The sequence below is a fragment of the Macaca thibetana genome, chromosome 12, assembly GCF_024542745.1.
Source record: "Macaca thibetana thibetana isolate TM-01 chromosome 12, ASM2454274v1, whole genome shotgun sequence".
Lineage (NCBI taxonomy): Eukaryota > Metazoa > Chordata > Mammalia > Primates > Cercopithecidae > Macaca > Macaca thibetana.
The window spans coordinates 42,261,415-42,405,593 of NC_065589.1; the positions used below are offsets into that span (position 1 = coordinate 42,261,415).

Consider the following 144,179-nt stretch of genomic DNA (forward strand, 5'->3'; position numbering starts at 1 on the left):
CAGGGCAAAGTGGGCCCAGACATTGTTTGACCCATTCACTTAAATGATTTAAGAATCCCTGCATAAAGGGGAACATGTTAAAATGTCAATGAACTGTGAAGTTTATTCCTGGCTTTCTGGATGACTTCTCTTCCATTCTTGCTAGTCAAAAGTTTTGTAAATATTTGCAAATGATGGGAAGATCTGAGACCCTTAATTTGTGTGTGTTTGTGTGTGGAGGCAATGGTGGTGGTGGTACAAGAGTTTAAGGAGGCAGAGCTGTGGGAAGAAGTGAGGAGGAAGAGAGAGATGCAGAAGATCCTAGCAAAGAGAAGTCGGTGCCTGATGGCTTGGATGAATACAGGTGCAATTACAAAATGTGGTCTGAAGTTAGCAACACAATCAAGCGCTTTGCATCTGGTAATCCTGACACCTTTACATGCATTATAGAGATTCTCTCTGTTTCTTTCTCCATCTCTCTCTCCTTTACTCCTTTTTCCCTCCCTCCCTCCCTCCTTCTCTCCTCCCCTTCCCCTAAGAACTACAGATACAGATTGATATAGGTTTGTCACAGTCACACAGCAAATCAGCAGCTCACACACCAGGTCACCTGAACTTAGGATCTTCTTGGCAAACATTAATAAAATATTGCCTCTATCATGGTTTCTTTCTTTATATGAGTTTACTAATAATGTAGAAAACTTACTTTTCTTCCATTCACACACACACAAGCCAAGTTTATCTGACGCCTTGGAATGCGACTTTATGCCACCATCATTGGCTGAATCTTGTGAAGTTGTATCAAAAGTACCTGTTCCTGTGTCCACCTGACAGGCTTGCCATGTGCTCCCTGGAAGAGGATGAATAGTAGATGAGGCAGCTCCAGGGGCCATTTGTATCTGCTTCCTGAGTGTGTTCCTCCAATCAACTCCTGTCTGTCTATGTTCCCAACCCTCTCGTCTCCCTGCCTTGCTCTGTTACCCCCACTTTCCTCCTCCCTTAAGCCAACCTGGAACTTTAATTGCAATTCAGCCCTTACATAACGTGTATTTTTCCTTGCCATGGGGGCAACCCACTGGAATAAGCTTCCTTCTTCCTTCTTCCTCCTTCTTCCTTCTTCCTCCTTCCTCCTTTCTCCTTTCTTCCTTCTTCCTTCTTCTTCCCTCCTCCTCCCCCTCCTTCTCCTCCTCCTTCTCCTTCTTCTTTGTCTTTCTTCTTCTTCTTCTTTTTTGAGATATAGTCTCACTCTGTCACCCAGGCTGGAGTGCAATGGTGTGATCTCAGCTCACTGCAACCTCTGCTTCCGGGGTTCAAGCGATTCTCCTGCCTCAGCCTCCCGAGTAGCTGGGATTACAGGCGCATGCCACCAGGCCTGGTTAATTTTTGTATTTTTAGTAGAGACGGGGTTTCACCATGTTAGCCAGGCTGGTCTCAAACTCCTGGCCTCAAGAGATGTGCCCACCTCAGCCTTCCAAAGTGTCGGGATTACAGGTGTGAGCCACTGCACCTGGCCTTAAACTGTCTTCTTAAAGCAGCAACAAGAAGCTGCTTTAGTCAGTGACATGGAGCTAAATCGTGCTAATGAACTACATTCAGGGGAGTTTCTTGATGATAAATGTACTTTTTTTCATAATTTGTTTTTAAATTACAAATAGAAGGCTTATTTTAAAAAACATAAAAGTATGTAAAGCAAAAAGTGAAAATCTTCTATCCCAGTGTTTACTTTGCAGAGGAAACCATTATCAGATTCCTGTGCATCTGTACAGAATTTTCCCATGCACATATACATAGATATGTACATGCATACATTATTTTTAATAGTTTCTAAAAAGTGAACTCAAACTATTCATGCTATTTTAAAATTTTCTTTTGTTCAAGTTATAGGTTGGTGCAAAAGTAATTGCAGTATTTGCTATTACTTCCAATGGCAAAAACCGCAATTACTTTTCACCAACCTAATACTTAGGCTCTCTGTGCCTCAATTGCTTTCTGTGAAATAGACAAAATAATAGTATCTCCCTTGGGGTTGTTGTGAAGTAAAGTGCTTAAAACAGTGCCTGGCACATAGGAAGGTAAGCTGTCAGTAAATGTTAACTATTTGCATTATTGCCATAAATTATTAAATAGTCGTTTATTGATTTACATTACATTGTTTTTAATTTTTCACTATTACAAATAATGCTACGATGAAAATCCTTGGACTTCATCTTTGGACATTTGAGCAAGTATTTCTGTTGGACAAATTCCTAGAGTTGGAATTCCTGGGTTAAAGGCTATGCACACTGCTGAATCCAGCTAAATTACCTTCTAAAATGTGTTCCCTAATACAACAAATCATGTACACAGCCTTCTTCAGCTCTGAGCATTATCCCTACTGTCCAGTTTTCCAGTATGTGGGAGAAATGACAGTTCATAGTAGGCATTTCTCTTGTTTGGTGAGGTTATCCATCTTGCTACACATTTAGTGAGTGTTTATATTCATCCTTCTCTCCTTTGATTATTTTCTCCTAGTAGGTTTTTTATTTATCTATCTGAAGAATTTTGTTATATACAATAGGTACTAACCATCCTCTGATATAAATGCCCAACTATCCTCTACCAGTTTGAACCATCCACTGGGGACATAACATCATATAGAATGCTCATTTTCCAGCATCATATAGAATGCTCATTTTCCAGCATCCTGCATCCTAGAGGAGGGAGCCCATCCTCTAACTAGCATTCCAGCTGTGCCTGCGCGAGGTTGTTTCATTGCTCTGTCAGAAGAGCTGTTCCAAGCAGGATAGCGTCTGACATGACCAGCAGGTTCCACGGTCATGCACTCACTCCCAGGCTGCTGTAAAGCAGATCCCCTTACTTTGCTGTAAATTGGCCCGGTGTGATGTTACATGGGATCTTACGATGATTAATCTAATACTGTGTAAGCCCTTAGACAATGATGATGGCTAAGATCTTGCAGGCAGGAAAGGTAAACCTTTACCCAGAAAACGTTAAACTGAATCATTGCCCCTTCCAGAATGGAAAGGGTTTAGTGTAGTCAGTTTGCTACCAAATGGCCAGTTGGTCTCCTGGAGGGATGGTGTCAAATTGAGGACCAGCTTTGGTCTGTGTTGGGAGCAGATTGGATGTCAGGCATCAGCAGCAGCTACATGGCAAGTGGGAGCCCATGCTGTCAGGCCCGTGCACGGCCTCCGTCCCTGACACCATTGGGTCAGCACTGACTGGGGTGATGGATGACAGAGTTGGCTAATGTCACATGGCCATGTCATTTGGTCCACTTAATTGTTTAGCAACTCTTTTACAGTGGGAGCTTCCTTCTGGGTGCTAACCTGTGATACAAAAATCTTCACACATCATGCCCACTTCCATATGCCCATTCATATGCCATCTTGTCCCCTGTCTTGTAATATCACCCCCCACACCCAGGCCCTTGACCAGCTGGCCAAACCATTTGTTCCACGTATATCCTAACCTTGGGTTGGGCCACTCCTGTTTTCCACATAATGTGGATAATCGGTGTGTTCCCCAAAGCCCTGCCCATTGTGAAAATTTCCCCTTGCCACCTCTAAGAGGGGCTATACTGCCTACACTGTATATCTGGATTGTACCCAGGTATGGAGCTAACCCTCTTGTGAACCCAGCTCTATCTTTTTCCTTCTCCATCAGCTTAAGGACCCCTCCACTCTGCCTAGCAGCTCTAGGTGTGAGTGGAGGGAGAGATGCTGAAGCACGGGCATGGGTCACTGTGTCTGGGGTACCTGCTCCTGCTGCCGGCTTGTTCCTCCTGCTCCTGCTCCTGCTCCTGCTTGGTTCTGGACGTTCTGCTTCCTTCTTACTGTATAGCTTCTGCTTGCCTGATCTTATGACTTGTGTTTTCACAAGATCCTCAAGTGACTTTTGTGCCTGTAACTGCAGAGCAGTACTGGATAGTGGCAGTCAGACCCAAGGAGGTGTAAAAGTGATAGAACCCTCCAGACAGAGGACACAGGCAAAGGCTCCAGAGAGAGAGCTACAATAGGAAACCCAGACCGGAAAAGGGAAGGGATCATGAGCCAACGCTGGAGAGACAGGCTGGGGCTAGATAAGCTAGGGTGCAGGTGCCAGCTTAGGGATTTGGGACATTGTTCTGCTGAGATGAATAGGAAGCAATTGAAGGGTTTTAGGCAAGAATGTAACATAATGATTTTGTGTGTGCATGTGCATGTGTGCGTGCCCATAAAATTCATGTATATATTTGGCTTCAATGTGAGAATGGTTGGAAGGGAAGCAAAATGAATGCAGGGAAATCAGGAGGTGATTATTGCAATAGTCAGGGGAGAAATGAAGGTGGCTTGGAGTAACATAGGGGCTATAGAAATAAAGAGAGGAAGAGGCAGATTCAGGAACTGTCTTTGATGTGAGATTGACAGAATTTTGTGCCTGAATAGATGTGTGCGCAAAAAGAAGACAGCGCCTCAGATCATTTCCCCATTTCTGGCCTAGCAACCTGTGGATGGCTGTGCAGATGAGATCTGCTTGGGACACATTTGAGGACATTTTGTATAGATGGAATCATGTAATATGCAGCCTTGAAACATCCAAGTGGCAATGAAAAGCAAGAGTTGGGTTTACAGAGCCAGAGCTTAGGCAAGAGAGTTACCCCCGGCCACGGGAGTAAAGGAGGTCACCCACCAGGTAGAGAGTCTGGGAAAGATGGCCCGTGGCTCTCTCGAGAATTCCATCATTTACAGAGGTGGGTTGGAGGGGAAGGAGTTGGAGAAGGGACAGAAAGGAGGTGTCTACCCTCGACCTTTGCCCTCCCACGACCTGCGTCAGCACGGCATCCAGGGCAATCCTGTGCAACAGAAGCAAGTCCACTTCACTTTTCTGTTCTGCAGCCACTTAGATTAAAAGCTCAAGTCCTTATAACAGCCCCCAGGTTCTACATGGCTGCCCCGATCCCTGGCTCTGTGCTAGCCACATGGGCCCCACTGCTGCTCCACAAACAGGCCAGAAGCACTTGCTCGCAAGAGACTCTGCTCTAATGCCCTGTCTCCCCAGTAATGCTCTTCCTCCAGATACCTGCTTAGCTCACAGCCTCCATTCTCATTTCCTCAGGTGGGCTTTCTCTGACCTATTCTAACCACAACCTGCTACCTGCTCTATCACTCTCCACTGGCCTTAACCTGCTCCACTTCTTCTTCTTCCCTTAGCACTCAAGCATCAACCATACTCCCGTAATTTACTTGTTATTATTTTTAATTTTTTTCTGTCTGCCCTTACCAGAATAGGATCTTCCCAAGGACAGGGATCTCTGTCTATTTTGTTTGCTGATAAATCCCAAGTGCCTAGTACAGTGCCTGGCACAGAGTAAAATGCTCTATAAATACTTGTGGTATAAATGAGAAAATCTGCTCTTAAAGGGAGAGATCCACGTGACTTCTCTCTGCTGTTAATGGAAATGGAGTTTTTCCTTGACTGTGCCTTGCTATTTAGCCTCCCTTTGAGGCTTCCATGTTTTTGGAAAGCCATTGATTGGGATAGGCTTCTTGATTCTCACAACTTCTCAATCTTTCCCACATTTTCTGTTTCTCTCCACAGATACTTTTTTAAAAATTGAGGTATAATTCACATACCATAAAACTCTCACCTTTATCAAATGTACAATTCAGTGATTTTTAGTATATTCACATGTTGTAAAATTATCACCACTCATTCTAGAACATTTTTCTCACCCCAAGAAGGAACCCCATGCCCATTAGCAGTCTGTGGTCCTAGAAGCCTCTGGCGGCCATTAATCTACTTTGTGTCTTTGTGAATTTGCCTGTTCTGGACATTTTGTGTAGATGGAATCACATAATATGCGGCCTTTTGTGCCTGGCTTCTTTCATTTAGACAATGTTTTCAAAGTTTATCCATGTAGCCACATGTAATAGTGCTTTATTTCTTTATATGGCCAAATAAAACTCTCTTGTATGGATATACCACATTTTATTAGTTGATGGAAATCTGAGTTTTTTCCACTTCTGGGACACTATGAATAATGCTATGAACAGTTATGTATACATTTTTTGTGTGAATATATATTTTAAATTCTCTTGGGTATATACCTAAGATTATGGTAATTCTATGTTTAACTTCTATGTTAACTATGTTTAACTCCTTGAGGAAATGCTGAACTGTTTTCCACAGTATCTACACCATTCTACACTGCCCCCTGCAATGGGTAAGTGTTCCCATTTTTCCCTATCCTAGCCAATACTTACTGCTGTCCATCATTTTGATTACAACCATCCCAGTGCATATAAAATGGTGGCTCATTGTGGTTTTGATTTGCATTTCCTTAATGACTAATGAATTTGAGCATATTTTTATATGTTTGCTAGCCATTTATATATCTTTTTTGGAGAGATGTCTACTCAAATCCTTTGCCCATTAAAAAATTTTATTGATACATAATATTTATGCATGTGATATTTTGTTACATACATAGAATGTTAAATGATCAAGTAAGAGTAGTTAGGGTAAAAACTAAAAATAGAACTACCATACCATCCAGCAATTCTTTTGCTTATTTTTAAATTACTTGCCTTTTATTGAGTTGTAAGAGCTCTTCATATCTCTGGTTATAAGACCTTTATCAAATATATGATTCACAAATATTTTATGCTATTCTGTGGGTTTCCTTTCAATTTCTTGATAGTAACCTTTAAAGCTTTTCGGTTTTCATGAAAACTTTGGTGAAAGTTTGCTCTTTTTCCTTTGGTCCCACTTAGATACAGTGTCTATATTCATTCTGACAAGAGGAAGGTGACAGCAGAAAGGGACAAATGAAAAAATGACAACTTCACAGTTCATATTAGTAAATGAAATTATTTAGAAAATTGCCTTTCACTGTATGGTATAATTTCTGTTGGTGGATACAAGCCAAGTATGAGTCATATGCAAGTCATCGTCTATTCCATTTAGCTGGATGGATCAAAGAGACAGAGTAATGGCAAATATCACCCTAGAGGAAACCAATTTGTGTTTATAACATTGCAAATGATTTATAGATTGCTTAAGCATATCTATCAAATCTAAATGGAATACTTTAAATCAGCTCCATAGAAAAGCAACACTGTGGGATGATTTCTGAACTGTGGAAACTGTGTCTTGCGGATCTAGTGTCTTCCAGCACAGAGATAGGACAGATTGCCATCTGGGAAGAGGCACTCCATTTTCTCCAGAAGTTTGCATTTGATTCAGATGGGTACATTCCAAGGAACACAGGACCCAGGCTCATCTCTCGGAATCTAGAATAAAAACAAATTTGGATGTTCAAACCTGGGAAATGTTTCTGACTTAGGTGAAAAATAGCAGAACATAAAGTAGGTTAAACACCAGCAGAGGGCAACCAGGGCCCTGACAGGTCAGGGAACAGCAGCCTGCGAGGTGCGGAGGAAGCCAGGGGAGGACTGGGGAACTCCTGGGGTTATCATCTCACGCTTGAAGACCACCCAGTGAAAAGTGGGGTGGGTCTCTGTTTCTCCAGAGTAGAAGAAGCAACGTGTGGGGGGCTTAGGGAAAACCATGAAGGATACCACAAAGAGCCAGTGTAAGTGGAGGATGGGGGGCTTTCCCCTCAGTCTAAGTCAGGGTGGTAACTGTGAACAGCATGACTTTCTCCCACAATTAAAAACGCTGTCCCTGAAAATATCCAAGGAGGGTAGAGATGTCTGCTCGGCATGGGCGCTGTTGCCAGAGGGGAGAGGTTCCTGCTAGCATACTTTCCTGGTGCCCTTTTGGGGTTGGGGTGGAGGCAGACTGTCAGAGGGGCCTATACTCCTGGCCTGGGTGTCCTAGGTTCAGGGCACAGTTCCTGAACTTCTGTTCCTGACCAAGATGTCCTAGGAAGGGAGCAAAACAGGAGAGGAACATAAAACTAATGGGAATGAACCTTCTTTTGTCCAACAGTATAGAGTGGAGCCACGGAGGACCAGGCTGATGAAAAAATGCAACCCGAGGGGTACAAATTCAAGGACCCCTCTGCACGTCTGCTCAAATGCCCCCATGTTTCCCATCACCTTTTCTGGCAAGAAAAGCCACAGCAGTGGGTTCACAAAACCTTACCACAAGAACAGAGGCCAAAAATTCAGAATTTTATGATCACTATTTTTTTTTCTACTATGCAGAACATACCATTTTTGTGAACTTGTCTTCACAGGCCATCCTAATCTTCTCCGGGGTCAGCGGACTATTAAGGCTCAAGGGTCCGTGCAGGCCTCTCTCCCGTCGTGCTGCACTCACTGCATCATGGATAGCGAAAAACACGGAACACCCCAGGAACAACCCCGACTCTCCCAGACCCTTGAAGGGAAGCATGCCAGCTAGATTATACCTCTCTCTCACTCTGCATATATGTGCATATTTAGGCATATGTGCATATATAAAAATATTACATACTACATACGTAAATTTTTTTTTTGTTTGTTTTTTGAGACAGAGTCTGGCTCTGTTGCCCACGCATGACACTGGAGTGCAGTGACGCGATCTCGGCTCACTGCAACCTCTGCCTCCCAGGTTTGAGCCATTCTCCTTCCTCAGTCTCTGAGTAGCTGGGATTATAGACATGCACCACCACACCTGGCTATTTTTTTGTATTTTTAGCAGAGATGGGGTTTCACCAGGTTGGCCAGGCTGGTCTCGAACTCTTGAACTCGGGTGATCTGCCCGCCTTGGTCTCCCAAAGTGCTGGGATTACAGGCATGAGCCACTGCACCTGGCTTATGTAATGTTTTTGTTTCAAAAAGTAATTTAATCTTTTGATCCAGTATTCCCATTCTTAGAATTCTAGCCTAATGAAATGACTTACATACAGAAGATGATTATTAGGCATGAAGATGATTATTGCAAGGTAAAAAATTAGATAGAACCTGATGGCAATAGTTGATGTTAAGTTCTAAGATTTGGAATACTAAAAATTTTTATCATGATGTTAGATTAGAATTAAAATGTTTAATAAGAATTTTTCTTCTGCGATCCTGGTAAAAATCCCAAACAGTCAAGAGACGAATGTAGCCCTCCTGTCACCCAACAGGTATCATATAAACATGCATATTTACCCGTAAAGCGCCACTTACCTTAGACGAATAAAGAGTATTTGAGTTTTCAGAGGGAGGCAACAAAGAAATGTGAAACTCTGTGGGTGTGTCACAGATGGCAGGGATTTTATATTGGTCTGGACCACGAGTGTGCAGAACGCCCTGGGGAGAATAATTCAGTTCTTCTATTGTATAAAGTCCCATGCCTTGAATAAATGCACCTTCAATCTGAGGCAAGAACAAAAAAAGAATTTCCACATATGAGAAAACACAGTCAACAGTAAGTAGCATTTCAACTTCATGTTGTTTGTTTGAATTTTAAAATTGTAGTTTAAGAGCGTTTTCAGGGTGTCTTGGAGCATGTTGCTAAAAGTTTACCTAAAAGCCATTTTAAACATCTTGTGCAGCATTAAGTTAAAAGAAGTTCAAAGTCAGCTGGGCACGGTGGCTCACACCTGTAATCCCAGCACTTTGGGAAGCTGAGGCGGGCAGATCACCTGCGGCTGGGAGTTTGAGACCAGCCTGACTAACGCAGAGAAACCCCGTCTCTACTAAAAACACAAAACAAATTAGCTGGGTGTGGTGGTTCATGCCTATAATTCCAGCTACTTGGGAGGCTGAGGCAGGAGAATTGCTTGAACCTGGGAGGCGGAGGTTGTGGTGAGCCAAGATCACACCATTGTATTCCAGCCTGGGCAACAAAAGCAAAACTTCGTCTCAAATAATAATAATAATAAATAAAAATAATTAAAAAAAAAAGAAGTTCAAAGTCAAAGGACTTGGGTTCTGATCTTGGTTTGGCCATTGAAATGAGTGCTCGGGAAGAGTCTTCACAGAGCCTGGAGCCTAAGCACCCTCTTTTTTTTGCCCATGAGGCAGACAAACCCCCTTGACTGATGTGTCCAGAGACCCCAGAGTGCTACAGTCCCATTGTCTCATCCCACCTCCTTGCCCACAAGGTGGCTAGCCTCACATCTCTGGACTCTGATTTTAGATCAATCTTCCAAAAACTCCAGTCCATCCCCACTAAGTGAAGTCTTGTCTCTAAAAGCCCTCCACCCACCCCTGGCAGTCCCCAGCCCTCTTCTGCTCTCCAACTCCCTCCTCATGGCCCACCCTCCCACACAGGCCTTCCCCATAGTCATCCGCCCTGGCCTGATCAGCAGCCATGAACAGGCATGCTAAATTCCCTGTTTCTGTAGGGTGACTTCCTCCACTGTTCTTTCACCCCAAATGTCGTTTCTCATTCTTTCCTTGACAACTTGGTCCACACCCACTTCCTCCCTAAGCCTCCTTTGACTTCTCCACACCAGAGATTCTTCCCATTCGCCAATAACACAATGTCATGATGGTGGGGGCGGGGAGTGGAGGGGGAGGGGACACTAGATGGTGCCCTAAATCAGAGGTAATGAGCTGAATTGCCTCCAGGTTGGATATATGTAAAGCCAGTATGTGAAGATTCCAGGTGGGTCCTAGAGAGTGTGGGTCTCATTGGAGAGTGTGGGACTCTAGAGGTGCAGCCCACCGACTTTTCGCTCGTGGAAATGCAGATGCAGTGTGGGCAAATTTTCTGTTTTCAGGAGAAACTAGATGTTTATGACTTTCCAATCTTTTCAACTATTTCAAATTTAAATTTGAAAATGTCTGTGGGTAGAATCCAGCACTACAGGCTGCCTATCAATAGCTACTGCTCTAATGACTTGAGACTTGTGATTCCAGCAAACTTCAAACTCCTCGAAGCTGAAGCCCATTGTGTGGCTAAGGCTCAGCACTGGGCACTAACTCTACGTATGTCCCAGAAGTTTGGAGCTCATCGGTCACCTCTAGGCTTGGTCTTGCCTCATTCAAGCTCCCTAGTCACAGATTGTATGTTTCTTCAAAAGCTACGGAAAACACTTTATTTCCTTCCCCCTTTTAAACAGTAAGACATTTGAGCTTTGCAGCTGGTCTGAATAGAGTTGACTAAAGGGGTAGAAAAATAAGATGATGAATAAGCCTGATGGAATGCTCCCCTGCAGACCCCACTGCACTTTTGGCTTTTACAAATAGAAAGTGAGACATATCAGTTACACATACCTGGCCTATGTCAATGGCTGGATTTATACTGCAGCCAACATCCATGACAATGTCTGTTCTGATGTTCTAGTAAGAAAAAAAAAGTTAAAATGTTTATTTTAATGAGGATAACTTAGGGAGAAGAAGCTGAGGAACACTTCCTGCCAGGCTGACTTTGGTATAAAGCCTTTCTTGGAGCCATGTCATTTCAAAAGAAGTAACAAAGATTTTCTTATATGACAAAGTTTGTTCTGTAAAACTTTCAAAATTATACAAATACTCTTAGCCAGCTGAAGCACTGTCTTTTTTTCTTGGAAATAATAGGAGAAAAAAATATTTACTTGATTTTGATTCAAGCTGGATGATGCAACAGATTGAGAAATATATGACACAACAAAAGAAAACATCTATGGCCCTCACGATCCTAGTTGCAAAGCTTAATGGCTAACTTGCAACCCAACAGCCAGATACAACTGGCTGAGGAATGTTTACTGAACCACAGAGTTCAGGGTGCATCCACAAAAAAGTCTTTGAATTGTCATCTGAAAATCTCCCATTTTCATTTTTGGAGCAGAGAAGAGAATAAAGTTGACTACAACTTGCTCCTGATAACCTACAAATGAGGAGAAGCACAGCAGGCCCAGCCAGAGTGTTAGTAACACCATTGCTTTCCAGCAAGTCCATACATTTTTAAAAAAATGTGATGTAATGTTCTCTGCCATGACTAACAGATTGTACTTATAATTACTAATTGAACAAAATAAATGCAAGAGTTTCCTTATTTGATCTAGGACTTTCATCTAGCATTTGAAAACTAGATAATGATTGGAATGTTTGACAATAATAAAACTTCAGGAACTCACATCTCTTATTTAAAGACACAGTAAAATGTAAAATCCTCTTTGACATCAGTCAGCAAGACTGGTCTTTCAGGAGATAAGAGGCCTCAGCTGGAGGTGAGAGGAGGAGCTCTAAAGTCTTCAGTGTTAGTGAAGTTTCTGCTTTCAAAGCTGTGGGCTTAGGTTGGTGGGGCTGGCTCATGCCTGTAATCCCAGCACTTTGGGAGGTCAAGTGGGGGCAGATCACTTTAGGACAAGAGTTCGAGACCAGCCTGGCCAACATGGTGAAACACCATCTCTACTAAAAATACAAAAATTAGCCAGGGGTGCTGGCACATGCCTGTAGTCCCAGCTACTCAGGAGGCTGAGGCACGAGAATCACTTGAACTCAGGAGGCAGAGGCTGCAGTGAACTGAGATGGTGCCACTGCATTCCAGCCTGGGCAACAGAGCAAGACTCCACCTCAAAACAGAAAAAAACAACCCACAAAGCTGTAGGCTTAGCACTGTCAGTCGTGTCTTTTGCTAGGGCTGGAGATAGTAGATCTAGGTTGTGGTAGGCTGCCTCAAAGATGGCTCTGGATAACCCTCACCTACTGGTATTCACATCCATATGTAGTCTCCTCCTCTACTCTACCAGGCCAGCCTGTGTGACCAATAGGCTATGGCAGAGGTGACAGTAGTCACTCTGAGTTAGGTTATAAAGCTGGGCTTCTGTCTCAGGTACTCTCTCGCTTGCTCACGCTCTCTTTTTCTCTTGGGCTGGTCTCTCTGGAGGAAGCCAGTTGTCATGTCCTGAGGACACTCAGGCAGCCTACAGACAGCTGTCCACATGACAAAGAATGGAGGCATCTGGCCAACAGCCAGTGAGGAGCCGAGGCCTCCTGTCAACAATGCTATGATGGAGGGAGGTGGAATAGGATTCTCCTGTCCCCACTGAGCCTTGAGATGACTGTTGCACCCCAGCCACAGCTTGACTGAAGCCTCAGGCAGAATCACCCAGACGAGCCACTCCCGGAGGCCTGCCCCTCAGAAGTGGTGTGAGCTAATGAGCATCCACTGTTTTCAGCACTAAGTTTGGGGGTAATTTGCTGTAGAAGAACAGATAACTGATATTTAGATGTAAGTTCAAAGTGAGGAAAACTTTGCTGGAATAAGGGCAATTCTATCAACAGGAGAATGGCTGAGAAACAGGCCTTTGGGAAAGGCCCCTGGTAGAATGTCACATTCTAGCCCTTTGCCTAGCAGTGACACCAACCTGAGCTGAGATTTAGCTTTTATGAAGGCATCTGATGAGACTATATGGCACATCCCCTAAGATCATTCAAATAAGTTATAGGAACATGCCTTAAAATTTCATACTAGGCTAATTATTACCTTGTTCTTGGATCTTAACAAGGACAAGGCATATATAGGAATATAAGAAAATCCACATGACTAAGTTTTTACCAACTTTTGCTTTGAGGGAGAAGGATTTAGAAATTAGTTATATGGGCAGGGCTCAGTGGATCACACCTATAATCTCAGCACTTTGGGAGGCAAAGGTGGGCGGATCACTTGAAGGCCAGGAGTTTGAGACCAGCCTGGGCAACATGGTCAAACCACGTCTCTACCAAAAATACAAAAAGTAGCTGGGTGTGGTGGCGCAGCCTGTAATCCCAGCTACTTGGGAGGTTGAGGCACGAGAATCATTTAAACCCAGGAGGCAGATATTGCAGTAAGCCAAGATCAAGCCACTGCACTCTAGCCTGGGTGAGAGAGTGAAATTCTGTCTCAAAAACAAACAAACAAACAGAAATCAGTTCTATGCAAGAACCCACTCCCTAGTAGTGTTGGGCTGCTACTCTAACACAAAACCATGCTCAGAGTGACCACTGTTTTGCCCTAGTCCAAGGTTACCCTATAGAGATAATGGCTGAGTTAGAACCAGACAGGTCAGATACTTGAAAAGGCAGGTTCAATAAAGGTGACCATAGTTTCAGAGATTAGGTTGACTATAGTTTTAAAAAATACATGCAGCCAGGTACGGTGGCTCATGCCTGTAATCCCAGCACTTTGGGAGGCTGAGGCGGGCAGATCATGAGGTCAGGAGATCGAGACCACGGGTGAAACCCCGTCTCTACTAAAAATACAAAAAAAAATTAGCTAGGTATGGTGGCGGGCGCCTGTAGTCCCAGCTACTTGGAAGGCTGAGGCAGGAGAATGGCGTGAACCCAGGAGGCGGAGCTTGCAGTGAGCTGAGATCGCGCCACTGCACTTGAGCCTGGGTGACAGAGCAAGACTCTGTCTCAAAAAAAAAAAAAAAAAATACATGCTGGGGACTTACTAAATGAAAACTTAAATCTGATCATAATCCAAGAATGCAGGCATAGAGGATATTTGTAAATATCAAGAACTAGAGCTTGTTTCAAGGTGCATTTTGGAAGAGATTATCACTAAACTGGTAGCTTGGTCACATGACAGTTGTTAGGGTATCACAGTCCCATTTAATGGATCAATGATCTTTCATTATTAATGACTGTGACCAGTAAGTGGCTTCTTTTACTCCCAAAGGCTCTGCTACAAGAGGAGAAATTCTATGAGTCTTTAAAGCAAGAGAGAGAGAAAGAGGGTGTGTGTGTGTGTGTGTGTGTGCACGTGCACGTGCGTGTGCATATCTCGTCAGAGCATCCCTTGAAAGCATAAGGATGCTCTGAAACTATCTAAAAAGCAAGACCAAGCCGGCTCTGTGGCACAATGGATAGCACATTGGACTTTTAAAAGGCAAGACCTAGCTGAGAAAAAGACATAAAAAAGTGGCCACTACCGGCCCTGGGCTGGCTTGGTGCTTGTTAGCAGATTACAGATGTCTATGAAATCCTTCAAGAATGATATATTTTGGCATTTCTCATAAGAAGTCAGAATTGCTGGTTGTGCCAACAGTTTACGTGAAAGCCCCCTTTAGAGCATGTTTCTTTCTTCAAGTAGTTTTTTTCCTGACTCCATTTAAAAGGGCCAGGGAAATAAAGACAGGTCACCAGTTGTTTTCCATGGCAGCAACCAGACCACCAAGGCAATTGTGAGGATTCTATTTTTTTCTGGTAATCCGGGGGAATCAGCCTTAGGCCAAATGCACAGTGCTGCCACTCACTCAGCTCTCCTCAGATAGATGGCATCTGTGGAATTTAGGTGCATCGTAAGTGCAACTTGACCTTTCCAACTGGTACTGACCTTATGATCCCCCGTCAGGCAGTCTATTTCAACCTCGGAACAGGCAGCTCCATAAACGAAGTATTCGAAGGGATGGCCTTCGCCTTTCTCCCAGTTTATGTCTGACTCATAACCTCTGGAGGAAACAGAATTCTTGAGTGTTGTTAAGTGATCAAGTCCCCTAATTGCAGACCATGATGACTGAACAGACTCATGAGGAGTTATGTAAACCACAGGAATATACCTGTACAATGATATGCCAGCACCAAATGTATGTGATAAATGCGTTGAATAAATAAATATTTAGTTTTTTTCTTTTAAAACTTGCTTTGTCTGATAAAAATATCTAACTACTCCTGACTGGTGCCTCCTTACTCCTGGAGGTTAGCTTCTTACTTCATGAATGTCCATCTTACTGCTTTTGGCTAATATTGGATCATCTGATTTGGGGAACTCAACCTTCATTTTACACCAAACGCTATTTCAAAGGTGCATGCTTCCTGCTTTGTCTATCTTTCTGGCTCCAGAATTTGCCCCTCTGTGTGAAGGATCAGGTCCTATGGTTCCCATTCTTTATCTCTACTCCGGTCTCCCACCATCAAGCTCCATGGCCTGCTCTGTTCCTAACTAATCTTTAAGAACATCAAACAAATATTAATGGTAAAATAGAAGCATGAGTCAGCAGCTTCCAGAACTCTCTACCCTCTCTCCTCTGCTGCCCTGCAACCTGGAGATGGCCATTAAAAATGCTTCCAATGCCTGTTCCTGACAGGGAGTCAGTGCCCAGGACTCCCACACCAATGGCAAAGTGATCAAACCAGGTAAGGCTCTACATCACTCTGCTGTCAGACAGCTTTCACTCTCCATTAAAATAATTTAATAAACTGTTTTCCAGATTCAGTGTGTTCCTGTTGTCTCACATCTTAATGTAACATGGTTATGGTCCAATTTCTTTTTTGCCAGTACTGAAGGTGTAAAATGGTACCCCTTTTATGGGTTTAATTTGCATTTCCCCACCTTTGTTTCTTAAGAGGTAGATTGTGTTTTCAACAAAAAGTCAACCACTGCTGAGTATTCCAAGTGCTAACCCCAGGGAGCCTTAAAATACCACCCACTATGATTAGAATCATCAGTTCAGCTGAATTTTGTGTGCCTATTTTCCCTAACAGGAGTCTTTCTGGATACCAGCAATTAAATGTTCTTTATAACCATGGGTAAATAGAAGGTACAAAGTCAACGTTTGCCAAAATTGCAAGGGAACTGAAACTCTTCCTCACGATACCACTGTCATTCTCCATAGCGATTGGAGAGAGTATTTACCTGAAGTATCCAACAGCTGAAAGGCTAATGCTTTCATCAAAAGCAGTCTGTGCCTGTGAAGGAAGAGCATAGCATGCTGCAACAAGGATGCCCAAAGAAAGAATCACTGAATACTTCAATTTTAATTTTACCCTGTCTGCTAAATAAAACTATCAGCAATAGTAACTAGGAAGGACCCAGATTAATCCATTCCTTTTGGCATTCTCCATTTCTACAGGCGTTTGTGGTTCACACCTTGTAGCTGTTTGTTCAGCACCTATGATGGTAATAAATGCCTGCTGTGGTATGCTACAGGCTGGACTAAAGTCATCAACATATGTTCCACTTAGGAAGAAATTCACTCGGTTATCTGTAGTAGATTTCCAATTCACATGGGACGTTTTAGAAAACAATGGTTGGTTGGCTGCTTAATTTTAATATCAGGTTCCTGCCAGTCTATAGAGTAAGGGTTCATTTTATAATCCATATTTATGGGAACTATCAATCCTTTCTGGGCACATTTGTTTCAGGTGAGGGGAATAATTTTGCTAAATTGTACCATTTACACCAAAAGGTCTCCTGACTCTGCAGTGCAGAGTTGACTGCTATGCAGAAAAATCAGGGTTAGGTCCAAGTCCCTAAGTCTAAGAAGGAAGGTCAGAAGCGCATCAATCATTAGAGAAGAAAGTGGGCCGCATGGCTGCATTTCATGGTGGTGAACTACTCCCCATGCTGCACCTCTCTCCAGCTTTCTCCAGTCATACTGACTCAGCCTTTCTGGGCTCAGGTAGCATGGGGCAGAGGACAGAAACAAATATACCCAGGAAGTATAGACAGATCCCATAAATATGAGTTATAAAATGAGTCCTTACTCCACGGAATAGCAGAAACCATTTCTAAGTGGGATCCTCAAATGTTATTTCCCCCAGACCTGTATTCATAAGGTTGCGAAAACTGACATTCTAGAATAGCCAGCGTGACACACGTTCCCAGTTTTTATGGATATTTGTTCCACAACATCTGGTAGTTGATAACCTATTACTTCGAAAAGTTTGTTAGTTGACTTTAGAACGTTAGTTGACTTAGAACTTTTCCAACTAGATTGTAAGCAGATCAAAGGAAGCAGTTGAATATTTCCGTTCCATTGAGTACCTATTACTGGATGAACATACACCCACTGGCTTGGTTTCCTATTTCTAAATGAGTGCTTATATGATTTTTACTTTTACAGAATGGTTCTACTATTGTTTTTCTCTTTTAGGAACAGTAGAACCCAAAGAAGGAGAAAAAACAGATGTACAGTTATTATCCAGACAATCCCTAGGTTCCATAGGATGAAACATTAATTAATTCTGGATTAAAATAGGAGTTCTGGCAGAAGAACTATCTTTTTCTCTAACAGAAAATTTTCCCAGATGCAAGAGTTCCTCCACCACATTGTGATAGGATTTCCACATGCTAAGAGCCAAAGGCCTTTTATTTATCATTATGCAATGGTGGTACCTTTGCAAATGCCTTTTCTACAGATTTCAATTAATGCATATTGCTCTTGCTCTCCTCCCACTCCTTTTTCTTCTAAAGTAAAATACAGAGAACCATTGATTCTCACCCAGTCTTTCCAAGTTCCTTTAGGATTCTTGCTGATGATGGGTTCGAGGCGTTTTAGAAGAGTTTGACAGGCATCCTAGAGATTATTTTTAAATTAAAATTATGATCCTAATTTCATGCAAACACCAAATTCAAAACAACATAATATGTACCATTCCATAGGCTTATCTAAGAGGGAACATGGAAAAATAAGACACCAACCCTGTATGAAGGTGATATCAAAGGTTTCATACAAGTGTGTGCACGTGTGTGTGTGTATGTGAATGAACTGGCCTTGTAAGCCATGCTAAAAAGTCAGGACTTAATAAAAAAAAAAAAATCTCTTGGAAAACCACGAACCATTGCTTTCAGACATGGCATGGCCACATTTATTTTGTGAGAAAATTCACTCCGGCAGCAGAAAGCTAGAGCAAAAGGCGATGAAGTTGTGGTGGAGAGACAGAAGTCCTGCATCGGCCCTGGGGAGAGGTGGGAGTCTGTCACAACATGATACTAACATAATATGGAAACAGAAAGACAAAGACACTTTTGAGTAGACTTGAAAGGACTTGCTGATTAGAAAAATGTCAGGAGTGAGGGAGAAAAAGAGGTGGCATTCCCAGCACAGGAGAACCACTGGGTGCTGTACCACTGACTGAGGCCAAGATGGGGGAAGGAGATAGGAGTTGGATTAACTCTCAGCATCTTTGGAGCTCCACCCACCCACGTATTTGGCCCTGAGGGAGTTAATGATTTGGATGCCACTGCAGCGACTGTTACCTTTACTGCCAACCCATTGAGATCTGCCACCACAGAACCTCCAGAGACATTTGCATTAGGGACGGTTTCTGTGCTTGTTCCACGCAGGTGGACATTCGAAATTGGCATTCCTAATTCACGGCTGACCACCTGGATTTTAAGAGAGAGTTTCTTTTAAAACACTGATTAGTCACAGACCTGTACACATGCCTATGTGGTAACACATGTGTGATGCCCTCATACTCATGACAGGGACAAGGGAGCAGAATCACAAATTCCTCCAGCCACAAAAAGTTTCTTGTTTCTAAAACTCCTATAGCTAGTCTGGACCCCAAATTCTGAACACACTTTCCTTTTCTTTGACTTTCTGGTGATAGTGTCAGAAAGAGGAGGTGAGGCCCCAAGCCAAGGCGGGAAGAAATGCTTCATTCTTGTTTCTATAATCATGCTATTGACACCTTTGAGGCTTCTCCTATGACCACACTCTGCAAAATTCTAGCAGAACCTTATCAATGATAGGAGATATCTATCTCTTATCCACATTTCTGTAGTTGCCCCAGGAAAAGAGTGCTTCTTATGAGAAAGGACAATGACCTTGGAAAAGCAGCGGCATGAACATGTGGGTCACAGGAGATGGCGCCAGTGCCACGTGCGAACACAAGGACTTAACTGGCTGCTTTATTCTTTATTTTTAGCGCTAGAGAGCAAAATCATATTGCTAACTTTAGTTGATCCCAAACTCGACTCTCTCCTGCTAGCAGCGTGGCTTGAAAGTGCTTGCCCACAGCTTCTACAAGGACTCAGGCACACGGAACCCTTCCATGAGGTCTGGCTCTCAGATCCTCCACACAGTGCATAGGCTTAGAATATCAAAGTCTCTGGTGATCCAATAAGGAAAACACCCTCCACTGGGGAAAGTCAATTCTCAAGTGACTAAGAGAAAATGTGTATTCAACATCTTTATACTTAGAAAAATGTAAATGAAAGCAATAATGAGATACTTTCAGTCACTTATCAAATTATCTATAAATTTTCAACAATCCATCACATTCACTGTTGGTTAGGGGTATCATGAGAGGGATACTTTCTGGAAAACAATTTGATAATATGTGTCAAACAATTTAAAATAGTCACACCTGTGACCCAGTTATTCTACTCCCAGAAATCTATTTTAAGAAACAATCAATGATTTGATCACAGGTTAATGTACAAAAATCTTCACTGAAGTATTCGAACAACTGGGGATGGTTAAATGAACCATATATTTATCCACATACAGCCATGAAAATTCATGATTGTAAAGATGGCTTAATGACAGGAAAAAGGGTTCACACTATATAAAGTGGGTGGAAAAACAGAATACAAAATTATATAAAAGCATGTTGGTGACTTTTTGCGAAAGAAAAAAAAAACAAGATGTAAAGACCTCCAAATAATGAGTATTCTGTGTGGTGAAACTGTGTAGGGTCTTTGTTTTTAAAAATTTTCTGCTGCTTCCAAATGTTTTATAATCTATAATATTACTATTATGATTAACAAAAGAGAAATGGTAGCTTAAAATTAACCTAAAATAAGACAGCCAAAAGCAAACAGATAAAGTTTGCTTGTAAATATCAAAGGTGATTTATATTAGCGATTGTTTGGAGCCCATAATACATAAAGGGCAAGAAGTAATCCAAATTCATCAGCATTTACACATTATCTTATTGCCCAAGAAAAATTCAAAAAGGACAACTCAACTGTCACTATATCCAAAGGAAAGCAGCAAATAAGTATATAACTTTCTTTAGCAATAAAACAACTCGAGACTCTTCTGCCACATTCTTTTAGGGGTTTGGTTGCAAAATTGGTTTGTTTACCTAGTTTCTGCTAATTGTTTAACAGCGTAAACTGTCAAAGCTCAAATCTCCTATCTTTTATTTTTATTTGTTTTTACTTTTTGAGACAGAGTCTTGCTGTGCCACCCAGGCTGGAGTACAGTGGTGCAGTTGGCTCACTGCAGCTTCGACCTCCCAGGCTCAAGCAATCCTCCCACCTCAGCCTCCCAAGTAGGTGGGAAAACAGGCTCATGCCACCATGACCTGCTAATTTAATTTTTTTTTTTTTGGTAGAGATGGAATCTCCCTTTGTTCCCTGGGCTGGTCTCGAACTCCTTCACTTAAGCAATCCTCTTGCCCCAGTCTCCTGAAATGCTCGAGCCACCCCACCCAGCTTCCTATCCTGTATTTTGTAACAGAAAATATTCATTCATAGTTTTTCTCTCATGAGCAGATCTATAAGCACACACCCAACTCAATCTAGTTATTTGCATTCTTACCTGAATCATTTTAGTGTGGACCCCCTGCCCCATTTCAATTCCACCGTGAGTGACCAGCACAGAGCCGTCAAGATAAATGTGAACCAAGGCAGCAGCCTGAGCAGAAAAGACGAAAAGTATTTCTAAGGTCTTTTTGATATTATCACATATCATGTCAATTAAAACATTTTCCTTGGAAATATTTCCCTCCAAGAATCCCCCACCCCCCCAGGGTGGAGCAACATTTTAGGTTTCTTTTTGGGGTGGGGGAAATGGGGGCAGGGACTCTGTTTTAAAATGCAAAGTAATATATAGACAGGTAGAGGGAGAGGGTGAATAATTGTGTGCACGCATATTATCATAGTTGTAGTAGGCATGCCACAGAAAAATGAAAACGGAAATTCATTTTGTTATAATCCCATAAAAGATGAGATAGATAGACATTAAAATTTTTTTGCTGCAAAATGACTAAGCTCACCCTAAATCATCTTGGCACCGAACTACAGAGCTTTGGAGTTAGACAAGAACTTGGAAGTAATCTTATCTAACTGTATAGCTCCACACAAGGATCCAGAAGGAACAAGACTGCTAACAGCATTAAAGGCTCTTATAATCAGAAACATCCAGTCTCTAAGCTAAACATGTTTTATAATTAACAAGAATGTGCCTTCTTGCAGATCTGCCTGTGCTAAACTAGAATATGGGGATATCCCAGAAAATCACAGCAGAAAACAAGGATGGCTTCTTCCCTTTGGGTCTCCAGTGTAAGAGCAACATCAGCAGCATATGGTCCTAGGGCAGGTGTCTCTCAGTGGTTCCACTGTGGTCCAGGAAAGCCTGCAAGGCAACCTTTACAGCTCTTCAGCAGGGATGTGCTGACCGTATGGGTGTGGTCTGGGTCTTAACATCTAAGTTTCGAAGCAGAGTGACATAATAATCTAGGATTTGTAATGTCAAGGTCTTCAGAAAATTCTGGTAACAAGCTAATGTCAACTTAATAAACCAAAAATTTTCCTAAGCCTTAATTGCTCACTTAGATTATTTGTAAGCAACACTGGTCACAAGTGAAAGTTGATGGAGCTGCATGTTAATCAACAGATAAACCCAAGAAAAAGACAGCATTTCCAGATCAATTCTCTGCCCATCAGAAGGGCCTTCCAAGCTGCCTGGGAACTGTGGACCACACTTGGAGAACCGTCTCTTTATTTTTATCCAAAGGTTCACGTTACCCCTGTGAATGACAACCAGAAAGCTCTATCATTCCAAATAAGGCAAGTTTGATGGTGAAAATGCACTCCATTTATTTGGTCAGCAGTATTGGGCAAATGGGGACATCAGGATACTCTTTCTCTGAGGACAAAGGCACATATATCCACAGTCCAAAGGAGAACCTTAGACTCTTGAAGAAGGCATATCAGCCATGAAAATGACACCCAAGGACCTTGGGAAGATGCAGCAGAGTGTTTATTTACAGTTTATTAACTCATGACTCCTGGAAACACCATCTTTTGCTACTGGACATTCATCCTCAAAATGGTAAAGATAAGGAATAGTTTTCCTCTACAGAAAGCCCAGGACTGGCTGCCTGGGGGCCATGCATCAGATGTCAGGTGATGCCAGCTGCAACAAGAGCTCCTGGGCCCCATTCCATGGCACTTCATTGTGCTTTGCCAGAATATGAGCCCCCTGAAAGGAAGGATCACGTCCTAAGGAATCTCTCGGAATGCAACATAGGAACACACATGCGGTAGGTGGTCAGTAAATGTTTGGTAAGTAAATTTGCAGTAGCATAGCCATACAATCTGTTTCTTAATCTTGTAGACTCCATATTTGGCCTCCTTGGCTCTGCAAAGTGTGCATGTAATGCGTAGTTGCACTTGGCCCATGTGATTGAACTACAATTATAGTGGATTGTACTTTTCCTACATTGTGTGACCCTGCTGGTGATAGCATTCAGCCTGTATGTCCAAGACAGCATGTCTATCAGAGATCACCCAGTAATTTGTTCCATGTGGTGCTGCAGTCTCCTTGGGCCATTTAAAATGTCAGATTTGGTTTAGTTAAATGGCACCACTGTACAGCTCATTGTTAGTGCCACAAAATATAATTCTGCAAAGCTTCATCTATAAAATAGGCACAACTGGAAAGCTGGAGCAGATGGTTCTCCAATATAAGTAGAGGACCTAGTCAGGGAAATTTAAACCTTCAAACAACTACTACTGGTATCGATGAGAAGTTAGCTTCAAACCCACAGATTCCCCAAATGTTTCAGCCATTCAGACATTTGAGTTCCTACTCTGTGCCAAGTGCCATAGTAAGGCATTGGACACAGAGGTTGGTTAGGTCCTGTCTGTGCCATTCAGTGTTCACAGTGCAGGAAGTAAGTACACTGATATTGCAGGTTCAGCTCCAAACCATAGCAATACAGCAAATCACACAATTTTCGTTGTTTCCCAGTGCGTATAAGTGATGTTTATGCTACACTGTACTCTATTAAGTGTACAATAGCATTATGTCTAAAAAGATTGTACATACTTTAGTTTTAAAATGCTTTGTTAAAAAATGCTAACAGGCCAGGCACGGTGGCTCATGCCTGTAATCCCAGCACTTTGAGAGGCTGAGGCAGGCAGATCATGAGGTCAGGAGATCAAGACCATCCTGGCTAACATGATGAAACCCTGTCTCTACTAAAAATACAAAAAATTAGCCGGGCGTGGTGGCAGGTGCCTGTAGTCCCAGCTACTCGGGAGGCTGAGGCTGGAGAATGGCATGAACCCGGGAGGCAGAGCTTGCAGTGAGCCGAGATCGCGTCACTGCACGCCAGCCTGGGAGACAGAGTGAGACTCCATTTCAAAATAAATAAATAAATAAATAAATAAATAAATAAATAAATAAATATAAAATAAAATAAAATAAGATGCTAACAATCATCTGAGCCTTCAGAGAGTCAGAATCTTTTTGCTGGTGGAGGGTCTTGTCTCAATGTTGATGGCTGCTGACTAACCAGGGTGGTGGTTGCTGAAGATTGAGGTAGTTGTAACAATTTCTCTTCTTTTCCTTTCTCTTTTCTTTTCTTTTCTTTTTTGGAGATAGGGGCTCACTCTGTCACCCAGACTGGAGTGCAGTGCCTTCCTTAATAAGCTTAATCATTTCTAGCTTTTGATTTCAAGTGAGACTTGTGACTCTTTTTTTCACTTGAATACTTAGAGGCCATTGCAGGGTTATTAAATGACCTAATTTCAATATCATTGTGTCTCAGGGAATAGGGAGGCCTGAGGAGAGGGAGAGAAATGGGGGAAGGGCCAGTTGGTGGAGCAGTCAGAACACACAAAACATTTATTAAGTTTGCTGTCTTATGTGGATGTGGTTCATGGTGCTCCAAAACAATTACAATAGTAAAATCAAAGATAACTGATCACAGATCACCATAATTATGAAAAAGGTTGAAAAACTGTAAGAATTACCAAAACATGACAGAGAGACAAACATTGAGCACATACTGTTGGAAAAATGGCACCAATGGTTGCCACAAACTTTCAATTTGTAAAAAATGCAGCATCTAGGAAGTGCAATAAAGCAGAGTGCAATAAAACAAGGTATGCCTGCATAACACAGGTGGGGCACATTTGACCCCCTCAGTTGCTGGGCAGGGACGGCCTCTGCTCAGGGAGGCACTGTGGGACGATGAAGGCGGTGCTGAAGTTGAATCCCTGTTCTGCCATTTACTGGCTGGATGTCCTCGGGCAAGAGAGAGAATCCCTATGGGCTTCAGTTTCCGCTTCTATGAAATAGAGATTCATACCTACCTAATAGAGATGAGACAGGGAATAATCAAGTGGAGATTACCAATTCCCTAGCCCAGGTCCTTCCATGGAGAAAACACTCAAATATCATGTCTAGTTTCCTCCTCTATTTATTTTGTTTTAGAATAGAGTCTTTTAGCATGTGCCTTCCAAGGAGTTTGGTCTCAAATTCCTTGATTCAGCCCTAAGTAAATATTTTCAGCACAGAAGCTGGTCAGTTTCCCAGTTGGCCTTCAAGGATGAAGTTGTACTGTTGGCTGTTGTTGCCTAGTTTGTCCTCAGCTGAGCTGAATCCCACTTCAGTTCCTACCAAAAGGTGTTTTGGGGAGACCACGTGGTGCAACTAGAAAGCCCAGCTTTCAGAGCCACTCAGACCTGGGTTCTAGCCCCAGCCCTACCTCTACCAGCTGCAGGACCTTGAGCCAGTTATTTAAACCCTCTAAGCCAAGATTTTTTTTTTAATCCCTAAAATAAGGATACAAATCTTCTAGGTTGTCCCAAGGTTAAATGAAATACCTAAAAGTACTTATAACATTATAGCACTCAATAATTATCACTATGATTTTTTTTTTTTCTTTCTTGGAGAGATGGGGCCTCACTATGCTCAGGCTGGTTTCAAACTTCTGGTCTCAAGCAGTCCTCCTGTCTCGGCCTCCCAAAGTGTTGGGATTATAAGCGTGAGCCACTGCACCTGGCCATATTTTTTAAATCTACTTTTTGAGAAAATTCTGATGAGGAAAATGGGTGAGACCTGGTCTATGGTAGAGGCCAGATGTAAAGTAATGGCAGCCATCAAATAGAGGCAGTGTGCCATGTTTACCCATGGCCAAACATGAGAGGATTTCCAGAGGCTCTGTGAACAATGGGGACTGTTTTCCCTGATGATCCTGACAGGTCTGCTCAAGGACAAATGGCCCCAACTGACCTCATTGGTAGCTGCCAGCTCATCAGTTTACCCAAAAATTCTATACCAAGACTCAATGCTCATAAACCCTTTTCTCAATGGTAGTTTTTTCTCTCTTCTTTTGTAATAACCTCATTTTTGCTTTTATTTCTCAACCACAGTATCTTGACTGTCTCCAACATCTGAGTAAATTGCATGCAGACGACTACATGACTCTGTGTTATTTTTGCCATCACAAACAGGCAAGGAATGAGAAGGCTTAATAAGATCATCATTTGTTGTAATACTTCTCTGACCTACCACCTGCCTACGATCAAAGCTGCATGCAAATGTTCTAAGGCTCACACCAAAGCTCAACTAGGACAGTTAGGTAAATGGATGGATATGGGATGGGGAAAGGACTTTCCTACCCACTTTTCCTGGCCTCTTCTGATCCCTTAACACACAACATCCACACTAACGCCCTTCTCAAAGCTCCCCTCCCCTGCCATTTATTCCTATTTTGTGATCACTCAACACAGCTGCATGCCTTCTTTGTGGCTCCAACCAAGGAGTGAATTCTGCAAAGAGGAGTGACAATTGTGAGGGTCCTGCCAGTTTACCTATATATATATGTATGGATGTGTGTATGTAAGAAAATAGATAATAGGGGTTCCCCACTGCCATACCATGAGCTAGAATGCTGCAGTCCTTCACCAGCCGTTAGGGGTAAGTTTTATTCATTCTTGAGAAAGAATGAAGTCAAGAATGAAGAGATAGAAACATCAAGTGGGATTCAGCAACCAAGCAAGGGGATTTCTTTAATCAATGAAAGAAATTAAACTTCAAGAGCAGATTCCCAGTCCTCCCTTTCACAGTTTTAAAAGCTACAAGGGGAATAAACTTCAAAAATTCTACTTAAAAAGTGATTTATTTTTCCAAATTTAATTTATTCCAACCCACCCACAAGGAGTGGACCACCCAAAACCTTGCAGCTCCTCATTCCTATTTCATGGTCCAGCGACACAGAATTGTGGACACTGGAAGAGGAGTCTTGGAGGTCATCAGTCCCACCCTCCTGCTTTCCACATGAGCAGTCTGAGCCCAGAACAAACGGACTCAGCTGCCATTTGACAACTCCTGTTGCCAGGGCCAGGAGTAAACCTCAGTCTCCCAATTTCCAGCAAGAATGTTTTTCACCAACCATGGGCATGTGAGCAGAGGAGCTCTGGTCTCCCCTGGAGTAAAGCTAGCTTAATTACTTTGACTTTGGTGGCTTTTGTGAAATTTAACAACTGGGCATTGCAACCATATGGCTAATACGACTAAAGGAGAAGTTTCCTCAACACCTCTTGCTTTGTCAGAGCTGCTTCCGGGCATCATCCTCATGTGTGTTTGAAGAACTGACCTGACCAGCAGCGCGTGAGCCAAGGCCAACAGGATACTTCAGGGGGACCATGGCCAGTCCTTTCTTCTTCCAGTAATTCTCCGCGTTGAATTTTTCCACAGCCGCTTTCCTCAAGGAGTAGGAAGACACGGCCATACATTCTCTCCAACACTGGATCAGGTTCTTGGCATTGATCTCTTGTTTGTAGGGTGTTTGATCAATTTCCTTGTACATGTTTATCATTCGCACCTATGAAAGAAAAGGAGATTAAAGCGGGGAGGGGAAACCCAGCAGACATAGGCTCATCCATTCACCATCCTCCTGGTCAAATTCTGCTCATCCTATAAGGTCCAAGCCGAGTTCTACTTAGTCCTTGTGGAAGCCTTTCCTAATGCACAACATTGTCCTCTTCGTCTACTCAGAGCTTCTATCAAACATGCTAGCATTTACTTATGTGCTTTCTATGCTACTCTTGTGCAACTTTAAAGGATGGAACCCTTCCCTTATGTTGCAATATAACTCGACCACAGTCCGTGTACACTGTAGACTCTTAATTCTAGTTGCATTTGGAATATCTGCTGAAAGATCATCTAGGCCACATGATTTGGATTACTCCCATGCTATGTTGAAAGATAAGACTACTCACCTCCAAAACAGGCAAACATGAAAGTGTGTTTAAATATGACCAATATCTAGGATGAAAAACAAATTAAAAGATTCTATCCTAGGATGTCTGAAGCACTGAGTAGAATTCTTCCTGTATTCCCAGAATTGGCGATTAAGACCCTCAGCTAATAATAAAAGGTGCCAAGTATGTCACATTCTCAGCTGAGAAAACTCTTAGCACTTGTGGCCAACCCCTTCCCTAAGCTGACAGAGCCATCACAGATACACTCTCCCCACCCTCCTAAGCAAATTCTCAGATCATTGTAAGAGAAAGACTGGAAATTAATGAGCTGTCCCACTTGGGGAAAAGTGGTGTTTTTAAGAGGTTGTTTCCTGCTCTAACTTCCCTGGGGATGAAGGGAGGTCTTCCTGTAATTCTCCTCCATAGTGCTACCAAATGTGGCAGGACATCAGGAGAGAGTCTAGTGGGATGGCCAGGAAGGGAGGAGCAAGGCCTCCCACACATTCGAGAGAAGCAAAGAAGGTGGCTACTATTGGGTGAAAGATGGTAGATGAATTGGGACATGGGGCCTTCTAAAGACTGCTGGGGCATGGGCAGAGAGGTCACCAGTGGAATGCTGTGCCAGCCACCCCCTGACGGTCCAAGGACTGCCAATTTTTGGAAGAGCTGGTAGAAATGGAACCATAGACAATGTATTTGAAAAGTGACTACATCTGACCAAAGAGAGGACTGTGAGCTTGCTGGGAGAAGTCACAGAGGGAGAAACTGGCTGTTTTCCCTGGTCCTTCTCCTCTTCCTCCTCGCATCAGCATCACAGCAGAAGGCACAGGGGAGGAGAAGGGGCTGACAGAGAGCTCACCCCATCTCCCCACACTAATTCCACTCCAGGATCTGGGAAGAGGAGCCAGGCAGGTGAAAGTCCTTGTCGATAAACGAAGTTGGGGCTGAGACTGAAAGAATCGAAAGGAGAACCTGGATCATCATGGCAGACAGGAAGCAGGACTAGATTGCAGCTCTGGACAGAGCAGCTTGTGGAAGTTCGCCTTATGAATTTTAGCTCCAGATCAACTGCAAGAACAAAGCAGTAATCCCGAGAGGACCCACAAACCCTCTGAAGGAAGTGGACTACTTCTGCAGGACATGGGAGATACCCCAAATACTGTGAGTGCCCCAGCTGTGGAAGAGGGAAAGGGAGATTCTCCTCTCCCGAACATACACCTCCACTGGAGAAGCTGAAGGTCTGTTTGCAGGAGAAGATTCTGACTTTACCTGGAGCTGAGCCAATTTAGAGAGCTGAGCAAAATGCAGATAGAGGAAGCAGCAGAAAGGCCCTAGGAGCTTGCTGTGTCCCCTAGCAGGCCATTCCTGCCTAACAACACAGGGATCCATCAGGGGGTGGGGGTGACCAGAGGAGCAAGGGTTGAAACTCCACAGGGAGAAAGAAATCTCTAGCTGAACTTTCTAACAATTTGAATGAGGCAAGAAGCCTCCTGGCCAGAGCTCGGTGGGAGGGCACCAATATGGTGTGCAGACTCCACAGGCCAGGGAAGAACCAAGCCCTTTTCTCTCGCAGCTGGGAGGGATGTAGCCCAGGGCAAGTTTTCAAGCCCATCACACCCTCTGCCTGGAAACACACTCAGGGCTGCTGGGGGGTGCACGGTGGGAGTGAGACCAACCCTTCAGTTTGTATGGGAGCTGGGAGAGGCCTGTAACTGCTGGCTTTCCCTCACTTCCCTAACAACCTGCATGACTCAGCAGAGGCAGCCATAATTCTCCTAGGTACACAACTCCAGTGACCTGGGAATCTCTCCCCTAACCCACACAGCAGCCACGGCAAGATCCACCCAAGGAGAGTGTGAGCTCAGATATGCCTAGCACCGCCCCCACCTGATGGTCCTTCCCTATCCACCCTGGTAGTGGAAAACAAAGGCCATTTAATCTTGGGAGTTCTACGGCCCCACCTACCACCAGACCCTCTCCACATTACTACAGCTGATGCTTTCTGGAAAGTGCCACCTCTTAGCAGGAGGCCAACCAGTACAAAAATAGAGCATAAACCACCAAAGCTAAGGACCCTCATGGAGTCCACTGCACCCTCCATCACCTCCACCCGAACAGGCACTGGTATCCATGGCAGAGAGACCCACAGATGGTTCACATCACAGGACTCTGTGCAGACAACTCTCAGTACCAGCCTGGACCTGGGTAGACTCGCTGGGTGGCTAGACCCAGAAGAAAGACAAAAATCACTGCAGTTCAGCTCACAGCCACATCCATAGGGAAAGAGGGAGAGTACTACATCAAGGCAACATTCCATGGGACAAAAGAATCTGAACAACAGCCTTCAGCCCTAAACTTTCCCTCTGACAGAGTCTACTCAAATGAGATGGAACCAGAAAACCAACCCTGGTAACATGACAAAACAAGGCTCTTCAACATCTCCAAAAAATCACACTAGTTCACCAGCAATGGATCCAAACCAAGAAGAAATCTCTGATTTACCTGAAAAAGAATTCAGGAGGTTAGTTACTAAACTAACCAGGGAGGAACAAGAGAAAGGCAAAGCCCAATACAAAGAAATCAAAAAAATGATACAAGAAGTGAGGGAGAAATATTCAAGGAAATAAATAGCTTAAAGAAAAAACAAAAATTCAGGAAACTTTGGACACACGTTTAGAAATGCAAAATGCTCTGGAAAGTCTCAGTAATAGAACTGAACAAGTAGAAGAAAGAAATTCAGAGCTCAAAGACAAGGTCTTTGAATTAACCCAGTCCAACAAAGACAAAGAGAAAAGAATAGAAAAATATGAACAAAGTCTCCAAGAAGTCTGGGATTATGTTAAACAACCAAACTTAAGAATAATCAGTGTTGCTAGGAAAGTAGATAATTCTAAAAGCTTGGAAGACATATTCGGGGGGATAATCAAGGAAAACTTCCCCAGCCTTGCTAGAGACCTAGACATCCAAATACAAGAAGCACAAAGAACACCTCAAAATTCATCTCAAAAATATCTTCGCCTAGGCACATTGTCATCAGGTTATCCAAAGTTAAGACAAAGGAAAGAATCTTAAGAGCTGTGAGGCAAAAGCACCAGGTAACCTCTAAAGGAAAAACTATCAGATTAACAGCAGATTTCTCAGCAGAAACCCTACAAACTAGAACGGATTGGGGCCCTATCTTCAGCCTCCTCAAACAAAACAATTATCAGCCAAGAATTCTGTATCCAGTGGAACTAAGCATCATATATGAAGGAAAGATACAGTTGCTTTCAGACAAACAAATGCTGAGAGAATTCACCATTACCAAGTCACCACTGCAAGAACTGCTAAAAGGAGCTCTAAATCTTGAAACAAATCCTGGAAATACATCAAAACAGAACTTCTTTAAAGCATAAATCACACAGAACCTATAAAACAGAAATACATGTTAAAAAGCAAAAACAAACAAACAAACAAAAGTACACAGGCAACAAAAAGCATGATGAATGCAACAGTACCTCTCATTTCAATACTAACATTGACTATAAATGGCTTAAATTCTCCACTTAAAAGATACAGAACCGCAGAATAGATAAGAACTCACTAACCATCTAGTGCCTTCAGAAGATTCACCTAACACATAAGGACTCATATGAACTTAAAGTAAAGGGGTGGAAAAAGGCAATTCATACAAATGGACACCAAAAGCGAGCAGGAGTAACTATTCTTATATCAGACAAAACAAATTTTAAAGCAAGAGTTAAAAGAGACAAATAGGGACATTATATAATGGTAAAAGGCCTTGTCCAACAGGAAAATATCACAATCTTAAACATATACACACCTAACATTGGAGCTCCCAAATTTATAAAACAATTACTAATAGACCTAAGAAATGAGATAGACAGCAATACAATAATAGTGCGGAACTGCAATACTCCACTGACAGGACTAGACAGGTCATCAAGACAGAAAGTCAACAAAGAAACAATGTATTTAAACTATACCTTGGAACAAATGGACTAAACAGATATATACAGAACATTTCATCTAACAACTGCAGAATATACATTCTGTTCAACAGCACATGGAACTTTCTCCAAGATAGACCATATGATAGGCCATAAAACAAGCTCAATACATTTAAGAAAACTGAAATTATATCAAGCACTCTCTCAGACCACAGTGGAATAAAACTGGAAATGAGCTCCAAAAGGAATCTTCAAAACCATGCAAATACATGTAAATTAAATAACCTGCTCCTGAATGAGCATTGGGCCAAAAACGAAATCAAATGGAAATTAAAATATTCTTTGAACTAAATGACAATAGTGACACAACCTATCGAAACCTCTGAGATACAGCAAAGGCGGTGCTAAGAGGAAAGTTCATAGCCCTAAATGCCTATGTCAAAAAGACTGAAAGAGCACAAACTGACATGCTAAGGTCACACCTCAAGGAACTAGAGAAACAAGAACAAACTAAATCCAAACCCAGCAGAAGAAAGGAAATTACCGAGATCAGAGCAGAACTAAATGAAACTGGAAAAAAAAAATACAAAAGATTAATGAAACAAAAATCTGTTTCTTTGAAAAGATAAATAAAATTGATAGACCATTAGCAAGATTAACTAAGAAGACTGAAAATCCAAATAACCTCACTAAGAAACAAAAACAGGAGATATTACAACTGATAACACTGAAATACAAGAGATGATTCACAGCTACTATGAGCACCTTTACACACATAAACTAGCAAACCTAGAAGAGATGGATAAATTCCTGGAAATATACACCCGCTAGTTTTAATCAGGAAGAATTAGATACCCTTAACAGACCAATAACAAGAGCGAGATTGAAATGGTAATTTAAAAATTACCAACAACAAAAAGTCCAGGACCAGACGGATTCACAGCAGAATTCCACCAGACATTTGAAGAAGAATTGGTACCAATCCTTTTGACACTATTTCACAAGATAGAGAAAGAAGGAACCTTAACTAAATTCATTTTATGAAGCCAGCATCACCCTAATAACAAAACCAGGAAAGGACATAACCAAAAAAGAAAACTACAGACCAATACCCTTGATGAACATTGATGTTAAAATCCTTAACAAAATACTAGCTAACCGAATCCAACAACATATCAAAAAGATAACCCACCATGATCAAGAGGGATTCATACCAGGGATCCAGGGATGCAGGGATGGTTTAACACACGCAAGTCAATAAATCTGATACACTACACAAACATAATTAAAAACAAATATCACATGATCATCTCAATGCAGAAAAAGCATTTAACAAAATCCAGCATCTCTTTATGATTAAAACTCTCAGCAAAATCAGCATAAAAAGGACATGCCTTAATGTAATAAAAGCCATCTATGACAAGCACACAGCCAACATAATACTGAATGGGGAAAAGTTGAAGGCATTCCCTCTGAGAACCGAAACGAGACAAGGATGCCCACTCTAACCACTCGTCTTCGACATAGTACTGGAAGTCCTAATCTGAACAATCAGACAAGAGAAAGAAATAAAGGGCATCCAAATCGGCAAAGAGGAAGTCAAACTGTCACTGTTTGCTGACGATATGATCGTTTACCTTGAAAACCCTAAGGACTCCTCTACAAGGCTCCTAGAACTGATAAAAGAATTCAGCAAAGTTTCTGGATACAAGATTAATGTATACAAATCAGAAGTTCTTCTGTATACCAATGGTGAGCAAGCAGAGAATCAAATCAAGAACACAACCCCTTTTACAATAGTTGCAAATAATAATAATAAAATACTTAGGAATATACCTAATCAAGGAGTTGAGAGACCTCTACAAGGAAAACTACAAAACACTGCTGAAAGAAATCACAGACGACACAAACAAACGGAAACACATCCCATGCTCATGGATGGGTAGAATCAATATTGTGAAAATGACCATATTGAAAAGCAATCTACAAATTCAAAGCAATTCCCATCAAAATACCATCATCATTCTTCACAGAATTAGAAAAAACAATTCTAAAGTTCATATGAAACCAAAAAAAAGCCTGCATAGCTAAAGTAAGACTACGCAAAGTGAACAAATCTGGAGGCATCACACTACCTGATTTCAAACTATACTAGAAGGCCATAGTCACCGAAACAGTGTAGTACTGGTATAAAAATAGGCACACAGAGCAGTGGAACAGAATAGAGAACCCAGAAATAAACCCAAATACTTCCACCCAACTGATCTTTGACAAAGCAAACAAAATAATAACGTGGGGAAAGGGCACCCTTTTCAACAAATGGTGCTGGGATAATTGGCTAGCCATGTGTAGTGAGAATGAAACTGGATCCTCATCTGTGACCTTATACAAAAATTAACTCAAGATAGATTAAGGACTTAAACCTAAGACCTGAAACTATTAAAATTCTAGAAGAGAACATTGGAAAAACCCTTTTAGACATTGGCTTAGGCAAGGATTTCATGACCAAGAACCCAAAAGCAAATGCAATAAAAACACAGATAAATAGCTGGGAGCTAAATAAACTAAAGAGCTTTCTGCATGGCAAAAGGAACACTCACAGAGTGGGAGAAAATCTTCACAACCTGCATATCTGACAAAGGACTAATATCCAGAACCTACAACAAACTCAAACAAATCAGTAAGAAAGAAACAAACAATCCCATCAAAAAGTGAGCTAAGGACATCGTCACCAATAATCAGGGCAATGCAAACCGAAACCACAATGTGATACCACCTTACTCTTCCAAGAATGTCCATAATCAAAAAATCAAAAAACTGTACATGTTGGCTTCAATGCAGTAACAGGGAACACTTCTGCACTGCTGGTGGGAAGGTAAACTAGTACCGCCACTATGGAAAACAGTGTGGAGATTCCTTAAAGAACTAAAAGTAGAACTACCATTTGATCCAGCAATCCCACTACTGGGTATCCACCCAGAGGAAAAGAAGTCATTATTTGAAAAAGATACTTGCACGTGCATGTTTATAGCAACACGATTCACAATAACAAAATCATGGAATCAACCCAAATGCCCACCAATCAATGAGTGGATAAAGAAACTGTGGTGTGTATGTATAAGTATATATATGTGTGTATGATGGAATACTACACAGCCATAAAAAAGGAATGAATTAACAGCATTTGCAGTGACCTGAATGAGACTAGAGACTATTATTCTAAGCAAGTAATTCAGGAATGGAAAACCAAACATCATATGTTCTCTCTGATATGTGGGAGCTAAGCTCTGGGGACACAAAGACAATGGACTTTGGGGACTTGGGGGGAAGAGTGGGAGGGGAGCGAGGGATAAAAGACTACAAATATGGTGCAGTGTACACTGCTCGGGTGATGGGTGCACCAAAATCTCACAATTCACCACTAAAGAACTTACTCATGTAACCAAATACCACCTGTACCCCAATAACTTACGGAAATAAATAAAAATAAAAGCCAATCTATTAATGTTACAAAGGAAAAAAAAGAACAAAAAGGAGATCAGTTTAGCAACTGAAATGACCAACTTTTTCACAGCTGGCTGAGATGTTTGGGAAGCGGGGAACAACAGCCGTGATGGAATTGTGGGTAGCAGTTATACCCCCAGCCAATGGAAGCTTCTCACCAGCCAGGGGAGAATGCAGTGCTCACTCCTCAGGATCTTCTGCTTTGGGATTTTGGAGCAGGCGTCTGAGTAAGGGGGTGAGGATTGCTGGACTTTGGAGTCTGGGTTCTGCCTTAACCAGTTAGCTGAGGGACCTGGCACAAATCATCTACCCCTCTGGGTCTCAAATTCCTCAACCTGAATGGCCCCCATTCTCCGACATTCCACATGTTTTGTCTGTGAAGCTAATTTAGCATTACCTTCTCAGGGGATAGTCCACATTTGGCTGCAACTTCCATGATACAAGATTCGGTGATCAGCCCTGCCTGAGGAAAGCCAAACCCACGAAAAGCCGTGTTGGATGGAAGGTTGGTTCTGCATGCCCAACCCCGGCAGCGGAGGTTGGGAAACTTGTAAGCATTGTCCATTTTCAGAAGTCCCATTTCTATCACCTGGAGAAATCCAGAGTTGATGTGATTAAGACCTTCTGAACCTGTTTCACCATCCTACGACCTCATACCAAAACCAGGCTGGGAATGGCAGCCCTCTTTACATCTCATCAAACATGCTAAAATATTCCCATCCCCCAATTAAACACATTTTTGCTATAAAATAATTTTTAAGTATTTGAATAATGTTTCCTTTGAGAGCATTATTATTTTTGTATTTTGGAGTTAATGCATTTTTTTTTTTTTTGAGATGGAGTCTCACTCTGTTGCCCAGGCTGGAGTGCAGTGGCGTGATTTCCATTCACTGCAAGCTCCACCTCCCGGGTTCACACCATTTTTCTGCCTCAGCCTCCCGAGTAGCTGGGATTACAGGCACCCACCACTATGCCCAGGTAATTTTTTGTATTTTAGTAGAGACGGGGTTTCACCATGTTAGCCAGGATGGTCTCAATCTCCTGACCCCGTGATCCACCTGCCTCAGCCTCCCAAAGTACTGGGATTACAGGCGTGAGCCACCGCGCCTGACCTTAATGCATTTTTTAAGATTTCAAACATACAAAGGCCTTTGATATGTTCACAGGCCCCAAGCACTGGGTTTATATAATGTAATGATTATAATATCCTAGAAGACAGAGAAAACAGAAAAAAATGTTTTGGCATTGGGTCTAATGTGTTGGTTCTTAATCGTGAGCAATCTTTTCCCTGCTCCGGGGGACATTTCGCAATGCCTGGAGACATTTTTCATTGTTAACATTTTGGTTGAAACTCTTTTTTGTTTTGAGATGGAGTTTCATTTTTGTTACCCAGGATGGAGTGCAATGGCGCAATCTGGGCTCACTGCAACCTCTGCCTCCGGGGTTCAAGTGATTCTCCTGCCTCAGCCTCCCAAATAGCTGGGATTACAGGTGTGTGCCACCATACCCAGCTAATTTTGTATTTTTAGTAGAAACAGGATTTCACCACGTGGTCAGGCTGGTCTCGAACTCCTGGCCTCAAGTGATCCACCCACCTCAGCCTCCCATAGTGCTGGGGTTACAGGCGTGAGCCACCGTGCCCGGCTTGGTCGAAACATTTTTATTTGGGGTTGGGGTGGACATAGTGGCTCACACCTGTAATCTCAGCACGATGGGAGGATTGTTTGAGCCTAGTAGTTTGAGATCAGCTCTGGCAACATAGTGAGACCCCATCTCTATAAAATAATAATTAAAAAAAATTAGCTAGGCATGGCGGCATGTACCTGCAGTCCCAGCTACCTGGGAGGCTGAGGTAGGAGGATCGCTTGAGCCACTGTACTACAGCCTGGGCAACAGAGGGAGTCTCTGTCTCAAAAAGTAAAAAGTAAAAAATAAAAAGACTAGAGGGTGGTAATGCCACTGACACCTACTAAGTAGAGGCCAAAGATGGTACAATGAGCAGGATAGTCCCCACCATAAAGAGCTACACACTCCAAAATGTCAGTAGGGCCAAAGCTGAGAAAGGTTGGTCTCATGTGTGAATCTGGGAAAACAGTTCTAAGTTTGGGAAGCCAGGGGTGAACACAGATACAACTCAGCCAGCATCTCTGGGCTGACACCAGGAAGTAACACATGGCTATCCCTGCAAGAATGGTCATTATGCCTTTATAATCAAATATTACTTAACTATTGGACATTTTCTAAGTTAAATCATTTTATGTAACACTCTTTCAGGAATGTGAACTTGTTCCTTAAAACACTTACCAATAATGATTCATCCAAAGAGTTGCCTGCATTGCTATAATGCTCCATGTCCAGGGCCAAGATTCTGCCATCATTCATGAATCCAGCCTGGGGAAGAGAACCAACATCGAATGCTGGAACAGTGGCCAAGTCTCTCTAAATTTTGTCATTTGCGAACCCTCCACACATAGGGGAAAAGCGTCATGACATTGGATTTGGCAGTGACTTCTTGGATAATATATAACTAGCTCTGTGATCTTAGGCAAGCTATGTAACCACACAGGCGATTTGTGAAATGGAAGTAAATAAGGCAACACATAGAAAATTATAGGCAAGTGCCTGAAACATAGCAAGTACTCTAAATATAATTAATATTACTACCATAAATAGTATTCATATCACCTTTCCTCACACTACTCTCCATCAGAAAACACTATTTTCTCATAGTTTTAGTCACCATTATGGCAACGGCTTCTGTCACTATAATCCAGTCCTTTCAACCAAGTCCCATGGGGGTGAAGGACATTTCTGCTTCAGGGTCCTGTTGTCACTTCTTCCCCCAGCATTTACACAAACAAGTTCTTCATTGTCCTTCCAGATCGGCTTCTCCTTCCAACTTGTCGCTTTCTTCTAAAACCCTCCAAGTCATGTTTATGGTTTTATTCTTCATTGCATTTTGCCAAGATTTTCACTAATCCTGTTTTATTTTACACTATAATGGCTCTTGGACCCATCTCTTCTACATCTTACTATCATATTCAGACCCCCCAACTGCTTCATGTCTGAATGCATCAGCTGCCTCCCGCTGGTCTACCAGCTTCCATCCTCTATCCTCCCCAGACCATCCTCTTAGCCTCCCCAAAGAACCCATGTTTAATTACGGCACTGAGCCAGTCAAGGATTCACTCAGTCTCACTCTTTCTTTTAAGATCAAGTTTAAACTTCCCACTCTGGGACTGTAGGCCCCTCTCAGTCAGGCATCACCTAAGCCCATCAATCCTATTTTTCACTACCCTCCAGGAAGTGCTTTGTGTTCTAATTCCCCCTCTCCCCTTACTCCTGCCTCTATCAAACATGCCATGTTTATTACACCTCTGTAGTTTTGCTCTTATTATTCCCACACCTGGCATGCCTTCTTTCTGTCTATCTATTCTGGGTTTTTTTTGTAACAGAGTCTCACTCTGTCACCCAGGCTGGAGTGCAGTGGCGCTATCTTGGCTCGCTGCAACCTCTGCCTCCCAGGTTCAAGCGATTCTCCTGCCTCAGCCTCCCAAGTCGCTGGGATTACAGGTGCCTGCTGCCACACCTGGCTAATTTTTCATATTTTTAGTAGAGACAGGGTTTCACTGTGTTGCCCATGCTGATCTCAAACTCCTGAGCTCAGGCAATCCACCCACCTCAGCCTCCCAAAGTGCTAGGATTACAGGCCTGAGCCACCGTGCCTGGCCTCCATTCTTGAAGACCTATATTTTACCTTCTCTAAGAAGGTGCCTATATATACTCCAACTCATATTCCTGTCTCCATCTTTTAACCTGAGATTGTTATGTTTTTGTAATGACTTCACATATGTCTTATTTTTAAAAATCTCCTTCAGGATAAAGTTTACTGTAACAAATATTTCTGAGCTAGATCAGATTCAAAATACAGTTCAGAGTGTGATGTGAAATGGAAACATTCATTATCTCCTAAAAAACCTGTATGTAGTTATGCAGTTTTGTGATGGAGACAATGCTATGCATTTAACAAATCCTATTGTCTTTCATCCTGGGTGCACAGGAAGATGACATTTCCCAGCCTCCCTTACAGTTAGGTGACAGAGGTCTCGCCAATGACATCTGGACACAACTGAGGTCCGGTGCCTAAAACCTAAAGCACCAACCACATGGCACTCCATGCTCTCTCTCTCTTCCCTGTCTGCTGCCCTCAGCAAAAGATCTCCTGGAAGAATCAGAGTTTGCAGGGCAGTGATACCCAATAAAACTTTCTGTGATGATGGTAATGTTCTGCTTCTGCACTGTCCAATATGGCAGACACTAACCACATGTGGCTACTGAGCACTTGTAATATAGCTAATACAACTATGGAGCTAAATTTCTAATTGTATTTAATTTGGATAATTTAGATTTAAATAGTCATATGCCCCTAGGGACCACTATATTGGATGATGCAGTCCAAGGGCACAGTGGCACCAATAAATGGAAACAGCTCCAGTCCTCAATGATTTTACAAAGCAGAATCCTCCCCCTTTCCCCTCAATGATTATACTGAGCTGTTACTTGAGCAAGAAATGACATCATGAAAGCTTAAGAGCTTTTAAGTTGTTTGTTAGAGCAGTTAGCCCACTCTGACAAGTACAATTTTTCTTATAAAGCAAAAGAATCACTATTTTCTGCTACAAATTTTTTTCTATGAATTTCTGGAACCCCATTTTACAAAAATATCCTTGATACATTGAAGAATGAGGAACCCATTTATAAATAATTGTTTTTATTACAAATACTGTTATGAGAATTATTCTACTTTTACCTTTTTAATATGTGGGAATAAGTATGGTAATCAGATCTACTTTAATGATGTACACACTCATGTTTCCTAGTTATTCGCTCTGTACAGCCAATACCAGCTAGCACCAAGTGTTTTATTTCTGAAACTGACATCTTTGAGCTAAGCAGAAAAGCCTCCATTGAACCAGCTAGTAATTAAAAGTCAGTGCAACAAATAGAAAGTTAAATAGATGCTCTGTTTGTTGATTTGCTCATTGTTACTCCCCACTAGAGAGCAGCCAAAGGCTGCCCTGTGCACTGATAGGATGTTATATCTACAACATAAATCATTCCTCCACACCTTCTTGTACTCACTTTGTACTTTCCAAGGTAAGGATGGCGGCCTCCAGTTATTAACATGTCTTCTCCTCGTTCCAGAACACAGCGAACTGCACGGCCATGTCTAAAACAGAAAAAAAGCAAGTGAAGTAAACTCTCTTACCTAGTAGGCATTCTCTGGGGTTTATGTAACTCCTAGCAAGAGCCTGAGGGAAGCCTACGCGCACCACAGAACAACACGACTACTTCCCACGCCTAGCCTCTGCTGACCTAAGGCGTACACAGTGGGCTTTCCTCCTGTGAGGTCAGGGAGTAATGCCAGGCATTTGCAACTTGTGGGACGGAGGCTCTCGGGTGCCAGGGGCTCCAGGGCATTGCGTTGGGAGCATTTCCTGTTGCAGTAACAACCTTTATTATAGGCAAATGGTCCCAAGGTCTTATTTTAGACTCACCAGAAATGGAAGAATGCAGGTGCTGTCTAACTATCCAGCGCTCCCTGATGGGAGAGATTTGGAATCAAGGTCTTTTTGCTTCCTGAGATGGAGGAACTGACCCATATTACTCAGCAAACAAATTAAGCCTTCTAGGTGTGCCTGCTCCAGAGACAATTTTCCATGAGAATTTTTTGAGATCCTCAAAGGAAAATGGCTATATAAATGAATGTAAGCATAACAAAAGCAAAGTCTCTATTTAAATCAAGAAAATATACATATACACACATATACATATATGCACATATATACACAAATGTATATGCATGTACATACACATATGCGTGTATGTATATGTACATATATGTATATATGTGTGTGTATATGGGACCCCATTTTACAAAAATATCTTTGATATATTGAAGAATGTCCATATATACACACAAACATACATATATGTTTATGTGTATGTATATAAACATATATGTGTATATGTATACATAGGTACATGGTTCAAAAACTCATATATATGACCTCTACATACATAGCTCAGTCCAGCAGGTGCTGAGGACAAGTAACTCCCACCCATTCAGGACCTGTTTCTGCCCACTTTCTAGGTATTATAATATTTTTTCTGTGGCTTTTATTATTTTCAGTAATTGATTCTTATTTTGGTTTCTATAGGACAGTATAAGACAAGTAAGTGTAATAAGCTGGCAGCTTGATTGTGTGTTTGTATAGTATATGTGATATTAAATAATCTTGGCCCAGGTTCTTCCTCACTGATTCTGACAGTGAGAACTTTCAGCGTGACTTCATTTTATTTTTAGCAGATTTTCTCCACTTACTTGTTTGCGGCAAATGCAGTGACGGCTGCAATGACTCCGGTTTTGAACGCCTTCCCTCCAAATGCTCCACCAACACGCTTTACATGGCACATGACCTTGTTAGCTGGGAGCTTCAAGGTGGAGGCAACAATGTCCTGTGAACAATAATAGTTCTGATTAATCTGATCCATCTTCAGCAAGGACTTAACTGTGACTATTATTGTCACATCTATGATCTTAACAAACAAAACTGTCCCCTGAAATGGGAGTGTGGCAGCCACTAGATGTTTTGATTCTTTAATGTTGCACATGACACCCACACCGTGTGGTTATGCTAAATAATGGGATAATGTTCAACAACCCTGGCACACAGCCCCACCTGATCTCAGCAATACTTGGCTATGATGATATTGCCAAAACTAATTAGTAGTGTTTTCATTGCCAGTGACATATTTTTGTGCTCATACTTTTTTGTATTTTCCCCATGAACCACATCTAAAGTATTCTATTCACACTAATCCCTAGGCATACGTTTCCTGAAGCCGTGGGATTTTGCAGTCTTCTAAGCCTCACTCAACATGGGTCTTTTCCCCGCATTCTACTGTCTCTGCTGGAAAATAAGCACTTCTCAGCCAGGTGTGGTGGCTCATGCCTGTAATCCCAGCACTTTGGGAGTCCAAGGTAGGCGGATCACCTGAGGTCAGGAGTTTGAGCCCAGCCCGGCCAACATGATGAAATCTCATCTCTTCTAAAAATACAAAAAGTAGCCAGGCATGGTGGTGCATGCCTGTAATCCCAGCTACTCAGGAGGCTGAGGCAGGAGAATTGCCTGAACCTGAAAGGCAGAGATTGCAGTGAGCTAAGATTGCACCCTGCACTCCAGCCTGGGTGACCAAGCGAGACTCTGTCTCAAAAAAAAAAGCACTTCTCACTTCTTGTTTGGATTGCTGCTAAAGTTGACTAGTTGGTCTTTCCTGGATGCAGATCTCACTCTTTTCTGCCATCCTAATGATTAGGGATCATTTAGTCTTAATAATTGATTCTTACAGATGTGAAGCCTGAGACGGATGAGGTTACGGACCCAACATCCCACAGGGAGTGAAGAGTAAAGCAGGCCTGAAGTGGAGTTCCTCTGACCCTCCTTAGGATCCTGCCTTTTACGAGGCCTCATTCTCCAGTCTTACATTCCTACTCTTCTGCTAAGAGCACTGGCTCCTTATGACCAGAATCAAGACCCCTCTGCCTCATTTCCCTTACTCTCAACCTGATGCTTAAACCTAGCCTCCTTTAAGGCACCCCTCCATTCCAGCTGGGGTGGTCATTGTGCTATTCCTCCTTCCTTCCATGCATGTGCTGCCTGGGGTACAGGAAACAGGCAACAAATGCTTGCAGAAGAGTTGAGAAAATAAATGAATGGATGTCATTTGATCTTGCTGTGGAATTGCCTGGAAGTGACCTCTCTTGTCCTACCATCTAGACAAACCTCACTCTCACTCTGAATCCAAACTTAAGACTTCTTTGTGGGACTTCCTGGATGATTCTAGCCCTCAGCAAGCTCTCCTTTTTCCTAATTTCTCCACGCATGTAAATTTTGCCTTTGCTGATTTAGCACCTGGTTGCATCCTTTTCAATATTGTTTCCTGTTTCATGTGAGTTAGGCACCATAGACTTTGGAGAGCAGGTCTTGCTCTTTCTTCTCCTGTGTTCTTTTTTTTTTTTTTTTTTTTTTTTTTTTTTTTTTTTTTTTGAGACGGTGTCTCGCTCTGTCACCCAGGCTGGAGTGCAGTGGCGCGATCTCGGCTCACTGCAAGCTCTGCCTCCCGGGTTCACGCCATTCTCCTGCCTCAGCCTCCCGAGTAGCTGGGACTACAGGCGCCCACAACCGCGCCCGGCTAATTTTTTGTATTTTTAGTAGAGATGGGGTTTCACCGTGGTCTCGATCTCCTGACCTTGTGATCCGCCCGCCTCGGCCTCCCAAAGTGCTGGGATTACAGGCGTGAGCCACCGCGCCCGGCCTTCTCCTGTGTTCTTAACAGTGGTTCCAAGAGCTGAGCAAGAGATCTGCTGATTCCATAACTGGTTTTAAAGCTACAATCCACAAACAAAAGGCTCCCACTTTAATAACACTCTTTTAAAAGCATTGAACTCATATGACTATTAATACCCAAATCAATATGGCTATTAGTACTCAATATTTCTTCAGTCCCTGAAGAAATAACATTTTTTGTTTTGTTTTGTTTGTTTTGTGTTAGAGACAGGGTCTCACTGTCTCCCGGGCTGGAGTGCAGTGGGTGATCATAGGTCACTGAAGCCTTGAGCTCCTGGGTTCAAGCGATCTCCCCACCTCAACCACCCAAATATACTTTCATCTCTAATTGTTCTTGATATATTTCACTGGCCGGAAATCATTTAGCCATGTCCTCTCCACAATGGCCCCATGTTACCTGTATATATTTAGGAAACTGTGTAGACACGTAGACATCCATTTCTTGATCCTCTCCCTTGGGAACAACAAGCATGCTTTGGGTTTCCATATAAAAATGTTCTTGACCTCCCATATGTATTTCACCTGTTACAGGAAAATACATGAAAGTCAAGGAAGCAGTCAGAAGAAACAGGTAGTGTCCCCCAGGTGTCATCCCATTATGCAGAAATTCCACTGACAGTGCTTCTGCTGGGGGAGCAGGCTGCACAGTGAAGTGTAACAAACAATGTTTAGCTTTCAGTCTCCTTGCAGATTTGAAGTAAAGTTCTGTAGGAGAATCTTTTGTGTCTGCCAATATCTAGGTCACAGAGTCCTAGAGAAAGGTGTATGACTTTCTAGGACCAAAAGCAGAGGGGTCTTGATTCAGTAGGTCATAAGGAGCCAGCGCTATTAGCAGAGGAGTAGGAATGTGAGAATGTGGAGGCTTCCAGCTCTAGGACAAGTGGGAGTAGATATACTGCTCTCTGTACCTCCTGTTAAGTACAGATAACAACCCTGAGCATTATTTATAAAACAAACATAAGAAGACTCTGAAAGGTGGAGAGAAGGCAGACCAGCTAGGGACTTCAGGACCCAAGGAAAGACACAGCAGTGAGTTCAGTGAGTTTTGTTGTTGTTGTTTGCCTCAGACATCCCAGACTTAGTTCCGCAGAAGCCAGCAATCAAAAAACACCAACAGGCAAAGACACACACACACACACACACACACACACACACAAAATCTTCAAGAAAAGCCACTCTCCCTAACCAAAGGACCAGAAAAGGGGAAGACCAGAAAGCAAAAAACTTAGACAATAAGCACTCTACTCCAGGCAAACATCATAGAAAAAAACTGCAGACCTACCCCTACTGTAAAGGTTGAGTAGGATATCTATAGTTCCACCTCTGTCAGGCTGCAATGAGGTGTCCCAGCCTCTCTGTTGGGGTGCTGTCAGTGGACGCCACATGGAGAACCCGGACTTACAACCCCTACCTAGCAGTAACAAGGCATCACCCCCTTCTTCCCCATCAGCAAAAGGTTAAAGTAGTCCAGTGAAACAGAATATTATTATAAAATAGAAGATTCAAATAAGATCTAAAGTTTCGTTACATAATATCTAAAATGTCTAGGATACAATCAAATATCATTCATACCAGGAACCAAGAAAATCCCAACTTCAATGAGAAAAGACAATCAACAGATGCCAACACTGAGATGACACAAATGTTGGAATTATCTGACAAGGACTTTAAAGCAGCTGTAATAAAAATGCTTTAATAAACAATTACACAAACACTTGAAACAAATGAAAAAATAGAAACCTCAGCAAATAAATAGTATAAAAAGAAAAAACAAATATAAATTTTAGAATTAAGAAATACAGCAAAAATTTCAAAAGTTCAAGGGAGGGCTCAGCAACAGAATAGGGAGAACAGAGGAAATGATTAATGTACAAGAATACAGAACAATAGAAATTGGCCAATCTGAAAAGCAGAAAAAAATAGACTGGAAGAAAATGAACAACACCTCAGGAACCCATTGGCTATAACAAAAGAGCTAACATTTGTGCCATTGAAGTCTCAAGTATTTGAAAAATAATGGCTAAAAATTTCCCTAAATTCACAAAAGACACAAATCTACAGATTCAAGAAGCTGAGTGATCCCAAATAGAATAAATTCAAAGAAATACACTCCAAGACACATCATAGTCAAACTTCAGAAAACTAAGGACAAAAGCACCATCTTGAAAACTATGAGAAAGAAACACTACTTCACCTATAAGAGAAAAGCACTTTCGTGGTGAAACCCTGTCTCTACTAAAAATACAAAAATCAGCCAGGCATGGTGGTGGGTGCCTGTAATCCCAGCTACTCAGGAGGCTGAGACAGGAGAGTAGTTTGAACCCGGGAGGCAGAGGTTGCAGTGAGCTGATATCGTGCCACTGTACTACAGCCTGGGCGACAGAGTGAGACTCCATCTCAAAAAAAAAAAAAAAAAAAAAAAAAAAAAAAAAAAAAAGAAGAAGAAGAAGAAAAGCACTTTTAAAGACAGCAGATTTCTCTTCAGGAACCATGGAGGCCAGAAGAAGTGATAAAAATTTTTCTAGGCCGGGCGCGGTGGCTCAAGCCTGTAATCCCAGCACTTTGGGAGGCCGAGACGGGCGGATCACGAGGTCAGGAGATTGAGACCATCCTGGCTAACACAGTGAAACCCCGTCTCTACTAAAAAATACAAAAAACTAGCCGGGCGAGGTGGCGGGCGCCTGTAGTCCCAGCTACTCAGGAGGCTGAGGCAGGAGAATGGCGTAAACCCGGGAGGCGGAGCTTGCAGTGAGCTGAGATCCGGCCACTGCACTCCAGACTGGGCGACAGAGTGAGACTCCGTCTTAAAAAAAAAAAAAAAAAAAAAATTCTAGTGTGAAAATACCTGTCAACTCAGAGTTCTATATCCAGCAAAAGTATCTTTCAACAATGAAAGGGAAATCAAGACATTTTCAGATGAAGGAAAACTAAGAATTTGATTTAAACGGATTTACCCTGAAATAATGGCTGAGGGAAGTTTTTAAAACAGACAGAAAAGGATATTTTTTTTTAAATGAAGAAATGTTAAAATATCAGGAAGGAAGAAAGAACAACAGAAAGAATAAAAATACCAGTAAACACAATAGACTTCTTTTCTCCTCTTGGGTTTCCTAAATTGTATTTGAAGCAAAATTATAACATTACTTCATGTGATTATAAATGTATGTAGAATAAATAAATAGAATTATCAATTATATTATAAAAAGGAGAGGGATGTAAAGGGAGGTAAGACTTCTACACTTCAACTTGTAAAATGTTGAAACCAGACTCTGATATTTCATATATGTAAATATTTTATATGTATATAAATTTTATTATATATATGCATGTGTATATGTGTGTGTAAACTATCTAGAGCTACCACTAAAAAAATTGTACAAGGAGATATACTAAAAAATACTATAGATTAATCAAAATGAAATCCTAAGCAAATATTCAGGCAACCCATAGGAAGGTGGGGAAAAGAATAAAAAGCAGAGGGAGCAAACAGAATACAATTATTACTGGCCATCATGTTAATGGAAGGCAGAACTTTTAAAAATTAAAAATTTACTCAGTAGTAGTGATTTGCAAATTGTTTGAGGATTCCCAATGAAATGTTTTAAATTGTAATCTGGACTTCCTATCTTATCAAAAATCTGAGTTTAAAAAAGAGTGCAGAAAAATGAATAGATTCTGCTTCACTTATAAAATATAATCATTAAAATTTCACAAGTTCAGATCTTCACTTCAATTTAAGCTTTTACCAAATTGTCTAAAGACCCATGTCATTGTCACTAGGCTCAAATTCAAGCTTGCAGTATTATTGATTCTGCCTATCCACTCAGAATTTATTTTGTTAGGTATTCACTTTATTTAAAATATACAGAGCTAAAAAAATTAGACAGAGCTGTACTTGTTTAAATCTGTAAAGCAGGCAAAGTTTTAGAAACCTGTTATATTTTCCTGCCTACCCCGACACGCCCCACCATGGTGCCCTCTCTTCACCTTAGGGTATTGCTCTCAACTCTCTAGGTTGGAAACCAATTTGATCAACTAATCCCTGAGATAAAATGTTATCCCAGTATGGGTTTAGGAGTGATTCCTCCAGGCATATTTACATTTTAATAAGAGGCCCTTAAAGTCCCAAATTTACTAAGATGTGAATGTATCTATTTGTACCATGCCCAGCGGAGCAGGTTGTGGGGGAAAGTTGTCTCAGGTTCAGGGCTCCCTGGGTCTCTTGCAAATCCTTCTATACAGATTGTCCTCTGTGCTCTTCAGTATAAAGCACATCCCAGTTAACAGAATTTTAATGAGATAAATAAGAAGCAGGATAATGTAGAGGAAAGAATACTAACTTTGGAATTGGGAAAACTCTTAGATTTGATCCTGGTCAATCAGGTAGCCTCTCTAGCCTCAGCTGGCTCATTTGAAAATGGTAATCCTCCAGTGCTATGACACCGGGATTAGATAGAGCTGAAATATATCTTCGCAGCAGATAAGTGCAAACAATAATAGTACTCCCTCCAAGAACACATTCTAAGACCTGATGTAATGCTCCATTTATTTTATCTTTTAAATATTTTTTTTTCTTGGAACACCTATGTTCTTTCTTTTTTTCCTTCAACGTTTAAGTTCTGGGGTACATGTGCAGGATGTGCAGGTTTGCTTCATAGGTAAACGTGTGCCACGATGGTTTACTGCACAGATGAACGCATCATTTAGGTATTAAACCTAGCATCCACTAACTATTCTTCCTGATGCTCTCCCTCCCCTTACCCCCACTCCTACAGACCCTAGTGTGGGACACTTATTTTCTTAGAAGACAGATAAAGTGTTGCTATAATTAATTCTAATTACCTCTCATTGAAATAAGTAATCAGAAACTCATAATCCAAATGACGATAGCAGACAAAGGAAAAACTAGATTCAAATTAGTGAGTCAAAAGGACAAAAACTGGTTTTCTTTTGCCTTCCCTCGTCTTTCCCTTCCCTTGTCTTTCCTTTTCTTTCTCCTTCCCTCCTTCCCTCCCTCTCTCTCTCTTTCTATCTTTTTTTTTTCTTTGACAGTCTCACTCTGTCTCTAGGCTGGAGTGTAGTGGCGTGATCTCATCTCACTGCAATCTCCGCCTCCAGGGTTCAAGCCATTCTGGTGCCTCAGCCTTCCTAGTAGCTGGGATTACAGGTGTTTGCCACCACACCTGGCTAATTTTTGTATTTTTATTGGAGACAGGGTTTTGCCATATTGCCAGGCTGGTCTCAAACTCCTGGTCTCAAGCAATCTGCCTGCTTCAGTCTCACAAAATTCTGGAATTACAGGCATGAGCCACCACTCTCGGCTTCCTTTTTTTTTTTTTTTTTTTTTTTAAAATAGAAGGAGTCTTGCTACATTGACTGGGCTGGTCTCAAACTCCTGGCCTCAAGCAATCTGCTTGCTTCAGCCTCACAAAGTGTTGGGATTACAGGCGTGAGCCACCACACCCGGCTTCCTTTTTCTTTTTCTTTCTTTCAGACCTCACATGTTCTGCCTTGGCCTCCCAAAGTTCTGGGATTATAGGAGTGAGCCACTGCACCTGGCATTTATACTGAAAAGTAGTATAAACATCCTTTTTAATATTCCCATATTATTTTTATACTTATCAATGGGGTATGCAACAATAACAAAAATTAAAGAGGCAGACTAAATCAATCACCTAATTGAATTAGATAATTAAAGAAGATGTCAAGGAAAAATACAACAATAGAATTCTTGCACAAATACTCATTATGTCAAAAAACAAACATGAGACAAGGAACCCCCCTAAATATTGATATTTCTGACATGCTCATGCCAGGAACCCTCCATGATAGAAATGTACCCTCCTTTTCTCTTCATTCCCATAAATCAAACTTACCTTTCCAGTGTTTTCCACATTTTACTAGCCCTAAGAATTACCTGGAAAACTTGTTAAGACTGATTCTGGGGCTGTTTTGGATCCTCTACAATTCTAAAAAAGGACACAGGAATCTCCAGGTCTCATAAATATCCTCAGTGATTTCTACAAGGAGAAAATCTTGGAAACACTGGGTTTGATAAATGAACACCTGCCAACGCATCTCACTAATAGACAATCTCTTCAGGAGAACAAAATCATGTGAATCTAATAATCATTGCTCACAATTATTGATTTGTTACTATATGCCAAGAACACGTGATTATCTCTTACAATCTTTATAATTCATGTTTGAAATTGTTTTTACTTTATCCACATAATATTAAAACAGGGAGACTGAGCCCTGAGAAGTACCCTACCAGGTCACACAGCTAATAAGACACAATGCCAAGGAAAACTGGTAGGTGACAGTTCTAGGTATCTTTCCTACAGCTTCCAGGTGACATTTCCAGTCAGCCCCAAACACGCTTCAAGTTTAACACATCCATAGAGTTGAGACATGATGGGCTTGGGGCTCAAGAAGCTGGGCTGACTGGTGACATATTACACAGCTCTGGCTGTGCACTCAGGATGGGATGTGTCTTAGGACTCTTCCTATTTTTGTGATCAAGGTTGGAGAGAAAAATTAAGAAGATGGGAGTTGTGTTTGTTTGTTTGAGATGGAGTCTCCTGTCACCCAGGCTAGAGTACAGTGGTGTAATCTCGGCTCACTGCAACCTCTGCCTCCAGGGTTCAAGCAATTCTTGGGCCTCAGCTTCCTGAGTAGCTGCGATTACAGGCACCCACCACCACACCCAGAATTTTTGTATTTTTAGTAGAGAGGGGTTTTCGCCATTTTGGCCAGGCTGGTCTCGAATTCCTGGCCTCAAGTGATCCACTCACCTTGGCCTTCCAAAGTGCTGGGATTATAGGCATGAGTCACTGTGACTAGCCCAGAAGATGGGAGTTTTTAACATGCACTAGAGGCCAATGTCCTGGAAATTCACTTAAAGACAGACAATGCAAGGTGATTTCTCTGCTCTGAGATGTGACACAGACTGCCCATAACCATCCAGTAGCATGTCTGTGTAAATCAGAGATCTTGTGAGGCAGGCATTAGGACAGCTTTCACAGCAGCAATGACAGCAGAATGTGGTGGGGAAAGCATGGGTTATTTAAGACTTATGATGAACCTCTTTTTTTCTGCTATAAAGGACATTATTGAGACAACTGGTGAAATTTCAATAAGGTGTGTAGATTAATAGTATATGTGTTAATATTCTGATTTTGATAACTATGTTTATGTTAGACAACATCCTGTTTTTAGGAAACAAACGCTGAGTATTTAGGAGTAAAGAGACATACATTGTGTTTACAATTTACTCTCAAATGGCTCAGAAGTGTGTGTGTATCATTGGGGAATCTGAGTGAAAAATATTTGGGAGTTTCTTTAATGTTTCTGCAACTTTTATGTAAGTTTTAAAATATTTCAAAGCCAAAAGTTAAGGAATTGTACTGGAAAGTTATAATTAACTATTTTCTAAGAGGCAAATTTAATTTTAATTACATACAGACATGCAGGAAAGAAGTCTGGAAGAAAGAAAGGAGAAAGGGAAGGGGAGAGGAAGGGAAGAAAAAGCAGAGAAGCAAGAAAGGAAGAGAGAGAGAATCAATGAGAGAAAGGATGAAGAACAAACATGGACTTTGGAAATCCTAATAAAGCCTATCAATTCAATGGCCGACTCTGTCATTTAGTAGCTGTTGTGTGACCTTGGTCACACTCCATAATTACTCTGAGCCTCCCTTTGCCAGCCTATAAGATTGAGATAATAATACTGTCTTGCAGGGTGGTTGTGAACGGGAAAGGAAACGACATCTGTAACAACTGGAGCCTTGATGAGGGAAGGGGGATCGGGCACAGGGGCAGGGTCTTGCCTCCTGTTTTGCCTCCCCATTGGCTCTTCGCCTACCCCAGAGACAGAGGGAAACGCATTTGTGAATGAGGTGCCTGTTCCACCTGATCCTGAGGAGCAAAACCCTCCTAGGCTACCAGATGATTTCCAGAAGGCAAAGGAATCATTAAACTGACATGCTTAGAAGGCTTCCAGGGTCGCTTACCCTTATATTACTTTTTTACCTTCAAGAATTTGATCAACCACTTTAAATGCTTCATCAACATTTCCATATTCCAGTTTCCTTTCTGGCTCGAAGAAGGAGTTGTGTTGTATAGCTTCCTAGAGAGAAAACAGAAGAGTGAGGCAGCTTGGGCAAGACCTAGGGCGGCAGGCACACCGCACTGCACATCCTCTGAGCAGAGGCTGTTTCTCCCTTCACCTTGTGGTCCCATGCACTTTCACCATGACCCTGGTGAGCCAAGCTAAGAATCCAACTGCAGAGAGACTCCCCAGTGAGGAAATGTAAATGTGCCCACTGAGTCCGAAGAAATAATATGCACAGAAAAAAACTGGCATCTAAGTGATCCCAGAATGAAACTAGTATTTTCCAGGCAGATTATTGTCTTCACATCACAAGCCATTTCAGGTAGCCAAGGCTATATAGCATAGGGCTTCAGAGCCAAGGCTCTGGACCCAGACAGCATTGCACACATTTTTCCCATTTACCAGCTTTGACTGTGGGCCTGTCACTTCACCTCTCTTATCATCGTCTGTAAAATGGAAGTAACAGGTGTGCATATAGCTCCAATAGGATCGTGGTTGGTGAAGATAAAATGAAATAAGACATGTGAAGAGCTTATATGGCATATAGTAAGCCCTCAACAATTGCTAGTTGAAGAGACTCTAGTGATTGGGATCATGGTGGCTCTGCCTGCCAGCCCCACATTCCTTCTTTGTGGGGATGAGCATTTCATTTGCACGGGGCAGTAGAGCACCTGGGACCTCTAGCTCTGAAGTAAGATTTCAGACAAGCCCTGTCTGGGTGCTGGGTGTACAAATCCATTTATACACTGGCTTCATTGGCTCTCCCTGGGTGCCCAGTAAAGGGGTACAGTGGTACACATAACCAGAGATGTAGTTACAGTAACATAGGTTGGTTTTTAGCTATCCCTGAGAATTTATCTTGCAGTAATCCATGTGTCCACTGGCAAATGTGGTGTGCCAGCTCCTGCTGGCATTATCCACTGTGGGTTATTGTCCATCCATGAAATTCCACTCTGTTGGTAGTTGGGGATTCTCTTATCTCTGTTTCCTTTTGGCCACCAGTAGGTGTCTAGACAACACCCCTTAGAGGGATATGCTATTGTGATTCTGCCATTTCCCCCATTCAAACACTAGGTTGGTTTGTTTATAGCACCAGTGGGGCCCAGCTTCTTTGACAGAGTGTTTGTTGATTGCTTTTGTTACTGACTAGCTGTGTAACCTTGGGTAACCCTGTTTTTTAGTTTCCCCATCAGAATGGGGATTAAAATAGTTTTTACCTCATAGGATTTTTGTGAGCATTTAGTAAGTTAATGTGTGAAACTGACCTAGAACCATGTCAACCACGTAGTGAGCTCTGTATAGGTCCTGGCTATGATCATGTTATTGTTGATGATTATTATTCATGACAGATGCCGGTAGGGAACACATTTTTTTCCATTATGGTCATCATCCTTACCCCTCGATTCAAGAGTTTTGATCATTTCCCCATTCAATCTACTAAAAACTTGAAAAGCATGAGCCAGATTAAACCTTTGTGATAGTAACAGAGATAAATTTGGTTCTGTTCTTTTTTGACTGATAACACACTTCCTATTGGAATCAGTTCATGTGCTTTTCTTATTAATCCAAGATTAAAGAGATTCCAGGTTGAAAAAAAAGCTAGGTTTTATAAATCCTATTTTTAAAAGCTTAATCTTTTTCAACTTTACTGGCTGGTTGCTCTTTGAGTAACTTTGAGCCAATTTTCTGAATTTTTCTTAGTCAGGAAAGTGATAAAAGAACTGTAATGAATAGGGAGAGGGGCATATTTCCCTCCTCTAAACTTTGATTAAACTCACTCTGATCCAGTTGATGAAACTTTGAGAGCTTAATCTCTGAACACAATGTGAGGCAACTCTTTTCCACAAAGCCAAAACTTGAATCTGATGCTGGGATTCTCTGGCAGACAATCACGAGTCTACTGGTTGAAGTGATGAGGGCGTGGGGAGTAGCATCTATTATATTTGCTTATAGGGGCTTTTATTTGACTGGAAGGTAGGGGGAGTGAAGAGTAGATATTTAGCCCCTGATATTGGGCAAAGATTTATACACAAAACATTGATGAAGTATTATGTAAATAATTTCTAATAAGTAATTCTAACTCTCCAGCAAAACTTTGGGGGATGGAATATAGGAAGCAAGAGCAGCAGGCAACACGTAAATGAAAAGGGCTTGAGAAGGGAACAGAGTGTTTGAATTTGAAACTGGCTAGGAAAATTTAGGAGGCCTAATCACACTTCAACTCCAATTAAACTTCTACATTTTTGTCTTTTTGACATGATTTTATTTTTATTTGAAAATGTAAGAAAAATTCCCAGAGACAAACTCCATGTTCCTAAGCATCAAGCAGCATGGCAGGAAACTCCCCAACACCCAGTTCTCCTGGAGACACTCATCGGCCCAGGTCGCTTCCTCAATTCTGCCTCAGGCCATGCTGGTCACCCAGAGAACAACGTGTTCATTGTGCTGTGAAGCTAATATTGTGTCCCAGAGCACATGCAGCCTGTATGGACTGAGTCTCATCTATTTACACTGCCTCCCCAGTGTTCATTCTTTCATCATTCAGGAAATTATAAGAACCAATGGAATGCACGCAGAACACCCTATCATTTCATGGAGACGAGTCTTATAGCCTTTATACATTTTCAACTCCTCTCTCAGCATCACAAGAGAAAATGCAATTCTCCAGTTTGTTTAAGTTGCCAAAATACCTGTAGGCATCATACAATTTATCTCTTGAAAAATCTAAAAATCGTGTCTCTGACACTCACTTCATGGAACATCCTGTTGGTCCTCACTGTGTGCCTGGGTGAAGGTGGGTACAAAGTCACAGAGTGGATCCACTTTCCTGGACATCACTGGTTCCCATCCAGCATCCTCTCCCCTTCCCCTTTCCCAACAGGGCTCAGATTTGTTTCAGTTTCCTACACTCCCCTATGTAGCCCACTTACTTCAGAGAAATCTGGCCCCAACTCCGACCCCTAGAAGTAACCAACAGCTCCTCCATTCCCCTGCCAGTCATTAATTCAGAGATGGATATGTCACCTAAATGGCTTAAAGAGGCTGGATCTCAGGATTTTGCTTGGAATGCTGGGGCAGTAGGGTTCCTCTTACTCCTCGAACGTGAACAAGGAAGTCCAGGTTGTCCTGGTGGCCATCTGTGTGACCACAGGAATCGAGCCTCTATCGTGGGCAGCAGAGAGGAGCAACAGAAATAAGCCGTGTCCTTGGGGAAATTGTTAATACTGAGACTGTTTAGAGGTTAACAAAGTCCCTGTATTTTGGAGGCCACTTTAAGCCACATTTTTCTGTTACAGTAGCCAAAAGCATTTTAACCGATACTTGTTCTGGCTCCCAACTGGCACCACCATGGAACTCATTACCTTGATTGTTAGGATCAGTGGCTCCAAATCTTGATAGACAATCTTCACTTGCTTAGCAGCTCGCTTTGCCTGAACCTCAGAATCAGCAAGCACGGCACAGACAAGCTGACCCACACAGAACACCTACGACACAGAAAGACCTTTGTTGTCAAGGAGGGCAGGCATCAGGTCCTCTCTTTTATTTATTTTCTTCCTCCCTCCTAGTACTAGATCACATGAGGGTTAGGGCTAGATGTGACCCCTCCACATCTGTCCATGACTGTTACCACAGCTGGCCTCCTGACCCCAGGCACTGGGGGAAGTTTAGATCCTTGTGCTGTATCAGAGGAGCAGGAGTCATGCTGTCTTGAGGACAGGAGGCTCAGGCTCCAGGCCAAGCCTATGAGGCTGTGTGAAGGCCAGTCTGTCCCATGGCTTGACGTGTGGCTGTCACACGACAATCAGAGCTGTTCTGAGAGATGCAACCTCTGCCTTTATGGACAGGGAGACCAGGAAGTCACAGCTCATCTCAACCAGAGAGAAAAAGGGGGTGACCTGGGAAGGGGAGTCCCCTGTGATAACAGAAGCCTGCTGGTGAGCACATCTCTCCTCACAAACTGTCTTTTCATGAAAAGGCATCCTAGCCAAGATGCAACCAAGCAGACAGCATCCCCTTCCTGGGGATTATTCACCTGCAGGTGGGGTAGCTGGACTCAGGAGTTCACACAAGGACCAGAGCAGAAATTTAGACAGGGAAAAGAAACCTTAAGCCTTGAGAAAGGTAAAATCAGTCTGGACTGGAAGAAGTCACCATGACTACTGAGTTCTCTCTCCTACCTTATGCTGTGATTCACAATTTCAACGTAATCACCCATTTTAAAAATCGACTTTAAACTATTGTGTCTTTTCCACAAGGAACATAAAGTAGTTTTGTCATCAGAAAAAAAAGGTATTGAAAACATTAAATCTAGCATGAACACACAAAAAAAGTGTGTTCTTTGGAGGGGGGCAGTGAAGGAGAGAAAAATGAAACAAGAATGGCAACATGTTGATAACTGTTGAAGCTGGTTGATGGATCTATGGGGTTCATTGTACAGTACTTTCCCATTTTTGTGTATGCTTACAATTTCTACAATGAAAAGATTTTTAAAAGCCATTAAGTGCCATAAATGAATGTTTTAAAAAGCATTACACCAACAAAGGCAATCATTCACAATGGCACTCCAAAGTCTCCTGATTTGGCTTCTGTGACCTGGCACATAGATGTGGCCCCTGAGATGCTTATAATCTTCATAAGCACATCTCAGAGAGCAGATACTATCATGCAGCCAAGATCAGTTTCACTTGTTTAGTAAACATTTATGCAAAGGCCTTAAATTCTCACCATCTCTGCCAGTGCTACACAGCCCTGCTTTGGGGGAGTTTCAACCTTGAGTCAAACTCTCAGTCATCAAGCTGTCATTTCTACAGACAATATCTTCCAGGGAATATCTTCCAGGGAGAGCCAGAGGAAGGGACTGTTTCAAATTATGAAGCCCTTTTGGGTAAACACTGAACTGAGCAGTCTGAGTTATGCAGAAAACCTGCTGACTGCTGTCCTTGCTGTAGCCAAAGTTTTAATCATTTGTAATTTTCACAAGGCAACAATGTTATCACTATACCTCCACTCATTCACCCTGCAATGTGTGAAGCAGTGTGTGGAATACACAGATGAATCAGACATGGGTCCTCACTCAAGGAATTTATACTAGATAGAGGAAATATAAAAGACGTCAAAATAAACAAGCTTAACACAAGGTAGAAAGTACATTAAAGGTCACTTCATTTTCTCCTCTAGACTTTAAGCTCCATGAGAGTAGAGATCATACATATCTGGTTCAACTATGGTGACCAGACATCATAGATGCTCACTTTTAAAAAGCCCATTTAGGCCCAGTGTGGTGGCTCATGCCTGTAAACCCAGCACTTTGGGAGGCCGAGGCAGGCAGATCACCTGAGGTATGGAGTTCGAGACCAGCCTGGCCAACATGGCAAAGACCCTCTCTACTAAAAATACAAAAATTAGCCGGGCATGGTGGTGCGTGCCTGTAATCCCAGCTACTCAGGAAGCTAAGGCAGGAGAATTGCTTGAACCCGGGAGGTGGATGTTGCAGTGAACCGAGATCATGCCACTGCACTCCAGCCTGGGTGACAAAGAGAAACTCCATTTAAAATAAAATAAAATAAAATAAAATAAAAAATAAAAAGCCCATTTAACACACGAAAATATGAATGAATCAGAGTAAGTTGAGAGAGAGAGAGATTAAGACAGAGAGAGAGATTGAGAGAGAAAGAGAGAGAGAACAAACACTACTTCTGGATTGAAGAATGAGAAAAAAGGCTTCATGGTATAGATATCACTTGAACTTGTAGTTGAACTTTGACCATGCTGAGACTGGGACAATAATAAGGAGTTCTCAGGAAAGGGATTTCCATATAAAAGTTATCATTAATCCATCTTCATTTATCCATTTATACCATTAGCAGCAGGCCATCTCACTATTAGAAAATGTAAAATACCAAATAATCTTTTACATAACTAGTTAATGTCTTCACTTACATGGAAAATGAATATATTTGAATTCATTCAATATTAGAATATACCTTTATAATAAGCATTCTAAGAATACTGGAGTCTTTCATGGTGTGCCAAATTAGATGATATCGTTAAGAAAATATGAAGCACCATTAACTGAGAAAGTTATTTTTCAAATAGAAAGCAAAAATGCAGTACCTTATCTGTCGCCAGAAATTCCTCAGCTTCGGTGAAAAAGCAGAAGGAGTTGACGTCACTAAGATGTTCTGCTGTTATGACATCCACCACACCGGGCATGCTGAGAGCTTCTGACAGATCAATAGACCTAGGTGATATACACAGCAGAGCTCTGAGAGTGGCCATAGAGGCTGACAACATGGTTAATTGGAGAATAAGATATGAGAGAGGTAAGAACTGTCCAACAGTCTCTGCCAGACAATTGAGAAAAAATTCTTGGGACAATGAAGTTGTAGTAAATCCTACATTTCGATCCCATTTCACCTCTGGTCTGCATTGGATATCACCAACAAATAGCCTATTTCTTCACACCATTACTTTTCACTAATGTGGCTTAGATGAAAAGACAATCATTTACGCCCATTGGGTAAGAACTTTATCACTTACACAATCTTAGCATGAGCTCTTGAACTAGTCACAAAGGTCAAGAAAAGTTCCTGGTCCACCGGAGGCATGTCATCACAGTAGATGGCCTCCCCTGTGGCGTGCTTCACACCAGACAGATGCATGATGGGGTGGCCAATTGGGTCTTCAGGATGCTGCTTTGGGCCCATATGCTGGTTAACAAATAACCATAATATACTTTTACATTTCTATAGAGAAAGTAGGAATTATTATTATGCACATCTCCCATAAGAAGGTAGCTATATAATTTACACTCAAACCAGAATACTATTGGGTATGAAAAATCACTATTGGGCTGGGCACAGTGGCTCATGCCTATAATCCCAGCACTTTGGGAGGCTAAGGTGGGCAGATCACTTGAGGTCAGGAGTTTGAGACAAGCCTGGCCAACATGGTGAAACCCCATCTCTACTAAAAATACAAAAAAAAAAAAAGAAAAAAGTAGCCAGGTATGGTGGCGCATGCCTGTAATCCCAGCTACTCGGGAGGCTGAGGCTGCAGAATGGCTGGAACCTGGGAGGTGGAGGTTGCAGTGAGCCAAGATCACAGCACTGCACTCCGGCCTGGGAGAGAGAGTGAGACTCCATAAAAAAAAGAAAAAAGTCATTATTAATAACACCAAGACAATAAACCTACTACAGTAATTCAATAAGCCAACTGGTATGTCGATCCCTGATGTTGTTCTTATTTTTCACCTTTTAGAATGTAGACCCCAAACATCTCTAATGGAAATTCCATTTGCGTAAGTAAACAAATTTAAATCTTTCTTCTTGATAATATAAAATTATGTCCTCTTGCTAATGCGTATGTATCTCTTTAAATTTTATTATCAAAATGACCTTACTGTTTTTATATAAGCATGACACATATAATATTTTACAGAAGAGTATGGTGATATCGTGACTATGTTTATAGAAAATACTGAGGTTATTACTTCAACCAGAGTAGCCTTCTTTTTTTCTATTTTGAGTGAGGCAATGTAAGAAACAATTGGCAAAACTCTTAACTTAGACAATTCTAGTAGAGAATGAAGCCAAAGGGACCTGCAGTTGGAGCAATGATTCACTAATGTGGCTCTTTCTTAAAGACCCCTGGAGCAGAATGCCTTGCTGGTGGCTCTGTAAATACCTTAAATGTGTTTCATTAACCAAAGCAGAGATTAGTCAGCATAATGTCTGCCCTGGTATTTCAAATATGGGAGTTTCTGGCTTTCCCACTTGGGTGTGTATTGTGAAAAGAATTGAAGGTATGAAGAAAGAAGGAGAACGAGTGAAGAGACATAAGGCCAGGGTGAAGGCTGTGGCTGAGGAGTGGCCTGCTAAGCCCTGGCGGGTACCCCAGTCTGTAACTCACTGTGTCCACATTGCACTTGGTAGTGGGACTGAGGCCAGACTCCCAGAGGCTTTCTCTGGAAGACCTGGGGGTGAGGGGCATGCAGTCATGTTGGCCAGGTTGCAGTCAGGGAAAAGCTATGGATGCCTCCCCTTCCCATCCTGCAATTCACAGGATCACCCTAAGCACTTGATCTTCCTTTGAGATGAGCCTTACAATGCCCTGGATCTTCCTTTGAGATGAGCCTACACATCACATGGCAAGAGGGAAGAGAAAACAAGTCGCCAACACATACTGGTTAAAAATCTTTACTGGGAGAAAAAAGAAGAAACAGGCCTATTTCCAACATAGTGTCCTTTAAGGCATCTGAGCGGGGAGAAAAGCTAAATTCTTTTGTATTTGATTACCACAATGTGCAGTTTGAGAAAGCCTATTCAGTACATATGAACAATAAGTTAGATACTTGAATCCATCTAAAATGGTATTTCATTTCACTCTTCACTGCAGGTTTTCCTGTTTCAAAGTCCACCCTGGTCCAATAAAAGTGCTCCAAGCCTCTTGCTCTATGGAACTGAAGAGAAGCTGTCTGGATTCCCCTGATTAACACATTTCCTTTTCATGTAGATGTTTTGCTTTCCTTTCTGAACATTTGGATTTAATTCATCTAATCCCACAAATGGAGGAGAGCTCTGGTTATAATGAGAGCTTTACTTAAGACAGCTGTGAAATGTACAGTTCTCCAGTGCCCTCTACAGATCCAGGAACTCAAGAAGAGTGCTCCCTACTCACTACCCAACTATTTAAGGGCCTCAAAAAATAAACCTCTGGGTAGAGATAGAGATCAGAGATTCTCCAGGCAGGTGGCAGGGCTGGAATATCAGGAGAGAACAGCAGAGTGGCATGTGTTATTTCAGAACATGTTCAACATTGATTTGAAAAGAAAAAAATATTGCTTTCATAAGCAATGAAATATTGTCATTTCATAATGACAAGAAGTAAAATGTCAACCAAATTGTGGCTGACAACTATGCACAGAAAGTAGTGTAATTTCTATAATTAACTAGGTATAAGACATGTGTGTAGGATGCACTTATTCCTATTTTATATAAAATTTACCATCTTGCTGCAAAATAAACACTGTTGATAAGCATTTATTGTTCTAATTTCATATTTCTTTTACTTAAATGTAAACTTCAATTTTGTAGTTAGTATAATACAGGGCACAAAAAACGGAGTATTGACTAAGTTTTTGTTTTTTCATTTTCGGTTATTGTTGAGTCATCCTGACTTTATAAGCTAGAAAGCAGGAGACTATCGAGAAAAATAATTTAGGTAGGCCTTGCTCCAGGGCTCCATTAAATAAAGGTAGATATTAGGCCATGAATGTAGGGGACTAAGGAAAACTAGAGAAAAGTTTACTTATTGGGGTTCAGGCATGAGCACAGATTGGAGGCAGTCCCAACACTCCAGCCCTTTGACGTAGCTCACACTGCCCTGTCCTCATGGCAAAGGACTCCCCTCAGTTCTCCTCTTCCTCCTCTGCTTCGAGGAGCTGAGATAGTGATGAAAAGGAAAAACTAACAATGAGGTTCTACCAGGTGTGGTTTTTCATATGTTGCAGATGGTAGGAATTGACTTCCCCTGCAAAATATCCCCCAAAGTGCTGAGCTGTGATGCTGCTTGGGCTTTCAACCTGAACCACATTTGAGTGAAAAAAATCACCCACATCTTCTTTTTAAAACCCTAAGAACTTTTTTCATCCTGAAAAGCAAACTTCCAGATACTTCACAAGCTCAGACATTCATAGCTATCTGTAATGGGTCTGGGAGTTAACTGACATAACACGTTTCACTGTAACCAACGGAACACTTCATCACATTGAAAAAAAGTCTTTTGAACCCATGTTGTGTGAGGCTGGCCAAAAAACTGAGGAAAAATTCCAAAAATGTCTTTGTCCTATAGTCAAAGATATCATTTTTTTTTTCTTTCTTTCTTTTTTTTTTTGCAGTCAGTCATGATAAATCTACTGGTAAAAGAGGCTGTCCTCCATTACCTGCTTCCGCTTAGTATTTGGCTAAAGATACTATGGAAGGAAGAATGTTGCCACCTCAAACTGGTGATCTTTTGAAGCTGTGTCAAAATGCTTTCAAAACAAATGAACTGATTTAGGGGGAAAATGCTATTCGTGAGTGCTGACGTTGCTCTAGCAATGCGGATATTTGTATGTGCGTGTGAAAAACCACAGGCAAAACAAAAGCAAAACTCACCTATCTGGCAGACACTTTGTATCTAAAACTTTGTTTTGCAATCAATGATAAACTCTCATTCAAGATCATGCACTATGTGAAAAATTTCCTTTTTCTTTGGATGATTTTGATATCTATGAATTTGCTGTTGTTTCTTTCTGAAATTTATTCCATTGTTTAAGAAATATTAGGGCATTTATAAGCCGAAGGGTTCAACTATCATATTTGAAAAGAACACCAGGGGAGATGGCAGCTGTTTTTAACTTTCAAAATGATCATTTTCAATGGAGTTTGGTGCATTTTAACTTTTAAACATTGAACCGAAAACCTCAAGGAATACACACCAGCTTCAATGTTCATTATGACATATTATAAGCTTTTACAACTAAATCCAACATTAGATTCAATGAACAAATGCTTTAAAAAGCCTTTTCATGTTCTTGACTTATTAAAACTCTCAAGGTCAAGTTTCCGGATAATAATTTCAAGGAAAAACACACCACATTGTATCCACTTTACCAAGAGGGTGACTTCAGGCAATATTTTTATGAGGTGGCAGAAAATTCCATTTGAGAGTTAGGAATTCTGTTTTCTAATAGTCACCCTTCATTAGAAGAACTTACGAAAAGCTCTTAGTACTTATGTTTGATTCAATTCTAAAATGTAACTCACAGAAAAATCACTAGGAGAATAGGGACTAAGGGAGTGAAATATCTTCACATTCACGCTAAACAAATCAGCAGTTCTTCTTAAAAGCATTATTGCATTTTCATCAACCTCCAGGGGCTGTGTCTTTTCCTCTGAAAATGAAAGCAAAGCAGCCCGTGGCCCTGCCGAAGAGCCTGGCTTTATTGGACTCTGATGCCTGCAGTGCCCAGAGCAGGAAACACGTGACAAGGTGGCCAGCTCATGTGTGTCTGTGGTACAAGGCCACAGTGCAAAGCACGTGACCTTTAAGACCCAAATCAACATTCTTCTTTAATATTACCACTGCTAGATTTGTCTTTAATCACAATTCTTCATTGATTTTGGAATTTTAATTACCCCTAAAGGAGGCTATGAGTTTACCAGAAGTGGAGCTTGGACTTACAGAGCTTGAGTTTCATGGAGAGACAGTGGGAATGTCCAGGTCAAAGCACTATAGCCCAGACTGTGAATTTTGAAAAACAAAAATACCACTCACCTGGTACTTTAATGTACTGCACTGATGTTTGGAATGAAGATCTTCTAAAGCACTTTCATACTTGTCTGCAAGGCTAGGATAGTGAATTGGGTCCTGAAAAGTAGAACCATTGCAGATATTTTAAATGGTTTGAATGCGCCAGAATGATTTTGGAAGGGAGGCTAGCATGAGTCTTAGCAAGCATCTCTATTCTGAAGTCTCACATGTATTAAGCACTCGCCCTATTCAGAACCCCAGAAATACAAGCAGCTCCCTGACTCAAGGACATACACTCTAAAAGGTGCATACATACTTCTTTATATTATGAATAGCCAGATGAATACGGTAGGTAACTGGCTTCCACCAGCTGTATGTTTCTTGTGATTCTCTCATATACTCTCCTAAATGATATGAAGACTTACAAACTGATCCAAAAGTAAGATAGAAGCTAAGCAAATAAAATGGAAAGGAAGAAAATACTTAAGCCAGGAAACATCAAAGTACACCATTGCAAATAAGCGTAAATCTGTTCCATGTTGCCTTCCAGCTGTGTAGAAAGGGGGACACAGGCTGCATCCCTGCTGCTGCCCCACAGCGGGAAGGATTCTGGTCCCCAGCAAGAATATTCCTCAGGACTGAGGGAAGTGAGCCATTTGGTTCTTTACACAAGACTGTGGACATTGTACAGCCTAGAGCTGCATGGGGGGAAAGGCTTTCAACAATACACCTGGGGGTTATTTTTCTAATTTACATAATTTTAATAGAAAATAAAACCAGCTAGGTGCCATGGCTCATGCCTGTAATTCCAGCATTTTGGGAGGCCAAGGCAGGAGGATTGCTTGAGTCCAGAAGTTCAAGACCAGCTTGGGCAACATAGTAAGACCCTGTCTTTACAAAAAAATAAAGAAACTAGCTGGGCATGGTGGTGCATGCTTATGGTCTCAGCTACTTGGGAGGCTGAGGTGGGAGGACTGCTTGAGTCCAGGAAGTTGAGGCTGCACTGTGCTATATCACACCACTGTATTCCAACGTGGGTGACAGAGTAAGACCCTGTCTCAAAAAAAATTAAATAAAATCAACAGAAGCTATTATTTTTAAAGAGAGGAGGGGTATAAGACTATAAGGCAAAAGTTTTAAATTATATCACTTGAGTCACCCAGAAATTACATTAGTTTGCTACTAATTGGAGGAGTCTATAATTGGTTACCTGGTGACAATATGTCACTTATCTATGATTTCAAGTTTTCATTCTTAAAAATGTGATACTACCCTTCTGGTTCCTAGTTGCTGCCACCTACAATGAGAAGATACCCTAAAAAGCAAGGATAAGAGAGGACTGTGTCTCCTATTTAAAGTGACCATACTAACTACTATACCACAGGAAGACTATTCTTGGCTTCTAGTCTATTTTGGTCAGCTGGTTATAGCTGGGATTTGTGAGGCCAATGAGGCTCAAGTCTCCTTTGGGTCTAATGGATTTATTCAGAGATTGTTTTTTTAGTTGTGCCCTCCACAGTCAACAATCTTGTAGCTTTCATTGTTTGCCCTAAGAGAGATCAGGCAAAAGAATGCATGGACTGTCACTGCTATTATTATGACTAATACTATGGATTTCCTCTGAAGCACTAGGGACCATGTGAAGTCATTTTCCCACAATGACACATTTCACAATCATCTTGTGCAGTGGCTGCCATCGTCACCTGACAGGCTAGGGAAATGAAACTGAATCTGGAAAAGAACACTAAACACATGAAGTCAATCTCAATGTGAAGGTAATATCTCAAGAGGAAGAAATGCCCTATGGAGGGAAAACATATTCAAATCATTAGCAAGTTTTCTGAACATAATCTAGGAAAACTACCGGTCAGAAACAAAATCATTGAGTGGTGCTAAATACAAGCTTGCCCAACTCTTGGCTCTACTTGCAATTCTTCCCTAAACTCATCTCCACCCACAGACAGGCTGAGGGATGCTCAGCAAGTGCATGTGTTTCTAAAGTGGATTGTCTGTTTTATTCTACAGCTATTTGGTAGGGAGTCATTGCCTCTACTTTGGATGTCATCATAGCTCCCAGTACCGAGGAAGTTAATGTGTAACCAGTGCTGCTTACCATCTTTTTCAAAATCTGTGACACTTCCAGGTAGAACTTGAAGAGGAAGCTGATGATGAGAGTCCTCTTGAACTCCACCTTTCCACCTGGCGCTGAGCCCGAAAGGGAGACTTCCTCCAGAACAAGCCTGCAAGCTGTATCCAGCATTTCTTCATTCCAGTGCCTGGAAAGTCCAAAGAGAAAACTCCTAGCCTGACAGGGTTTATTACCCCATATCTTCACCTAATGGGTAAGACAAATAGCCACAGTTTAATACAGGAAATAAGAGTACAAGCTCTAGATCAGGCAGCCCGAGTTCAAATTGGCCCACCACTCTCAAGGTGTCTAGCCTGGGTCTCATCATGTCCTCACCTGTAAAAGGGGAACATTAGTAGAACCCAACTCACACAATGATCCAGAGAAATAAATGACAACTCATATAAAATCCATAGTCCAGGAGTAACTGACCCTCATATCACTAGGACATTTATTGCATGCCAAGTTCTGCTTTTAGCACCCTATATGTATTCACTCACTTAATCCTCTCAACTACCCTATGAGGTAGGTATGATCACCCATCTTTGACAGATGGAGAACCAAGCAAATGCCTTCAACAATTTATTATAGAACAAACTCACATAATTGGTTTTTCATCATGGCAAATTATTCTCCCAAAATAAAGAATACAAATTGGCACTGTTGGGAGAGGGCTTTTCTCTCTCTCTCTCTCTCTCTCTCTCTCTCTCTCTCACACACACACACACACACACACATATACACACACACACGCATACACACAGAGTATATAATTCCCACTTCAGAATTCACTAAAATCAAGACATATGGAAACAATAACAAAATCTTATTGGAATTCCCAGCCATTAAATAGAAAGGCATGGAACACTTTTCTTCTTGTAATCACATCTCACCACAAAAAGGGCTCCTTTAATACTTGGAGTCTAAGGACAAGTATTAGAGGAGCCCTTACCTCTAATGCCTTACCTTCCAATGAGTTTCTGGCAGGAATTCTTGGCACAGATGGTGGCTGGCCCAACGCCTCCATATGAGATGGATAACTCTCTAATAATGCCATGCCCTTCTCCAAAAAAGACTCTCATTCCTGAATTGACTATCGCTAGTGCATTCTCCTGTCGCTGGGCTTGTCGGAAGGCTGACACAAATTCCAACTGAAAGAAACAGTTAAGTGGCACATGTAGAAACACTGAGCACCACCTACGCACCAGGCAGTCTGTATGTGTTGAGTGTCACCTACGCACCAGGCAGTCTGTGTATGTTGCCGTCGCCTGTGCGCTGGACAGTATGTGTGTGTTGAGTGCCACATTGATATCAGATGTGTAGCCCCCAGCATCTCCAAAAAATCAGTCTCTGCTGTTGAGGCCACCCAGTGTGTAGTTCTTTGTTATGGTAGCCCTAGCAAATAATACATCCTCTGAGGCAGGCTTGAGTATTCCCATTTTATAGATGAGGAATCCAAGGCACAGAAGGATTCAGTAATTAGTTCAGGTCTTGAAACCAGGATTCAAACCTGATTCTATCTCATGCAAAGACTCATGTGTTTTCCACTAAGTTCTATTGCAAATGTATTTTTAGGCTTTTTTCAAACCCCAAGATATAGGTAGAGGCATACTCTTCATGTCATATTTAGGGAGAAAGGCTTATGGGACAAAAACCTGTGTCAGAAAGTTACTTTAGAGCTTGGGGTAGGGGGAGAAAGAGCGAGAAAGGCAGAGATGAGTCTGGGAGTGGTGGCTCACACCTGTAATCCCAGCATTTTGGGAGGCTGAGACGGATGGATCACCTGAGGTCAGGAGTTCGAGACCAGCCTGGCCAACACGGCGAAACCCCGTCTCTACTAAAAATACAAAAATTAGCTGGGCATGGTGGTGTGCACCTGTAATCCCAGCTACTCAGGAGGCTGACGCAGGAGAATCACTTGAACCTGGGAGGCAGAGGTTGCAGTGAGCCAAGATCATGCTGCTGCACTCCAGCCTGGGCAACAGAGCAAGACTCGATCTAAAAAAAAATCTCCTAATTCGAGGAATGATAGGGGCATGCGTAATACAATGAAAAGGCAACTATTCACAAGTGTTAAAATAATGACCTCATACCACTTCCTGAAGTTGAGCCTTTATCTCCCCCATAAACACTTAACCCTTTTTCTTATTTCACCATATGCTGGAATAAACAAACCATAGCATCACAGGTGGAACTGGGAAATTGACGGTGGGATGTTCTCACCTTCCTTGAGTAGGGGATGTTCACTGAGACCAAGATTTCTTGAGGCTTAAGATCTGCATTAGGGCACTTGCTGAGGAACTGCTCGTTTAAAGGAATCTGTCGTTTTCCTTCTGTGGAAAGAAATGACACTTTCCCTGGAATCTGTTTGGTCTATTAAATAAACTTCCAAAACTTGGGAAGTAATTCCACCAAATACCTGAGGAAACTGGGTGTTCAGGGAAACATGCTCTTCCTATGCTTAGCAGGTCTTTTACCCTATAACGCATCTTGCAATGCTTCTTCTAGTCTAGGCCCCATCTCTTTTTGTTTTCCTTGCTTTCTCATCGATAAAAACATCGACTGGGCATGGTGGTTCACACCTGTAATCCTAGCATTTTGGGAGGCCGAGGCAGGTGGATCATTTGAGGTCAGGAGTTTGAGACCAGCCTGGCCAACATGGTGAAACCCCTTCTCTATTAAAAATGCAAACAAATTAGCTGGGCATGGTTGTGCACTCCTGTAGTCCCAGCTACTCAGGAAGCTGAAGCAGGAAAATCACTTGAACCTGGGAGGGAGAGGTTGCAGTGGGCTGAGGTCATGCCACTGTACTCCAGCCTGGATGACAAAGTGAGACTCTGTCTAAAAAAAATGTTTTTAAATAAAAAATAAATTTAAAAAATAGATAAAAAGATCTCACAGAGTAGCCCAGAGTTTCAGGTAGAATAGAACCTTAGCAGTCCTCTTCCTGACAACACAAATCACTTAAAGCTTTACAAGTAGGGAGTAAATATTCATATCTCTTTTGATATTCTGATCAAGTCAGTCAACAAATATTTATTGTTTATAACCAGGAACCCCACTAGGTACAGTCATGAATAAGAAATTATCTTTAATAAATTTGTATACTAGTGAGGTGTTATCTTACTTTTTTATATCTCGTTCCAACACCTGAAGAATTTTAGTTCTTTAATCAATATATTAGGAAGAGTTTAAAACTATAACAAAATAATGAAAGCTAAGAAGCTTTTGATGTCTATATTCACATCACAAAACCTGTTTCTCATAGTATGACTTTTTAAGGGGATGTTACTTAAATTGAAAACCCTGAATGTAAATCTTCCTCTTTAAGATAGTTTTGCGACCAAGCACAGTGGCTCATGCCTGTAATCCCAATACTTTGGGAGGCAGAGGTGGGTGGATCACCTGAGGTCAGTTCGAGACCAGCCTAGCCAACACAGTGAAACCACGTCTCTATTAAAAACACAAAAATTAGCTGGGCATGGTAGTGCGTGCCTGCAGTCCCAGCTACTCAGGAGGCTGAGGCAGGAGAATTGCTTGAACCCAGGAGGTAGAGGTTGCAGTGAGCCAAGATCGTGCCACTGCACTTCAGACTGGGTGACAGAGCGAGACTCCATTTCAAAAAAAAAAAAAAAGAAAAAAGAAAAAAAAAGATAGCTTTGTGGTTTAAATGATATGAAGAGTAAGTATTTAACAATGCAGATGATAGAAAACCAGTCCATATTTTTTAATGAAACAAAAACCCCACAAATTTATAGAGGACCAATTAGAACTTCCTAATAATTTTCAAGCAAGTTGGAAGAAGCAATAAATTAGATGTTGTGGACTTAGTTTCAAGAACAAAAATCAAGTAAATAAATATAGAATGAGGTCCAATCATTGTTCACCTGAAAAAGACCTATATGTTTCCATCAATGATAAATTAAGTATGAGCTCAAAGCACAATATGGGTGCCGCAACACTCCTGTGCCACCTGGAGAATGTCTTCAACAGAGGGACCCAATAGTTCTCAATAGCATGTAGTTCTCAGCAATAGTCAGATTACACCCGGACATTAACCAACACAAACATGTCCAGTGTAGGGTGACCAGTATGAGAAAAAAGCCCCAGAAAGACACAAGGGAAGAAAGCCTATGCTATTAAGACAAGACTCACAACATTTCCAGTATCCAGAAAAGCAGAGAAAATTATTGATATTATAGGGAAAAGTCATTTTCAAGACTGGACTTCCTGCCTCCCCAGAGAGAAAAAGGGGTAGAGAAACAGCTTAATAATCTCCAAGTCGGGGCTGTCACTTACCTTTTGATAGCAAGTTGAGGGTACAGTTACCCACAGCCAGGATGGGATTCAGATCTGAATCTGGATGCCTGCTAATGATGTGTCCCCCTAAAGACTTTTTAAAATAATGAGTTAGTTTCATTTCAGTTATATAATCATAAAAACGCAAGTGCTAAAATAAGGATTAAGTACGGCTTTGGATAACTAATTTTTTTTTTTTTGGTCTGTTCCAAAAGAATGAAAACGTCATGATTCATCAGGGAGAGTCACCAAGGGATGCCTACCAGAGTTTACTGTCATCAGATACATACAGCCATGTTCCTGATCTGGGACCCAGCCAGAGTTCCCAAATGCTTCAGGAGAGCATGGTATGTCTGTGTCTTCTCCTCTGGAAGCTTCTGGACTACGTCAGCCAAAATGTCCTTCACCTGGGCTAGGCTGAGACCAGCACCAAGGGTGAGTCCTGAAATGAAGTCATTTGTAAATAACACAGTGTGATCACTGCTGACCTGAACATGTCCATTAGACCAAAGCTACAGACATAGAATCTTTATACTGGATACATGCTGCCCTGCTTATTGGTGATGGTGGTGATGGGTAGTGATGATGTTGAAGGTAATGGTGGTAATGCAAGTAGTGGTGAGGCGGTGGTGGTAGGGATAGCAGTAAGGGGGTGGTGTGGTGATGGTGATGAAGGTGGGGGTAATGGTAGAGGTGGTTCTAGTGATGTAAGTGGTGGTGATGGAGGTAATGAAGGCTGAATTCTTTGAACACTCACTCTATCAAGTATTATGTTGAATGCTTTAGATAATCTCCTTAAATCTGAACATACCTATGAGATATTAATAGCACCATTTCACAGATGAAGAAACTGAGAGTTAAGTAACTTGCCTAAGATCTGACAGCTAATATATGCCATTGTCAAGAGTTAGATTTCAGAGGCTGTACTCCAAATCCACATTTCTATTGTTTCTCATCATTGCCATTAAATCAATTTCCTCCACAGGAATAGAAAAACCAGTCTGTAAGCTGTTTAATACATAAACTTGCTACTGTGGTTTTAAAGAGCAAAGACTGTGTTATATCCAGTTTTATCTTCTGTCCAGCACTTAGCACTGTATCCTTCATTGAATAGTTTTTATATTTCTCTGATATTGCAGACAGAAGTTTTTCGGTAAAAATTGAACTATTCAGACAACTAGTATTTAGATTAACTTTAGAGAATTATTCTCTGAGTCTTCCTCCAGAATGTTATCATTCTTTTTTTTTTTTTTTTAAATGCTTTCTGTCCCCATTTTCTTTTTATTTTATTTTACTTTAAGTTCTGGGATACATGTGCAGAATGTGCAGGTTTATTACATAGGTATACATGTGCTATGGTGGTTTGCTGCACCTATCAACCTGTCATCTAGGTTTTAAGCCTTGCATACATTAGGTATTTGTCCTAATGCTCTCCCTTCCCTTGCCCCCCACCCACTAACAGGCCCCGGTATGTGTTGTTCCCCTCCCTGTGTCCATGTGTTCTCATTGTTCAACTTCCACTTATAAGTAAGAACATGTGGTATTTGGTTTTCTGTTTCTGTGTTGGTTTGCTGAGAATGATGGCTTCCAGCTTCATCCATGTCCCTGCAAAGGACATGATCTCATTCTTTTTTATGGCTGCATAGTATTCCATGGTGTGTATCTGCCACATTTTCTTTATCCAGTCTATCATTGATGTGCATTTGGGTTGGTTCCAAGTCTTTGCTATTGTAAATAGTGCTGCAATAAACATAAGTGTGCATGTGTCTTTATAGTGGAATGATTTATAATCCCTTGGGTATATACTCAGTAATGGGATTGCTGGGTCAAATGTTATTTCTGATTCTAGATCCTTGAGGAATTGCCACACTGTTTTCCACAATGGTTGAACTAACTTATACCTCCACCAACAGTGTAAAAGCATTACTATTTCTCCATAGCCTTGCCAGCATTTATTGTTTCCTGACTTTTTAATAATCACCATTCTGACTGGCATGAGATGGTATCTCACTGTGGTTTTGATTTGCATTTCTCTAATGATCAGTGATGATGAACAGCACATCAAAAAGCTTATCCACCATGATCATGTTGGCTTCATCCCAGGGATGCAAAGCTGGTTCAATATATGCAAATTGATAAATGTAATCCCTCACATAAACAGAACCAGTGATGAAAATCACATGATTATCTCAATAGATGCAGAAAAGGCCTTTGATAAAATTCAACATCTCCTCATGTTAAAAACTTTCAATAAACTAGGTATTGATGGACCATATCTCAAAATAATAAGAGCTATTTGTGACAAACCTATAGCCAATATCATACTGAATGGGCAAAAGCTGGAAGGATTCCCTTTGAAAACTGGCACAAGATAAGGATGCCCTCTCTCACCACTCCTATTCAACACAGTATTGGAAGTTATAGTCAGTGCAATCAGGTAACAGAAAGAAATAAAGATATTCAAATAGGAAGAGATGGAGTCAAATTGTCTCTGTTTGCAGATGACATGATTATATATTTAGAAAACCCCATCGTCTCAGCCCAAAAACTCAAGCTGATATGCAAATTCAGCAAAGTCTCAGGGTACAAAATCAACTCGCAAAAATCACAAGCATTCCTATACACCAACAATAGACAAGCGGAGAGCCAAATCAGGAATGAACTCCCATTCACAATTGCTACAAAGAGAATAAAATACCTGGGAATACAATTTACAAGGAAGAACTATCAACCACTGCTTAAAGAAATCAGAGAGGACACAAACAAATGGAGAAACATTCCATGCTCATGGATAGGAAGAATCAATACCATGAATACTACCCAAAGTATAGATTCAATGCTATCTTCCCAAGTTACCACTGACTTTCTTCACAGAATTAGGGAAAAACTACTTTAAATTTCATATGGAACAAAAAAGAGCCTGTATAGCCAAGACAATCCTACGCAAAAAGAACAAAGCTGGATGCATCACATGATCTGACTTCAAACTACACTACAAGATTACAGTAACCAAAACAGCATGGTACTGGTACCAAAACAAATATATAGACCAATGGAACAGAACAAAGACCTTAGAAATAAAACCACACATCTACAACCATCTGATCTTTTACAAACCCTTCAAAAACAAGCACTGAGGAAAGAATTCCCTATTTAATAAATGGTGCTGGGAAAACTGGCTAGCCATATGCAGAAAACTGAAACTGGACCCCTTCCTTACACCTTATACAAAAATCAACTCAAGATGATTAACGATTTAAATGTAAAACCCCAAACCATAAATACCCTAAAAGAAAACCTAGGCAATACCATTCAGGACATAGGCATGGGCAAAGAATTCATGACTAAAACACTAAAAGCAATTGCAACAAAAGCCAAAATTGACAAATGGGATCTAATTAAACTAAAGAGTTTATGCATAGCAAAAGAAACTAGGATCAGAGTGAATAGGCAACCTACAGAATGCGAGAAAAATTTTGCAATCTACCCATTGACAAAGGACTGATATCCAGAATCTGCAAGGAACTTAAATAAATTCATAAGGAAAAAACAAACAACCCCATAAAAAAGTGGGCAAAGGATATGAACAGACATTCCTAAAAAGAAGACATCTATGTGGCCAACAAATATATCATTCTTATAAGAAGAGAATCTCTATGTGTATTATAATTAGGAATCATTCTTTTTCTGTTTGCTGGGCAAGGTAAATAAATTGATTAATGCATCTTAACTAAGAAAACAGGGACTTAAGAACTCACCATTATGTGTATGGTTTACAACACTCAGTTCTTCAATTCTATCAGGAGAAATTATAACTGGGTGAAAGACGCCTTTAAATTTCACTTGAGGCCCTAAAGGATAAAAAAAATCATAATAAGACTAGAATAAAGGAATTAACTGCCTTTTAAATTTGAAATTATTATTAAACTAATATCTTTAAACATATAAAAATTACGTATTTTTTTATTCATCTGTTTATTGCCAAATCACATACAGAGAGAATGGCTGGATAGATTTTCATCAAACTTGGAATACTCTGGAATTGTCAACCTTGAAACTTGGGCCATATTGCATACTCAAATTATTTCTGGGAATTTCTAGGGGCTGCTCCTCAAGCTAAGCATACACTGGATGCAACAGGAAGACCCTGTAGCGGTTGTTTAAGTAAAACATATTATACTTATTGAGACACTGTGAGAGAGGAAACAAAGAGCAATTTCAAATTCGAGGCCCAGATTAGTCCCCAAATGGAAAGACAGGACAGCTGTCACTGGAGCTGCTGCTGCTGGTTTGCTACGGAGCAAGCCCCTTGGGTGCAACTCTTCACACTGCTCCAATAAGAGGCAAGATGAATCTACTTAATAATAGTTAGAAAGTCTCTTGAGCAATGCTCAGGAAGTCTAGCCCAAATGATTAAAAATGCTATTTCAGACTGCTTTTCCTGAGAACACATGTATATGGAGTTATCGGCCCATTCTGGCCCCATCCCAAGTCCTTTTCCTCAATTTCCCTATAAGAAATCCTGGGGTTCTACATACCCACAGAGGTGTTTCCCATGATGACAGGGGCCTGGGGATACTTGAATTTAAATTCCAGCAGTTCCTTCAGGGTCACGGGGGAAAACCACATCATTCTCTCACTGCCAAACACCCTGGTCGTTTGCGGCTGTTTCTCAGCCATTATCTATTGAAAAAGCAACAGGGATTCAAGGTACCCAGTGGTGCCATCTCCACCTGTTTCCACTCAACCATTAGCATTGTAGAAACAGAAGGAGAAAATACATATCTTCTAAAAAATAAAGTACCAAGTGACCTAAAAGTAGAGCTTTACAAGGAATTAGAATTCAGAATAAAAGTACAATGGTTCTTTACTCCTGGGAACTGCTTCGTCTGTCTCCCTTTGGTGCTCTTATGCCTCAAAGAACATCATTTTAATGTTTGCAAAGATAGTAACATGCTGAATCTTGTTAAATCATTCTATGGGGGAATAAACTTCAGCAAAAGTGAAAGTAGGAAACATGTCTACACCTATTGCGATTTCACGATTTCATAGATGCTATCTGCTGCCTCTTACAGTCAACTCAGCTGTCCCCCATGGTGACCCCAGCCCCATTCCTCCTCCTCTTCCTCAGTCCATACTCTTTAGACCTTACTTATTTGCTAATCAGCTTTTGAGAGAACCCATAAACAAATATCCTTCCTGATATTTCACCATGAATTCTTCTAGGATGAGCTCAACATTGCTTTACCTACCATTAGCTCAGGAGGAAATATCAGTTCCTGGGTTGGATCCAATGGCAGAAACTCCTCTTCTGCGAAGAGTTTTGGACTTGTCTGAAAAAGAGAACGTATCAGAAATTACCGTTATCGAGCAACTTTAAAATCCTTTGTGGAATAAGGTCAAAAGATATAGACACATGGTCAGATACAGCAAACCAACAAAAAAGTCCACTAGTCAGCCACAATCCTGAGCTCCAGACCAAAGGCTCTAACACAAACCCGGTCATCGGTAACTCAGTGCTGATGCCAACGGGCCTCTGGAGGCCTCAACTCCCTGCACGTTCTCTTTGGAGTCTGGGGACAGTAGAAGAGGCGGCAGCAGCAGCGGACAGCTGGAACAAGAACGGCTCCCTGAACCTCTCCTGAATCTACTTGCTCTACTTGTTCTTTCATTTTCATGACATCTCCACTTTACTTCTGACCCTTGAAAAATAACTTGAGAAAATGCTTTTAAAAACTAAGAGACACTAAGGAACCAACATGTTTTCCCTCCTGTAGATAACTGTATTTAAATGGGAATAATATCTGGAATGAGGACAAAGTTGCTATGATATAATTTTTTTTATAGTGATGGAGTGAGAATGGGAGAGGGCAAATGTTGACATACCACAAATTAGTCAACTTGGGTAGCCATTTATTCTTCCTAAGAGTATGTTGGCTCCTGTTCATGTCCTGAGAAAGCCTTACAAAAGCTTTACATTTCACTGACCTTACTTCCTTCCTCGAATTCTGGCAATCCATTGATTCCTTGATCCAAACAGCAAACCCCATTTTCTTTACTTTGACAGCAGCCCGAAGTCTAGTGGACAAAAACCAAATCACTAGGAATTTATTATTACTTCTACTAAGTAGTAAATAAAGCAGGTGACTACCAGTTGAAACGTAATGCCGAATCAATATCGTTAGATGCCATGAAAGAGAGCCATTTGTACTTAAACATATTCAAACCGACTTTAATGAAAAACCCCAGCTTATAGGAAATTTTGAATAGCAGTGATTACTAAATAAGTTAAAAGACATAAAGATCTTATAACTAAGTGTGGCACATAGCATTAAATAGCAAATTTAGCAATATAAATTAGTTAATATTATTAGTATTTTAAATATTAATAATAAATATTAATAGGTATTGTTATTGTCATCACTGTTCTTATCTATGATATACTGAATTCATTGTTTAGCTTCCAAAGGGCAATCTTATATCCTTCATTTCAACTTTGTTTGTTCATTTATTCATTCAACAAATATTGAGTAGCTACTCAATGACTGTATGGTGACTGGACCCGGAGACATACAGCCTCTACTGTGAAGCAGCCCACAGTCTGATGAAGAGATGGGATAGCAAATGATCAGTTGCACCACATTGTGACCAAAGCTGTGACGGGACATGCGTATACCCATCGTATGTTCGCAGAGGGCTATAGGAACACCAGGCCAGGGTACCTGACCCAGGCAAAGAGGTCAGGAAAGACCTCCTGGAAGCAATGACACACAGCCAGTGTGTCAAAATGCTCGGGTGTTCATTATGTGACCACCAAGGCAAGCTCAATGAATGAGGGTAAGTGCCCTGCTCAAGATCAAATAACAAATAGCGGCTAGAAACCTGGAGATAAGAAGTAGCCGTGTATTAGCACGATGCTGCCCCTCTAATCACTGACAATCCCTACCATTTCGTTTCACAGGGGAAAGCATACTCAAACATGTGGTCCTTTCCACTTACTTCACAGAAAGTCTTGCATGCATCAATTATGGGCCTGTATCCAGTGCAACGGCACAGGTTACCTGAAGGAGAAAAACACAGCTCTGTTAGCCAAGTGACCCAGATAGAGGCACAGTCTACCAGGAGTGTGATGGAAATAAGGACCCTATTACAGAGGAAAGCTCTGTTTGCCATTTTACGCCACCTAATCTACAAAGTCAGATCTTTTCAACAGCGACTTGGGATATTTCGATAAGAATCTTGAGGCAGATTTTAAAAGTTCAGGTATTTGTACTTTCTCCTGTAAAGTTGTTATGCCTTCTGCTTGTGACAGGTGCTCAAACAACACAGTAATTTCAAGCCAAAAACTTGCTCTACAGTCACATTCAAGAGCTAAGCCTTATTTTTAAAACTATTTATTTATTTATTTATTTATTTATTTTTGAGACAGGGTTTCATTCTGTCACCCAGGCTGCAGGTGTAGTGGTGCAGTCTCAGCTCGCTGCAGCTTCCACCTCTTGGGTTCAAGCAATTCTCTTGCCTCAGCCTCCTGAGTAGCTGGGACTACAGGTGTGCACCACCAGGTCAGGCTAATTTTTGTATTGATAGTAGAGATGGGGTTTCACCATTTTGGCCAGGCTGGTCTCAAAATTCCTGACCTCAGGTGATTCACCCACCTCGGCCTCCCAAAATGTTGGGGTTACAGGCATGAGCCACTGTGCTTGGCCAGCCTAATATATTTTTTTAAAGTAGAATCCATTTTATTGAGCTGTTATTGACATACAAAAAGTTGTACAACTTGGTAAATTTGGAGATAAGTCTTACACCCATGAAACAATCACCACAGTCAATGTTATAAACATATCTATCACCTCTAAGTTCCCTCCCACCATTTATTTATTCATTTATTTTGTGATTACTATAACATCTGACCTTTTAGCAAATGTTTGAGTATACTGTACAGTGTTAACTATAAGCATTATGCTGTACAGTATCTCTAGGACTTACTCATTTTGCATAACTGAAACGTTTTACCTTTGACTAATACATCTTTATTTTCCCGTTCCCCAGGCCCTGGTAACCACCATTCTATTCTCTGCTTCTATGAGTTTGACTACTTTAGATTCCTCATATAAGTGGGATCATGTAGTATTTATTCTTCTGTGCCTGGCTTATTTCACTCAGCAGAATGTCCTCCAGGTTCATTCATGTTGTTGCAAATGGCAAGCTATACTTCTTTTTCTAAGGAAAAAAACCCCTCATTTTTAACACTTACTGTGACAAAAGAGAAAAAAAAAAGCACTCTAAGCTTCAGCCGATAGAAAGATCAAAGTTATTATATGGCAGCAAAGGTAGTTATTGAACTGTGAAAGCAGTTGGGCACATTATTTATTTATAATAAATCATTAGGCCAGCGTTTCTCTCACAGTGTGGTCCAGTGTTCCTCCTCCACCCCTAAACCTTAAGTCTTATTTTAAAAACAATATTACTGAGTCAAACTCTCTAGGGGTGGGTCCCAGGATTCTTCATTACCCACAAATTCTCATGTATGATCTAAGAACCCTGAAATCTGAGAACCCCTTATCACTTTTTTACATCATAAACAGCCATGAAATCAAATTCATGATAAGATCTACAGGAAATCAGGCAGAAGACAGTTTATGAGCAATGTCTCTCCTTTCTACGTCCATTTGTTTTGGTTTTCACTGGAAAATTTTTGCAGAGTAAGTGTACATATGAGCTTTAGGCTCTTTTTCTCTAGCAGAGAAAGGAGGTCTTCAGGAGGCCTGAGACAAAGACAAACGCAGCCATGGAGAACTTCACCAGAAATAGGACTTGAGAGGGCATCACTTAAAAAACTTGTTTAGAATCTTGTTGATGAGGATATCCCTCCGCCACATACACACTGAGCTCTTGAACTTGACAAAAACGCTCTAGGGTGGATAGAGACAGTTCTTTGCAATAAGCATCGAGATCTCAGTCTCTGACTTTATGCTGTATCCATCAGCAGCCCTCTGATGCTGAATATGGTCCTGAAAGCACCCACTTACCCAGTAGGGAGAGTGGTGACGGAGCAGCACGTGGAGATAACAGGACTATTCCCAAGGGCTGATGAATAACTGGCTTTTTAATGATTATAAAAACAAAAGGGACTTCAGAAATACATCAGCCAAATGCAATGTGTGGGTCTGGTTTGAATCCTGATTTGAACAAACCAGCTCTTCCACTTATTGGGGATGTAACTTTGAACAAATCACTCTCCCCAAACCTCAGTTTCTCCATTTATGAAATAGAGATAACAATAGTATCTGTCTTATAAATTTTTTGTGAGGATCAAATGAGATAATCTTCAAATAGTATTTAATGCAGTGTGTGGCACATGAAAGGTATCCAATATTAGCTGTTGTTATCATTATCATCATTGTGAAAAAATAAAAGCCTGCAGGGAGGCTGAGGCATGAGAATCGCTTGAATCTGGGAGGCAGAGGTTGCAGTGGAGCCAAGATCGTGCCACTGCACTCCAGCCTGGGCAACAGAGTGAGACTCTGTCTCTAAGTAAATAAATAAATAAATATTAAAAAATAAAAGCATGCTCATATAACCTACCACCAAGGGCATCAGTTAACTGATCCAGAGTGGGCTCCGGGTGGTTCCTGAGCAGCGTGTAGATGGACATCACCATCCCGGGTGTGCAGAAGCCACACTGGGTTCCGTGACACTTGGCGATCCTCTCCTGGAAGCACAGGAAGGGTTAGAAATGCAGAATCTTGGGCCCCATCCCAGGCCTAGTGAATTGGAGCCTGCATTCTAGCAAGATCCCCAGGTGATTTGTCTGTGTGTTAAGATTGCAGTAGAGTCCCCTGAGAGCCCTTCTCATCCCAGGCACCTCCCTTCCGAGGGCTGGGTTTTAGTGAGGTTGGGCCTCATCTGCTTTTGAGCTTCACTTAAGGCAGTGGTTGCCACTTTTGAGAATCACCAGGAGAGTGTTAAGATTTCAAGCCCCACACAGGACCACAAACCAACTGACAGAGTCTCTGGGAATGGGGCACAGGCATACATCTTTTAAAGATTCCCAGATGGTTGATTTCAATGTGCAGTTGTGGTTGTGAATTACTGAGATGAAGGAAATCCTTCAGAGAAATAAACCAAATTACACTCAAGTTGAGAAGTGAAAAAAAATGAAAAATAAAATAAAATGCTTTTATTACCTTTCCCTCCCTCTAGCATTTTTGCTTTGGAGTCTAACTTCTAAGGTTCAAGTCGATTTTGGAAGCTGTCTTCTGGCAACATTGGAACAATGGGAGTCCCACGTCAACAAGGAAATGAAAGGGTATTGTATGCCTGTGTATGACCAGGTCTCACATGGGCATCCAGGCAGAATTTTCCTCCTCTAGTTAATGATATTTCATCATGATCCAGGCAAAATTCTCTCCCTCTAGGTAATGATCTTTCAAATAAATAGAACCCAAGATTCCTTCAAATCTAGAAAATTTGAACTTGGGTCATTTTCTATGTTGCTCCTATCTTTTCCTTCTTCTATCTTTCCTCATATTTGATCTTCATTAACTTTGATAAAAACAAGTAAAAATGGCTTTTTTTGGTTTTGCTTTTTGTTTTTTTTGAGACAGAGTCTCACTCTGTGGCCATGCTGGAGTGCAGTGGCACGATCTTGGCTCACTACAACCTCCACCTCCCGGGTTCAAGTGATTCTGTTTCAGCCTCCTGAGTAGCTGGGACTACAGGTACACACCACCACGCCCAGTTAATTTTTGTAGTTTTAGTAGAGACAAGGTTTCACCATGTTGGCCAGGATGGTCTCGATCTCTTGACCTCATGATCCGCCCACCTCAGCCTCCCAAAGTGCTGGGATTATAGGTATGAGCCACTGCGCCCAGCCTAGAAATGGCATTCTTATGGACAATATATACATAAAGAGTCAGGTGTCTGAAGATGCTTTTTTACTTGAGGCTAAAACTCTAACAAGGTGCTTCTTTAGGAGAAAAGCCAAAATATGTATTGGCAACTCCTATCATCTGTCTTCCAAACAAGCTCTAAGTATAATAAAGCTTTTTGGTAGCTGAGATTTTCACTCAGCCTTAAGATGATGTTATTTTCCACTTTATTTAAAAAAAAAAACACAATAAAATTATATCCCTCAATGCACATGGCTCTTCTTTCTCTTTCTTCCTTCATTCTTTCTTTCCTTCCATCCCTTCCTTTCTTCCTTCCCTCCCTCGTCTCTCCTGCTCTCTCCTTCTCTTTCTTACGACAGGGTCTCACTCAGTCACCCAGACTGAAGTACAGGGTGCAGTCATGGTTTACTGCTGCCTCAACCTCCCAGGCTCAAGTGATTCTCTCACCTCAGCACCCCTGAGTAGCTAGGACTACAGGTGCTCACCACCACACCAGGCTAATTTTTGTACTTTTGTAGAGACATGTTTCTCCATGTTGCCTAAGCTGGTCTCAAACTCCTGGGCTCAAGCAATCCACCTGCCTTGGCCTCCCAAAGTGTTGGGATTACAGGTGCGAGCCACTGTACCCGGCTTTTGTTTCTTTATGAGTTTAGAAGATGTCAAATAGACAGGTCCCATCTAATTAGAACACAGAAAACAAACCCACAAATGTCAGGGCATTCTTAGAGAAGAAAAAGTGTTCTAGTCTTCCAAAAGCATCTTTCCAAGAAGTTAGTTAAAGACACTCACATATCCCAATACGCCAGGCTTCACTCTTGTTCCCAGCTAGGTTGTATCTGTTAGAGTGGCCAAGGCAGCAGGCCCCAGGCTGCTCCACTCTCTTAATCTCAGGGACTCAATGTCATGAGGTTTCTAAAGCACAGAAACCCTATAAAGAAGAGGCACATCCTCACCTGAACAGGATGAATTCTGGTGTGGGTGCTTCCTATGCCTTCTACTGTGGTGACGGCAGTACCATACAGAGAACAGATGGGAATCAGACAGGCATTGGCTGGGTGATGCCTTCAGAATGCAAAAGAAAAGCACAAATTACAAATTATGTCACATCCAGTGGGAAAGGGGCCAGGCATTCATTGAGCTTCTTCACTGTGGCAGGTTTTTGTATAATGTCCCCAGGTTTTACACATACATTTCCTCCTTAGCTTAGGCCCATTTTACAGAAGTGGAATCTGAGGATCAGAGTGATTTACTCAGGGTCACAGTCAGAGTGTCAGAGGCAGGATTAAAATTAGGCCTCCTAATTCTAATTCCAGAATGGTGTCTACTTATCAAAAACTGTCACAACTTTGATGGTTTTTGCTCGAATGAGGGGTTGACATTCTCTAGTCACAGGTAACCACCCACCTATGGCAGGCCAGGTCTCCATTAGCAACCAGAGAAGCCAGCCTTCACCAACACCTAACTGTCATGCTGATGAATGCATAAGTTAAACATTAAAGAACTGGAGAAACTGGTGCCTTAGTACAAAGGCCAGAATGTAAAAACAAGGCCATTAAGAGCCTACCTGGGCTTCCTCAGAACTTAGAGTTCTATTAAAATAATGGAGACATTCTTATACACTTTGTACACCTTGTACCAGGATCCACTTTAGATGAAGTCATTCTTCCAAGGCTCTGAAGTAATTGTCTAGACCCCAGGCCCTAGTTAAAGATTAGATAGAGTGAAACATTTTGGCTTTCGGCTTGTAGGTACACTGAATGCATATAAGCACTAGGAAAAATCTGGTAACGTTTAGTTGGTCTGGTGAGTTACTTCGACCTTCTCCCTATAACTGGTTGCAGAAACAAACTCTCTTCTTTCCCAGTCTGTCTGCTTCTTGTTTTTAGACCACAGGAACAAGCAGCCAGACCTCATTTGTCTGGGAACACACCCACCTAGAGCTCATTGCATCTTTCAGATAGATGCTAGGCCAGGGGTTGGTTAAGCAATAAAGTAAAAGTGATACCAAGCTTCAGAAGAAGAAACAGAGTGTGGGATCCAGAACTCCTCAATCCGACAGAACCACTGCTAGAAAATGTCCAACTCGCAATGTCTCCTAAATGTTCTCATTCACCAAAGAGAACTGTAAATGGCCAATAAACACATGAAACAAGTATTCAACCTTAAAAATCAAGAGAGACTCACGCAATGAGAAACACAATTTTTGTCAAAGAAAATAATAAATATTTTTAATATTTATAATATCTATTAGTACCAACAGTTTGGGAAGATGAGACTCATACTGTTTGTAAGAATGGAAATTGAGTTCTCCCTGAGAACTGCTGAGAGATATTTCACAGGAAGACATAAAAAAAAAAACTTTAAAATGCACACTCTCTTTTACACTGCAATTCCACCTCTGTGGATATATCATAAGGAAATAATCACAGACATAAACATGAATATATCTATAGGAGTGTTAATTGATGCATTGCTCATGCTAATAAAAACTAAAAGTAATCTAAGTGGACAGTATTTGGGGGGTGGTTTTGGTACGCCCAAAGGATGGAACACACATAGGCATGAATGAATTTATTATTATAAGATATTAGGGAGAAATTAACAAAATATACAGGCTTTTAAACAGTATGTACAGTATGCTTCCATATGTATACACACAAAAGAAAGACTGAAAGGATATTATTCATTTATAAATAAGTGCAAATATTTATTGAGTGTCTCCTATGTGCCAGGCAGAGTTCCACATTGGAACTTTAAAATTCACTGCTAAAATCACTGGAGAACAAGACAGATAAAATCTCTGCCCTTGTAGAGTGTGTGTTCTAGCTGAAAGAAGACAGCACATATATACATGGACAGTACACACAAAAATACATTAATTGAAATGTCGAGAAGTGCTATGAATACATTAATATAGGCTAACCCCATAGAGAGTTGTGAAGGTGAGGGGGAGCACAGCTATTTAGTAGGTGATTGGGGATGACTGAGAATGCAACATTTTTGTAAAATCTGAATGATTTGAAGGGGCCAGACATGAAAGGCAGTGGAACAAAATACTCAGGCCTTGAGGCAGGAATAAGTGTGGGATGTTTAAGAAAAGGAAGAGGGACAGAAAAAAGTCCAGTGAGGCAGGAACACAGTGAATGCAAGGGGAGTGGTGTTACTCATGGTTAGAGAGACGGGCAGAGGCCAGGTAGGTAATGGTAAGGGCTTGATAGCAAAGGTACAGAGTTTGAATACCGATTCAAAGGCAAGCAAGCTTTCAGTTTAGAGGTAGAAAGTTGTAAGAGACTGCCACTCTCATTCTAAAAACCAAAGTAAACCATATGAGGAACATAATCACATATTTTCAAAGCTCATCAGATGCTGAGTAGACAAAGAAACTTTATGAGCAAAACTTAATAAATAAATAAACTAAATTCCGTTGTGACAATCTCTTCATAAGAGAGAAGATACAGTTGTTCTCATCCCTGAGATACAATTATTCTCTTCCTGAAATTGAAGGAGGAAAAGGAACCTGCCTTAAACAGGAATAAGGAGAAACCAGACCAACTTCCAACAAACTTTGAATGGTTGCATGTGGGCTGATAGCAACAGATTGAAATATAAAGCTGGGCTGCATTATCTCCAATCTCTTCCCCACCAGAGATCACTGAGTTCCAGGGGTAGTTCCCCAAAAATAGGCAGGGAAGCAGAGCTAAAAGAAACTTTCCAAGCATACTGGTCCTTAAACAAAGAAGGCTGGGGGAGAGAGAGGAGAACTGAGAGAAACTCTACGTACTCAGACTTCACAGAGTATAGGGTAGTCGCCACTTCCTAGAGGCTAAAGACAGAGCAGCATGGCTGCAATAGATCTCCCAAAGGAAGGTGAGACAGGTAAGCAAAGAGAAATCCCTCGTGAACTAAAAAGTTGACAACCAGGCTGTAAAGCAGGGAGGAACCTCTCAGAGTTCAGACAGCAGGTAGTTTGATATGGAACACAGCAGACATCTGAAACCTCACCAGTGCTCAGATCCTTAGCCTTCAAGTGAGATCTGTGAAATGATGTAAAATGGTCTAACATTAGCATAACTGGAGTCCCAGAAGAACAGAGGGAAGAGTGTGTGGCACAGAGTAAATATTTGAAGAGATAATGCCTTGAGAAGTTTCCAGAAGACATCAACACACAGAGCCAAGAAACTTGGCAAATGTGAAGAAGGATAAATACCAAACATAAACAGATGTTAAACATAATGGGAAGTCATTGGGGGCTTTTCAGTATGTGAATGACTTGATCTGATGATAATTAAAGCAGGTCACTCTGGCTGATGTATGGAGAAAGCACCAGATGGGAGGAAGGGGGTAAGTTAGGGGCTGGAAGAGTTATACATGAATAGGATGATGGCATTATCCTCCCCTGCAATTTCAGCCCTGCCTTTCCTCCCCAGACAGGCAGTTAGGCAGCCATTCAACTTTTGACAGGGGATTTTTTTTTTCTTATAGACAAGGTCTTGCTATGTTGCCCAGGATGGACTCAAACTCAACAATCCTCTTGACAGCCTCCCAAGTAGCTAGAAATGTGTGCCACTGTGCCTGGCTTTGATGGGGAATTCTTTGACCATATGTTATCCTCACTGATGCTACATTTTTCTCTCAACACATTCATATTCCTGGGACCGTGTCTGTCTTGTTCATCATTGTACCCCCAGTGGCCAGTTCTTTTCACATGGTAGGTATTCAAAATATATTTACCAAATGAGGGAATATAACAAAGTTCAAAATCATAAAAATTTCAACCATATCCGGACTTTGCTGCATGGTACCTTATCCTGTTGGTGATGGGGTTATATCGTGATATCATCACTGTACAAGCACCACAGCCTCCTCCTCCACAGCCATACTTAGTTCCCGTGAGTCGAACTGGAAGAGGTATAGTTAAAGATCATATGTGTTATATAATTCTCTTTCTAGAATAGCCCTGCCACTAGGAGACAGTAACATCACAGACTCTTAAATATTAGTTAAGTTCAATACATATTCATCAAATAATGTGTTTATGTCATAATTACTATTGTAGCAGCTATAATAATCTTGTAAATTCTTGATTTCCTTTTGTGTGCTATATCTTGTATCCTCCTTTTGAAAACAACTGGACCTCAGGTTGCCAAAAATAGGGCCAAACTGAAAAAAGAGTCTATATATGTAAGGGCTTGAGTATTTGAAGGTATAAACACATTGCACATTTATTCTCATCCTTATCTCTGCCTTTGATGACACAAAGCAAAATATTAAATTGTAGATAATTCTTGGAATATTCGTGTCATGTTAGCCATGTTTGTGTATTTCTCTGCCTTTCAGTGGCAAAAACTGCCATCTGTTCCCTAATATCTCTTCTCTCATTATTCCTTGGAAATAGAAACCCCAATTGTTAGCCACATACATATGGCTTCCCAGAGTAAAAAATAGACTTTCCCAGCCTCCTCTGTGACTAGGTGGGGTCATTAACAGTGCTGGCTAATAGGATGTAATTATAAGTATTCTGTATGACTTCCAGGAGAAGAGTGTCCTTAAAAGGAGAGGGGTGCTTCTTTCTTTGCTCACTACTTCTTTCTATTTGCTGGAATTCACATATGAGGGCTGGCTCTCCATTGGTCATCTCTGATGGTGAGGAGAAAGCTATGTGCTGAGGAAGGTGCTGCTTGATTCCTCAAAAACGTTGTGACACTGCTTGACCAGCCCTGATCCAGCTATCTGTGGGCTTCCTTTATGTGAGTGTGATAGCCATGCAAACATGCCCCACAGACCTCCCTTCAACATGGAGGGTAACTGACCAAGGGACCCCGTTGCTACACTTTAATACTGATCACTCTAGTTCTCATTAAGACCATGCCTCCCATGAACTGCTCTCCACCAATGATTTAGTGCTCCAGAGAGATATGGAGTCCTTGTCAACCATCTCCAGTGGTTCTGAAGACTGATTGACCAGCAGTCTAGGGCCCTTCTACTCAACCTTATCTCCAGAGTCAGACTTACATGGTGATCAAATGGCTCCCTAAGCCTCTTCTGATTCACTCCCTACTTCCTTTCCCACAGACATTTCTCCTAATAAAATCCTGGCGCATTTAATCTCATTTTTGGTGTCCACATCCTGAAGAACCTGAACTAACACAATGAGAAAGAAAGAAACTCCTACCTTCTATCTTGTTTGCCATGAGGTGGAGTTCTCTGTCACTCACAGTGAAGCAAACTTTAAATATTACACATAGGTACTGTGGATAATCAGGAAGTCAGGTTAATTTTTTTTTATGTCTAAAGCTCTTGAAGGACTTTCATGAACATGTTTCAGAAACATATTCATGGGTCTGAAAAACAATTATTGATGCTTTGGAGTTGTGTACTCTTTTCGTAATTTTACTCTCTCCAGGGGGAAGAAATGTACACACTCCCATTGAAACATAATTTTGCATATAATTATAGTGTCCTCCACCTTCTGGTAACTCACTGGAGTTCATGCATACCAAGCTAAAAATCCATTCCTTAGATGGTTTTATTTGGCAAGTTTTTCTAGGATAACATTTTCAGGTTTAGTTCTTCCATTTTTTCTTTTACTTTCATTTCAGGTGACTTCTGTGCTCTCTTTTCCTAATGGGCATAATAATTTGTCTTTAAGGACAGAGTATAAATATTGTGACTCTTAATTCTAAAGGACGCTTACTTAGGTCCTTTTAACATCTATTAAGTTTCCATTACTAGTTTCTCCATTTTATACAGAGACTGGAAAAAAATTGGTTCTTCTGACAGCCACATTTGTGCCTTGCCTATAAAACTATAGGACTTTCTCAAATATGAGCATAAAACCATGAGAGTAGGGAATATATCTCAGTGTCTCTAATGTATATTTGAAATATCATTTAATGAGGAAATTGGAGTTATACAAATACGCACACACATACACACTCAAAGTAAAGAAAAGGATACGCTTCTTCCTCAGATAAGGCAACAGCATTGTTTCAGGATCAACATTTTTTTCTATCACCTATACCAAAGGGAAAATAAGAGTTAGGCATACAAAGTTGAGAGCTAATATGAAATTCACATCAGTAGGATCACACTAATTTGAGGGAAATGCAAATTAATTAGCCCTTCTACTCATATTTTCAAGTAGATTTCAGCCTTATGGAACACCTGTGATATGCAAACCACCTCTCTTAGGTGTAATTTTGAGCCCCACCACAATTGTGCTGCTGTCCTTGGTCCTGAGTTATTGCTCTTCTCTAAGGCAATTGTTTCCGCTAACAGGAACACTACCTCCTGTCCAGTTTTTTTCTAGAAAGTTTAAAGCAGGTGAGAGTAAAGACATTAGTAGAAAAGTTCAGACTGGAGAGGGAGTAGATGAAATAAGAAAAGAAAGGAGGGAGGGGAATTGCTGGAATATAATAGCCTCTAGGACATTGATAGAGTTAATTTTTTAAAAGATTTGTTTGTTTATCTTGTTCAAATGATTGTGGTTTCCAGTAAAAGATAACCAGCCATGGCCCCAATCAAATAAACAAAGGGGAAGATAAACTGTGTATGCTAAGTGATGAAAGACTATGCAGCAAGGACACACTTAGGCAAGTTCATGGGAGCAGCCTGGCAGCATAACAGCAGAACAGCATGCTGTCTTTTCCCAAGGATGACATCAAAATGGCATGATTGGTTATGTTTTCCAAAGTGATCATGTTTTCTCTTTTTTCACTAAAAATTTGACATTTCTTCTAGATTCACAGAACACATAGAGGCATGACTTGCTTTGCCATTTCAGAAGCTGAATTCATCTTTCACCATATTATAGTAATTTTTCCTCCTGGGAAGTAGTAGATGAGAAGTGGACATATGCTTATTCTAGGGCTGCTGCCTTACCCTCAATTTTAAAAGGTTATACACCAGGCCAGGTGTGGCATATGCCAATTACCAAGGTCAGATCTGTGCCCTAGAAGAGTCTGTAATATAGAAAGATTGGTGTGTGTATGTGTCTGTTTGTGTGTGCATATGTGATAAGAAAAAATATGGGGGACTTCTCAGGTATCTTCAATTTAATTGGCTCTCAAATGGAACTCTTTATTTTATTTTCCAAACTTACTCCTTCCCTTCTTTTCCTTTAACTGCTTTATGGCCTCAGTATCTGCTAGGTCATCTAAGCTAAAAAACCTGAGCTATTTTCAACTTTTTTTTTCCAGTCCACCACAATCACTGTCACCGAGTTCTTCCACTTGGGCTTCCAACGATACTCTAAACTCCTTTCTCTTCTACTGTCACTACCCATGAGCCCATATCATCTATTGTCCAAATGATTATAAGACCTGCCTGACGGGTCTCCCTGCCTCCACTCTTGGTACCCACAATATTGTCCTCTGCACCACGACCAGAGTGACTGCTGTGAAACCCAAGCCTGATCATCTCATGTATATGCCTAATTTAACGTGGCTCCTGGCTGCCAAACTGCCATTCCGGGAATTCCTGAATCACGGAGACGCTTGTTAAAATGAAACCCCTATGGAATCAGGATTTCTGGTAGGGGGAACCAGAAAGTGTGCTTTTTAAATGAGTAGACTGAGTGGAACTTAGGTGAATTAATAGCCAACCATTTCCAGAATACAAGAAGAAATCCGAACTCAGGCCACACGGATGAACTGGCTAGTCCAGGGGGTGCATTGGACTTTCACCTGCACTGCATGTGCATGCAAGCTTCCCTCTGTCCTGAAAATCTGTCCTCTCTTCTTGGCAGAATTTTGTGTGTCATCCGTTCACCACCCTGCTCAAATGTTCTCTATGGAGAGTGCTGCCACCTAAAATACCCTTCCCCATCTCTAAGTAACCATCCTCCTCTTTGTTCCCATGGCTGATGTCTTCACCTCTTCTTTTATGACACTTTTTACACTGTATCTTAATTATTTGTGTGTGTACAAGACTATCTCGATCCTGAGAGAGGCCATCTTCTGCTATTCTTCTTTATGCCAAACACTGAGCTTGGTGGTGGGGATATATCACAGGATGTAATAAGTGTTAATTAATGAAATGAATGACTGGAACATGCAATGTATGATTTGGCATGAGATACTAAGAAGTAATGAATAATTTCTCACAGACTTGGGCATCTGAACAGACGGAAAATAAAGAAAAACACAGAAGTTATTGGTGGCAGAAACTGTAGGTTGTCTATCCTGGCATGCATTCTCCTGTCCTTCCTTCCTGCTACTTTGGAATAGGAATGAAATGGCTAGAACCCCAGCAGTTATCTTAGACCATGAGGCAACACGTTCATGGCAGGAGACAAAAAAGAGAGAAGAAACCTGGGTCTCAGATAACACCATAAAGCTTCTGCCCCAACCTCACAATGTCTGTTCCTAGATATGATGGTAAACCACAGAAGCCCCGTTTTAATGAATAGACATGGTCTGGGTAGCCTAGTTAGTAAAGAATAGCATTAGGCTTGCGGAATATTTCTACATTTGAGGAAGGAATTCATGGAAGAAGGTGGTCATGCTTGTTTGGGTATGTGTTCCAGGAAATGTTCAAGGGATCGGAATCTGGCTCAAAGTCCCGCCAGTTTGAAATGTGTTGTTGTTGTTGTTGTTTTGATATAGTGAGTGTTGTATTTGGAGGAAGTAGGGGCAGGGATCTAGCATGCATCTTGTCCTGGCAGCTCTGGGAATGAAACAGGGAGGTTAGGACTCAGATGGAGGCTAGGAGGTGTAGAGGGGATGGGTAACAGTTATTCTGGTTGACTCTGGATTTGAGAGATGTTGCCAGTTCTCCCGTCAGGGTCATTGCATGTACTCATCTCAGCATAGCCTTGAATCTGAGGGTGGAATCTGCCCCACTGTATCACTGCCAGCCCTTTTGGGAGAGTCCAAGTTCATGCCGTACTTGGTTAAGAAATCACTTTTCTCTGTGTAGTGCCAGTGACTAGTGCCTGAGGAGGCCCTGCCAGATCCAAGACAGAGTCAGAAAGAGAAAGGAAGAGAGAGATAAAAGGGGAGAGAGTAGAAAATAAGGAAGGGGTAGAGGTACATGTGAAGGGCCAAGGCTGAGAAGGAGAAGAGGAGGAAAGAAAGGGGTGTATGCTGTGAGACGCAGTTAGTAGAGAAGAACAATAATCCATAGCAGCCTCAGAGGAGAGAAAGAAGCCTCAGGGAACAGCCATGAGGACATACCTTCCTGAGCTTTAGGTTGCTTTTGAAATTCATTTTGCTTGTTACTTCTTTCTGCCTAAGCTGCCTCCACCTTCTCCACTTTTCTCCGAATCATCGCAGCCATTCCAGAAGCCCAGAAATTTCCTCTCTCACCCTTGTAAACCAAGAACCTTAGAGAATGCTAGCCAATAAACTGCTCTTTCCAGATTCCTACACCAATATCAAAAGTCTATGCTCATTGTGCAAATAATGCAGGATGACTGCTTCTTAGCATCCTTGACACCTCTAAGCAGGTTCTGGCTCTACTCATGAAACAGATTATTTTCTACTCCAGATAGTAACAATTGTTTCCACATATCAAGTGTTTACTGTGTACATGTACCCTGCTAACCACTCTCCATGCAACTTAATCAGCCCCAATTTCAAAGGAAAAGGCTCTGTTATTAGCTAGATTTTGCAAAGGAGAAAACAGAAGCTCAGCGACATTAAGTACCTTGCCTGAGGCCCCAGATCCGCCACGTCCAAGTCTCAGAGCAGATAGCACAGGATTCAAACCCAATCCCCGACTAGTTCCAAGGCCCATACCTTTGATTTCCACACCTCATTGCCTCATGAAATGACATGCTTCATTTCCTGAGTTGAGGTTGGAATGTGGCATCTATGGTAGAATTTATTCATGGGTTCTTCCCCCCTTAAACTCCATGTTAAATGGGTCATCTGTTCTTCTGGGGGCCTTGGTAGGGTGAATAAGATTTCAGAAAATTCTCTGCAACTAGGTCCCTGGCCAACGTGCACTGTTCTTGCCTCCAGATGTCATACCTTCTGCCTGAGGACAACTTTTGTTGACCTGAGAAAATTTAGCAAAAAGCAGAATAGAAGCCAATCATGTCACTTATTGTCTCCTAAGTGGCTTCTAAGCTTCTTTTTCAAAGGTGGGTTTTTAATTCCAGAGATTGCGTTTGGCTTCAAAAGCCCTCTTCTAGGGTGGGTTTTCTCTCCACACTCTTCTCAACAATCTCTTACTCTCTGGAACCACAAAGTTTGTGCTAGGCTGGGCACAGTGGCTCAAGCCTGTAATCCTAGCACTTTGGGAGGCTGAGTCAGGGAGATCACCTGAGGTCAGGAGTTTGAGACCAGCCAGGCCAACACGGTGAAACCCGATCTCTACTAAAAATACAAAAATTAGAGTGGTGGTGGGTGCTTTTAGTTCCATAAAAAGTGGACTGCTTTTAGTAGTCCCAGCTACTCAGGAGGCTGAGGCACGAGAATTGCTTGAACCTGGGAGGCAGAGGTTGCAGTGAGCTGAGATTACGCCACTGCACTCCAGCCTGGGCAACAGAGTGAGACTCCATCTCAAAAAAAAAAAAAAAAGCTTATTCTAGTTCTTTCCATGTAAGTAATCAGGCTTGTTTATTAGTACTGAAGCACATACCTAACAGAATTTAGAAGGGAGGAGAAGGAAAGGGAAAGATTAACACAATTTATTCTAATGGGTAATTGCAAAAACAGAATCAATATCTCCAGATTATACTTTACAAATAACCACAGGACATTTGGCCCATAGACAAAGTGAGTCCATAGATAAGAACTAGCTTATCTAATTTTAAAAATCAATAGAGCACAAACTATTGTTGCCCGTTATGTTAAAAATCCCAATATTTGTTTGGAAGTGGGGGAAGGAGAAGTGAGGAGATGTTGGACTCAAAACCCCTGTTTCTTCATTTAACCCAAACCCTTACCATCACCTATAAAGCCCTAGTAATCTGGCCCCTGCCCATGTTGCCAGCCCCACCAACCTACCTTCTTATCACACAGAAATCCTTCCACCTCAGGACCTTTGCACCTGCCATTCCCACTCCCTGGATGCTCTTTCCCAGATGTTTGCATGGCTTGCTCCTCACTGCATCCCAGTCACTGCTCAAATGCCACCCTTTCAGACAGGCCAAAACATCCATCCCCTCTGAGTATCCTGCATACTCTCTGTCCCCACGCTGTGCTTTATTTTTTATATTAGCACTTCTCACTTCCTGACATTACACATTTCCACATATTTATATGCTTGCTATCTCCCCAGCACAATGTAAGTTCCATGCACACAGGGACTTGTTATTTCTGTGCTCTGCTGTATCTCATAAGCCTGGAACACTGCCTGGCATACGGCAGGCCCTTAACAAAGAAGTGGATTGAATGCTCATGATCACTCTTTATGAAGTAAGTGGTATCATCCCCTTTTAACAGAGGAACTGGCCTCTGAGAGGTTAGGTTTTCTCAGTCAGAATTAGAATTGGAATTGAAGATTTGTTTGTCTAAACAACAAAACCAGTGTTGTGTTTACTATACCATTCTGTTACACAAAAGAAAGAAAAAAATGATATGTCAATCACCTCACCCCATTGTCATATTTCACCCTCACAGCAGTCCTGTGAAGGGGTCCTAACGACCCCCTTTACAGATCAGGGAAAACAAGCTCATCTTATCCAATGTGGAACCCAGGCAGCAGGGGCAGACCAAGTTTTTGAGGGGCCTAACGTACAATGTGGGTGATCCTCTTTAAGAAACATAATACAAAACCACAAATGAAATTAGGCTCAGGGTCTTAGAACAGGCCTCATAACTAGGGCCTGATGCTTCACCCTGGTTAGCATCCAGGGGAGGCAGCTGGTGCCCATCAGGAAAAGTGTTGCGGCTGCCCTTAGCCAGAAGCGGGGTCACAGGTGGCTCTGAGTGAACCAGCACCAACACGAGCACCAGGGAAAGCAGGTGCCACTGCTCTTGCTTGGTTGTTAGCTCTGTTTTTGTTGTTTTTAAGAGACAGGATCTCACTCTTTTGCCCAGGCTGGAGTGCAGTGCTGTGATCACAGCACACTGTAACCTTGAACTCTTAGACTCAAGCGATCCTCCCCTTCACCCTCCCCAGTAGCTGGGCTACAGGCACACACCACCACACCTGGTTATATTTTTTGTAGAGACAGGGTTTCGCCATGTTGCCCAGGCTAAACTCGAACTTCTGGGCTCAAGCAATCCTCCTGCCACGGTCTCCCAAAGTGCTGATTACAGGCGTGAGCCACAGCTCTTAAGGGAGCTCCTTAACCTTCCTGCCTCAGTTTCCTCCTTCAGAGTAATGTCGATGAAACTGGAACAATATTAAGAGTGAGCAGAGTTGATGCTCATATTCAGGGGGGTGTTTCAAAGGAGGCCCACGGGGCTTTGCTGCTCCCAGACATCGGACACTGCCTGGAACTGTTCCTCGGGTTGCGCAGAGCGAGCCCAGCTTCTGAGGGGACAGAGCCCGCACCCAGCAGTGGACCCCGTGAGGACCTTGGAGCCCTCAGAGCCTGACTTGGGTTCAACTCTGCCAGGAATTAGCTGTGACTTTGGAAAGTAACGATTTCTTCATCTGAGAAACGACGGGGGTGGCTTGAATGTGTTCGTCTCTACGGTCTTGTCCGGAATCTAAGTTGCTCTCTGCGCTTCCAAACACACCCCGCGAGCTGAGGCTCAGCCTTCTCTGTACTGGGGACGTTCCCGTTATCGGCTGGGATTGAGGGAAGGAAGATTTGGGAGTGCTGACCTTGATGGGCAAGAATACTTTTTATCTTACTGTTTAGGGAGGGCGTGTGTTTGGTAATCAGCTTCTGAGCCTTGGAAGGAGAGGAAAGGGGAATATGAGGAAGCTGGGGGCCCAAAGATCCAGGACAGTCCCTGAAAACGCAGCCTTTATCTGCCTCGGAGGCGCGGTGGGAACGCGAAGGCAAAGCCGCTGTTAAAGGAGAAAGCCAGTGTGTGCCTGAGCGCCTTAAGCGGCGGGCACGAAAGGATGGGACGAACGGCCGGGGCTCCTCTCTGCCACGGCCCGGGCCGCGGGTCTGGGGGCAGGGGCAGCCCGCGGGCGCTCACCTTGCGGCCGTTCACGTAGAAGAGCAGTTCGGACGCCCTGTCCATTGTGGTGTCCGCGCTGGTTCGAGGGCCCAGAGCGGGAGGCGGCGGTTCTGGGAAGTAGCGGGCACCTGGGACCGGGGGGCACCGACCCGCCGTGTGGGGCGGGGCTTGCTGGAGCCTGAAGTCCAACCCACACCCTGACCGAGAAAGCCTTGATTAAGATCCAACGTTCCTGAGCTCATTGCCAGGAAAACTCTTCCCGGGACACCAGCACGTGTGTGGGCGTCACTGGCGCCCTCTATGTGGGCGGAAATCATCCGGCGAAGATGAAGAAGACCCCTTCATCTCCTCGCCAGTGGCGCTGAGCGTCTGTGTCACACCCTCTTGCGTCTTAGCAAACATTGTAAGACCTGGGACATTGCTTTTGATGGTCTTATGTTATTGCGTATTTTAGGTGGTGTTCCAGCTGGATTTAAGTCTGGGAACAGTAGTACCTCTCCTCCAACCAGGCCTGCTGTAGTTCTGGACTCTTAAGTGTAAACAATCATATTTATTCCAACTCTGCAGGAGCGGATCTTAGGGAAAACAAAAAGGTTTACAACTTGATCTTCTAGAAATATAAGGTTGGTGCAAAAGTAATTGCGGTTTTTACCATACCTTCCAATGGCAAGAACTGCAATTAATTTTGCGCCAACCTAATAATTACTGGTTTTAAAACGAAGAGCTATCTTGATATAAATTTAAAAATTTTATCACTATTTACAGTTTATCCAGTAACTAACCACCAAGTTTATCTGGTAAATAAGAACAGAGATGTAAAACATCTTGGAAAACTTAAAAAAAAAAAAAAAAAAACTTGGAAAATACAGCAAAGCATAAAAATAAAGATCACCTAAGTCCACAACTTAGAGCTTACCACCATTCACTTTGGTCTATCCTTACTTTTTGAAACATGTACACCTTTAAAAACTTAAGTGGGATTAAACTAGTTAAATTTTCCAGGCTTCTTTTCACTTGCCATACCTTAGAACATTTTCCCATGTTATTTCATTTATGTAAACACAAAAATTTTGTTGTGAAATTTTCCAAACTTTGTACATAAAAGTGAAGAGTGCAACTGGCATCTACCTGCCCTTCCTTGAGTTTTAACAAAACATTTTGCCATACTCCATTTTTTGTAGTATTTAAAAGCCAATCCTGGACATATTTTAGCCCTAAATACTTCAAAAACACACATACACATTCTTTTAGTCAGTTGCAATGCCATTTCTCAGTGTCTAAAAAATGTCTTTTACACTTGACTTCTTTGAATCAAACAAGAGCTGTGCAATGTATTTGCATGTGGTCTCATCAGCCTCTTTTGATCGAAAACAGACTTTTTAACACTGTTAACATATTGAAAAAGAAACCAGGTCAGTTGTCCTATTTAAATGAAACATTTTTTGAATGTGGCTCTCCCTGGGTTGTTTTTCTACTCTACTTATTTCCTGTGTACTAAATATTAGATCTAAAGCTTTGATTAAATTCAGGTTCAATTTTTTTGTGGGGAGAGGGCAAGAACACTTCATAGGTGGTACCATACACTTAATATTGCAGCACAGCAGGAAGCATATGGTGTCTGGTTGTTTCATTCATAATGATGCTAACATTGATCAGTGGGTTCTGAGGACTATTCCTTTGTAATGAATTTCTTCATCAACATTTCACCTAATTGTTTTACATCCATTAGGTTTAATAGGGGGTTGCAATTTTTCTAATTCTAGTCTTTCTTCTTCATTCATCAACTGGGATTCTTTGAATAAAACTATCCATCCTTCACTGGAGCTACTGACTAAACCCCTACAGCACTCTGTACCCCTACTGCAGTCTCTCAAAGTGTGGTACTAGGACAATCCTAGGACAGACTTACCGGAAGCATCTGATTAAGATGCAGATTTCTGGGCCCATCCTTTAGTGGTCAGATACTGTCTTTTAAAAAAGTTTTCCGTCTAGGTGGAATAGAGTTTGAGTAGTTATTTGAATTCAATAAACTGTGTATTGATCTCAGATATGAACAGGATTTTTTACTACTTATTACTGGAAGAGTAAGTGATCTTTAAAACAAAGTTATAAAAACCAAATTCAAAAGAGCCTGAAAGGTTAATCTCCTCCTCTAAGTCATCAGATTACATATAATAGAAGTAATACAGAAGCTGACATTCAACATGTATTTCTGAAAATAGAAGAATGAAGGGAGAGAAAACGGGCCAGGCCAGGAGGTGGCTTTTAAACCCTTTTAGATGTCCACATATATTGAATGGATTAAAAACACACAGCAAAACAAGACAGACTAGTATACAAGATAACCAATGCAAAGGTATTTAACACATTTTATTTGGTTAAAACGTTAATAGCTATTGTTTGGTTAAAGGCTACTAGGTAAAAAGAAGCTTAAATAAACAGGAAGATGTTATATGATGACCAAAATGACTTAAAAAGCTTAATGTTACAAAATAGCTATTTTATGCACATATACCTATTAATAAATATTAAGAATGGACAAATCAACACTCTGTGAAAGGCCAAAAAAAACACTTTTCATCAAGCACTTCATCTTCTTGATACTAGTTATATTTCTGTTTTGATTCCTTATGCTTTGAAAATTCAGAAAAACCAGAATCCATACATTCACTTCATCTTCTCATCTTGCTGCAAAGTAGAAAAAAAGGAAGATTAATAACAACCCAAAATTAATGCTTTTGCTGTGACTCATGGAGAAGAAAATTGTTTCATCATATCAGTAGAAAAGAAGTTTCCTTAAACCATAAGCTTTGTTAAATATTTGAAATACTCTATTTTTTCTGAAATCTTATAGTTCTCACTATCAGAGTATTTCAAATAATTCATTTCAAATATTTAAGAAAAATTAATCAACATAGATTTTATATATTACATGTTTATTACATAGTTCCTTTTTATTAGAAATTTAGCATATGTTCAAGAACATGTGAAAATATACAATTTAAAAACAAAGTAAGTGCTCATGTTCCTACACCCAAGTTAAGAAACAAAATATTACCACACCTCCAGTGTGCCCCTTTCTGATCACATCCCTCTCCTCCCTGAAAAAGGGACCACTATCCCGAATTGTATTATCACTCCTTCTTTACGGTTTTTGTTTTAAGCACTTGTGTATTGCTCTCCTAAAAAGTATAATGTTTGGTTTTATCTATGTTTAATAGATATCTTTATATCAATGGAATCGTACTGTAGGTGTTTTTCTGTGACTTACTTTTTCCACTCAGCATCTTCATTCATTTTCAAGCCTCTCCTTTATTTAAACATTAAGCATTTTATATTCTGTGTCTGATTTGCTGTTTCTGCTGATACCTTGTTCCTCTGTGTATGTAGTGTTTTTCTTAACTATGAGCTAGCCCTTCATTTTCCTTGGAACTTTGGCTGTGCAAAAAACATGTTGAGGTGTGAGATGGACAACTCCCTACAAAATATTTGCTTCTAATAGACAACAGGGCACTACAGTTCATGCACTAATTATACTCAATCCTCAGCTTCAATTTTTTTTGTGCCTTTGAAATATTGTGAATTCCAGCTATAATCTGTAATAAAGGCTGTATTTTGGTTATGAATTCTAAGGAAAGATTTTTTTCCTCCTTAATTCAGCACCCAAGTTATTCCCTGGGGCTGAGCAAGCTAGTGGGGAGGTTATTTTTAGTTTGCTCTTCTACTGAGAAAGTAGATCAACTTTGTGGAAGAAGAGCTAATAGACTCTTTATTTTGGATAAACCCTAGGATTTGTCTTCTGTCCCTAGCCCCATAGGGCTGTGAATGAAATGTTTAGGTTCACCTAGTTAGACAAATATCTTCAGGATAAGTTCAGTTCCCCTCTGAGTTCCTGCTCTCATTTGATCTTTGATCTGAGCTTTTCTTAGTTTCCTACTAAAAGAAACATTGGTTAGCTAATAGTCATTAGCTAAGAAATGCGTTCAAGGTACGTTTTTTAGTATTTTACCCAATAATTTTATTTTTTCAGTAAGAGGGTGGATTCATGCACCTAATACATCATATTTCAAGATATAGAGTTTATTTATATTTTACATGCATGTGTGTAAGTGTGGTTTTTAGATGAAATACATAGACATGGTCCCAAATTAAAAAGGTATACAAGATTAGGTGGAAAGGTCTCTTTCACTCCTTTGTACTCCTCTCCAGAGCCAGTGTCATACCACTGCCTTGGGTAATTAGATAGTTTAATTAATCCTGTCAAAAGAAGTACCTGTTCTAAATAAAACACAGCAAAATGCTGTAAGGAAATAATGTCCTATTTTAGTTTAGATGTACAGTGCATGCAGATGATTTGCTATATAGCTTAGCTGGTAAAATTTTAAAAGCAAAAGTCACAACATTCAGTATAAATTCTAAGTGATGACCATCCAGTTGCCACATTTTTTCTTCCTTCTTTTTGGATTGGAAATGGTATGCACTAGGTATATCACAGCTTCTAGTAGCTCCCATGAAAGTAGATCCTAATTAAAGCTGCTTGCTATTATGGAATGATCATCATAGGTACTGAAGATAGGAGTGGTAGGAGTTATCAGGAAGGTCACATAAATATGTTTTTAAAGTCTTTATCTCTTAAAGACTTTAAGTCTTTAGTTCAGAGCACTGAACATGACGAATGAGGGCATTTTTAATATAAAAAAGGCCACAATCCAAAATGAATAGGTAATAATTATGACATTTACATAGCAAAAAGCAGAGGAACCACCTTTCTGAAGCAAAAACTACAGGAGATACATGGAAACACAGGACACAATACATTTTAATATACAACTCTTAGTATAACCTTAGTACAAAACAGATCACTTATTTACAAAAAATAAGTAAAGAGACAGAAGATCTAAGCAACATAATAAATACAGTAAGTCTATGGATATATATCAAACTTTAGATCCTGATTATAGAGAATACACATTTTTCTCAAGCACTCACAGCACACTTATAAATGCTGACCCTATAGTAAGTCACAAAGAAAATACTGGCAATTTCCATAAAGCAGAAATATTACGATAAATAATTTCTGACCAAAATGCAATAAAACTAGATTTACAAATAAAAACAAAAAACCAGAAAGGTTCATCTACCTGGAATTTTTAAAACCTAATAACTCCTGAAGAAAAAGAGAAACTTAAAAACCACATTGAAAACACTATGTATCAGAATCAAGATACATTGAAAGCACTGATCAAAGAAAAATTGATTGCAAAAGACACTTATTTTAAAAATTTGTTTTTTGTGTTCTATTTATTTATTTTTATTTTTAATTTTTTGAGTCAGGATCTTTCTCTGTGCAGTAGCACAATCATGGCTCACTGCAGCCTCAAGCTACCAGGCCCAAACTATCCTCCCACCTCAGCCTCTCTAGTAGCAGCTGGGACTGACTACAAGCACATGCCAACATGCCTGGCTATTAAGTGTTGGGATTACAGGTGTGAGCCACTGTGCCTGGCCATAAAACACTGTTATCTATATAAATGAAAGAATAAAAATAATAAATTGAAATAAGAAAACAACAACAATAAAGTAAATCAAAGAAAACACAAAGAAGGAGATAATAAATATGAAGCAGAAATCAGTGAGGTAGAGAACAGAAAAATAGATCCAATTAGTATCAAAGTCCTGATTTTTTGGAAAAGTTAATAAACTACTACCTAATTTGATCAAGAAAAAGAGAAAAAGAACACACCACAAAATGATAAATGATACAGGTAAAATAACTATGGGAAAAAATATTTAAAATTAATTTACATGTCTAATTCATAAAAGATAATTTGCAGACTTTGATGCAAATAAATGTGAAAACTTAGATGAAATGGATAATTTCCTATGGAAATATAATACAAATAACGAAAAAAATACAAATAACAAAAATTGACCCCATTAGAGCAAAAAAGCTTCAACAGACTAATTTTCACACACACAAAAAATAGTCAACGTTATTAAGGAACTATCCCACACAAAACAATACTAGGTCCAGATGGTTTCAGAGGGGGATGCTAACAAACTTCCAAAAACCAGAGTCCCAATGTTCTAAAATTATATAAGGATATAACATACAAATAATTATAAACATAAATTATAATGTACTATAAATTATAATGAAATAGAAATTATTTCATTAAAGGAACCAAGACGGTGACTTTCTTGATTCCCTTAATATGATACCTAGGCCAGATAAAGACAATTCAAAGATGGATAACTATAGACTCATATCAATTATGAATGTTGATATAAAAATTCTAAACAATATTTTGGCAAACTCAATTCAACATCACATTATGAAAAACATACTCCATGACAAAGTGAGATTTATTCCAGGAAAGCAAGGTGAGTTTGGTACTAGAAAACTCATCAACAGATGCCATGTTAATGCATGTAAGGAAATAAAGTGTATGATTATCTTCATAAATGCTGAACAAGCCTTTGACAAAATTCAACAATCATTCATGATAAAAACACTCAATAGGCATCAAGGGGCATTTTCTTAGTAAATTATGTACATATCTTAATCTTAAAGCAAGTATCTTGTTTAATGGAGAGACAAAAATACTTCAACAGAAGTATTTCTACTAAAATCAGGAACAAGGCAAGCATGCCTACTATTCCTGCTACTATTTTAACATTGTACCTGAGTTATTAGCCAATGCTAATAGAAAAACAATAAGAGGCATACAAAGGGGTAATGAGGTAAAACTATCTCTATTTTCAGATGATATCATACTACACCTGGAGAACTCAAGACAATCAGTGAGATAAGAGAATAACAGAGTTCAGTAAGTAGCAAGATATAAAATGACACAGAATTCAACGGCTTTCATATATATGAACAACACTGGGCATCAGTTACATGTCCATATATAATAGCAAGAAAGAAAACTAAATACTTGTAGACTAGTGGTTTTCAACTCAGGATGATTTTATCTCCCAATTGAAATTTTGCAACATCTGGAGACATAATTTTGGTTGTTATAAATGTGAGCGTGCTACTGACATCTAGTGGATGGAGGTCAGGGATACCACTAAACATCCTACAATACACAGGATAGCCTCCCATAAAAGAGAAATATCTAGCCCCAAATGTCAACAGTGCTAAGGTTATGAAACTCCAAGCCAGACAAGTCAATACCATCCTAAGGTTCATTTGGAACATCAAACATTCAACAACAGTGAGGGAAACAATGAAAAAGAAAAACCATAAGAGGATACTAGCCCTACCAGACATTAAAACATACTATAGATCCTCTACAATAAACAAGGAGACCACTGGCAAAGGTGATGAGATGTCTCACTTCCGAGATGACATTTTGTTACATAAGACTCTATCTTGCTAGAGGACTTGCTCTAGAGATTCTCCATAGCTGGCTTTGAAGTAAGTGGCCATGCTGGAAAGGAGGCTGTGTGGCAAGAAGCTAAGGACAGCCTCTAGTCAACACCAAGAAGATGAGGCCCTCTGTCCAGAACCACAAGGAAACAAATTCTGCCAACAACCTGTGTGAGTTGAAAGCAGATTCTTCCCCAGTACAGCCTCCAGATGAGAACCAGCCTGGACGACACCTTTAGTGCAGCTTTGTCAGACCCTAAGCAGAGCACCCAATTAAGCTGTGTCCAGATTGCTACTTTAAGCCATAGGTTTATGGGAATATTGTTATGGAGTAATAGATAACTAATACAACACAATATAAGCAATGAGCATACTTAGTGCTCAGATTTTGGTTTCTAAGCAAAATTCTCTAATCTTCTCACTATGATGAGCCTGGAACATCCCGTGTGTCAGAAAGTAAGAAAGTGCTCCAAATAGTACGAAGTCATGTCAGAAGGACATGGAAGCCAAACAGAAGGAACTCTTAGTGGTCAAAGTTGGAATAACTTGAGTAACCAGATAAATATTGATGGTATTGGACTTTCGTCTATAGAACAAAAGAGATATATAAATAGAGGGAGAAAAGACAACTCTTCCTTACAGATTGATTCCAATTAATGTAGAAGGAAAGGGAGAAATCAAAAATCATTACTAATAGTACCCATAGTAGTAACTGTTGCAGGCAAGATCCACCAATGGATGCTAAAATTAGTGGGTGAAAGTTTGAGAAATGGAATATATAGACTCAAAGTATCTCCCTTCCATGTTCATTAACAACAGAGGAAAAGATTGTGACTTCACAGTAAAAAACCCAGCAGATACCACCTTAACCAAGGAATCAAGGCTAACATGACAGTAATGAAACATGCTGATATCATGAAGCCTTGAAATGAGGCAAGAAGGACATATAATTTCTGTGAAATATTTGCCAAAAAAGCACAACTGCATTGCAATCATGAGAAAACATCAGACAAACCCAAACCGAGAGATATTCTACAAAATAAACTGACCAGTAGTCTTCAAAGGTGTCCAAGGCAGAAAAAAAGAAAAGACTGAGAAACTGTCATAGGTTAGAGGATGCTTAGGAAAAACAACAACTAAATGCAACGTGGGACTCCAGATAGAATTCTGAAACAGAAAGTGATGTTAGTGAAAGTCTATAGTTTGTTAATGGCATTGTACCAATGCTAATTCTTTGGTTTCGATAATTTTACTGGGCACATAAGACATTAAAATTAAGGAATGCTGGGAGAGGACCATATGGGAAACCTTTGTATTATTTTTACAACTTTACCATTAGTCTAAAATTAGTTCAAAATAAAAAGTTTAACTTACAACTCATTAAAAGGCAAATGACCCAACTGAAGAATGGACAAAGGATCTCAACAGGCATTTCTCCAGGAAAACAGATGGCCGGTAAGCCCATGAAAAGACACTCAACATCATTAGTTATCAGGGGACTGCAAATCAAAACCATCATGCAATATCACTTCAAACCCACTAGGACGGCTAGAACCACAGTCATAGAAAAACAAGTGTTGGTAAGGATAAGGAGAAATTTTTTAAAATCATCATCGTTGGTAAGCATGTAAAATGGTACAGCAGTTTTGGAAACAGCTTGGCAGTTCCTCAAACAATTACACAGACTCAGCAATTCCACTTCTAGGGATATAGCCAAGAAAAAAAAAAACACTTTACACACAAAACCTTGCAAACGAATGTTCATAGTAGCATATTCATAATAGCCAAAAGATGAAAACAACTCAATTGTCCATCAAAGCACAAATGGATGAACAAAATGTGGTATCTATACAATGGAATATTATTCCGTCATAAAAATGAATGAAATACTGATACATGCTACAGTATGAAAGAAACTTTAAAACATGCTGGGTGAAAGAAGCCAGTTGCAAATACCACATATTCTATTATTCCATTCATTTGAAATGTCTAGAACAGGGAAATCTAGAGAGACAAGAAGTTGATTAGTGGTTGCCTAGAATTGGGGGATAGGAAAGAGATAATTAAAGGGTACAGGGTTTCTTTTTAAGTAAAAAAAGTGTTGTAAAATTGACTCTGGTAATGGTTGCACATATCTATGAATATACTAAAAACCAGAATATTGTACACTTTTTTTTTTCTTTTTTGAGACAGAGTCTCACTCTGTCACCCAGGTTGGAGTGCTGTGGTATAATCTCAGTTCACTGCAACATCCGCCTCTGGGTTCAAGGTGATTCTCCTGCCTCAGCCTCCCGAGCAGCTGGGACTATAGGCACGTACCACCATGCCTGGCTACTTTTTGCATTTTTAGTAGAGATGGGGGCCAGACTGGTCTTGAACTCCTAGCCTCAAGTGATCCACCTGCCTCAGCCTCCCACAGTGCTGGGATTACAGGTGTGAGCCACCATGTCTGGCCTAAATTGTACAGTTTAAATTGTGTGAACTGTATCTCTCAATAGCTGTTAAAAAAAGAAAAAAAAAGAAAAGAAAAAAGAAAGAAAGAAAAGAAAGAAATGAAAAGAAATGAAAAGAAAAGAAAAGAAAAAAAAAGAAAGGCCCCTTGGTCCTTAATTTCACTTTTAATTTTCTTTTACCCTCCCTTATATTACTGCCATCTGCTGGTTATTGTTTTAAAATACCCATGAAAATCATTCTTTTTTGTTAGATGTGATCATTGTTGTCTAGTTTTGCTAAGAAATTTAAGTTCTTACTTTTTAGAGAGAGATATATAGAAGTGTTTTCAGAATTAAATGACTCAATATCTGAGACTCTAAAATACAACAAAAAGGATAGATGAAGCAAATATGACAAAGTGTTGATAACTGTTGAACCTGAGGAATGGATAAATTGGAGGAGGGCACTATTCTCTTTGTTGGGGTATGTTTGAAATTTACAAAAATAAAGAGAAAGGACTGTTATTCTTTTGAGAGTAAAGGACACATAAACCACTTTGACTTCTAGGGAACAAGGTAGGAAATAAACAAATGGGGTAACAAAAATAGCTTGCAAATCACAGGGCACGAATTTTAAAAATTATAATTATCAGGTTACAATTTAAAATATGACAGCAGTAGAACTGGGAACTAACCAAAAGTAAATCAATTTAAATCCAGACAACCCTCCAACCCCCCAAAAATAGCCTGCTCAAAGGACATATTTCTTCAAATCTTACCCAAATCATACTGTGGTTGTTACATATCAATAATATATATTTTATTGAATTATCAGAAGTGCTCAAATACTAATTCAGGCAGAAATTTTTTTAAGGATATATTTTATAATGGCATACTAAAATCACTTGAAATACCTACTCTCTGAGGCTTGGCTCTTTAAAATGGAAAGGAGTACACCTTCTTCTTCTGCTTGTCCGTTCTGAAGATAGATCTTCTGACTTATTATCAGACTCAGCAGTGTTATTTGAAACAAAACTGGTATTTGTCAAGTCCTGTAATGGTCTATCGCCTGAAAAGAATATGATTTTTCACAAATATTTTAAAAAGTATATAGAGATACAAATAGATATGAGCTATATAGTGGTTTGCAAATCCCTGCAGCAAATTTTAAATCTTGATTCAATTTTGAGAGGAAAGAGACTAACATTTGAAACAAACTGTCAGAGTAGCTGGCAACTTTTTTATTCTGAAATCACATATGGGTCCCAAAAGTTCATCCTAGTCCAACTCTTTTCATGGAAGCACACAAATTACAGAACATTCATTCAACATATACGCCACTGATCACTCACTCTGTGAAAGGCACCATGAGGAGCAGATAAAAAATGTCTCACCAGTCCTCTAACAAATCAATCCTGCAACTCTAGACCTTCGTAATTCTTTTGCTTCGGTGTGCTTTTACCTGGAATTGACTTACCCACCAAAACCTTAGGGATCTACACACATATATTGAAATAATAGGCTCCTAGTAAAAATTTTTAATTGGTATAGGAATGTTTAATATTACAAAATTTCTAACGGCAAAAGAACTTTAGGATTCACTGTTAAGGAAAAAAATGAGATAAGTAATGTTATATATAGTATGACTTCAAATATATATTTAAAATTCCATAGATTTGGGTCTGCATGCACATGGTAAATGGACTAAAGTTCTCCCAGGTGATTATTTTCCCCTCCCTTTTTCTTTCTACTTTTGATTTTCTGCAATGAGTACTATTTTAATAACTGGGAAAAAATAAAAAGTAAATACTACAGGTAAAAATCTTACTTATCCTTTAGGGCCTAAAATGCTACCTATTTAAGGATGCTTTTGAAGATTCCTCTAGTCAAAATTACGCCCCATTATATCCCTTAGCATAATACATGTGCTTAAAGAATCATTCATTCCATTTCACCATGATGTTTGTTACATGCATGGAATCTGAGGAAAGGGGGTTGGTACTGTTTATTTTTCAATCCTCTAAAATATCTAGAAGGGTTTGATCACATTAAATATATGTTGTTGAATGGGGAAAGTCTCTCACCCTCAAGAAAAGTGCAACTGTCTTCAGTAAAATAAAAACTAGTACAATTCATTATTATATACATTTAAAACATTCAATTTTCTTCAAATGTATGAAAAAGGAAATTATTTGCCTAAGGTCTTTATTAGGCAAGTTTGTGGTAAAGGCCAAATCCGTTTGTAGTTGTAAATGTCCAAGATACTCTCTCACTGTTATTTCCCGAAGTATGAAACTTTCTTTATTCCTTCATGCTATTTCTATGGATCATGTACTCAGTTATATATTGTTTTTAAATTCCATAAAAATACCACTTAGAAAATACTTCATTGGCTAAGTAAAAAACAAAAACAAAAACAAAAACACTTCTAAAGCTTTATCATTTCATAATGGTTATTAACCTACCTATTCCTGACTTTTGGGTTCTCCGGTTGACTTTAAATTTCATCTCGTTCATTTTCTCATGCTCATCATCACTTACTTGAAAGGCTGGTGAGCACTCCAAGGAAAAATTTTCTTTTATTATCACATTTTTACTAGAAGAAATGCTCAAAGGTACTAAACCTTCACGAACACTGTGAAAGGAAGAATCTTGCATGTTGGGTGAATATATCTCAGACAAAGATTTAAATGCCTTTGTGTAAAAGTCTGGCTTATTTTTGATCATTTTCTCATTCTCCAAATTGTTTTCCTTATCAGCTCGTTCAGATGCAGTAGACTTTCCCTGAATGCTGTCAAGTATTCTTTCCATTACTTCATGGCTCTCTGGAGAAGGATCTATGGAGGTCTTCCTTTTCTTTGACTTAGATGTCATTTTATTTACAGATGTCATTTTATTTACCTTTTTAACCTGACATTCTCCTTCTTTTATTTCTTCCACAAAAGGGGTATCTCCTTTTTTATTCAAAGTGGTAGTGCTTTGCTTCTGAGTCTTACATAGTTCAACTGGGCTTCCTGGATCAGAATCTGCTTCACTAGTAATATGTTTTAAATCAGATTCTAAGGAGACAGATGTCTGTGAAGATTCTGTTAACTGTGAAGCAAGTTTGTTCTTACCTTTTGTCAAAATGTTCTTTGCCTTGCATGATGATTCTTTCTTACACTTTTTAACTACTTTGTAGGAATCTGAAATTTGATCACAACTTTCCTTTTCATTACTGTTGATTTCCATATAGTGTTCATTGATAATGTCTTGGCATTCAGGTTTTTGTTTATTTACTTTAAAATCAAGATCTTTTGTATAGCTTTCTTGGACATGTACATCTTTATCATTATCCTCATATATCTGGTTCATTTCAGAAATTATTTCTGTGTTCCAATTCACTTTATTCCTGAGCTTCTTATTTATTTTTGATTCATTTTGCTCAGCAGATTTCCTATCAGTAACATACTTTTTCAAATCCAATATACTCTGGGTGTCATAATCACATAAATTTCCATTATCTTTGATGGGAAGATCAACTGTTTGAAATTCATTTGTGACTTGTAGATTTTCAGAAATTGTTTCTTTATCCTTTGGGGTTAGAGAAAAGAAGTTATCTTTTTCTAGGTCATGTACACCTTTGTCATCATTCTCATATATTTGATTGGTTTCAGGAATTATTTCCGACTTTTGAGATACATTTAGTCGAAGCTTCTTACCTATTTTTGAATCATTTTGACAAGCAGGTTGCCTATCATGGATATGTTTCACCCCCAAAACATTTTGAATCTCAGAATCATACAGGTTTCCACTATCTTTGGTAGAAACAGTAGGTGTTTCAAACTCACTTGGGTCTTCTAGGTTTCCAGGGATGATTTCCTTATATTTTTGAGTTAAAAAGAGTGAGTGACTTTTAACTGTGTATTCTATACTTTTGTCATTATCTAAATGATTCACTTCAGAAATTATTTCTGTCTTCCGATTTACTTTCTGCCGAAGCTTCTTATTAACTTTTGATTCATTTTGCTGAACAGGGTACATATTGGTGATCTGCTTTTGCAAACCCAACACATTCTGGGTCCTATAGTCACATCGATTTTCATTATCTCCGGTAGAAAGAGCTGGGATTTGAAGCTCTTTGGAAACTTCTATGTTTTCAGAGATAGGTTCTTTATCCTCTTGGGTTTCAAAAAAAAAATTATCTTTTTTTAGGCCACGCACCACATCTTTATCATTATCCTCATACATGTGGTTCATTCCAGAAATTATTTCTGTCTTCCGGTTTACTTTCTTTCTAAGCTTATTAATGTTTGATTCATTTTGCTCAGAAGGTTGAATATCAGTGACATATGTTTTCGAATCCAATATATTGTGGGTCCCATAATCACATAAATTTCCATTATCTTTGGTGGAAAGACTGACTGTTTGAAATTCATTTGTGACATCTAGGTTTTCATAAATGGTTACTTTATCCTTTTGGTTTGGGAGTAAGTTATCTTTTTCTAATTTGTGAATCACAAATGTCTGTCTAGAAGCTTTACTTTTATTACAAGTTAGGGAATTCTGACCCTTATCAAGTTTACTCTCCTGGTGAAATTTATCTGAACTTTGGGATAAAGAGTATGTTTCCTCTTGCTCATTTGTTATTCTTTTCTTCTTTTTGTTACACTGTATGTTTTCTCTGTCACCTTGTTCAAAGCCAGTTTGAAGGGTCATTTTCTTCAGTTCATTCACCTGAGCCAGCTGTTCATTATTGAAAATAAAACCAGGATCTTCAGCATCCCTTTTGCCATCCAGGACATCAGATCTTTCTGGCCTGTTTTCAATCTTTTCCCCGATATCCACATCTAAACTATTTTTAAACTGTCTCTTTGATCTTTCTCTCTTTTTTTGAGAGCTTGAATCTTTCACTTTTCTGAAAGTTTTCATTCCATGTTCATTTGTTTTTTTATTACTTTTCTTTTTAATGCCTGTTGAAACTGTGACAATTTTGCTGACTTCACTAGCAGTTAAATCCATGTCAGCATCATACACAGTTTTCTGCAATTCAAAGTCATCATTATCCTCAACTTGATTCATGCACTCTGCATTAGGTTCTCTGGCAGACTCAGAAGATAAGCCAGGAAGATCCTGTTTATTTCTTTGCATTTCAGTATTTGTTTCATTAGTATGACCATTTATCTCATCATTGCAATTTAATTCTGGACTTGAAATGTGTTGTTGATCTAAAACTGTTGCACAGGGAGTGTCTGCAGAAAGATTATTTGATTCCCAGGATGACCCACGCTTCTTCCTTTCAGTCACATTACTAGGAGATGGTTTCTCCCATCTGTGGCCAATAGATTGGGCGTTTCTCATCTCACTCGTTAGAGAACTCTTAGAACTTTGGTCTGAGTGGGAATGGCTTTCTATTAAGAAAAGGAAAACAAAACTCAGAAATAAGTAATGAAATAAGTAATAAGTTACTTTAAGTAAATTTATCAAGCTGTTTCACAGATATAATTTCTGACAATGTGTTCTGCTCAGATCCTAATATTACTAAGAATCTATGCTTATAAGAAAGTAAGTTAGAAATGATGAGTACTCCTAAATCACATTTTACATTTGTATCTATAGAAAATATATACTGAGAATTCTGCCTCAGCCCCAACAGTAGAGTGGAGTACAGCCAACAGTAGAGCCATTAGCATACATTTCTAGAGTGGAAGGAGGCCAGCAAATGAACCCAATAATAGTAATAACTCTGAAAAGGATTACTATCAAAGACTATCAACAGGCAGCTAAAATTTATATAAATTATATATACATATATTAATATATGTATGTGTGTATATATACACGTATATACATGTACTGTATACATTATATGTATACCATATATATGTGTGTATATATGTATATATGTGTGTGTATATTATATGTGTACATACACACACATAAACACACACACACACACACACACATTTTCAGAAAGGAAAAACAATTCTAAACTCTAAATTCAAAATTGTTATGGTTCCATATCCCAGTCTGAAAATCTGTGGCAAATCTGTAAGCACCAGACTACACCACAGATTATCATTTAGGAATACTATGTAAATAAAATGTAAATGCCATCTTTTTTCTTGCTCAACCATTCCCCAGGCTCAAGTTTTTGCTTTACCGCTAATTAATTGGTGATGATCTTAAAAGAGTCTCTATATCTATCTAGACCCCAATTTTCATATCTACGAAAAAAGAGGGTAAAACTAAGTAAATATATGGTATCTTTCAAATCATAAGCTAAGATACCAAGAAAAGCTCATTAGGTCCATTTATTTCTAAACATTTCTTCCAGAGTAACAGTATTAGGCCACTGTGGATCTGATGTTTGTCAGCATATTTACTTTAAAATTAAATCTATCACCAGCAGTTTTAAATGGCAGAAGTTAGCAAATCTGTAACATAAGAGAGCTAACTTATTAACTGTTACACATAATTGCCCTCAGGAAGAATATCTGATGAATGTAACTAATACAAATATTCTAAATGAATTTTTAAAACAATCTCACCTCTGGGAGGTACATCAACTATAGAAGAAATATGTTCTGAATCATCTAAACCATATACATTTTGATTATTTTCTTTAAGAAATAACACTTCCAAATTATCCTGAGTTGATAAAGGTTGTGTTGTTGATCCTGAAGAGGGAATATCAGGTAATGTCTTTGATTTAACATTGTTGTCACACTGCATTTTCTCTTTATCATCATCTTCATCATCATTTGAAGGTAATGGAACCCTAAAGGCAAGTGGAAAGGAAACGAGAAATTATGTATTTTATAAATTTTTTAAATGCATGGACAGTTATTTGTATATTCTATTTAAGATCAAACCACAAATCCACCCTGGTACTTTTTCAAGTTCAATGAAGACACTTAAATGTAGGAAATGAGTAGTTCCTACTAGAACAGAACTTGGAAGGAAACAGGAATGCTTCTTAACCCCTTAGTCACAGTGGCCCCAAAAGAAGATAATTTATACATTCACTCCTTGTGCTATTAGAAGACTACACTAAGGATATTAAAAAAGTCCAAACTTACTTACAAATAGCCATATATAATATTTATACTTTTCATATAATTAATTCTATGTAATACCCAAAACTCTTCCTTTGGTTTCTAGCAAATATAATTGTTTATAAAATTATGTGTGAAATAAGTTTGCTACGTTTCCAAAAGGAATCCAAGTACACCAAAATCATTATTCCTAGAGTAATTAAATCTATGGGAGGAAAACAGATAGAAAACAGATAGAAAAAAGATAGTAAAGAGTTGTCTTGTATTCCAAGGAAATCACAGATATTTTAAAATAATTTATAATAAGAAAAATAAAATATTTCTGATAAATATTTACGAGAAATTTAAAGGCAACTACCAGTAGAATAGCTGTTGGGAGGAAATGTCTATACCACTGAGGAAACAAGTTAACAAAAATCAACAGAGAGGCTCTGTTTCTGGTAATGGCTAAACAGTTACTATCAGACCAACCCTACCTAACATAATGACTATAAATTCTGGACAAAATATTTTAAAAAACAACTACTAGAAGTCAGTGAATGGACAAAAAGCAAGTAGAGAGCTAGCGAAGGGGGTGCCGACACTTGGAAGAAGAGTGAGTTTCCCATTGTTTTACAGTCTCAGCTGGTGCCACATTCAAAAAAGTTAGAAACCTACAGTCTTATTGGTTCAAGGTTAGAATTCAGGGCAACTATAAGAGCTGTAAAGTGATGAGGGAAAATATCAGATAAGAGAGGTAGAGAGAAGAGCCCCAAATTTTGTGTATAAATGCTCCCCAAATATCTAGCTGACCTCTGAATCCCATATATATGAGGAAGATTCGAAGCAGCCTATCTAAGGATAAAACAACTAAAATGAGACTTCACTTGTTGCTTATTTTGGGTTCAGACAAGGTTATTGCCTAATAAAATTGACACATCAAAACTCTTTGGGAGAGCATAACTGAATCTACATTTTCTATAACAAGGGATACACAATACCCAGGTGCAATCTAATATTATCCAATATATGAAGCAATAGAAAAACATGATTTAAACTCACAGGGAAAAGATAATCAAAAGAGAATGATCCTGATATGCAAATGGCCAGTACGTACATAAAAATATACTTGATATCATTAATTATTAGGGAACTACAAATAAAAACCACAATGAGATACTACTTCATACTCCTAGATGGTTATAATCACAATAATAGCTAATAAGTGTTGGTGAGGAGATGGAGAAATCAGTGTTGAAATACTTTGCTGGCAGGAATGTAAAATGGTACAGAAGTTTGGAAAAACAATTTGGCAGTTTCTCCAAAAGTTAAACACAGAGTTACCAGATGACCCAGCAATTCCACTGCTAGGCATATATTCAAGATAATTGAAAACATATGTCCACACAAAAACTTGCACATGAATGTTTATTGCAGCATTATTCATAATAATGGAATTATTATTCCATTATTATGGAAAGAGTGGAAACAACACAAATGTCCATTGATTGATGAATGGATAAACAAAACATAGTATATCCATACAACAGAATTATTGTCCCTTCATAAAAAGTAATGAAATGCTCATATGTGCTACAACATGAATGAACCTTGAAAACAATATGCTAAGTGAAAAAAGCCAGACACAAAAGGCCACGTATTTTGTTATTCCATTCATATGAAATATCCAAAATGGCCAAATCCATTTAGACAGAAAGTAGATTAGCAGTTGTTAGGGGCTAGGGGAGTGGAAAATGGGAAGTGACTGTTATAGATATGAGATACCCTTTTAGAGACTGAAATATTTTAGAATTGAACAGGGTGAAGATTCAAAGCTTTGTGAATATACTAAAACCACTGCACTGTATACTTTAAAAGGGTGAATTTCATGTGATAAGAAATTTTATGTTATGTGAATTATATATCTCTATGTTTTAAAAAAGTAAATACAAGAAAGGAAATAATTTAAAAACAGACATAAATGAAATATAAAACATAAAATTGAGAAAAATGAAATCAATGAAGCCAAAAACTGAGTTTTTTAAATGAACAATAAAATTGACACACCTGTAGCTAGTTTGATTAAACAAACAAATTTAAAAAATCAGGAAAGAAAGGTTCTCACTACAGATGCTACAAGCATTAAAAGAATAAGAGAGGTTCCAAGATGGCTGAATAGGAACAGCTCCAGTCTACAACTCTCAGCGTGAGTGATGCAGAAGACAGGTGATTTCTGCATTTCCAACAGAGGTACTGGGTTCATCTCACTGGGGCTTGTCAGACAGTGGGTGCAGAGCCAAAGCAGGGCGAGGCATTGCCTCACCCGGGAAGTGCAAGGGGTTGGGGAATTCCCTTTCCTAGCCAAGCGAAGCCTAGACAGACAGCACCTGGAAAATTGGGTCACTCCCACCCTAATAATACTGCGCTTTTCCAATGGTCTTAGCAAATGGCACCCCAGGAGATAATATCCTGCACCTGGCTCAGAGGGTCCCACACCCATGGAGCCTCGCTCATTGCTAGCAGAGCAGTCTGAGATCAAACTGCAAAGCAGCAGCGAGGCTGGGGGAGGGGCACCCACCATTGCTGAGGCTTGAGTAGGTGAACAAAGTGGCTGGGAAGCTCAAACCAGGTGGAGCCCACTGCAGCTCAAGGAGGCCTGCCTGCCTCTGTAGACTCTACCTCTGGGGGCAGGGCATAGCTGAACAAAAGGCAGCAAAAACTTCTGCAGACTTAAATGTCCCTGTCTGACAGCTTTGAAGAGAGTAGTGGTTCTCCCAGCACGGAGTTTGAGATCTGAGAACAGACAGACTGCCTCCTCAAGTGGGTCCCTGACCCCCGAGTAGCCTAACTGGGAGACACCTCCCAGTAGGGGCCAACTGACACCTCATACAGCCGGGTGCCCCTCTGCGATGAAGCTTCCAGAGGAATGATCAGACAGCAACATTTGCCTTTCTGCAATATTTGCTGTTCTGCAGCATCCGCTGGTGATACCCAGGCAAACAGGGTCTGGAGTGGATGTCCAGCAAACTCCAACAGACCTGCAGCTGAGGGTCCTAAGTGTTAGAAGGAAAACTAACAAACAGAAAGGATATCCACACGAAAACCCCATCTGTATGTCACCATCATCAAAGACCAAAGGTAGATAAAACCACAAAGACGGGGAGAAACCAGAGCAGAAAAGCTGAAAATTCTAAAAATCAGAGCACCTCTTCTCCTCCAGAAAAATACAGCTCCTTGCCAGCAACAGACAAAGCTAGATGGAGAATGACTTTGACAAGTTGAGAGAAGGCTTCAGACGATTGGTAACAACAAATTTCTCCAAGCTAAACGAGGATGTCTGAACCCATTGCAAAAAAGCTAAAAACCTTGAAAAAAGATTAGATGAACGGCTAACTAGAATAAACAGCATAGAGAAGACCTTAAATGACCAGATGGAGCTGAAAATCATGGCACGAGAACTATGAGATGCATGCACAAGCTTCAGCAGCCGATTCGATCAACTGGAAGAAAGGGTATCAGTGATTGAAGATCAAATGAATGAAATGAAGCGAGAAGAAAAGTTTAGAGAAAAAAGAGTAAAAAGAAACAAAGCTTCCAAGAAATATGGGACTATGTGAAAAGACCAAATCTACATCTGATTGGTGTACCTGAAAGTGACAGGGAGAATGGAACCAAGCTGGAAAACACTCTTCAAGATATTATCCAGGAGAACTTCCCCAACCTAGCAAGGCAGGCCAACATTCAAATTCAGGAAATACAGAGAATGACACAAAGATACTCCTCGAGAAGAGCAACTACAAGACACATAATTGTCAGATTCACCAAAGTTGAAATGAAGGAAAAAATGTTAAGGGCAGCCAGAGAGAAAGGTCGGGTTATCCACAAAGGAAAGCACATCAGACTAACAGTGGATCTCTTGACAGAAACTCTACAAGCCAGAAGAGAGTGGGGGCCAATATTCAACATTCTTAAAGAAAAGAATTTTCAACCCAGAATTTCATATCCAGCCAAATTAAGCTTCGTAAGTGAAGGAGAAATAAAATCCTTTACAGACAAGTGAATGCTGAGAGATTCTGTCACCACCAGATCTGCCTTACAAGAACTCCTGAAGGAAGTGCTAAACATGGAAAGGAACAACCAGTACCAGTCACTGCAAAAACATGCCAATGTTGTAAAGACCATTGATGCGAGGAAGAAACTGCATCAACTAAGCAAGATAATCAGCTAACATCATAATGACAGGATCAAATTCACATGAAACAATATTAACCTTAAATGTAAATGGGCTAAATGCTCCAATTAAAAGACACAGACTGGAAAACTGGATAAAGAGTCAAGACCCATCAGTGTGCTGTATTTAGGAGACCCATCTCAAGTGCAGAGACACACATAGGCTCAAAATAAAGGGATGGAGAAAGATCTACCAAGCAAATGGAAACAAAAAATAGCAGGGGTTGCATAAAACAGACTTTAAACCAACAAAGATCAGAAGAGACAAAGAAGGCCATTACATAATAGTAAAGGGATCAATTCAACAAGAAGAGCTAACTATCCTAAATATATATGCACCCAATACAGGAGCACCCAGATTCATAAAGCAAGTCCCTAGAGAGCTACAATGAGACTTAGACTCCCACACAATAATAATGGGAGACTTTAACACCCCACTGTCAACATTAGACAGATCCACAAGACAGAAAGTTAACAAGGATATCCAGGAATTGAACTCAGCTCTGCACCAAGCAGACCTAATAGACATCTACAGAACTCTCCACCCCAAATCAACAGAATATACATTCTTCTCAGCACCACATCGCACTTATTCCAAAATTGACCACATAGTTGGAAGTAAAGTACTCCTCAGCAAATGTAAAAGAACCAAATTATAACAAACTGTCTCTCAGACCACAGTGCAATCAAACTAGAACTCAGGATTAAGAAACTCACTCAAAACTGCTCAACTACATGGAAACTGAACAACCTGCTCCTGAATGTTTACTGGGTAACATAATGAAATGAAGGCAGAAATAAAGATGTTCTTTGAAACCAATGAGAACAGAGATACAAAATACCAGAATCTCTGGGACACATTTAAAGCAGTGTGTAGAGGGAAATTTATAACACTAAATGCCCATAAGAGAAAGCAGGAAAGATCTAAAATTGACACCCTAACATCACAATTAAAAGAACTAGAGAAGCAAGAGCAAACACATTCAAAAGCTAGCAGAAGGCAAGGAATAACTAAGATCAGAGCAGAATTGAAGGAGATAGAGACACAAAAAACCCTTCAAAAAATCCATGAATCCAGGAGCTGGTGTTTTAAAAGATCAACAAAATTGATAAGACTGCTAGCAAGACTAATAAATAAGAAAAGAGAGAAGAATCAAATAGATGCAATAAAAAATGATAAAGGGGATATCACCACTGATCCCACAGAAATACAAATTACCATCAGAGAATACTATAAACACCTCTACGCAAATAAACTAGAAAATCTAGAAGAAATGGACAAATTCCTGGACACATACATCCTCCCAAGATTAAACCAAGAAGAAGCTGAATCCCTGAATACACCAATAACAGGCTCTGAAATTGAGGCAATAATTAATAGCCTACCAACCAAAAAAAGTCCAGGACCAGACGGATTCACAGCCGAGTTCTATAAGAGGTACAAAGAGGAGCTGGTACCATTCCTTCTGAAACTATTCCAATCAATAGAAAAAGAGGGAATCCTCCCTAACTCATTTTATGAGGCCAGCATCAATCTGATACCAAAGCCTGGCAGAGACACAACAAAAAAAGAGAATTTCAGACCAAAAGAAGAAGAAAAGCAATATCCCTGATGAACATCGATGCAAAAATCCTCAATAAAATACTGGCAAACCGAATTCAGCAGCACATCAAAAAGCTTATCCATCATGATCAAGTGGGCTTCATCCCTGGGATGCAAGGCTGGTTCAACATATGCAAATCAATAAACGTAATCCATCATATAAACAGAACCAAAGACAAAAACCACATGATTATCTTAACAGATGCAGAAAAGGCCTTTGACAAAATTCAACAGCCCTTCATGCTAAAAACTCTCAATAAATTAGGTATTGATGGGATGTATCTCAAAATAATAAGAGCTATTTATAACAAACCCACAGCCAATATCATACTGAATAGGCAAAAACTCAAAGCATTCCCTTTGAAAACTGGCGCAAGACAGGGATGCCCTCTCTCACCACTCCTATTCAACATAGTGTTGGAAGTTCTGGCGAGGGCAATCAGGCAGGAGAAAGAAATAAAGGGTATTCTATTAGGAAAAGAGGAAGTCAAATTGTCCCTGTTTGCAGATGACATGATTATATATTTAGAAAACCCCATTGTCTCAACCCAAAATCTCCTTAAGCTGATAAGCAACTTCAGCAAAGTCTCAGGATACAAAATCAATGTGCAAAAATCACAAGCATTCCTATACACCATTAACAAACAGAGAGCCAAATCATGAGTGAACTCCCATTCACAATTGCTTCAAAGACAATAAAATACCTAGGAATCCAACTTACAAGGGATGGGAAGGACCTCTTCAAGGAGAACTACAAACCATTGCTCAACGAAATAAAAGAGGACACAAACAAATGGAAGAACATTTCATGCTCACAGATAGGAAGAAACAATATTGTGAAAATGACCATACTGCCCACGGTAATTTATAAATTCAATGCCATCCCCATCAAGCTACCAATGACTTTCTTCACAGAACTGGAAAAAACTACTTTAAAGTTCATATGGAACCAAAAAAGAGCTCACATTGCCAAGACAATTCTAAGCCAAAAGAACAAAGCTGGAGGCATCACACTATCTGACTTCAAACTATACTACAAGGCTACAGTAACCAAAACAGCATGGTACTGGTACCAAAACAGAGATATAGACCAATGGAACAGAACAGAGCCCTCAGAAATAATACCACACATCTACAACCATCTGATCTTTGACAAACCTGACAAAAACAAGAAATGGGGAAAGGATTCCCTATTTAATAAATGGTGCTAGGAAAACTGGCTAACCATATGTAGAAAGCTGAAACTGGATCCCTTCCTTACACCTTATACAAAAATTAATTCAAGATGGATTAAAGACTTAAATGTTAGACCTAAGACCATAAAAACCCTAAAAGAAAACCTAGGCAATACCAATCAGGACATAGGCATGGACAAGGACTTCATGTTTAAAACACCAAAAGCAATGGCAACAAAAGCCAAAATTGACAAATGGGATCTAATTAAACTAAAGAGCTTATGCACAGCAAAAGAAACTACCATCAGAGTGAACAGGCAACCTACAGAATGGGAGAAAATTTTTGCAATCTACCCATCTGACAAAGGGCTAATATCCAGAATCTACAAAGAACTTAAATAAATTTACAAGAAAAAAATCGAACAACCCCATCAAAAAGTAGGTGAAGTATATGAACAGACACTTCTCAAAAGAAGACATTTATGCAGCCAACAGACACATGAAAAAATGTTCATCATTACTGGCCATCAGAGAAATGCAAATCAAAACCACAATGAGATACCATCTCACACCAGTTAGAATGGCAATCATTAAAAAAGTCAGGAAACAACAGGTGCTGGAGAGGATGTGGAGAAATAGGAACACTTTTACACTGCTGGTGGGACTATAAACTAGTTCAACCATTTCGGAAGACAGTGTGGCGATTCCCCAAGGATCTAGAACTAGAAATACCATTTGACCCAGCCATCCCATTACTGGGTATATACCCAAAGGATTATAAATCATGCTGCTATAAAGACACATGCACACATGTTTATTGTGGCACTACTCACAAGAGTAAAGCTCATCATCACTGGCCATCAGAGAAATGCAAATCAAAACCACAATGAGATACCATCTCACACCAGTTAGAATGGCAATCATTAAAAAGTCAGGAAACAACAGGTGCTGGAGAGGATGTGGAGAAATAGGAACACTTTTACACTGTTGGTGGGATTGTAAACTAGTTCAACCATTATGGAAAACAGTATGGCGATTCCTCAAGGATCTAGAACTAGATGTACCATATGACCCAGCCATCCCATTACTGGGTATATACCCAAAGGATTATAAATCATGCTGCTATAAAGACACATGCACACGTATGTTTATTGCAGCACTATTCACAATAGCAAAGACTTGGAATCAACCCAAATGTCCATCAGTGACAGATTGGATTAAGAAAATGTGGCACATATACACCATGGAATACTATGCAGCCATAAAAAAGGATGAGTTTGAGTCCTTTGTAGGGACTTGGATGCAGCTGGAATCCATCATTCTTAGCAAACTATCACAAGAACAGAAAACCAAACACCGCATGTTCTCACTCATAGGTGGGAACTGAACAATGAGATCACTCGGACTCAGGAAGGGGAACATCACACACCGGGGCCTATCATGGGGAGGGGGGAGGGGGGAGGGATTGCACTGGGAGTTATACCTGATGTAAATGACGAGTTGATGGGTGCAGCACAGCAACATGGCACAAGTATACATATGTAACAAACCTGCACGTTATGCACATGTACCCTACAACTTAAAGTATAATAATAATAAATAAATTAAAAAAAAAAAAAAAAAAAAAAAAAAAAAAAAAAAAAAAAAAAGACTTGGAACCAACCCAAATGTCCACAATGATAGACTGGATTAAGAAAATGTGGCACATGCTGGGCGCGGTGGCTCACGCCTGTTATCCCAGCACTTTGGGAAGCCGAGGCGGGCGGATCACAAGGTCAAGAGATCGAGACCATCCTGGCCAACATGGTGAAACCCCATCTCTCCTAAAAATACAAAAAAAATTAGCTGGCCGTGGTGGCGGGCGCCTGTATTCCCAGCTATTTGGGAAACTGAGGCAGGAGAATTGCTTGAACTAGGGAGACCGAGGTTGCAGTGAGCCAAGATCATGCCACTGCACTCCAGCCCTGGTGACAGACTGAGACTCTGTCTCAAAAAAAAGAAAAAGAAAAAAAAAAAAAAAAAAGAAAATGTGGCACATATACACCATGGAATACTATGCAGCCATAAAAAAGGACGAGTTCATGTCCTTTGTGGGGACATGGATGAAGCTGGAAACCATCATTCTGAGCAAACTATCACAAGGACAGAAAACCACATACCGCATGTTCTCACTCATAGGTGGGAATTGAACAATGAGAACACTTGGACACAGGGTGGGGAACATCACACGCCGGGGCCTGTCATGGGGTGGGGGTAAGGGGGAGGGATAGCATTAGGAGATATACCTAATGTAAATGATGAGTTAATGGGTACAGCATACCAACATGGCAGATGTATGCATATGTAACAAACCTGCACATTGTGCACATGTACCCTAGAACTTAAAGTATAAAAAAAAAAAGAAGAAGAAAAGCATAGTATAAACAACTTTATACCAATAAACCTTACTGACTAGATGAGATGGATGATTTTCTTGAAAGACAAACATTTTCTAAACTGACTTGAAAACAAACCAAAAATTTGAAAAGCCCATATCTATTTTAAAAATTAAATTCATAATTAAAAACTCCAGGGCTGAATTACTTCTCTTGCGAATTCTATTAAACATTAATGAAAAACTACCAATTGTACAAATTCTTTCAAAAATTGAGGAAGACAAATGTTTCTCATCTCATGAGGCCAGCACAACCCTTGTCAAAACCTATCAACGGTTTTTGTAAGAAAATTAAAGACCAATATCCCTTATGTACATAGTACAAAATTTTTAAGAAAACATTAGCAAATCAAACCCAGCAATATATAGAAAGAATAATACATCATAACAAATTGGAATTTCTTTTCAGGAACGCAAAGTTTGCATCAGAAAATCCACTGAAGTCACTGTATTAATAAAACAAAGGAGAAAAATAATGATTCTCTCTAAAAATGCAAAAAAATCATTTGACAAAATTCAATACAAATTCATTATAAAAACTCAAAAAACCAGAAAAAAGGGAACTTCTTCAGCTTGTAAGAAAGGTGCTAACTTTTCAATAGAAAAAGATAGATGCCTGAAGATGATGAAATGACACCTGATGGACCTATATAGCATTTTAAATATAACAGAATTTGAAGTGAGGGTATAGAAAAAGATATATCATGGAAATATTATACCAAACAAAATAGACTTTAAAGCAGGAACCATTGGTAGAAATCAGAAAAACAAATCAGTCCTAAATGTGAGTACCTAATAATAGCTTTAAAATACATACAGCAAAAATTGAGAAAACTAAAAGGAGAAACAGATGAATCCATAATCAAAATGGTAGACTTTAATAAACTTCTCTCAATAACTGAGAGAATAAACAGACAACAGAAGCAGGAAAGATATGGAAGACTATAATTAACAAACTAGACACAGCTGCCATACATAAAATACAGGGTTCAACAATTGCAAAATACACGTTTTTTTCATGTGCACCCCAAGTACTTACCAAATTAGATCAATCTTTGTCCTAATGAAATTCCCAACATACTTCAAAAATCTAAATTCATTTGAATTATGGTCCCTAATTATAGTGGAATTAAGCTAGACATCAACAACAAAAAGTAAACATAAAAATACCCATCAGCTTAGAAATTAAACAATATACTTGTAAGTGATCCATAGGGTCAAATAAAAAATCAGAAAAAAAAATCTTGAACTAAATAATGATATAGATCAAAAACTGTGAATCTAGGAGACTGATGATGCATGCCTGTAGTCCCAGCTACTCAGGAGACTAAAGCAGGAGGATCATTTGAACCCAGGAGATCAAGTCCAGCTTGGGCAACAGCACATAAGAACTCATCACAAAATAAACAAAAATTGTGGAACACAGCTAAAGCAGTGATTATAGGAAAATAACCTGAAATGCTTATTTTTTTAAAAGAGAGGCTGAAAATTGATAATCTATCCTAAGAAGCAACTAATAAGAGTAATAGTAATGAAAAGAAAAGCAAAACAGAAAGAAGGAAAGAAACAATAAGGAGCAGAATCAATTAAATAGAAAACAAATATACTAAAACAACAACATAGCTCCAAATGGGACCTTCACAAAGATGAATAAAATTGACAGACCTCTAGAGCAAGATAATTAAGAAAAACAGTGATGAAACACAAATAACCAGTACTGAGAAAGAAGAGAACCTCACTACATACCCAAAACACATTAAGCATATAACTTGATAATATTATGGACAATTTTATGACAGTAATTTTAGATGAAATGGTCAAATTCTTTAAAACAATTTAACCTAACATAAGAAGAAATAAGAAATCTGAATATTGTTATACCTATTAAAGAAATGAGATGTTAGGTCAGGCATGGTGGCTCATGCCTGTAATCCCAGCACACTGGGAGGCCGAGGCAGGTGGTTCAACACCAGCCTGGCCAACATGGCGAAACCCTGTCTCTACAAAATATACAAAATTTAGCTGGGCATGGGGATGGGCATCTGTAATCCCAGCTACTAGGGAGGCTGAGACAGGAGAACCACTTCAACTCGGAAGGCAGAGGCTGCAGTGAGCCAAGATCGCATCATTGCACTTTAGCATGGGTTGCAAGAGTGAAACTCCATCTCAAAAAAAAAAAGAGATGTTACCAAAACCTTTTCCACAAGAAAACTGCAAGCAAGCCCAGATAACTTCTAAACATTAAAAAAAAAAACAACATATCCTACACAAATACTACCATAAAACAGAAAAAGAGGTGCACTTAATTCATTTACAGTGACCAGCATAAATAGAAAAACCTGACAAAATCTATTACAAGAAACAAAAATTAATCATTTTCATCAACATACAATGATGTAAAATGATGCAAAAATCTTTTTTAAAAATTAGCAATTACAATTTTGTGGCATATCAAAAGGATACTTCATCAGGAGCAGTTCATTGTAGAAATGAAATTGTGGTTTAACATTCAAAAATCCTTATAATTCATTATATGAATAAAAAATATTAAAAATCCATAACATTAATAGAAAAAAGAAAAAATTAGTATCTACTCAGTGACAGAAAAAGCATTTGATAAAATTCAGTAGCTATTCATGAAAAACTCTCAGCAAACTGAAAGTACAAGGAAATTTTCATAATCTGATTAAGAAAATCTACAAAAACACAAGAGCAGGCATAATATTTAATAACAGGAATACAATATTTAATAATGGGAATACAATATGAATGCCTGTTCTTACTTCTTTTATTCAATATTTAATAAGCAGCTGGCCAGGCATGGTGGCTCACACCTGTAATCCCAGCACTTTGGGAGGCCAAGGTGGGCAGATCACAAGGTCAAGAGATTGAGACCACCCTGGCCAACATGGTGAAACCCCGTCTCTACTAAAAATACAAAAATTAGCCAGGCATGATGGTGTGTGCCCGTAGTCCCAGCTACTCGGGAGGCTGAGGCAGGAGAATCGCTTGAACCCAGGAGGCGGAGGTTGCAGTGAGCCGAGATCACACCATTGCATTCAAGCTTGGTGACAGAATGAGACTCCGTCTCAATAAAAGGAAAAAAAAAAAAAAAAAAAAAAAAAAAGTAGCCAATGCAACATAAGAAAAAATAAAAGCCAAAACCTGGAAATAAATAAATAAATAAATAAATAAATATAAAAGAAAAGCCTATATACTAGGAGGTTGGGGGGAATAAAACTGCCCTTATTCACAAATAGTAAAATTATATTCACAAACTATTAGAATAGCAAGGTCACTGGAAACAACGTCAATATCCAAAAATTATATTGCTATATACTAACATCAAGAAGAAAATTAAATTTAAAAAGCAGAGCTTCTCTGCCTATGGGGTAGCCATTTCTTATTCCTTTACTTTCCTAATAAACTTGCTTTTACTTTAAGGATTTGCCTTGAATTTTTTCTTGCGTGAGATCCAAGAACCCTCTCTTGGGGTCTGGATCAGGACGCTTTCCAATAACATCTTCCCGGCAAACCATGAAGGGACGATACTGAGGAGACCCCTAACCCAAAGGAAATAGACCGCAGCACCAATTGGCCAACTTTGGGTAAGTGGTGGGGTGCCCAGGTAAAGGATGGGATTGGGTTAGAGGCCCAACTTAGGGGAGTTAGAGTCTCTCCTAAGACAGAGTAGGTTAAAGGCCCTTCTTAATAAAAGGCAAGGATGCTTCACTGAACTTCAGTTTGAGGCCCAACTTATGAGGGTTACAGTCCCTTCTAAGATGTAGGGGATTAGAGGCCCCCCATCAGTAAAGTCCCTCTTGGCTAAGAACAAATTTGGAATTATGGGATGTTAACCACTCTTCTCTTTGGATTAATTTGCCTTCCACCCTTTGCAGATGCCTGTGGGTGACAGGATTAGGCATGTACAGGTTCATGGGACATGGGGAGCTTTTTCCTCCCCTAACGGGGGAAACCTGAGAGCTGATGGGACTTCTGGAAAAGATCCTTCACAACTGACAAGTGGCCACCTGAACTTTTGATTCAGTGTCATTGCAATGAGTGGGTCTTTCTCTGGCTTCCCTGAGCTCTTTGCCTTCCCCACTTTGCCACAGGCAATCTTTCTGTCTCTCTCTCTGTCTCTGTCTCTGTCTCTCTCTCTCTCCCTCTCTCTTGGCCAGGAGTTTTGGAGTTGATGTCACAGTCAGCTCTAAAAATTGTTTTGAGCAGTTAAAAGCCTTTGCAAGCTCAAAATTGGCTGCTGTAGGATCCTTCTGGGAAGGGCAATGGAAACTGCCCAATGCTGTAGCTTACTGGCTAAGGCTTTGTGTTTTCACTATCACAGCCTGGGTCCAATTCCCAGCTTAGGGAATGAGTACTTTCTGGTTGATATCTGTGTGATCTTTATCATTTGTTGATTCTCTTCTCCTACATGTATGACTTCTGGCTTCCCTTCTTGAATCTTGCTTTCTCTGAGCTACCTTTGGAGATTCTAGATCTTGTAAAAACTGCTTACCACCTCTTTGAAAATGCCTTGTACATTCATGGTTAAGTCATAACTTTAGGCTTATTGGTTTCACCTGCGAGGTTATCTTTGGTAAAATTCAAAAGCAAGAAATATTGGCTGCTTGGCCTGGCTAAAATCAGGTAGTAAGAGATTTAAAAGGACTTTATAAAAGAGCACTATGACTAAAAGTCAGTAGATAATTTAAAGCAGATATTCGACTAAGCACAGTGGCTCAAGCCTGTAATTCCAGCACTTTGGGAGGCTGAGGTGGGCAGATCACCTGAGGTCAGGAGTTCGAGACCAGCCTGGCCAACGTGGTGAAACCCCATCTCTACTAAAAATACAAAAATTAGCCAGGTTTGGTGGTGGGTGCCTGTAATCCCAGCTACTCAGGAGGCTGAGGCAGGAGAATTGCTTGAACCCAGAAGGTGGAGGTTGCAGTGAGCCAAGATTGCACCACTGCACTCCAGCCTGGGTGAAAAGAGTGAGACGGAGTCTCACCTACAGACATTGTCTTGTTTTAATCCTCTTCAAAAGGTAGTTTATAATCAGCTATAGGACTTTGACAGGTGCTCTTGAATGCAAGTTTCTAGTAACTTTGGAGATTGTGACATTAGAACAGAGGAAAAAACTTTCAGTACTCATGGAAACTCAAAACAAACAAACAAAAAAAGCAGATATTCAAGCTCTAATAGCCTAAGACTCCTTGGGGAAAACAGAGGCGGCGCCACAGACCCTGTTTTGGGAAAAACCTGTTTACCTCATGAAACCCCAGGAATTGAAAGTTGATAGATCTCTCTCAAAATCTAAGGCTCTATTCTGTTTTGCATTGTGTTATCTGATGTTTTTGACTTTTGGGGGTATCAGAAATTCTTTGCATTATGAGAGAACATTGGTGTGTAATAATTTGGTAGGAAATATGTTTCTGGGGATAGCTAATGGCAGTATGGCAGGGATACTCGGCTCTTTGCATGTTTGGATCAGAAAAGCATGCTCTTGACCACCTGGAAGGTATGGAATGTCCTCACCTCCCACTACCACTGAGAAATAATACTCCCCTGGGGGATGGGCTAATCACAGAATGGGCTGATTTGTTTTGGGTTGCTTTGTAAAAAATGCACAGTAAAATCATTGTACTGTCTTGTTCTGCAGCATTTCTCATTTTTGGGGATCCAGGATCTGGTATAAAAATGGGACCCTTAATTTGGAGGGATTTATTTTGCCTTCCAGCTATGCCTGCTTATTAGGCCCTAGAAACTGTATGCTTGAAATGGAAACTTAAAAACTAGCAAATGAAAAATCTTACAACTACTGGATCTTCTTTTATCTGTCTGTATATTTATGTGTGTGGTGTGTGTGATATGAAAGGGCTTTAACTGGCTTAAAAATAATAAGCACTTAAACATTTTGTCAGAAAAGTAAAAAGTGTAATGCCTTTTAGTACATGTGACATAACTAATCTTTGGGAAAATATTATAAAAAGTCATGGGAATGTGAATTTTTTTTGCCTCATTTAGAGGGTTAAAGGATTGTTTTGAATTAGATAGGATAAAGCTGAAGGTTTGAGCAAGTTGTGAAGGTTTGTGAAAAATTAATCTTGTAAAAAAGTTCTGTGTGAGAACATATTAGCTAAAGTTAAAGGAGTATTATTCAGTCTTTCCATAAATTGAACATTGGAATAAAAGCATAACAGGTTTTTCTTAGAGCACTGATCTGCTCTTTGAAAAAAAAAATTTTTTTAAAGGGTTGTAAAAGGTTTGAGAATCTTACCTTACGGTCAACCTGATGAAGATTGAATACATTTGTGTATAAGGTTTTATTAAGAATTGAGTTTGACATAAATAATGCACTAATGCAGTGGTGAAATTTGGCTTATTTGGTATGAAAATCTTACAGGAAGCACTGTCGAATATGAAACAGTGTTTGCCTTTCTTTGTGCTTATATAAATGTTACTGGTATGTGTTCCAAAATTATAGAAAATTCCTATAACTTTGATATGGTTTAGTGTATGTTATTAATCATTATAACTATTATGTAAAATTGTTGTATGTCATAGAAGAAACCAAAATTTCCTTGTCAATTATGGCTTTAATAATGGCTGTCTAACTAAGACTTTTTGTCACCTACAGACAATTGTCTTGTTTTAATCCTCTTCAAAAGGTAGTTTATAATCAGCTATAGGACTTTGACAGGTGCTCTTGAATGCAAGTTTCTAGTAACTTTGGAGATTGTGACATTAGAACAGAGGAAAAAACTTTCAGTACTCATGGAGAGTGGAAATGTTCATGAATATTAAATAGGACAGTATTTAACTGCATGGACTAAACTAATGTAAGTCTGAAGCAATCTTTTTTGACTTTTTGCTTGAAACATTGATGATCCTTTCTTTTTTCAGTGTAAACACAATTTTTCTTTTGAGCTATTTACAGCTTTAAAAAATTGAGTAAATTATACTCCTGTGAACAAAATTTGGAGCGTGTTTGTTTCTACCTGATTTCTTCAGAATTTGAAAACTAGTTGTGAATATTCTTAATTTATGGCAATATAGTCGTTTGTATAAGTAAAATAAGAATCTGTTTTCTTGTGCAACAGGACACAATTGGAAAAACTGGTTATTTTACCAAGGCATTGACTGGAATGGTGTGCTTTCCTTTAAGGAATCAAATTTGACTTAGAGAGCCAATAAAGGCCCATTGGGAAAACTGGCCTCATACCTTGTCTACACAATCCCTGCACAGGTTTCTTGACCTGTAAGTAAATAAGGTCATTTTCTGACAGGCCCAGGAGCCCCACGTTATCTTGGGACCTCAAGAAGAGAGGAATTTACTCAAGTTCTAGGTATTGGAAGGTACAAACCCATGGCTGGGATCAGCTTTAAAAAAGTCTCATCTGAGATTCCTTAAGGAACAGCATTCCATCAAAGCCAATTTAAAAACAACTTATGTTCTTTTTAGACTCTGCTTATTCCTGTGAGCCCATCAGTGGTCTCTGGCTGCTGCTCAAAAGAAACAAGAGGGACAGGTAATGTAGAAATCTCTATCAGTATTCTAATTCTGGATATGTTTTGGAATCAGTTAGTCACTCCCTATTAGCTTGGTTCCAACAATTGCCCAGTTCATGGAAAGTCTTCTTATTTAGTTTACTTGGGATAATTTTACTTATTTTGCTTTACTGTTGTAGAATATATTGCTGTTGTACTCCTTGTGTAGGAATGCAGGATGGGCTCCCTTAATGTTTTCTGAAATGGAACACTTATTAATCTTCCAGGTATCACCTTTTGTCAGAACTCAAGAGTTATGAATGGTCCTCACCATACTGTTGCCTTCTGACTGAGCTCCTCTCTACCCGAATACAAGAGTCCCTAACAGTTAGGCAGGAATATCATCACCCCTATTCAGCCTGAAGTTACAGAAGATGAATTTTCATCCCTCTACAACCCTTAGCTTTAAGGGTTCCCTTGTAAAAGGAGGGGAGGGGGCGGATATATCAGAGGTGTTTGAGCTAGAGCAACTACTTCTTGAACAGGGGATAGCTAAAATAAGGCTGAGACCTACTGGGCTGCACTCCCAGGAGGTTAAGGCATTCTTAGTCAATGGATGAGACAGGAGATCAGCAAAAGGTACAGGTCACAAAGACCTTGCTGATAAAACAGCATGCAGTAAAGAAGCCGGCCAAAACCCACCAAAACCAAGATGGTGACAAAAGTGACCTATGGTCATCCTCACTGCTCATTATATGCTAATTATAATTTATTAGCATGCTAAAAGACACTCCCACCAGCACCATGACAATTTACAAATGCCATGGTAATGTCAGGAAGTTACCTTATATGGTCTAAAAGGGGAGAAAACCTCAGTTCCAGGAATTGCCCACTTCTTTCCTAGAAAACTTATGAATAATCCACCCCTCATTTAGCATATGATCAAGGAATAACTACAAGTAACCTTGGTTGAACAGCCCATGCCACTGCTCTGCTTATGCAGTAGCCTTTCTTTATTCCTTAATTTCACTAGTAAACTTGCTTGCACTTAAAAAACAAACAAAACCCAGTAACATTGAGAATATCATTTAAGAATATAAAATAAAGCTGAGCACTGTGACACACAACTGTAATATGCCATTGTATATATATCTTCCATACTTTATCCACACATCTGTTGATGGGTGCTTAGGTTGATTCCACATGTTGGCTATTGTGAATAGTGCTGCAATAAACATGGGAGTGCAGATAGCTCTTTGATACACTGATTTCCTTTTTTTTTTTTTTTTTGGATATATACTCAACAATGGAATTGCTATATCATATGGAAGTTATATTTTTAGTTTTTTGAAGAACCTCCATGCTGTTCTGCATAGTGGCTATATTAATTTACATTTCTACAAGTATATGAGGATTCCCCTTTTTGCAAGCAGTGGTTTTTTTTTTTTTTTTTTTTTTTTGCTACTTTGTTTAAGCTCCCAATATATGCTGGTTATTAATCCTTTCTCAGAGAGACGGTTTGCAAATATTTTCTCACATGATATGGGTTGTCTCTTCACTTTGTTGATTGTTTCCTTTGCTGTGCAGAAGCTTTTTAGCTTGATGTAATAATCTTAATTGTTTATTTTTGCTTTGGTTGCCTGTGCTTTTGAGGTCTTACACAAGACATTTTTGCCCAGATCAAGTCCTGAAGTGTTTCCCCAACGTTTTCTTCTAATAGTTTCAGTTTTGGGTCTTAGTTCAAATCTTTTATCCATTTTGATTTGATTTTTGTGTATGGTGAGAGATAGGAGTCTAGTTTCATTCTTCTGCATATAGTTATCCAGTTTTCCCGGCACCATTTATTGAAGACACTATTCCAAGTTTCTGCTTTGTTGAAGATGAGTTGGTTTTAAATGAATGCATTTATATCTGGGTTCTGTGTTCCATTGGTATCTATGTCCATTTTTATGCCAGTACCATGCTCTTTTGGTTACTACAGCTTTGTAATAAATTTTGAAGTCATGTAGTGTGATGCCTCCAGCTTTGTTCATTTTGCTCAAGATTGCTTTGGTTACTCAGGGTCTTTTGTGGGTCCATATAAATTTTAGGATTTTCCCCCCTTATTTCTGTGAAGAATGTCATTGGTATTTTGATATGAATTGCATTGGATCTGTAAATTGCTTTGGGTAGTATTTTAACAGTATTAATTCTTCCAATCCATGAGCATGGAATATCTTCCCTTTCTTGGTTTCCTATTTTTTTCATCAGGGTTTTGTCATTTTCTTTCTATAGAACTTCCACTTCTTTTGGTTAGATTGATTCCTAGGTATTTCATATTTTTTGTAGCTATGATAAATGGGATTGCTTTCTTGACTTCTTTTTCTGATCGTTCACATATAAATGCTACTAATTATGTTGATTTTGCATCCTGCAACTTCACTGAATTCCCTTATGTGTCCTAAAAGCTTTTCGGTGGAGTGTTTATAAGATCAGGCCATCTGCAAACAAGGCTAATTTGATTCCTTCCTTTCCAATGTGGATGGCCTTTATTTTGTTTTCTTGCTTAGCTGCTCTGGCCAGTACTTCAAGTATTCCATTGAATAGCAGTGAAAGTGGGCATTCTTGTCTTGTTCCAGTCTTCAAAGTACAATGCTAGATGTGGGTTCGTCATAGATGGTCTTTACTATTTTTAGGAATATTCTTTTTACACCCATTTTGGTGTATCAAAAAGGGATGTTGAGTTTTACCAAAAGCTGTTTGGCATCTATTGAAATAATCATACACTTTTTGTTCTTGTTTCTGTTAATGTGATGAATCACATTGATTGATTCGTGTATATGCTGAGCCATCCTTACAACCCTAGCATGAATCCCACTTGATCATGGTGAATGTTCTTTTTAATGTGTTGTTGAATTTGACTTGCTAATACTTTGTTGAGGATTTTTACATCTATGTTCATCAGTGATATTGGTCTGTAGTTTTCTCTTTTCATTGTGTCCTTGTCTGGTTTTGGTATTAGGGTAATGCTGGCCTTGTAGAGTGAGTTTGGAAGTATTCCCTCCTTTTCAAAGCATGTTAGTGGGATTCATCATCACTGTTCTTTAAATTTTTGGTAGAATTCAGCAGTGAATCCATCAAATCCTGGGCTTTTCTTTTTTTGAGACAGGGTGTTGCTCTGTCACCAAAGCTGGAGTGCAGTGGTGTGAACACTGCTCACTGCAGCCTCAACTTCCCAGGCTCAAGCAGTCCTCCCACCTTAGCCTCCTGACTAGCTGGGACCACAGACTTAGCCTGACAGGATTAGCCGCCACACCCAGCTAATTTTTTATTTTGTAGGGACTGGATCTTGTTATATTGCCCAGGCTGGTCTCAAACTCCTAGCCTCAAGCAATCCTCCTGCCTTGGCCTCCCAAAGGGCTGGGATTATAGGTGTGAGCTACTGTGCCCAGCCTGGGCTTTTCTTCAATGGGAGAGTTTTTATTATAGCTTCAATCTCATTACTTGTTATTGGTTTGTTGAGGTTTTCTATTTCTTTATGGTTTAATCTTGGTAGGTTATATGTGTCCAAAAATGTATTCATTTCTTCCACATTTTGTGATTTGTTGGTGTATAATTATTCATAATCATCTCTAATAATTATATTTCTGAGGTCTGAGTTATGTCTCATCTCTTGTTTGATTTTATTTATTATAGTCCTCTCTCTCAGTCTAGCTAAAGGTTTGTCAATGTTGTTTATCTTTTCAAAAAACCAACTTTTCATTTTGTTTATCTTCTATACTTTTTTAGTCTCAATTTTATTTATTTCTGCTCTGATCTTTATTATTTCTTCTGCTAACTTGGGATTTGCTTTGTTCTTGCTTTTCTAATTCCTTGACATGTATTTTTAGGTTGTTTATTGGAAGTGTTTCTCCTTTTTTGACATAGGCATTTATTGCTATAAACTTCCCTTTCAGTATTGCTTTTGCCATACCCCATACACTTTGCTATGTTGTATTTCCCTTTTCATTTAGGAAATTTTTAAATTTCCTTCTTACTTTCTTCTTTGACCCACTGGTTGCTTAGGAACATGTTTATTTTCCATTTGTTTGTGTATTTTCCAAAGTTACTCTCATTATTGATTTCCAGTTTTCTTCCATTGTGGTCAGAGAAGATACTGGATATGATTTATATTTTTTCGAACTTGTACAGACCTGCTGTTTGTGCCTAAGATACAGTCTATTCTGAAAAATATTCCATGTGTTGATGAAAAGAATGTGTATTCTGCAGCAGTTGGGTGAAATGTTCTGTAGATGTCAGTTAGAACTACTGTATCTAGTGTGCAGTTTATGCTGTTTCTTTGTTGATTTTCTGTCTGGATGATCTGTCCATTACTGACAGTAGGATGTTAAAGCCCCCTACTATTACTGTATTGCAGTTTCTCTCTCCCTTTACATCCATTAATGTTGGCTTTATATGGAGTTGCAGTGTTGAGTGCATAGATATTTATAATTGTTATATCCTCTGGTTGAATAGACCCCTTAATCATATAGTGACCCTCCTTCACTGCCAGTTTTTACAGTCTTTGTAGTTTATCTTATCTGCTATGAGTACAGCTACTCTTGCTCTTTATTATTTTCTAGTTGCATGGAATATGTTTTTCCAGCCCTTCTCCACTTTCAGTCTATATGTGTCTTTATAGGTGAAGTGGGTTTCTTGTAGGCAGCACATAGGTAGGTCTCATTTATTTATCCATTCAGCTACTCTATGGCTTTTAATTGAAGAACTGAGACAATTTACATAAAAACCCACAAAATAATTCTATAATTTAAAGCCATCCTCCAACATTTTGTCTTTTAGTTGTATCAATTTACATATCTTTATATTATCAACAAGTTGGTATAGTTTTGATACATTTATCTTTTGGGCTTCATACTAGAGTTTGAGTGGATTGCATACCATAAATACTGTTAACAAAGTATTCTGGGTTTGTCTGTGTACTTAATTTTACCAGTGGGTTTTATACCTTAAAAAGTTTCCTTTTGCATGGTAGTGTTTTTTTCTTTCAGATTGAAGAACTCCCTTCCGCATTTCTTGCAAGATGGGTTTTGGTGGTGGTCAGTTTCCTTGGCTTTTGTTTATGCGTGAAAGACTTTAGCTCTCCTTTAAATTTGCATGACACTTTGTTGGACACAATATTCTTGGGTGTCAGTTTTTTGTTGTTTGAGTGCTTTGAAAATGTTGTTCTACTCCCTTCTGGCCAGCATGGTTTCTATGGAGAAGTCTGTTGCTCCATGAATTGGAGCTCCTTTATCTGTTATTTTCTTCTTATCTCTCATTGCTTTTAGGATCTTCTCTTTGTCTTTGACCTTTGAAAGTTTGATTATTATAGGCCTTGGAGTAGTCTTATTTGCATTGAATCTGTTTGGTGTTCTCAGGCCTTCCTTTACCTGGATATGTATATCTTTCTCATGTCTTGAAAAATTTTCTGTTATTATTTCTTTGAATAAGCTTCCTATGCCTTGCTCATGCTCGGCTTTCTCTTAAACACTAATAATTCTTAGATTTGGTCTTTTGGGGTAATTTTTTGTATCTTGTAGGCACCCTTCATTCCTTTCCCTTCTGTTTATTTTTATTCTCTGACTGTGTATTTTCAAATAGCCAGCTCACTGATTCTTTCCTCTGTTTGGTTCATTCTGCTATTAAAAACCTCTAAAGAGTTTTATAGTTCAGCAAATGTATTTCTCAGTTCCAGGATTTCTGTTTGACTTTTTTTATTATTTTAATCTCTTTGCTAAATTTCTCTGATAAATTTCTGAGCTGCTTTTCTGTGTTATCTTGGAGATCACTGAGTTTCCTTAAAACTACTATTTAGAATTCTTGGTCCAAGAACTCACAAATTGCCACTTCATTAGAATCACTAAATTTCTGCCTTTTGTCCTTTTGGGAAGGTCATGGTTCCTTGTTTGCTGTAGTTTCTTGTGCGTATATGTCTATGTCTTTGCCTTGAAGGATTATTTATTTATTCCAGTTTGCTTTGTCCAGCTTGTTTTGGATTTTATTGAATATATCTGCTTAGCAAATCTTTACTGCTAGTTTGCTGCCTCCTTTTTGGCTCTAGGTGGTGCCTTCAACCTAGGTTCACGTTGGAGCTAGTAAATGGTTTGACCACTGCCTGTCCCAAAACGGGGGAGGTCCCAAAGGGTTTAGGACAGCAGTGTGGGAAGGCTAGCTAGGAGTTCACACCCAGGGGACCTGGGGAATGTACCTCCTACAACCACTCTCATTGGCGCTTCCTTTGGCTGAGTTACAGAGCAGAGTTTCTGGGCTGGGGATTGTAGTCCAGCCTTGCTTGTTTGTCTCTGCCTGTCCTCAGGATATTTCTCCTTTCAGGCAGTCACAATACTACCCGTCAGTTAAGGCAAGGACAGTTCTCCTGACAGAGAACTGAAGAAGTGGGGAAGCTGGCTGACCATTTCAATTTTGCTTTTTCCAGTACAGAAACTGTGAGTTGAGGGGAGATTTTCCGCACAGTTGGGGCCTGGCAGAATGGGAGGGAGGGGCATCACACATGTGTAAGTGCAGTTCTCCTACCATCTGCTCAGAGTTTTTCCACCTCTCTTTGGCCTCAGGAAGTATCTCATCTAGCTCAAGCTCTGGGCTGTTGCTGGTGGAAGATCTTGGCACTGTATGTGTTTGTTTGTTTTTGTTGGGGCAAGAGAAGCCAGCTTATTTTACACTGCCATTTTAGAACCAGAACCAATAAAGATTTTCTTTAAAGGACACAAAAGTTAGTAACCAAAAAGGGGGGTGAGGGAGAAGATACACACCTCCCCGCCGCAAACAAAGTTGGATTTCATAAAGAGCTACTTTTCATCTAAAGACACCATTAAGAGAGCAAAGAGGCAAACCACAGAGTAGAAGATACACAAAGAATATGCCAGGCATAGTGGCTCACACCTATAATCCTAGCACTTTGGGAGGTTGAGGTGGGCAGATCACTTGAGCTCAGGAGTTCAAGGCTAGCCTGGGCAACATGGCAAAACCCTGTCTCTACAAAAAGTACAAAAATTAGCCAGGCATGGTGGCATGCACCTGTAGTCCCAGCTACTTGGGGGACTGAGGAGAGAGGATCGCTTGAGCCTGAGAGGTCAAGGCTGTAGTGAGGTGAGATTGCACCACTGCACTCCAGGCTGGGTGACAAAGTGAGACCCTGTCTTACATACAAAAAAATGTATACAAGGAACGCCTTAAAAAATATGACAGATAACCCAACAGAAAGTAAACATATGAAGATACTTAACTTCTTAGTTATCAGGAAAATTAAAAATAAAACCTCAACATGATACCACTACACACCCCTCAAAATGACTAAAATGAAAAAGACAGACAATAACAAGAATTGCTGAGGATATAGAACAACAGGAATCCTCATATATTGTTAGTAATAATGTATATTTGTATAACTCCTTTAGAAAACTACTTAGCAGTTTCTCCTGAAGCCAAAGAGATATAAATATATATCCCAAGTAATTCTACTCCACACTATATACCTAACAGAATATGTGCATACCTTCATCAAAAGGCATATATGTGGCAGTGCTATTTGTAATAGATAAAAATTAGAAAACCAGGTCAGGTGTGGTGGCTCATGCTTGTAATCCCAGCACTTTCAGAGGCCGAGGTGGAAGGATTACTGGAAGTCAGGAGTGAGACCAGCCTGGCCAACATGGTAAAATCCTGTCCCTACTAAAAATACAAAAATTAGCCAAGCAGAGTGGTGAGTGCCCATAATCCCAACTACTTGAGAGGCTAAGGCAGGAGGATCACTTGGACCCAGGAGGTAGAGGTTGCAGCTGAGATCGTGCCACTGCACTCCAGCTTGGGTGATAGAGCAAGACTCTGTCTCAGAAAAACAAACTGGAAAACCAACAAAATGTTCACCATAAGAAAAATGGATACATTGTAGTATAATCATATAATGGAATACTATACAGCAATGAGAACAAATAATTCACAACTACATACAGCAATATGGATGAATCTCACAAACATAATGCTGGGCAAAATAAGAGACAAATATACATACTGTATAATTTCATTATATGAAGTTCAAAACCGTGCAAAATTAATCAATTTATAATTAGAAGTCAGCATAATATTTATCCTTGGGTAAGTGTTGGGTAGTAGGTAATGATCGGAAAGGGACACAAGGAAGTATCTGAGATGTTGGTAATATTCTGTTTCTTGTTCTGGGTATTTGTTACACAACAGTGTTCACTTGGTGAAAATCCACCATGTCTGAATGTGTATAATATAATACCAACAAAAGTTCGCTTAAAAACACACAATACAATTTTTTGGAGGATAAGTTGACACTTGATTTGCATATCTATATGAAACAATATGTGCATAATGACAACATACTTTTGAAAAACTACTAAGGATCTAATAAACAACAAAATTTACTATTTTAAAATTATAACAATTAAAATGTACTGGTACAAAATGGTAGTAACACACATAATAGGCAAGTCAATGGAACTAACTATAATGAATAGAAAGTGATACAGTAAATATGAGAGTTTTTTACTACGGCATAGATAGCATTTCAATAAATAAGTACATTTACTTGTGCACTTAAGTAAAAACATTAAATCTATAAGTTATATATAATAGAAAGAACATTTCTAAAAGAGATAAGAGGATTTTGGTCAATGCTATCAATTCATTCAATCATTTCGCCTTTCTGAGCGTCACTGACTGACTTGTAAAATGATAGATTTGAAATAGTGTGCTTTCTATAACTTATAATCAAATTAATCAAAAATAAGAATTGTGGACAGGAGGAGAAGAGCAAAGACAAAAGTTAATTTTTTTTGTTTGTTCTGTTTTTGAGACGGAGTCTTGCCCTGTCACCCAGGCTGGAGTGCAGTGGCGCAATCTCAGCTCACTGCAAGCTCTGCCTCCTGAGTTCACGCCATTCTCTGGCCTCAGCCTCCTGAGTAGCTGGGATTACAGGCGCCCGCCACCACACCTGGCTAATTTTTTGTAGTTTTAGTAGAGATGGGGTTTCACTGTGTTAGCCAGGATGGTCTTGATCTCCTGACCTTGTGATCCTCCCACCTCAGCCTCCCAAAGTGCTGGGATTACAGACATGAGTCATCATGCCCGGCCGGCCGACAAAAGTTAATTTTAAAGCTTAGGATAGTACACAAGATAATAAAAGTAGAAACAGTCATCAGATTTACCCAGGAAAAATCAATATGAGGCCAGATGTGAACTAGATGAAAAGAAAAAAAAGAACTGTAAAGTGGCAAGACATTACAAATAAACCTGGTTTGAGGATTGAGTATAAGTTTCCTCGAATTCCTAGAGAAACAACTTATAGCAAGACACTACAAACTACCTCATTTCTACCTTAGTAGATAACTACAGGTTGATGATCCTGAACATTGTACAATACAAACACTAATTGTGTTATATAAAATCTATAAACTCTGAACTAGTGTAATTCAAGCCCATATTTACCTTGCAAATGGAAGACGCATCAACATGCACTGTTTACTAATTCGTTTCTTCTTGCTAGCTGACAGTAGAAAGGAACTCTGATGGAACTATTTTTGAAAAGAATAAAGAAAACAGAAAGTTTCTAACCTTACTAAATCATGTTAGTTACCACAGTACCAAATTATACAATGACATTAATAGTAAAAGAACATTTCTTGCATTTGCCTTTAATAGTTTAATGAGAATAATGTGATAAGGTTAAAACACAGTTCATCCTTAATCATGCCAATGAAAGATAATCACTGCCAATATTTTGGTAAATAACCTCAACATTCCTCCATGTGTAGGAATAAATACATGACTATACCTACACAAATAAAATATCTTTACATACATGCAATATGTTCATGTCTATGTATGTGTTATGTAATATTTTATTGAACTTTATAATACATCTTTTAAATGGCCTTTTAAAATTCAAAATCTGGGTGATTTTAATATATCTTTTATATATTTGCTTATCCACATTTCTGAATTTTCAGATACAAACATGTTTTTAATTATTAATAAAGACCAGAAAATTAGGCAACACACAACCATGTTTCTTATTACAGAGCTAAGCTGTAATAGAAACAAGGGAATGGCGCCAAATTATCAAGCTGATTTTAAAATTCATATGAAAATGCAAAAGACCTAGAATAGCTAAAAAACAAACTTTGAAAAAGAAAAAAGTTAGGAGGGTTACAGTAATTGAGACAGTATAGTATTAGCATAATGATAGACAAACAGATCAATGACATAGAACACAGAGTCCAGAAATGGATTCACATATATTTGGCCAATTAATTTTTGACAAAAGCACAAAGGTTAAATGGGGAACCTAAACTTCCACACTCACCAGGCTATAAGACGACAACTCTCTTCTAAATCTGGGGTACCATCAAAAAAGGCTTGGGACAGCCCAGTGTTAGAGTACATCCCCGCCCAGCAATATCAGTGGAGGACATATGTGGATCTCCATCCTGTTTCATATTCTTTTTATGAGATGGTCAGTTGGGTGCAGCCATTAAAAGAAGGCAGAGACTCAGGAAAAAAATAAAGTTTATTATACTCACAGGTCCTAGAGACAAGAGGTACAGCAGGCCATGCAGAGCCACACAGAAAAGACACTAGGATGGTCAGGAGGCAGAAGATGGGAACAAGGGGAAGGTTTAGGCCAGAGCCTATTATCGGAGTTTCCACAGGAAAGGCAAGGCAGGGCAGGGTGAATAGTCTAGAATTGGCTAGTTTGAATAATTCTGGCAGGCTCTAAGACATAGGAGAGGTAGGTCCCTGGTTGCCTAGTACCTGACCCAGGGACAATCAAAGCAGAGGACCATTGCCTCCTAAAATATAAGGGCCAGACAGGGGAGGTATGGCTCTGGATTAGTTAGCTTGCATATCAAAAGTGCTATGGTTTGAATGTCTCCTCCAAAACTCATGTTGAAACTGAATTACCATTGTGATGGTATTAAGAGGCAGGACCTTTAAGAGGTAATTATGTCATGAGGGCTCTGCCCTCACAAATGGATTAATGCTGTTATTGCAGGAGTGGGTTAGTTACAGGAGTGTGGTCTCCTTTTCTGTCTTGCATGCTTTCTCGCCCTTCCACCTTCTATCATGGGATGACACATGCCAGCTGTCAGCATCATGCTCTTGGACTTCCCAGCCTCCAGAACTGTGAACCAAATGAATCTCTGTTCTTTATAAATTACCCAGTCTTTTTAGAGAATGAAATCTCAAATGAAAAAAAGAAAATGATAAATTACCCTGTATGTGGTATTCTGTTATAGCAGCAGAAAACAGACTAAAACAAAAGACAAGCTCCTGGCTGGTCCCTTGCTATCTCTAAAAATTGACTAGCCCTGAGAAGGGCAGTGTCTCCAGCCAATAATATTTTAAAAGATGTAAAAACATCATAATACACAGAAAATAAAATGTATATATGCTATACATCCCCATTCAGTGATAGGAAGGAATTCCCCTCCCTCTCCTCTATGGTGGGGATAGAAATGGTTAAATAAAGAACTAGGATTTTCATCACTCTTCAGGAGTAACAACCTCCCCCCTTCATTATCCTCCTCATCCTTATGTCAGCAGAGGCCATGAAAGTAATGAGGTGCCCTTCCCTGTTCCAGCCACAGTGGTGTCAGCCTGAACTCCCAGCTCCACTCATCAGTTATGCCCACCACAGTGTTGTCAATAGAGGCTGAATGGGAAGTCTAAACTTCAGTACCCACTTGGCAGTAGGCAGCACCTCCCCTTACCACCAGTGTAGTGTCAAAGGAGGTCTCCTTAAACAGAAGATGGAAATAAGATCCAATGTCTTATAATGCACCTAAAATGTCCCAAGATACAGTCGAAAATCAATCACTCGTCATGCCAAAAATCAGGTAACTCTAAATTTGAATGAGAAAGGACAATAGATACCAACACTGAGATGACACAAATGTTGGAATTATCTGACAAAGATTTTAAAAAAGGTATCATAAAAATGCTTCAACAAGCAATTACTAACATGCTTAAAACAAATGAAAAAATGGAACATCTCAGCAAACAAATAGATGTAAAGAGCCAAATGGAGCTCAGAACTGAAAAATGTAATAACCAAATAAAACAAATTAAATGAGCTCAACAGCAAAACCAAGAAAACAAAAGGGGGAAATATCTGTGAACTTGGAGATAGAACAATAGAAATTACCCAAACTGAACAAGAGAGAAAAGAGACTGAAAAAAATAACAGAGAGTTAGGGATTTGTGGAATAGCAAAAAAGATAAAACATTCATGTCATCAGAGTCCTAGAAGGAAAGGAGAAAGAGAAAGAGTGCAGGACTGGAAAAGTATTTGGGGACATAATGGTTGAACATTTTTCCAAACTTGATAAAGACATCAACCTACAAAACATAATGGTTGAACATTTTTCCAAACTTGATAAAGACATCAACCTACAAATTCAAGAAGCTGAGTGAACCTCAAAAAGATAAACCCAAGGAAATTCATGGCAAAACACATCAAAGTCAAAATTCTCAAAACTAAAGACAATTTAAAAAATTGAAAGTATTGAGAGAGAAATGGCATCTTACCTACAGTTAACAATAAAAAAAGCATTGACTCAAAGTTAGAAAAGTAACAATGAACCACAAAAAGGCAAAATAACTTATTAAAAATAAAAGCAAAAAATGTCTGAAACATCAAACATTAAATTAAATTAGAAAGATGGTTCTTTTAAAAAAGAATAAAATAAAATAGAAAAACCACAACAACCTAAGATAGTTGGGGCGGGAGGGGCGGGGGGGAAGACAAATAAAAGCCCAAATACACAAAATTAATCAACTGGGGAAATACAACACAGACAAAATTAAGAATAATGACAGACTACTCTGGTCAACTCTGTGAACATCAATTAAAAAGCTTAGATTAAACAGATAACTTTCTAAGGAAAAGTAATTCAATAAAACTAAATACGAAAGAAAGACATTTTCCTAAGGGGACCAATATCCATAGGATAAATAAAGTCAACAAAAAGCTACTATCACTCTCATCAAAAAAGTCCCAGGTCCAGATGGTTTCAAAGAATAATTCTACCAAACCTTTAAAGAAAAACAATTATAATACTGTATCACTTTTCAAGAACACAGAAAAAGTAAGACATCCAAATTCTTTTTATGATCTTAGTATATATATCATTGTTATCAATGCCTAAAGACTGTATGGTCTTATGTTTTTTTCTATGCATAGAAAAAAAACTTCAGAGTCCTCACTTATAACTAACAATAGAAAAATCCTAAAGAAAACTGGCAAAAAAGAATTCAGCAGTGCATTAAATGAAAAATAAATCACTTCTGAAGTTTATTACTTCATGTAATTAAGTAATAATGTAATTAAGTAAATAAACATGTAATTCATGTTTATTAAGACATGTAAAATTAGGAAAGTTACTAAAATAAATAATCATACTAAGACACCTAAAAAGACCACATCATCATCATGCTAAAAAGATACTTACATTATTTGGCATTATTTTTATTTAGAAAGCTCAATCAAAGAGGGACTACAGGAAACATACATACCTTACTTATTTATATATAAAACAAGCATCATTCTTACTGGGGAAACACTACCTAATATTTTATGCATGTGTATTGTATCCTACTATGTTCTAGATGTTGTTCTGGTAAAGACAATCCCTGCACTCAAAAAGCTTACATTCTGATGGGATGAACAATAAACAAAATTGTCATACAGTGTTAAGTGTTAAGGAGAAAGATGAAAGAAGAAAAGCAGGATATGAAATGTTGGTACAAGGGTTGGGAGTGTTTAAATTTATGCAGAGTTGCCAGGGAAGACTTCACTGGGGTCACTTTTGAGTCAACATTTGAAGGACAAGAACTTGTTGCATGCAGACAGAATATGTACAAAAGCACTGCGGTAGCAACTTACCTCTGTTTGAGGGAGTGGGAAGAGAACGGCACTGAAAAGGTTAAGGAGTGGAAGAAACAGGAGAGTAGTAAATGAGGTGGAAGAAATAACAAGAGTTTCAGTTTTCAGATCATATCAAGCAATAGATAAGACTCCACTGGAGAGTTTCAAGCAGAGACTAACATTTTAACAGGATCATTCTGGCTGTTATAATAAGAAGAGAATACATAGAGAAACAAGAGAAAAAGAAGGCCAAGTTGGGATGCTATTATTAATACAATATGTAAGTGAGAGAAAATGGTGCCTTGGACATGGGTAGTGAAAGAGGGTTGTGAGAACTGGTAGAATTGTAGACTGATTTTGAAGGCAGAACTAAAATGATTTGCCAAAGCATCAGATATAGGGTGTGAGAAAAAGATAGGAAAAGAGAGTTGTGATTATCTTAGATGAAAATCTCATAAGGAACTGGTTTGGTGGCAAATGTGAAATTTCAGATGCCTTTTAGACGTCCAGATGCCAAGTAGGTAATTAGATATAAATCGTCTGGAGGTCAGAGGAGATGGTCAGGCTGGAGTTACAAATTTGAAAGTCATCAGTATACAGTAGTAACTAACACCGTAAGATAGAATAAAATTATTTAGGAGGAGTGAATGTAGATAGAAAAGAGAAGTCCAAGAACTGAGTCATAAGGCATTCCCAAAACTTAGGAAAACAAAGAGAAACCAGCAAACAGACTGAAAAAGAATAGCCAGAAGGGTAGGAAGAGACTTAGTAGAGTGTAGTATTCTAAAAGTCATGAGAAGTCAATATAAGAACCAAGAATTATCCATGGGTTTTCACAACATGGACATCTATGGTGACTTTCAGGATTTAGTGGATTGGTGGTGAAAACCCAGTTGGAATGGGATCAAGAGAAACTAGAGATAGTGAATAAATCTCTCAAAAAGCTTTGCTGTAAAGGCAAGAAGAGAGCTGAGATAGTACCTGGGAAATAGCTGGAATAAGAGGTTTATTTGTTTGTTTGTTTGTTTAAGATGAGAGATGATAACATTTTTGCATCCTGATGGGAATAATTCAGAAGGGAGGAAAAAAGTTAATGATGCAAGAGGGAAAGGCACTCTACACTAACACAAGCCAACAGCAAAGGACAACCCAAGTGTCCAACAACAGGAGCCTAGTGAGGTAGATTACAAGTCCACTCTAGATCTATCCAAAGCAGCACCAAAAGAGAATGAGGAATCACTCCACGTAATCATTTGGAGAAATCCCCAAGATATGTCATATAAAAAGTAAGGTGTAGAACATCTGGTATAGCATGCTATCTTTTGTGTAAAGAAGAAAAGTAAGAAAATATTTATTTTGTTTATTTGTTTGTTTTTATATAAAGAAAAAGATGAAAGCAATCACCTGCATGAGGTACAAGGAGAAGAGAGAATTGAGAAGAAAGTAGCTGAAGGCGGACAAAAGCATGTGTGAAACTTTATTCTATGCTTTTCTTATCTCGTTCTGATGTTAGAACAGTATGTCTATATGACCCATCACCTGCCCCACTTAATAATAACTAGAAAGAAAAAGAATTTTAAAGCTTGGTATGCAAAAGTTAGTCTGTTAAATAATAAGTTCGAGAAGGTTGCTACCAAGATTGTATACTATGCCTTCACCTCCAGCTTCTCCATCTACCTGCTGTCCAGTTTTTACTTTTCCTTAATCTAGATGTTGACCTCAGCCCTCTGAATTCTCCAAAAAGAACCACATGAAAAGCATTTGGGAAATTTAGAATTTGTTTTAGAAAACAGTATAAAGTAGGACCACCCTCTATTTTTCTCCCCAGTTTTTCAATTGTGTCCATCTTTAAAACAAACAAAAACCCCAAAGTCTTTCCTCACTTAAAATGCTTCCTTTCTACTAATGTCTTCATGTTTCTTAGTCCGTTTAGGAGCCAGTATGTTCCACTAACCTGTCTAATCCTGTTACTTTTAATAAAAACCTAATTTTCATACGACATTTTCAATAACCAATTATACAAAATGATAATATGCTGTTAGCCAGTTAAAACTGATATTATCATCAGTCCTTTGCACAAAACTTGAAATATGAATCTCCAAC

At 39.8% G+C, this 144,179-nt stretch overlaps 2 protein-coding genes across 4 annotated transcripts in view; both read right to left on the minus strand.

Annotated features, from left to right (window-relative positions):
• Positions 1-6,385: 6,385 nt before the first annotated feature.
• Positions 6,386-94,689, minus strand: LOC126932129 (aldehyde oxidase 1). The gene is made up of 35 exons (XM_050750676.1): positions 94,409-94,689; positions 87,315-87,372; positions 85,160-85,256; positions 81,311-81,419; positions 79,051-79,177; positions 76,465-76,526; positions 75,454-75,543; positions 74,718-74,798; positions 74,004-74,148; positions 73,224-73,316; positions 69,756-69,907; positions 69,466-69,559; positions 67,390-67,499; positions 66,133-66,317; positions 65,152-65,314; positions 63,063-63,155; positions 58,284-58,453; positions 57,858-57,984; positions 55,106-55,228; positions 51,662-51,758; positions 44,028-44,152; positions 41,605-41,738; positions 40,362-40,449; positions 37,524-37,610; positions 35,617-35,808; positions 27,159-27,386; positions 21,086-21,181; positions 18,790-18,918; positions 18,032-18,106; positions 16,444-16,496; positions 15,145-15,259; positions 11,118-11,183; positions 9,081-9,269; positions 8,140-8,307; positions 6,386-7,253 (listed from the first exon to the last, which is right to left on the minus strand). The coding sequence occupies exons 1-35, from the start codon at positions 94,451-94,453 to the stop codon at positions 7,203-7,205; spliced, it is 4,017 nt and encodes a 1,338-aa protein (XP_050606633.1). The 5' UTR covers positions 94,454-94,689; the 3' UTR covers positions 6,386-7,202.
• Positions 94,690-96,750: 2,061 nt separating this feature from the next.
• The window catches only part of SGO2 (shugoshin 2), a 54,179-nt gene continuing 6,750 nt past the window's right edge, over positions 96,751-144,179 (minus strand). For all 3 annotated transcript variants that reach the window (XM_050750681.1, XM_050750682.1, XM_050750683.1), the window contains 5 exons: positions 137,636-137,721; positions 110,731-110,960; positions 106,666-109,590; positions 105,119-105,269; positions 96,751-97,078 (listed from right to left, as the gene is read on the minus strand). In XM_050750681.1, coding sequence (XP_050606638.1) covers positions 97,063-97,078; positions 105,119-105,269; positions 106,666-109,590; positions 110,731-110,960; positions 137,636-137,721 — 3,408 coding nt within the window. In that variant the 3' untranslated portion in view covers positions 96,751-97,062. The remainder of the gene's footprint in view (positions 97,079-105,118; positions 105,270-106,665; positions 109,591-110,730; positions 110,961-137,635; positions 137,722-144,179) is intronic.

What these genes read in the sequence shown, in the direction of transcription:
- LOC126932129 (XM_050750676.1), bottom strand. Translation starts at nt 94,453, where the DNA reads ATGGACAGGGCGTCCGAACTGCTCTTCTACGTGAACGGCCGCAAG. An exon ending in CATGCAAGACTTTCTGTGAA is followed by an intron (nt 75,544 to 76,464) that starts GTAAGTGGAAAG and finishes TTTGTCCACTAG; the next exon opens with ACTTCGGGCTGCTGTCAAAG. An exon ending in TGCCAGAAACTCATTGGAAG is followed by an intron (nt 65,315 to 66,132) that starts GTAAGGCATTAG and finishes TGGACTTTCCAG; the next exon opens with GCACTGGAATGAAGAAATGC.